Here is a 140,883-nt window from a genome sequence, read left to right on the forward strand (position 1 = left end):
GGCTTCTGCGTGCGTAAGGCGACGCGAAATTTTTGAATGCACTTTGCTCATCGACAAAAGGCGCCCTTTAACTTTGCAAAGCGATTTGGAAATGTGTATGCACCCTACATCGACGTCAATGCCGACGCGCACCACTTCTGCGTTTTCGAGCTCGTGAGCAGTGTGTCGACGTGAAACCAAGGCCAAACAGGCATCCGGCTTTGCCAGAAGGCGTACACACAACTTAAAGAATCGCTACATATGACAGACCCTGCAATATGCATTATCCGTGTCGGCACCATATGCAGTCGGCGCTGTGTTACCACGACTCTTCGAAACCGACAGTCCAAATGAGGCGACATGTCGTGCTGTTTCGTGGATGCAGCACAGTTCGTTCGAAGCTTCTGTAGCTTCGTAACGACAACGTTATTCGTACTCGCCGATATTACACAGTGATCCAGTACTACAGTACACACCACACAGCCATGACACAGCCACAAGGAATCACAACGGTCCTCCCACTGCGTGTACGCGTGTGTAGACGCCCACAGTCATTTTCGATTTTAAAACGCAGCATAAAATAAATGCTTAATTTATTTAGGCGTAGTGCATTTACCAAAAAAACGATAACGTTAGCATTTCATGTATTTTTTATTAAGCTTTCTTTTTGTGACGTCATCATGCGTGGCAGCAGCGGACTCCACTTGGGGTCGTCTGCAGCCACGCGCGTGCACCCAGCGCCGGCCTTTCTTTATTCTATGGTTCAGAGTCGGAACCGGTCGAACACGGATTTTTGAATACGCCGGCGCGCGCGACGAGCGTATCGCCCGAGTCGTTTAAGATGGATCAGTGGGACTTTAATTGCCCCAAATATGTCGACCTAACCTCTGGCGTTGACGAGGACCCCGAACAGCTTGAGGAGTACTTTGGTGCGTTAAATTTTTCCATATTCTTGCGTGAGAAATCATTTAAGAATATTGTGTGTTTACGTGTGGCAAGCTGCAAGTATATCAGCTTGCCACACGAAACAGAGATGCAGTTCACGCGAATATTGTTTCAATGCTGTCCGCAGTGCGTGCCTCTCTGTACTGTCTACGTAGTGCAGTTTGTCTAAAGCGCGGGAGCTTCGGTTTGCGTTTGCGCCTTTTACTAAAAGTGTCCTAGCTGAGCACGAGGTCGCGTGATCGAATCCCGGCCACGGCGGCAGCATTTCGATGGGGGCGAAATGCGAAAACACCCGTGTACTTATATTTAGGTGCACGTTAAAGAACCCCAGGCGGTCGAAATTTCCGGAGTCCTCCACTGCGGCGTGCCTCATAATCAGATCGTGGTTGTGGCACGTAAAACCCCATAATTTAATTTTAATACGTGTGCCAAAGAAACAAAAGCGTGTGCGTACTTCAAGTGTGGTGATGTGGGCTTGTTGGTCAAACGTATTGAATTGGGACAAAGCATACCTCAACACCAGGACATAATGGAACTGGACCTGGTGGTGGAACACAGGATGTGTTCCACCACCATGAAGTGTACTACACTTCATTCCAATTCAATAGCACATTTCACAGTAGCTTGAATAGTAATCTAGAACAACCAATGACTATGGTGTTGGGCTGCTGAGCGCGAGGTCGCGGTATCGAATCCCGGCCACGGTGGCCGCATTTCGATGGGGGCTAAATGCGAAAACACCCGTGTACTTTGATTTAGGTGCACGTTAAAGATGATTTAGGTGGTATAAATTTCCGGATCCTCCACTACGGCGTGCCTCATAATCAGAAAGTGGTTTTGGCACGTAAAACCCCATAATTTTTTTTTTTTAAGTGTCCGAGCAATAAAGATGTTCGCAGTGGTGGACGACAGCCCACCGCCTTGGTTGGCCACCTGATAGTCGGTTGGGCTCCCGTGGCTAATGAACCATTGTTATGGTACTCTCAGTCTACTTTTGTTAAGCGAGAGCTACTCAAAGCATGGCGAGCATGATAAGCAGTAACCGGTCCACTTGGGGGCGCATTTTCTGAAGCAATGAAAGCAGTCGTTTCGGAGTATACCCGCAATAGGTGCACGGTGTGAAAAAAGCACTCTGGAGCGACTGCACTAGGTCAGCTACACTACTCACACTGAAAACTTTTTTTTTTTCAATGCCATGAAGTGTGCTTGCCAAGTGAGACCTGTTCTGCTTGCATATTGCTACTTTTGCTTATTGTGATAGGAATTTTTGCAAACATGGCAATGTTAATGGCTATCGAAAGGCTGGCACCATAATTGTGGAAACCTAATCATGTCTCTGATTTGTTGCCATGCTTTTTGTGTTAGCACTGCCTAAAGTGATATTTCGGACTTCATACGAGAAGCTTTAATTACTGGTCAGAACGACAATACACAGAAACTGCACAGTGGGTAATGAGAGAAACCATAGTGGAGAACCCCAGATTAATTTCTGGGTTTCTTTAACATGCACCTCAATCCAAGTACACAAGAATGCTTACATTTTGCCTCCATTGATATGTGGCTGCTGCAGCCGGTAATCAAATACACAACTTTGTGCTCAGAAGCAGAACGCCATAGCCACTGCAGCAACTTGAAGTATTACATGAAATTCCCATTAAAAGCAGCTATACAACTCTTCAGATAAAATACCTAGACCAGCATTGGTTGCATAAGGCGAGATCGGAAGTTTAACTCTGCTGTCGCAGGGTTTGCTTTGCTGATTGTAGAAGCACATCAAATGGATAGGGGTGTGCAAATATTCAAAACTTTCAAATAACGAATCAATTAGTGTCCTATTTGATTTGGTCTTTGAATCGAATAGTCACTATTAGTAAATGTGAATATTTTTCTAATACTTTTCGAACATCTTAATACGTCAACTGCACCCAATTAAACATAAGGTTGAAGCAAAAGTATGGTAAATTTTCATCCCCATGGCCATAGTATAGCCAGACCTGAAACACGAGAACTTGCATAGTGGAGCAGGCTACGTTGCTTAGGTAGCTATACTTTATTGGCTTTTCAGCAATCATTCACACTCTCTTACTGAAGAAACTACTTGTTTGCCACTAATGCTCCATTTGTGCTTTTAATAAGTGCTTCATGTGTACTATGTAATGGCAGAAACTTGCTAACTTTAAGAGCACTAGGATGTGAACATTTTTTCATATTAATTATGATAATGGCTGTTCCCTGTTTGAGAACTATTCAATATTCGACTTGCTTCTGGCACTATTCTATTTGGTCTCAAATATCACTATTCGCTCACCCCTGCAAATGGAGAGGCCTATCATGAAAAGATGCCATGGATGCTTTCACCTCTTCAGAATATAAAACAGTTCACAAATGTACTTTTGGCATTCGAGCCGCCAAGGCTGGTAAAGAAATCAACAAGACTGTGCACTGTCAGTCCTCTTTCTGTGTTTGCATAGTTCACGTCAAGACACACACATGTAATCAGAACCAGAAACAACCACAAAGTGACCGCAACACGATAAGGCTCTGTGCTTAGGAACAAGACAGTTTCATGTTGCTTTCTAAGAAGAGGCCAAGAGGGCGGAGCTGCAAGTCTGCCATATACATACCTGCTAACTTTCACGGTTTTATTGTAAATGCCCAATTTCGAGAGGTTCTTTAGATTGTCTTATTGACGCCATTAAATTTTTAATTTTTAATTTGCGTTCAATTTATGGCAAAGCCGATCACAACCAAATGTAAATACAGTGCCAATTTTGCAGAGGCTGACTTTTTGTACCTGCTCGATTATTGCGATCTACCAGCAGCAGTGCCACCACTAAACACGGCAGCTGAAATTTAGGCCACTGTTACAGGAATACTTCATGATTTCATTTCATGAACATCTACATTTTTCTGTTATGCAGATCACTCTTGCTGCACATATAAAGCAGCATGCATTTTTGCAGCATACCTACAGAACAAAGTCAGCAAATTTTTTTTAATAAGCAGTCAACATCATGAGTAATAAAACAATTAAGTATTTATCACATTTTAAGTCGTCAAATCTTGTTATACTTCATTTAGCTTAGCTCAGACTCTGAATTGGGCTCTTAATTTTCCACTTACAACTTGTTTAATGCCTCTTTTGTGCCTCTTCATCTAGTAAGCATGGAATCGGTCGTACGAATAGCTTATTATTCATTGTTAAAAGTCGGGAAGCGTAAACTGTCTAAGAACAATGGTAAAAGCCACTAATTGTGTCTCGTGTCCACCACTCCTTCTCTGAAGTGTTGTCTGCTTCGCATGCCACAGATGAAATTCCCATTACCCGCCATGGTTGCTCAGTGGCTATGGTATTGGGCTGCTGAGCACGAGGTTGCGGGATCGAATCCCGGCCACGGCGGCCGCATTTTGATGGGGGCGAAATGCGAAAACATCTGTGTACTTAGATTTAGGTGCATGTTAAAGAAACCCAGGTAGTCGAAATTTCCGGAGTCCTCCACTACGGCGTGCCTCATAATCAGAAAGTGGTTTTGACACGTAAAACCTCATAATTTATTTTTTAAAATGAATTCCCATTATTAGGTGACACTGTTCGCTGTACCATATGACAGCCATACGATCCCTATGCAAGTGGTATCTTAGAACTTTTGCAAAATCCCCAGTGATGGTGATGGGAATGTTTTAGCCCAGCTTATTGTGCACAATGATGCCCATGTTTCTGACTTGTCTGAACGTTTTATTTTACAGATATTGACCATGAAGAGGAGCAAAACTTTAAGTATGTCGCAAAAAAAAAAAGAGAGAGAGGAGGCTTGCCAGCACTACTGGGATAGTTTAAAAGTGATTAGGTTGTAGGTTGCTTATTCATGAAGGACTGCTTGTTGTGCTAATTAAAAGAAATGAAGCAAGAAGCCGGGTTACACAACAACTGTCTTTGAATAAGCTAGTATTTCAGGACGTCCTGCATGATGCTAAAATTAGCATGGCTCGAATGAAGATGCAGCCAAAAATTAACAAGTAAAAGCATTGAACCCCTTTTTTTGTTGTTGTTGACTGATACGTTTGTGTTTTGCAAAGGATCATCATTTATATTACTTTAGTAGCGCCGTTGGAAATGAAACTTCTTTTAAAGGCTGAACTAATCACTGGGATAAATTCTGCTACACATAACGTTGTGCAGTATTTACTCATGCCATTGGTAGGAGCTGCCAGTCTACAAAAACATGGAACAGGCAACTACATAACCAGCAGTCACAGAAACAGCTATAAAAACACGAGGATTTTGCGGGATGTAGAAGGATTTGCCATAGACATATGGAAATAGTGCATAGAACAACCATGTGCAGAGCTGACATTTGTTTTGAAAAATATTGGAGCAAGAAATCTAATTTTATTTTTCTGTGAAGTTGCTATGACTGCTACCCTTGTTAACCCAAGTAACTTCCTGTAATGAGTTCGTCATGGAAAGCATGCTGATGCAACCTTCATCTTCCTAATATGCAGCATGCGATTCCTTTGTGTTGTTTTTGTGAACTAGCTGTATAGATTTGGGGCAATCTCATCTGCCCAATGGGCTGGACATTGTCAAAGAGAAGGCCACATGTGGCCTGTAGGCTCTATATTGTAGGTCTGGTGTATTGACTGTATGATCAGCCTGTGAGAGTAAAATTCACTTACCTTATACTTCTTTTGTAGAAGGATCACTAGAAGTATGTCTGCTGCACTCACAGCAAGTGGGGTCCCAGCTGGTGCTCAAGGGACTCGACGACAAGGTGCACAATCCCCAGAGCAGTCAGCTGTTGATAGAGTAACCAACAAATTTGAGAAGCAACTGCAGGCAGAAGGACATGCTGAATGTATTAAAAGGACGGCCTCTGAAGAACATCTGTCTGAAGATGAGCTGCAACCTGAACTTAATGCCAAATCTGTGTCTTCTACAGAGGTGATTTCAAGTATTTCAGCAAACACTGGAAAAGAGAATGGAACACAGGAAAATGCCCAGGTATGCACCCAAGTGCCCAAGAAGACTACATCACAGGTATGGAACCTTTACTACATGTATTGCTAAGAATATATCACTTAACCTCGATGTGTGCTGTGGAGCTTGACATCTGCTTAGAATAGTGGCAGGCAGGTGCTAGCTTTGCTATTTGTTCAGTTTGTTCTCCATGTCTTCATGAGATGATTCCATTCTTTGAGGTGCACTGAGCTTTGCTTAGGCATTTCAAGTTCTTTAGGTATTCGTAGGATGGGGAATCATGCTGATTACATGTGGCTTCATTCAGCTATTCCTAGGTGCTGAGCATGGGCACAGTTCTTCCTTCTGGATTTCGTGAGCAGCCTTTTTATATACTTATCCTGCTCTGAAATATGTCATGCGAGATCAGGAAATTGGCAGGGGCTAGAAAGGTGAAATTATTGCAAGCAAAATGTTGCGGGGAGCTGCTGATATGAAATGCAACTACGTTAGGGGACTGTGGTATAAAGGTTATAAACAGGAGTAACGTGCCTCAAAAAGGCTGGCCAACGTTTCGATAAGAGGACCTATCTTTGTCAAAAGCGGCTTCGGTATCCTCGGCATGTTAGTTTTAATGGGTTAGTAAGCGACGTCATGTGCTGTTGGTGGTGGTGGCTGTAAACGGAGAGATTGCAAACAAGGTGAGTATGGTTCCCAAGTATGGTTCCCAAGAAGAAGGGACAAGAGTGGGAGAGAGGGAAGGCAGGGAGAAAAGAAAGAGGGAAAAAAAAGGAGACCCAGAGTGGGGAAAAGCAGAACAAGAAAAGAAAACGAAGGGCATGGGAGGGTGTTGGGGGAGCAAGAGGTTTGGGGGCATTTAGGGGTCTCGTTGGCGGCATGCTTTTGTGTCTTTAGAAGAGCCGGTTAGCCAGTCAGTGCGTGAGTAAAAAAAAAAGACCCAAAAAGACATCAGTTGAAAGAATGACTTGAGTAGCGTAGCAGCAATGCGTCGGGTAATTTTGAAGGAGTTAACATGGCGACAAGGAGTCTGGGGTGCAATACATTGGGTAGCTGAAAGGCAGTGGTTTGGTCTTGCAAGGGATGTTAGCCTGAGTGGCTCAACGTAAGCGTCGTCACGGCGGTATACAGAAGTGGTGATACCCTGTGTGGCTGAGGCGCCGAAAAAGGTATCCTGGCGTCTGGGACTTTGGAATATGTTGGTGATGGTGTTTTAAAAAAATAAAAAATAGACAAAAAGGGGGGGGGGTGAACTGAAACTGAAATAACAAATAGGAGGGTGACAAGAGTAAAAGCGGGTGGGGGCAGGTGTATATGGGAACATGGATTGTATAGTTAATAGTATATGCATAAAAACGTGAAAGAGTATTAAATTGGGTAGGCAAGAAAAAAATTGGTAATAGAGGAATAGGTGAGGTTAAGGGGAATTAAGGTTGGCTGGTGGCACAATGTCTTGTGCCTTGGTTGATGATATGAGAATTTAGATTTAAGTTACAGCTTTTAGAGATTCTAAGTTGCCATGTGCCAAATTAATTCCCGTCGAGGGTAGGCATTTAAACTTGCGTATGAGGTATGATTCCGTATACTTCCTCTCGTGAGGTGAACGGAAATTTGCAGCATGTAGAGTATTGCTTTGTCGAATATGTGACCATGTTCATTGAAATGGCTGGCTACTGTTTTAGACAAGTTGTGCTTTGTAACTGTGCTGTGACCATTGAGTCCTGTACAAATTTGTTGTCCAGTGTCACATATGTATTGTTTGCTACAAGTGGTACATTCTAGACAGTAGACTACGTTGCTTGATGTGCAGGTGATACTCGAAGTTACCTTATGTAAGTAATTCGATGCCATACTTTTTACTGTAGTAGTACACTGAATATGTTTGCATGTTTGCAAAGTGTTGTTTGCATTAATATGTTTGCATTAGTGTTGCGTCTGTAGGCTACTCTGGGTGGGTCAGGACAAATCTTATTAAGTTTCTGGTTGCTGGTGACAATTGGGTATTTACTGAGGATGTTGTTCACATTTGGGAGTGCGTATGAAAATTTAGTATTAAGGAGAGACGTTGTTGTTCTTGTGATCCTAGGGCAGGACTTGAGGAGCTCGGCTCGATCAAGTTTGGTTGCATCGGTGTAGGCTTTCTGAAGGGCACTGTTTGGGTGGTTCCTGTTTGATAGGGTTTCTTTAAGGTGATCGAGTTTATATATGTAGTCTTGATTTTCAACGCAAAGGTCTATTTGGTCTATTTTTTATTTTATTATTATTATTATTATTATTTTGTTTTTTGAACACTCACCAACACATTCCGAAGTCCCAGACGCCAGGATACCTTTTTCAGAGCCTCATTCACAGAGGGTGTCGCCACTTCTGTATACCGCTGTGACGACGCTTACGTTGAGCTACTTTTTCTATATTTAGAAAAATAAAGCTGGATTTTTTAATGCGGTGTGTTTGAAAACATCATGTCAACTTCGAGAAAAGCAACTGCAACAGCAGTTCAGACAAAACTGAATATATCTTCACAATATTTTGCACAGCTGATATAAAAAGATGCTCATTACCCTATCTTCAGCCTCTGTAATTTATTTAATACGTCTTTGAAAACAGCTGCATGCTAAGATCAGGTAATGCAAGTTGATGTCAACCATTTCTTTCTCAGTAGCAGTTTCTGGCAAGATTTTCACACTTCAAGGGGTTGTTTTATCCAAAATCTCTTTTCCACAGACTGCACTTTTAGCTCAAGCATAGTGGTTGGGGAGGGAAGGGAAGTGCCAAGTTTCTCTTTTCTTTCTTTTATGGGAGTACTAATTTAAAAATTGAGTTACATGTCTGTGCCACACAGTCCAATCAAAATTAGATGGCTTGTTGGTTTTTTGATGCAGATGTCCCTTCCTCCACACACACCCTTTATTGGTAGCTGCACACAGTCTATGCAACAGGCAGGGACATCAAATTGTGGAAGAATGTCAAAGCCAAACAGAATTCTCCTTTCATTTTTTTTATAATATAGGCAGTGCTTGGTCTGTGCATGAGTTCTTGGTTAGAAGAGAGCTTTCAGTTTTGACAGTTGCTTAATATTGATGGTTGAACACCCTTGTGTAGTTGCTGCTGGAGGGTGTGCATCAGCAGGAGCTCGTTTTGTCTTTCGAAAAATGGTGATGCAACTTTCCTCTCACGGTACATAATTTTCTCATTTACAGGAGCCCTGTTCGAGGCAAAACTTGATATCACAGAATAAGCCCTCTAACTTAGCTTGCCTAAATTTTATAGTTGATGCTCCTTTTATTGGATAAAAAAAAAAAGCCATTACGCTAGACTAGAGCTAGTTGCTTGCTTTTAATAAGAGCATACATTTAGTATGCCAGGAATTGATCTAAACGAACGCTAGAGACTCTCCCACTATGTATAGGGGTGTTTTTAGCAGCTGGTCAAGGCTAACTAATCTTTTACACTTGCAAGAAAAGTTACACTGCATATTTTTCTTTAAAAAAACAAGACAAGAATTTTGTCTGACAACTTCTGCAAGTGATTTTCTGCCGAGAAATAACCCAAATGCACAAAAAGCCAGTAAATCTGAGACGCAATGCAATAATGACACTGCTGCTACGTTCTGGGAATGATAGAAACCGTGAAAAGAAAGTTCAAAAATATTTTCTAGTTCAATTTTTACTGTTTCAGAAAGACGAAAGAAAGCTTAATCGGAAAGATTGTAAGATATGTATGTACAGTGTAACAAATTAGACAAAGTTCATTCTATGCCATCTGTCCCAACCTTGGCACTCAACCATCAACAATTTATCTATAAAAAAAAGCGTGCTTCGATAGAACACGAAACGTTAAGTGGCCAGAGTTTTTTTCAGCACAGAAAGGATACAGATACAGTTAAACCTCGATATAACAAAGTCGATAAAATCAGCAATTTGCTTCGTTATATTGAAATTTCGTTCTATGGAAATTCGACCTTTTATGCAAATAAGTACAGTTGCTGATCGATTTTTCTTGCACAGAAAGGGGCCGCACAATTTTCCGAATTATCGGATTATCGAATAAAGCAAGTTTGAATGAGAAAATTCATTTTGATGAATTTGGGAGTCGGCAACGAATGATACGGTTTGATGCTACGTAGACAATATCTTCAGATCGGCGGTACTAATTGGGCAAAGCCAGTCATGCTTTCGCGTGCATTCCTCCCCTGTGGCTGATAGCGTCGCCTGCATTGGGACAATGCTATCATGAAAAGCGCCGGCAGCGGAGAATGAACGCTTCGTCTTGCCTCTCGCTCCAACAAGTCACCGAAACTTGAGATTACACAACCTCCTACACTAAACGCATGGGATGGCAGTTTACATGATGCCACGCTGTCTTGGCACGCCCATTCTTTCCGCATGTGGCAGATTACCGCCAAAGCAGAGTGCGCGGCTGTGTATGCGCTCAACCGCGCTTATAGCCATGCGCAGCCACGGCTGAGACGCGCGAGAAATCGCGAGCACACCAACTTACCCTTTCCCTCTGCCCCTCGCTCGGGGGGAAGGGCAGCACTCGTGAAGCCACCGTATTTCTTGTCTCACCCTTGCTCGCACACTTCCACTCACACCTAAAGCACAAAGTGTGCGGGGCGCGATAGGTTCTTATTGCACATAAACTTTTCAAGGAACATGATGTGGCTCCACTTCGGCGGTGCACTTAACTTGCCCTCTTGACAGGGGTATTAGATTCTTACCCATTTTTCTTTCTAACAAATCGGGTGCACTTTAGATTCCTACTTTATTTATTCCTATCATTGTCACTGACGTACTGGTATGTTTCCGCGTTTCTGTCCCGCCATGTCACTGACGAACCCTTACTTTCTCCACCCGTCCAGTCAGATGTGTGCAGTAACATGAAGTTGACGAGCTCTGAGATAGTTCCGCCATCAGTTGTATATTTCTATGAGCATATTTTCTCACCTCCCTGAATTTGATCAGTCTGGGTTTTTATTAGTGTGCTGTGGAACACGCTTCTTTGCGGAGCGTGCATCCACAGATGGGAGGTGTGGTTCCCGGACTTTGGTACCGCTACTGTGTCGATTCTTCGTTCAAACATCTGACCCATAGCGCAAGGCCATCGCTCTTGCGTGGTTCTGTCATCTGTGTTATGATTTTAGAAGACTTTCTTTTTACGTACCCTGACACGGCAGTGCTATCGCAGAAGCGTGCACTTCAGAACGAAACTAGCTTAGGAGATTACGAAATGAATACTGTATAGGAATGTGAGGGCCAGGCTAAGAGTGCGTTTGCTATTACCTGTGTAAATTTTTTCGTTCTGTGTAACCAAAAGTAAACTATTGTGTTCGTTTTATGATATTCGAGAAGAAAAAAATTCTGATGCTGGAGATGTCACCTCCAAAAAGCCAGAAACTGGAAGGGTTAGGAGATTTAATGTCATTTCTATGTTAGTTTTCAACTTTAGATTCAGAAAACGGGTGCCTGTTTGATTCGGGAGAATGTTAGAATTGGGAAAATACTGTCAAGTCAACCAGTGGTGTGTATTAGAGTTTTTTTCTGCATCTTGCTTAATTCGATCTATTCTTGTTAGTCCCTCTAGGGTACCAAGGTAAATGTTAACCAAGGTAAATGTTAACTTCATTGCACACTATAACGAGGCCTGATAACTGCATACACTGTCTGTTGTGTGTCATGTGCTTAATTCGATGCTTGCTGAAATTTTTGCTTGTGCTGTCTTTGGTGAATTTTACTCTGCAGCAGCTGAAAATTTATTTCAAGCTAATTGCAACATTTGGAATTACTAGTTTGTAAGAAACCCAAATACAAAGCTACCTTGTTTATGTAAGCACTGCTTGGCTTTACTGGATTGTGCACTTTATACTCGGAGTATCATTACGCAGTGATAGTTTGCATAAAGTGAACTTTGTCATGTTGAGACATGTCTACTGGGTTGCATGTGAAGTGTCATATGGGTTTTCGTGCATATAGCCACCCTGCATAACTTGAAAGCAGCCTTTAGGTGGATAGTTGTGGGCTTTGTAAGCATGAGTAACACTTCAGGAGTAGCATCATTGAAGCTTGAATTCACTGTGTTGTTGCCTTTTTGTGCTGCTTTTTTTTAGAAAAATGACTGAAAGGAACTTTCACCTCATATACAGCATTACTTCAGTGCCTATTTGCTATGGTCTGCAAAAACGTTTCTTTGCACTCTTTACAATTGACACCTGCTGTTACATATGGGTTTCTAATATTGTCCAGATTTTATATGACTCCCAAATGCTGCTGTCTTTGTTGTTTTGGTTTATGTGTCCCAGGAGTGTTTAGGCATCATTATGATGTGTCTGTGTTTAGGTTGTTAATAGCAAACAAAGGCACCCTCTACGAGTTCACAATGACATTGCCTCACCCTGCAACATTGCCCTGAGCAAGCAAAAAGCTTCTGTGGTCCAAAAGCCTTCAACGTCTGTGAAGGTGCAAACTGTATTAGTAAGGAAACGTCCAGCTCCATCAGCAGTAGGGAAGAGTGCTGCTGGTCTGTCACTGAGAAAAGGGGTAGCCACTTCAGCAGTAAGCAAGCCTGCTGTTCCTACAGCAGTGAAGAAGTCTGTGCCTCCATTAGTTGGGAAGAAGCATGTAGTCCGTTTATCAGCGAGACAGCATGTACGTCCCTCAGCAATTCGGAAGAGTGCTGCTGCTTCGTCAGTGCGGAAGGGTGCCAGTCCTGCATTGAGAAAGTCTGCTGCTCCTCCAGCAGCACAGTGCCAAAGTTTGGCTGAATTTGTGGGCAAATTCCACAGCAAAACACCAACAAGGTTTCGACAGGTACCAAAGGACCCAGGTGAGTAGTTGGCAAATAGGGTGATCTGTCTTCCCTAAAAGAAATCCCTGTTCTTCAGGAGTTTTAATTTAAATCACTGACTGCAAGATTTAAACAGTTCTGCCATCTTATTCATCTTTTAAAATTTTTTTTGCCATGCTGCTCCAACATGCACTTTACCCTTGTAACAATAGTGCTTGGGATAGATCTCATGGTGTTTTGCTGCATGAGCACAATGTTGCAAGGTCAATTCCTGGGCTGCAGTGGCTGCATTCTGACAGAGGCGGGTTTCAAAAATGCTTGTTTACCATTCTTGGAGTACATGTTAAAGAGCTTAGGATAATCTAAATTAAATTTAAGCCTTCTGCCTCCCTTGTCTGCGAATGGCTTCAGAACATTGAACCCCCCTCTCGCTTGGAGCTTGCACCCACAGTGTTTGCTGATGAACGCCGTCTTAATCTGCCATCAAATGCAGCTGCATCATAGTTGCTAATGCTGCACTTGGCATCTACATATTTCACATGTGATGCACATTAGGGAGAGGAAATGGTGTGGTATGGTGTGAGTGAAAGGCTACAGTCGGGAATGAGTTTGCAAAGCAGAACTGTAACATTCCAGCATTCAGTGCCTCATTGAGCGATTTAACAAAAAGTTACTTTTGCAGCCTCCATTCCTCTTTTTTTTTTAAATGCATATTTTCCCATGGTGCAAATTGACGACACTTGAAGGGGGTCCTGTAACATGTCAAGAAAGCGTGTTGCGCGTCACCGATGGCATCCTTTTAATGCAGCAATATCGTGCACATCATGTAACAGACATATCGATCTCCAGTCATTGATAAAAAATCATTGATTAAAACTGTAAGGTGGCATCGTATTGCAAATATTGCAACAGCACTGTGACATGACATTTTACGTCCATTTTAATTATCATTTAAGTCTCATGACAGCCATGAAGGAGGTGTTGTAACCATGAAAATGATGCCATCGGCACGCAGAGCACTAGGTTTGCCAACTTCCACCTCACAGATGCTATTGTAACCATGGAAACAATGCCATCAATGAGCTGAGCAGGCTTGGCAGTCATGATATGCCAACTTCCGCTAGGTAGCATCATTGCCCTGCTGCTATTGAACACTGCAGTTCTCATTTTATGGGGGAGGGAAATCTGGCATCCAGAGCTGCTAAAATTTGAGTTGAGGGTAACTCATATTTTGCTTGAAGTTTCTGCAACCGATAACTTAGGTTTGTTTGCATTATCATTCCTTTTGTTGTTCCTTTTTTACATGATGAGAATATATCTAAAGCAAAAATGATGGCCTTAAGAAAGTATGCAGGGCTGCTTTAAAAGGACACTAAAAGCAAATAATAAGTTAAGCTAAGGTGATAGATTAGAACGACAGAAAGCTGAGCTAGTTGGTAAGGATTCATTATGCAATAAAGAAGTGAGGCGTGCAGACAGGACACAAGAGTAGATAAGTGGACAACACGAACGCCGTGTGTTGCATAACCACGTTTGTCCCGGAAGAATGCTCACGCTGTATTTCGGATTGCATTGCTAGCATTAAACAATCAAATTCTCATTTTAAGACGTCTGACCCTGTCCGACCATTAGTTGATTACCTTGTGGAGCATAAACTTAGACCAGTAATATCTGACAAGGAAGGTTATTTTGTAATTATGCCAGATGACATATTTTCAGAAAAAGCGATTTCAACCATAGAAAAGAATTTACAGCCGTTAAAACTCAAGCCTTCGGTAGTTAAGCAATGTGCGGTTGACTTCTTGTCAAGACACAATCTTGATAGGGTTGTCTGTAATGTCAAGAAAGCTAAATCCCTCACCTTAGAACTGTTTTTCTCGGCCAAGACCCATAAACAAGAAATTCCTTTTCGTGCTATAGGGTCAGAGAAAGGGACGTGGCAGGTCTGTGTCGCTAGTTACCTACAGAACTGCTTAGCTTCACTAGTTTTTTCACACCCCTTTTGCTTACGTAATTCTCAGGCACTAGTTCAGTATTTGAGAGAAGAAAATTCTGGTGATTGTACAGCTTTTAGTATGGATATCGAAGACTTGTATTATTGTTTGCCGCATGACGGGTTCCTAAATTTCGTAAATGAGTGCATTAAAGAACAAGTGCAAGAGTCGGCTTTTATTGACAGATGCGGTGTTTCCACGGGAGCTTTTATAGAAATTCTTTCAATGTACTTGAAGTCGACTCTGACTGGGTGGAGAGATGGCGTTTTCCTGCAGAAATCAGGCATTTGTATTGGCTCAAAGGTTGCCCCTATTCTTAGCAATATTTACTTGAGTAAGGTTGACAACTGCTTAGAGAAAGTCTTAGGTGATAGCATTATCAAGATATTTCGTTACATTGATGATTACCTGATTTTCTGCAATAGGGAAGAATTTGATTCCGCTGCTACCTCAGTAAGTGAGCAATAAAAAAATAATAATAAAACGGCGTTCGTGTTGTCCACTTATCTACTCTTGTGTCCTGTCTGCACATCTCATTTCTTTTTTGTGATAGATTAGTGCTCGAGAGTCTCTAAGGCATCAATATCATCGGTAACAGAGCCTTGGTAATCTAACAATTGAGGTAAATGGAGGACATGATTAGAGACTTCCCTGGGACATTCAAGTACTTGCCTGATGGCGAAGGCACTCCTCATTTAAATTCTGTCACTAATACTCAACCACTTATTTTAAAAAAGTCATTTTGTTGCAATATAGTACGAAATAAAATGCTACTTGTCCATTTTTAGAAAAAAGAACTCATTGACATTGCCCCTGACAATGATGCCTACGGTCGAAAGGTTTCGTTTTTGCTCGACTTTATCCTGTCCGCGTTTTCCCATTTCAGTGGTTTCGTTATCGTGTAGTGCTGCACTGGTTTTGCTGGCTTGCAAAACTCGCACAAACTGCAATTAGCAGGGAATTCCACGTCTGTGTAATGTTGCAGGGTGCCTGAATGGTCCATGCTACTTGACCCAAAGCAGCTGCTGTAGTGAATCTACCTGTCTTGGCTCGGTTTCTCCATGGCCGCGCATTTTTGTTCTGTGCAAAAAACTGTACCGCCATCTGTCGGGCATTGTTTTACTCACCGACGGCAGCAAAGGGCAGTGATGACATGTGCAACGTTACCACTCCCCAGTTGGGTTCTGGGAGATTTGAATTGCGATAAAGGTATTTGGACCCTTCAGATGCAATTTTCTTGTAAACTAAGTATTTTCTTGGCATGAAACAAGCACTGTGAGGTTTCTGCAGTGGTATTTAAACAGTCCACATCAACTTAGTATTTGCCTTTAGTGTCCTTTTAAATATACGTGCCAAGAAGCTTGAATAGAGATTGAGAAAACAAGCTTGACTGGCAATAAAACTTATTGATACATATATAGGATGGTGTAAACTAGGGATATTATGGTGACTGGATATTAGCAGGAAGCTGCCATTCTTTTCCTTGTAAAACCTTCTGTCATTAATTCCTCCTTGAACTTGTACCTTGTATGAAGTGCAGTGGTGTCAAAGAATAAGCACGTGTAGGAGAAAGTGAGTTAGGTGTTTATTTTATGCTTGCACTTTAATTTCAAATCATGCCTATATTATTCAGGTTCTGAAAGCCTTCTCAAGGTAGTGGCTTTCAAAGCTTTGTTTGTTGAAGTGCTCTGAACTTGTAGAGATGAGCCAGTGGCATAAATGTTTTGATGCTGCGTGGTCACCACTGCATAACACCAAAATTCTGTGCAAGTTTTCTTCCAGATTTTTCATTGGCTGTCAGTGCACTTTAAAATTTGCTGGTAGTCGCCATATGTTGTATTTCCTAACCTGTAAATAAATAAAGCACCTGTTATTTTCTTCAGCCTGTGTTTGTAATTGAAAGGTTTTATTGTGTATGGCTGTGCATTAAAGGAGCTCTGCAACACTTTTAAGACCGCCATTCTTGCTCTAGGCCCTTTCTTAGCGAGTCAAAGAACAGCAAAAGGAATTATGGTAATTAATGCGTGCAAAGCCATGTTATTCGTTGCAGGAACTTCAAAATACAAGCAAAATGAGAGTAATTCTCAACTCTAATTTTCGTAGCTCTGGATGTCACATTTCACTCTCCTATGATGTAGAGTGGTGCCCAATAGACACATAGCATCGATGTTATGTAAAGGAAGTTTGTGCGCCATGGTTACCCAGCCTGCTCAGCCTATTGATGGCGTTCCCATGGGATCTGTGATTGGGTAGTGTGCGGTCAGATCTTGGAGGCCACGGTGTCATTTGTATGGTTACAACAGCTTCCTTGAGGCGGCTGTTGGCATACAATGTTCTTTACAAGTTGATGCATCGTTTCCATGGCTGCAACACCTTGCCCGCAGCTGTGTGATAATGGTTGTGAAATGTTATGCCATAGTTTCTTTTTTTTTTTTTTGCAGTACTTGCAGTATCGTGCGGACATCAATCATGCATTACATTTTTAGCTAATGATTATAGTGCCACTCGTTGATACTATGTCTGTCTCGTGAAATCACCACATCATGATTCTGCTATCAGTGCGGCTCAGCAAGCTTCCTAAGGAGCGTTGCAGAGTTAACGTTATTGCTCCAGTTTAATTACACTTTATTGTAACATAATGTTGGAACTCTAGACCAAAGCTTTCTGACACTGAATTTAGCAACTTGTTCAACAAATCTAATTGCTCTTGAAGACTTTATGCCCCATTTTTGTAGTGTGCATAAATGAAACTGTCAGTGTTAAGTAGCATCCTTGTCATATGCGTATTCAAAATGGAAGATCCACATGATCATAATAATTTTTAACATTTTTGTGCCAGAAAATGTCCTGCATCATTTCTCAAGAAATTTGTTAGAAGGGCTCTTTGCTATAAATTGCAGCTGGAAGAGTTTGGACATCATTTAAAATTTTTTTGGTGCTTATCTTGTGTGACGTGCCTATGATGTCTGCAGTGCATATGAAGAATAGTATCTGAATGTATCATTTTATATTATTCTTGGTTCCGCCCTGGTCAGGTGGACAATGCCAAGGCTTGGCATTTAAAAAGCCCACAATTCCTGTGACTCCAAAACTGGCTACACAGCTGCGATCACGAACTGCTTCCTTGAGAGACCAAAAGCGAAAAGAGGAACAGTAAGATATTTTTTTATGTCATTCTTTTCTTTTGTTACAGTGCTTGACACGGTAAAGTAGAGCTAGCACTTAACAGATACTTTATTGCCAGATGACTATGCTTTTATATACAGTAGACTCTCTGTAAGCGGAATTTCCACTTAAACAGAACGGCGTTATGATTGGCTGGTTTTGCAGGCAGTGCAAACAGAAGCCCATCAAACAGAACCATATTTTTTTCAAACTCCAAATAAACAATACTAAAAATATTGCTGGAAATGAAACTGAGCAGCCAATTGCAGCAGCATCACTGTTAGCGCGTTTCTTTTCAAGCTTTCTCGCCAGTTCTCAATGTTACTGCCAAGGTGGCTTTTGTTGGTGCTGTGGTTAATGTGGCTCTATCATGATCGTCGCTTGCTGTGGTTTGTGTTGGTCAGCTGTGAGTTAGCCTCAGCGTTTTTTGTGGCGGCCTGCACAGTGCGCTCACGGTGGAGACTAAAATCAAATTTATCAATGATTTTGAGAGAGGTTGCTTCACTAAAACGGCAATTTTTTAAAATTTGTTTTCTTCTTTCTTTTTTTTTTCTTTTAAACAGTGACTTGTCTTCTCAGTTTTTAAAAAAATTATGTTTTATGCTGCCCGCCCTAGTCAGCAGCTGTGTGCAAGTAGAAACTTTTTCACAGGAAGCTTCCTAATCATATTTGCCACACCTGTTATCTGCCGTGGACAATGAAGTAGCTGCCCCTTTCAATAGAGCATCTTGTATAGGCTTGAGCTGAATCTCTCGGTAAATAAAACTCGCAATAAGTGGAACTTGTTGTTTCACTGGTCCCTTGAAGTTCTGCTTTATGAGAGTCCACTGTATTGGCAATAGAAAGCAATTATAACGAAATTTTCACTGTCAGTTTGTGTTATCACAAGTATGTCATGGCATTTGCACAATATTTTGCTTTTATTCAAGTTTATGTCTACAAAAACTTCAGTTTCCTTCTGTAAGTTATACAAACTCGTACCTGCAGACTATTCCAATTTTTCTATAAAGTTCAATAATTTAGGTGAATTCTACGATTTTAAGAGTGTTACAAATGATAAAGAAAAAAGAAATTATGCTTCTTAAAAGTCTTCGAGGTACTGATCAGATGGAGCGATGCAACATTGCAAAAAATGCATCCAGAAACCTTTCATTGGGCATATTGAATGAACCAAGATCTGATGTACAGTGGGCACAAGTAAGAAACATTTGAGTTGTTGACATATTGCCGAGGTTCCTCAGGATCGCAGAGATAATGCTGGGGATCGTGTTGATTTCTCGTAGTAGTAATGCTCAATGCGAATGGACATTTAGTACTGCAAATAAGGCCCGAACAGAGTTTCACTCTTCAGTTTTCGACCATACCCTTAGAAGTCTTCTGATGATGAAAGAGGGGCACCTTCTTTGTGCAAGTTTATTCAGACAAGTTCCGGAAGCGGGCAAAATAGGCAAGAGCAAGGTCGCTAAAAAGTTCTCTGTGATCTGAATACAATGTGTTGCTTTGGTGTTTCAAGTTTGTTGCTGCTTGTGTGCTGCATCTAAAGATAAATCACCAGTGATAAACTGCATAGGTGTCCTAAAAGTCTCTGTGCTCATGACAAACTATTCAAAATTATGCTGATCAAATACACTTGTTGGAATCTGTCAGATGAAGCACTAGTGAAGCGGTTTATTAAATGGTAAAGAACTGCGATGCATACAGTTGTGTTTGCTTTATTCCTATGCAATATGTTATCTCGTGCAGTGTTTGTTTATTCACCACAAAGGCCAGTACATTAATCTTGTGCAATATTTATATTTATGCACTTCACTGCTTATAAGCTATGCCGATATGCAAACACCAAATCAGGCAGATGCACAGTGGCAACTTCTAGGCAGCAGTGTCACGGGGACGAGCGCAATGTGCAACGGGAACGTATCAACAAAGTTCTACTGTATGTCCACCAATGTAACAGCCGACCCAGCAAGAAGCCATGCCAAACCCAGGAGAGTTCTGTTAGGTGGTGCAAAAGCAGCAGTGAGAAACAGCTCTTTGCATGATTTGAAGGTGTAGAAATTCATTGCCCAATCTCTTGCCTGCCTGATAACTGCCACTGTAAAGGAAGTTGTAATTAGCACCTTGTCGTCTATCACAACCATCAAAACCCTTTTGTCTGATCTTATTTATTTTTCTCCGCTCCTTTTGTCTTTTTACACTAAAAAGAAAAGAATGGATTGTAATGTTCCTCAAGAGGCATGAAGCCTATGCTAGTCTTACCTTGCATAACCAATGTTGCCTTGTACGTGAGGCCACCTGTTAAAATGTTTCTTTGGAAGAGCTCCTACTCTTATTTGTGTCCAGTCCTGAAAGGCTCATGCAACACAAGCTATGTTTTTAGTTGCATTAAGGGTAAACCTCCTGTATATGTTGGTCATCTTTCTGCGCTGCTTCATATGGCTGCCAAGTACTTCATAAGAAAATTGGGAAGAAGAATGAAGGCTAGGTATTGGACATGTTATGATAATGGCAGGCTACAGCGATTTTGCCAAATGAATTTACGACGAAGCTTTAGCTTGGGACCAACCCTGGTTGCCATATTCAAACTCGCATAGAAGGCAGTACAGTAGACTTAGGCTAATTTGACTCTGGTTAATGATTTTTCGGTTCATTCAATCCTGACCAAAGGTTCCAGCTTGTGCCCATGCATTTCTGTGGGCCAGAACTTTTGTTATTTCTATCCTAAAATTGGCCTTCGCAAGAGAATTCGGACTCGACCGGTCAGCATGAACGTGCCTGACCTCGATAGCGACCCCTTTAGTGACGCAGCGTCTTTCTCGGCGGAGCTTAGGGGACAGCCTGTGCGTTGGACACATGTCACCTCCTGTCGAAAGCGCCTATTTTCAGCCTGCCTTAGGAGGATTTTCAAGCAATAACTGTAGCTCACAATGTCTGATTATGGTATTTACTGGAGCCTAAACTGCACCTTTTTTTTTTTCCTTTTTTCTAGAAAATTTCTCCTTATGCAGTCACTGAAACAATTTCAATGAATTTTGTCACATTAAAGAAACAAGCTTATTTTCCCTTCTACTGAATCAGAATTCTTATTTATGGCCTCTATTTAGGGCTGCCTTTCTTGTAGTACTTATTCTCACCTGCATTCAAAGATTATGTATTTAGAAGCTTCATAAGTAAATTCTTGGAAATGGAACTGCGCAAGAACACAGTAAGTGGACACACACCCAATATCACACATGCAATATTGTGTGTGCACCCTTTGCTTTTCCATTTTCAAAAATGTCATACCAGCCAGCCCAAGTCACAGCTCTCATAACTAAAGCTTCATGTTAAGAATATAAGTAATGATTCTCACTTTTTTTTTTTTTTACATGCTGGAATTCTTATGGTCCTCTTGTTGGTAGGGCATTTGGTGAAGAGCCAAGAATAATTTTTGCTTGGCTCATGCAGTGTCAACGTTTGTGCCAGCAAGCCAAAGAGGTCGAAGGTAGAGGCAGTGCAAGTCAACACATGGGCAGCACCAGTGCCAAAACTGGCATTGCATGCCATGAAGGCTGAACAGAACCCCTTGGCTTCAAATCTTGCATCAAAGCCACTGCAAACAAAGCTTGCCAGAACTGTGAGGACTCTATCTTTTTGTATTCTTTTGCTTCATTTGCTGTTTTGTCTTCGCTGTGGCTATATATTCCTATAACTGTTTCAGTTTTGTGTTGCTTGGTAGCTGTGCGTTGTTTTCCTACAAATGTCCAAGTTGCTGCTTTGATCCTTCCTTGCAAACATTAGACAGCTTTGCTACATTACTCTGTATGGTGGCATTGTTTGTTCTTTTGCACTTGTCTCTGCAGTTAAATTTTTATTGTTTACAGTAAGGCCTCAGTCATATTCCTGCCAACTTGTGGAAACAAATGTTACTTTGTGAAGCTACTTGATGTTGTCATTGCACCAGTTTTCTTCTTACATGCCTCCAAACCCTACTTCTTTAGGCAACATCAAAGCAGGTATCAAGAAGGGTAACAGTTGCCAAGTCTCCAGCATTTGCACTCAAGTTACGAAGTGAAACATGGAAGCAAAGAAAGCAAACGGAGAAAAGCACTTTGTACATGGTAAGCTCTACCATAAAGCTAATTGTGTAACAGCTTCTCTAGAGATTTTGTTCTTGTGTGACACTTTCACATGAAGCAGGGATGTGCTTGCCATGATTGTTTCATATACTGAAATAATGTTTTCTGTGAACATGCTTAACACAGAGACACTGTATATGAACTGAATGTCTTTGCTTTCTTCCTTGACAGGTGGGCGCTTGTAAGCTCCTTGGCTGGCATGCCAAAAATGTTTCTGTTGCTGTTGCATGGATCTGTACACTTTCTGGTCTTTCTCTTTCTCCTCCTCCTTCTGATTTTTTTGTTGTAGTTTGCCTGTCATCTGTCCTTAGCCACTAATTTATGAAATAATTATGTGTGACGATCCGAATACTCTCTCTTCTGTGTGTCACTGATGTAACCCCATGCATGAATAAATTGCTCTTTTTTTCCCTTCGTGGCATAAGAACTTGGCATTTGCATGCATCTGACTCTTGTTTGTCTCACTTGTGCATACCAAACAAGATAATCTTTATTGTATTTGCCATTGTAAAGTCGGCAGCAGCTTAAAGTAAAGAGAATTAGACATTTGCATTTGTAGGCATGTCCCAAGGCCTGATTTTTACATGTCTTTTAGTATGTTTTCATTTTGTGCTGGTGCAAATATTTTGTATTGTATGGGGCATGGTTGAGTGCAGACCTCTGTGCTTTTTTTACAAATCAAAAAGTTCTGCTGATCTACATTGAAACTTTGCTGAAATTGAAGTGCTCATTATGTAGGTTCATTTTAAAAGTAATTATGCTGAATCCATATGTTCACATTGAACATTACGTATACACTTATGCCATAACAGGACTTGTAACAGTGAATGTAATTCGTCAAAAGTGCTGTAGACGATGTTTTGGCTGTGGAAGCACAAAAAGTGTACAAGCTAAGTGTGAAGCACTGTACATGCGTACATACCTATATACCAACGCAAAACATTTTTTTCGCACTTTACGGTCACCCTAGAAAAATTACGGTAAATCTTTTTCAAAATAGGTCCCTTTGAAGAATTTAAATCTGCAATAAAAAATATCTACCCTGGGTGGTCTTATATGGCCAAAAAAAAATCAACCCTGAAAAGGTTAATAATAAAGAGAACGCAGAACACAATTTTGTAAAATTTCTCTCAATATCGTATGAGCTTTCCCTGGTTTTTGTGATTCAATGTGTGAATCCAACATGCCGCTTACACATTTGTTACTTAGTCATTGGCATGTGAGATACTGCAATGCAGCCTTCATGTGCTGAACCATGTGGCATCTGCACATTCATTTGTAAAATTTATTTATAGGCTACGCCTTGAAAAGCTGCTATTAAAAAGTAATAGTGCATTAAGTACATTAAGCCCTAGCACCTGCCCAATGGCTGTGGAAATGATACACCAGCAAATTTCCTTCCGCTGCTCTCTTGTGAAATATCTCTGCTTTCATCTATTTTTATTTAGATGTATGTACAAACCCCATTGTCTGTCAAACCATAGCATTACTATGTACACACTTCTACCTGCACACTCTTGCTGCCGCCTTGTCACCACACTCGCGTGCACAGAGTGCACGCAACATCCCATAAAATTGTTGAGGTTAATTTATTTACACCAAAATAAAATGCGAGCACTGGAGTGCGTGGCCTGCGGTACATGTAGGAAGGACGCTCTGCTGCATGCTGTACCTTCTAACTGCAGCCACAATAAACTGCTATATATTTGCACCCTAGGAAAAACTTGTAATGATGCTTTTCATATTCATTCATTTGCAAGGACTAAGTGCACGCTTAGGCCTTGCATGCACTTCCGAGGCAGTACGACCTTCTACAGGAGTAACAGTTATTAATACAAAGGGCTTGCCGTACACGAACCACCTTGTATGTTGCAGTGAAGATATTGATAGTGGTAGGGGCGAATGTGGTACATATGAGTACATGCCAACTATGAACCGAAGGCTTTAGTTCATCGAGTAGCAGCATCTTCTTTTCTTTCTTTTTTAAGTGACTTGATGCTGAATTGTAGCCAATCAGACACGCGGTTATTAGACATTTTTCATCAGTGTAAGAGATCCAGTGGGCAGTGCTGTCACACACATGGGACACCAACATGCAGAGACCGTAGATGGAGGAAGGGGCTGGACATAGCACAGGCCTAAAGCAGAGAGTGATCATGACTGCTTGCGTTAATGCATTTTGTTATGCTATCAAAATCTGGTTGTAATCATTGTACATGGACGTTGTGAAGAAGTTGCAGGGTGTCTTAACGAAGACGACGAAGGGATGAGGGTGGAGAATAAAGAAGATGGCTGACACCATAGCCTAGCCCTACTGTGTATTATTACAAATTGGCGCAGCCGCATTTTTTCTGTGTGGACATTCAAGTCGAGATGTGGGTGGACTTCATCATTGGAGCAAATCAATGCAGTGGCATCCGAATCTTGACTGCAATGCCTCAAGATGAAGATGAACAAGCTCTTCCGGAAGTAGTGAGCACTGACACATTGGTCTCCTATATCAGCGCTAAAACGACGCTCACTTACGATGATTTAGTTGCGAAAGAAAAAGTGAAGCTGAATATGAAACTTCAAGATTATGAGAAGTTTGTCCTGACTCCAATTCGAAACTGCTCGAAGCCTGCTACTGTTGCTTCGTCTCACAGTGGCGTCAACCTGCTCACTAAGTTTCTTGAAGTGCAACAGGAACAGAACAGACATCAAAATGAATTAACGCGTTTGCTTGTAAACATGATTGAAAGAGGAATGGACAGGCCGAGTCACGAATATGTGAAGCCAGACACGTTTGATGGAGATTCCAGTAGTCCCGAGTCCTGGCTAACATTTTATGAATATGCCTGCAATGAAAACTATTAGCACAGTTATGAAGATAGTGAAAAACATGCAACTATTCCTATCAGGAATAGCCAAGAGTTGGTATGAATTGTGTGTCAACGCTCACAGCAACAAGCCATGGATGAAGTGGAAGGAGAATTTTCTCGGCTCTTATGGAGACAACAAGGTATTATTATGGGATAAAGCTATCGCATTCAAGTGCAGGTCTGGGTCTGCACTCAGCTATTTGCCCGAACCTTGCCCGAGACGTCTGTGGTTTCGCTTATCATTCTTGGTTTGAGTCCGGACCTTCAGAAGCAAATACAAGTGAGAGGGCCAAAAACGGTTGAAGAACTTCTGCAGGGAATTCGAAACCTGTATTTACAAAACTCGGTACCCCAGCGGCAGCCCATGATGCCTGGTGCAAGGTGCCCAACTGCCACACGAGCTGGAAGTCTACCGCTTCTCCTGTGTCATTTTTGACTGACCAAGGAGGCTCAAGCCAACATGAAGAGTCAGATGCTGTGACAAAAAACTAAATAAAGAGGGCTTTGACTTCCGCCTGAAGGCGCCGAGGGAAGCTGTTTATTTGTCGCATGCAAACCTCTTGTATATATCTGTTTTTGTTGATGAAAAGGACAGGAGCGCATTAGTTGACAGTGGAGCGAGCATCAAAATTATAAATGCCCGTATTGTTGAGACTGAGAAGGTACAACAGGGACGAGCTGTGGAAGTACATGGATACAACGGAAGGCGAGATATTCATGATAAATGGACATGTTTAACCATATCCTGTCTCGGCAACAGTGTTGCTACGCAGGCGCTAGTACTCGACGGAGTACCGTATGAATTACTGCTATCACGTCCAGCCATCAGTGCACTTCGCCTTAACATCCACTGGACTGGAGAAGTAACTACGGATGAAAAGTGGCACAATCTCAGCATTCAACTTCTTCTTCGAGGAGCCTACAGCAGCCATCGTCATGGAAAGATGTTAAGAGGCTTTACCCGGAATTGCTATGCTTGAAGGGATATCCCAAGGCAACTACAAAGTTTGAGGTACCATTTAAGTTAGGCGATACTACAATGGTCAGAAAAAAGCCATATAATATTTCATGGGAGAAGAGAATGTGGCTGCAGAACGAGCTTCAAAAGATGTTGGATGCACAGATAATCCGTCCATCCACATCTACATTCGCGTCGCCCATCACTATTGCACCTAAGGAAGATGGAAGCCTCTGACTCTGCACTGATTACAGGTAAATTAATAAACAAACAGAGCTTTTCCTATGCCACGGATAGACTCTATCATAGGCGAGACAGGTGGCTGCAGAGTGTTTTTGCGTATTGATTTATGTAAAGGATTTTGGCAAGTTCCACTTTGTGAAGAATACAAGAAATACTCTGCCTTCATAATGCCTTTTGACATCTATGAGTATAATCGATTCCCGTTTGGATGGAAGAACTCGCCCACTTGGTTCCAGAAGATGATGAAGGATGTCTTGCAACGATTCCTTGGGAAGTTTTGTAATCTGTACATCGACGATATAATAATTTACTCTCGCAATGAGGAGGAGCAGTCAGAGCATCTTGCTAGTGTACTACAAGCACTGAGTGATGCAGAGCTCAAGATTAATGACAAGAAAAGTGAGTTTTTCCAAAGAAAAGTTGTGTTTCTAGGTAGAGTATTTGATGGCCAAACCAAGACAACAAAGCAGGAATCAGTCGAACTAATCTCAAAAATGCAGAAACCGTATGACCTACACTTTTTGCGATGCATTTTCATGCTTTCATTAGAGATTATACCACGAAAACAAAGTGCCTCACAGAAATGACTAAGAAGAATGTGCCATTTCAGTGGACAGCAGAGTGTGATTCCGTTTATCAAAGCCTTGTGAGCATCATTTCGTCTGACCGAATTCTGTGACTTCCAGACTTCAAGTTGCCCTTCGAGCTGAACACCGACGCTTCTCATTACGGCATAGGCGCAGTGCTTTACCAGAGGGATTCAGAAGCTCCACGGAGCCAGCAAGAAAAGGTCATGGGATATTATTCAATACATTCTTGAAAGCGCAGCTGAATTACATGACTATGGAGAAAGAAGCTTTGGCAGTCCTAATGGCTGTATGCTATTTTAGACCTTACCTGGATGGCAGGAGCTTCACGCTCTTTACCGATCACCAAGCCTTAACGTATATCCTTAACGTATATCCTTAACCTCGCAGAGCCTAGAGGAAAAATTGCACGGTGGGTGAGTGAACTCCAGCAGTTTGTGTTCGTGGTCCATCACAGACCTGGAGAACACCTGAAGGACGCAGACGCACTCTCCAGACTTGCGGTAACTCCAGATCAGGAGACTGTCAGCGCAACTCTGCTGTGGGAGGGAACTGAAGAACTGGAGTTCCACAATGGAAAGTTCGTAGTCCCGGAAACAATGGTGCCTCAAATCTTGGAACTTTATCATGACTTGCCGGACTCTGGTGGGCACGACGGGTTCTGGCAAACTTATTGCAAGATTCTTCAGCGTTTCCAGTGGCCGACGTCCAGTGGTACGTCCAGTCTTGCCATCAATGTCAAGTCCATAAAGTAAGGTACCTTTAGAGAACAGACGAGATGGTCCTACCTCGACATTCTGACATACGGTTTGAAGTCATCCAGGTGGATTTTGAAGAGTTTAAGAAAAAGGCTACAGGAGTAAGAAAAACAGTCTTTCCTAGTGGCAATAGACCAGTGCACTAGAATAGTGGCCGCACGACCGGGCAGGGAAGACACAAATAGTGTGGTTGCCCTTTTGAGCTGAGAGATGCTTAAGAATACCAAAGTACTAATATCAGACAATGGACCAGCATTTGTAAGCAAGCGTCTGCAAGGATGGGCGAAGGAACGAGGACTTGTTTTGCGACGCTGTGCGACATACCATTCCTCAGGAAATGGAATGGCTGAAAGAATCATATGAGACTTGAAACCGTATGGGTTTCCTTTGTAGCAATTGCTTCGAACAGGTGGATGTCTGATTTTCCCTTTATTCGCATGGTAACTGCGTGTCTTTCTCAAGTTCGAGACAGTTTGGTCTTCCTATTCTGCCTGTTGCACAACAAAGTACTTTTATCCAATTATTTATCTTTAAGACTGCCAGTGTCAGGTAATAAAATGACATTGAATAAAGCTAAAAGTTTTATAAACGACTGACAGACCCCAGTTGTACATACTGATTGAAGAATAAATGCATAAAAAGAAATGATGGCCAATAATAAGAGGTGCACATGAAAATGCAATTTCTCAAAATTACTCACAAAATCTTTCTGTATCATAAAATCAGACGTAACATTTCAAAAAGAACAATGGCTCTGAGCTGAACAAAAATTTTTTTCTGCTAGAATTATTGTGGGATTGCACTTCACTAAGTGTAAGAGTTAGCGACAACTTTTAAAATATAAATTGGAGGAGGTCGACTTGGCTTTAAACAACCATTTTGTACTGATATTCAAAAATAACAAAGAATATTCCATCGGGGATCGACAAACGGTTTTGTCACTTGTTGTAGCTCTACATAGTTGTAGAGCATAGCTCTACAGCTCTACAACTATGTAGAGCTATGCTGACATAGTTGTTGACTTTTTTGTTGAAGTCCTTTTGTGCAATTTTAATTGTCATGTTTTGCTTGATGATTAAAGCGCTTGTCTTTTTCGATCTTGGTGCCTGGCACAGGTATGCAAGATTGTGTGTGTTTGGCACATTTACTGTACCCTAAGCATTGCCAAGGCATATGCTGCCACTATTGTAGTCGCCACTGGGGTGACCATTGGGGTTAGGTGCTTGCGTGCTTACCAGCCAATTTGGAATTATCCAGCAAAGGCCAACTTCAGGATTGAAATAAGGAAAGCATGGGCCCATCGAAATGTACGGGTGCTGGCGAGGACCTTTGGTCATGATAGAACTAACGGAAAGGTTGAATTAACTGTATTAACTGGAGTCGAATTAATGGAAGTGTACTGTACTTAGATTATTTCTGCTGCCAGTGTAAGTGAAATTTTTTCTCCAAGTTTTGTTTCTTCCGGATAGCCTGATTTTTTGGAAGTTGTGCGGCAAATTGTGTTGAGAGAATGGTTTCTGTCTTTTATGCTTTTTTTAGTCTTAGACGTTTTGCTGCAAAAGCCATAGAAAACCTGGAAAAGTCTCGGAATTTTGAAGAAAAGAGTTCCTCAGTGCCTTATGGCAGAACACTGCAACAATTAATTTTGTGTGCCGATAAGATCTGTTGTGCTGTTACTTCTGAATGCCTGATGACAGTGAATATGGATCAGCGCTGACAGCTGCATTAGAAAAAGCAATCTGTATACTGACAAAGATGGGGCAGAAAACAATCTTTTGCAGTTTCTTGGCTGTGTGCTGCTAGCTTTTGCATTTGTTTCGACTTGAAACCTCCATATGTAGCACACACTGATGTTATGAATGCATCTAAAATTTGGTCAGCCATGCCTTATTTTATTGTGCATTATAATGCAATAAAGAAAATGCAGAATGCAATATAGGAGGTATCAAATAGCAAAGCAATTTGCTCACAGCTTAAAGTATACATTCTGGTAGAAAAAAGGACATACTCAGCCAGAGTAACTTGAAACAATATATCCTTGTTGTGCATGTGTGTTCTGGCCAACAGCTTGGTTCAGCTGGCCAACAGATGATAAGCCAAATGTGCTGAGCTCATGTTATCACACCAATTATATGTTTGCAAATTAATGACAGTTGCAAAGCACATTTGCAGTTTAGCATTGTTTATAGCTGTGTACCTGCACGGCAAGCGGCAAATGAACTATCAATATTGACAGGAGACCCCTTGCTTGCCTGTCAAAGGTATCATGCTTACATTTCTCCCACTTATGCCTTATTATTGTCTTTATGTTTACTTTTTTGCCAATATAAGTATGTAAGGTTATGACAATCATCGGATGTGTCAAAGGTATTTTTGTATCGGATGTGATTTCAATATAATGAGGTTCAGCTGCATTAGTAATAGTGGCAATGAGCTTCTGAAGGATGATGTATACACTTTTATTTCTAGCAGTTGAGTAAACTGTTTAAATCAGGACACTACTCCATTGACATTGCTTGGTATCTCTTCTCATTTAGGAAGATAACCTAGTTCAGGAAAAAGATGAACAATCCTGTGGACAAGAATTGAAAGAGGAGAAAAATTTAAAGAAGGACAAAAGCAAAAGCAAGACTGGTGAAGCTGCTTTGCGGCAAAAGAGAGGAGCAAATACCAAGCTGGAGGGCACCAAGAAGGAAGTTACCAAGAATAAGAAGAAAAAAGAGGTATGGGCCTGCCACTTGGTACATTGAGACATTGTTTGTTCCCCTCCCTCTTTATTTTATTGTGTTCTCAGTAGTAAATTTGCCATCCAAATATTTATATGCATTTGGAAGCTTCTCATGCATACTGCTTGCACCAGAAGGGAGTTGAAGGAGAATGGGAAGGTGTTTTTATGATTTCAAGAGTCAATGCACGAGCAGGAAGGGGCTAGTATGAACCTGGAAGTGCAATGTGTTTATATGCTACTGTGTTACTAGTATGGTCATCCTTGAGCATAGCATGTGTGGCTACCATATTCCTGCAGAACATGAGAAAGACATTGACGGGGGGACCTTAGTCTTGGAAACAAAAAGTCTATTTTTTATTATTTATTTTTTTAATCTGCATAGCATCGTGCACCTACTGGGAAAAAACTAGCTGAAAAGGGCATGTCATTGAGGAAGAAGAGGCTGTATTGATACTTCAGTATCGTCACTTTCGCCCATAAAAGCTCTGAAAATAACTACTTTTGTGCTGTTTGCCATTCCAAAACCACTTATCGGAGCCAGGCCATCTTGGTCTCATTTGAAAGAGCATCTTTCCGGCTTTGTTTCCTGTCTACAGCGCCCTTTGAAGCTGCTTCAGAAAAAAAGCTACCTGGGTTTGTAGTTTGAAATCTGTATTTTCGCACTCTTATTAGTTTCTTGCTTTTTTTCTCCTTTTTTCTTTTTCTCTCTTTCTTTTTTTCTTTCTGCAAGTAGCAAATTGAGGGAACAACACTGTTTCTGTGCTACTCATTCAATTTTCCTATTTTCTTATTGTTTTTTTGCCTGAATCCTAGAGTCTCTAGTCTTAGAGGGTAGAATCACTATGATATAGTGTTTTAAGACATGGCAACATTTTGCAATATTGTAGAAATTACATACAATTCACACTTGCAATGTTGCAATTTTAGGATTTCACAACTTCTTATAAAATATAGTACAAACATTAAAATGCCCAGTTGCACTTTTTGGACATTCATAAACAAGCTGCTCAATTTTACCTCTCTTGCTACTGTACATTTCTTGCAACTTACCTCCAAAATTTGACTCAAATTATTTTTAACATTTTATAGGCTTGACTTTTATATATTTTTATTTTATTTAGAAATACTGTAAACCCTCTCTTGAGGGTCATTATAGGGAGGGAGAATGTTCTGCATACAGAAGTTTACATATACGCACTAACTTATATACATATATGTATAAAATAAGTAATAGTACAACCAAACAGCAAAACCATAGCTGAAGCTTGACTAATCATCAGAATCAATGACATAAATGCACATCAAGTAAATGCATGAATTCAGAAACATCATTTGTATTGACCGCATCTTTCGGAAGGCTGTTCCATGCCTCAGTTGCATCAGGAAAAAAAGAATACCGAAACACATTCGTTCGAGCAAAATAAGGCTGAAGCACTGGCTTATGATTCGCCCTCTCACTTCGCTTCCCAGGCAATAGCAAGTAGTCGTTTTTGTTAATCCTAAAATCTCCTTCCATCAATTGAAAAAGAAAGTTAATCCTACTTTTAAACCTGCGTTTTTTTAGCAATTTTAAATCACACGATCTTAACATTGCTTAAATCTTAAAACGGGTCGTAAGACGTATTCTTTCTAACTTATTTTTCAATATTTTCTGATGAAGACTCCAGACAACACTGGCAGATTCAAGTATCGGTCGTATAAACGTCTTAAAAGCAATACGCTTTATATCCCTACTTGCTCCTGGCAGTTTTCTTCTTAGAAAGTATATCATCCGTGATGCTTTGGAGCATACATTATCAGTGTGTGTATGCCACTTTAAGTTATGCGTAATTGTAACACCAAGGTACTTGAAAGTATCTACTGTCAACAAGGCATGATTGCCGATGTAATATTCAAATGGAATTATCTTTTTCTTTTTCAAAATGGGAGTAATTGTTGACTTTGAGTCGTTTATTTCCATTCCTCAAGTTTGACACCACAAGTGTAACGCCTGTAGATACTGGTTAATTTTTATCTGATCATCCCCACTAGCTATTTGTGCATAAATTAAACAATCATCTGCAAAGAGTTTGAGCTTTACGGGAGGCTTTTCTATCTCTGCAATATCATTCATATATATAAAAAATAATAATGGCCCGAGAACTGCGCCCTGCGGGACTCCTGAAAATACTTCTAGTGAACCAGACACAACATTTTCTATTTTCACGTATTGTTTCCTGTCTTTCACGTAAGCTTCGATCCAACACAGCACAGATTGACTAAGTCCAGCAAGATGGATTTTAATCAGCAATCTATCAATGAGGCACCTTATCGAAAGCTTTAGCAAAATCTACACATATGACATCAAGCTGTCGTTGCATATCCAAAGCAGTCGCAAAGTCATAAATCATTTCAATAAACTGTGTTGTAGTTTAAACACCGCTCATGAAATCATGCTGATAAAAATAAAAATAATTGTTGCTTTCTTAAAACGCGGTAATGTGCTTGGTTATGACTTGTTCTAATATTTTGCAGCAAACGGATGTAAGTGAAACCAGTCTGTAATTGTTTGCAAAGAATCGATCACCACTTTTAAATACAGGAATAATGAAAGCTTTGCTCCAGTCACATGGTACAGAGTTAGTACAAAGAGATTTTCGGAAAATAATTTTCAAGTGGTGTGATAACGACTCCGCATAACGCTTCAAAAAAAGGGTTGGGTATTTCATTGGGCCCACTTGCCTTTTTTGAATCAAGAGACAGAAGTTGTTCAAATATTCCTTCTTCGCTGATAATGTCTCCAATCGATTCAGATAAGTGGCATGCCGTACCCACGTCTCCCTGGTCGCTTTCGTGTCGTGTAAAAACTGACTGAAAAAAACAGTTAATTGCTTAATTAACTGCAATTAGCTCATAAAATGAAATGTTTGCTGAAAATTTTAAGGGTATAGAATAAATGTTTTTTTTCTAAAGCTCACGTCTCCTCTTTATGATATCTATATAAATTAATTAAGGTATAAATAAACTGAAACATAGCACAATTGGTTTCCAGCAGAACATACTGACATGAACAGAAGCACGCTGGTGTTTCAGAAAGGAATGACTACACACGTTGGTGTCGTCGTCCCTTTCTGTTCGTGTCAGTATGTTCTGCTGTAAACCAATTGTGCTATGTGCAACCAATGAGCTCAGGCAAACACTATTCTATAAACTGGGAGATTAATTTGTTTTGAAACTTCACCGAGAAAAAAGTATTTAACTTGAGAAGACTCCTTGCTTTAATCAAGCTGCAGTGGCTATGGTGCTCTGTTGCTAAGCACAAGGTTGCAGGTTCAACTCCTGGCCATGACTGCTTCAATCTGATGCTGTCTGCTGTGTTAATTTGGACACTAAATCATGTCAATCAACAAATCTTACATTTTCTTTTCTTGTTTATATGTGGCCTGGTAAAAGTGCGAAAATGTCCCAGATAGCATAATAAATTTTTCTGCTAGACAGCGATGCATGTGTTTCACATGCAGTAATGCAGTACTCATGTTGTTGTTTGGGTGTTCTTTCTTAGCGCTTTGATTGTTGGATTTGTTGTTTGTGTCACAGCTTTTACACCCTGTGCAGCAGAGGCTACACTAGGCACATGTGGACACAATGACAAGCACTCGCCAGCCTGTGAGTGCTCCCTCTCGGGCCTTGATTGAAGCACCTTAAAGGGGCCCTGAAGCTTTTTTTATGTTGAGAAATGCATTTAAAGTTAAAACAGACTATTTCAGAAATACTTCGCCACAAACTACTTCAATGTGTTCAGCAGAAGCAGAGTTATTGGCAATCAAAGGTCGCATATGACCCCCTTCGCTGTTCTTCCGTTCCTTCAATGCCTTATACTGCGAAGGCTACGGCAGAGCGGGGCGTGCCTAGAACGATCCGCCTACTGAATGTAACCATGGCGCGCAGTTGAAATTTGATTTTGGATATTCACATACACACCACTACTTCTGATTTTGCCGCCTACGACACGCCAAACGTGGTTGTTCTCAGGAAGACGTAGTGCGCTAAGCCAGTGGACATGTTGCAGCAGCCCGCGGCGGCCGCGGTATCTATTCCACATAGCAGACTGCAGCTACATGCAACTGTAGTGCGTATGCGCAGCGTTGTGTTGTGCACGAAAGGGTTTGAGTGCGCCGTCATGCTCATATTGTCACGTGGTAGTGACGGTGAAGAAAGAAGCAATACGGTGGAATACAAAACTAGCTTTTATTGGGCGAACCTGTGCCCACAAAAGCACGCTACACTTATAGCACAACGATAGCGGCGAACACGGTCGGCGATCGTCGGAAAACTGATTAGCGGGTCAAGCGCGTCGGCTTTTATAGATCAGTCGTCGAATGTTCCAGATTAACTGATGGGACCCGCGTGTCTTCCACAAAGTTCGACACCATTCGTGTCACGCGATGAAATCTGATAACACAAGGTTCGGCGACAACAGACACGCGGATAGAAGCGTCGATAACTTTCCAGAAACGTCGGATACATGCAGGCGCGTCCCTCGCTGTGTGATTACAGTTAAGCGGCGAAACGTAGTTGCCCGATAAGGATAAGTACACGTGTCATTACCCCCCTCTTAAAAAGCATCGACCCGATGCTGCTAACAAACGAAAGTAACAAAGAAAAGCACTCGTAGCAAAGAAAACAGCAAACTAAGGAAGTTCATCAGCGTCCGTAAAATGGTTTAAGGCGCACCACGTGGACCACTTCAGATCGTGCGCGGCGCCGCTGTGAGTGCGAAATGCCGTCTGGCACGACCTCATAGTCTAGTGCGCCAATAGGTCGGATGACCTTGTAGGGTCCGAAATAGCGTCGCAGCAGCTTCTCACTGAGTCCTCGCCGGCGTATCGGGGTCCATACCCAAACACGGTCGCCGGGCTGGTACTCGACGAAGCGTCGTCGGAGGTTGTAGTGTCGGCTGTCGGTACGCTGCTGGGTCTTGATCCGTAGGCGGGCGAGCTGTCGGGCTTCTTCGGCGCGCTGGAGGTAGGTAGCGACGTCAAGATTCTCCTCGTCAGTGACGTGCGGCAGCATGGCGTCGAGCGTCGTCGTCGGGTTCCTGCCGTAAACCAACTTGAATGGCGTGATCTGTGTTGTTTCTTGCACTGCCGTGTTGTAGGCGAAGGTGACATACGGCAGGACCACGTCCCACGTCTTGTGCTCGACGTCGACGTACATTGCTAGCATGTCGGCGAGGGTCTTGTTCAGGCGCTCCGTGAGACCATTCGTCTGCGGATGGTAGGCAGTTGTCCTCCTGTGGCTCGTCTGGCTGTACTGCAGAATGGCTTCGGTCAGCTCTGCTGTAAAAGCCGTTCCTCTGTCGGTGATGAGGACTTCTGGAGCACCATGTCGCAGCAGGATGTTCTCGACGAAAAATTTCGCCACTTCGGCTGCGCTGCCTTTTGGTAGAGCTTTGGTTTCAGCAAAGCGGGTGAGATAGTCCGTCGCCACGATGATCCACTTATTCCTGGATGTTGACATCGGAAACGGCCCCAACAAATCCATCCCAATCTGCTGGAATGGCCGACGAGGAGGTTCGATCGGCTGTAGTAATCCTGCTGGCCTTGTCGGTGGTGTCTTGCGTCGTTGACAGTCTCTGCATGTCTTGACGTAACGGGCGACGTCGGCGGTCAGACGCGGCCAGTAATACTTTTCCTGTATCCTCGACAGCGTCCGGGAGAATCCGAGGTGCCCAGCGGTTGGATCGTCGTGTAGGGCGTGCAGTATTTCTGGACGGAGCGCTGACGGCACCACAAGAAGGTAGCTGGCGTGGACTGGTGAGAAGTTCTTCTTCACGAGCAGGTTGTTTCGTAGCGTGAACGAAGACAACACGCGCTTAAATGCCCTAGGGACAACGTCGGTGTTCCCTTTCAAATACTCGACGAGGCCTTTTAACTCCGGGTCTGCTCGTTGCTGTTTAGTGAAGTCTTCCGCGCCTATTATCCCAAGGAAGGCGTCGTCGTCCACGTCGTCTTGCGGCGGGGGATCGATTGGGCCGCGTGATAAGCAGTCGGCGTCGGAGTGTTTTCTTCCGGACTTGTATATTACCGTTACGTCATATTCTTGTAGTCTGAGGCTCCACCGCGCCAGCCGTCCTGAAGGGTCCTTTAAGTTAGCTAGCCAACACAACGCGTGGTGGTCGCTGACGACTTTGAATGGCCTGCCATAGAGGTAAGGGCGGAATTTAGCCGTAGCCCAAATGATGGCGAGGCATTCCTTTTCAGTTGTAGAATAATTGCTTTCCGCTTTTGACAGCGACCGGCTAGCATACGATATCACCCGTTCAAGTCCTTCTTTCCTCTGGACTAGGACGGCACCGAGGCCTAGGCTACTGGCGTCAGTGTGGATTTCAGTATCGGCGTCCTCGTCGAAGTGTGCAAGTACCGGCGGCGACTGCATGCGTCGTTTGAGTTCTTGAAATGCGTCGGCCTGCGGCGTTTCCCAATTGAACTCGACATCAGATTTCGTTAGATGTGTTAGCGGCTCCGCGATGCGCGAAAAGTCCTTGACAAAGCGCCTATAGTAGGCACACATGCCAAGGAATCTGCGCACTGCCTTCTTGTCGATTGGCTGCGGGAACTTTGCGATGGCAGCTGTCTTCTGCGGGTCGGGGCGCACTCCAGATTTGCTGATGACATGGCCTAGGAATAGAAGCTCATCGTAAGCGAAGCGACACTTTTCCGGCTTCAGGGTGAGCCCTGATGACTTGATGGCCTCTAATACTGTCGCAAGCCGCTTAAGGTGATCGTCGAAATTTCCGGCGAAGACGACGACGTCATCCAAGTAAACAAGGCAGGTCTGCCACTTCAATCCTGCTAAAACCGTGTCCATCACGCGCTGGAACGTTGCAGGCGCCGAGCACAGTCCAAATGGCATAACCTTGAATTCATAGAGGCCGTCTGGCGTGATGAAGGCGGTCTTTTCGCGATCCCTTTCGTCGACTTCTTTTGCCAGTAGCCAGACTTGAGGTCCATCGATGAGAAGTATTTAGCATTGCAGAGCCGATCTAATGCGTCGTCTATCCGTGGGAGGGGGTATACGTCTTTCTTCGTGATTTTGTTCAGTCGACGATAATCCACGCAGAAACGTAGGGTTCCGTCCTTTTTCTTCACTAAAACAACTGGAGACGCCCACGGGCTTTTCGACGGCTGGATGATGTCGTCGCGCAGCATTTCGTCGACTTGTTGTCTTATAGCTTCGCGTTCTCGCGTCGAAACTCGGTAAGGGCTCTGGCGTAGTGGTCGAGCGCTCTCTTCGGTGATTATGCGATGCTTTGCGACTGGTGTTTGTCGAATCCTTGATGACGTCGAAAAGCAGTCTTTGTATCGTCGAAGCAGACTTCTGAGCTGTTGCTGCTTAATCACGGGGAGACTTGGATTTATGTTGAAGTCTGGCTCGGGAACTGCGGTCGTCGGGGTAGATGCAACAGAATCCGAGAGGACAAAGGCATCGCTGGTTTCCTGTATTTCCTCGATGAATGCGATCGTCGTGCCCTTGTTGATGTGCTTGAACTCCTGGCTGAAGTTTGTCAGCAACACTCTCGTGTTTCCTCCATACAGTCGAGCGATCCCTCTTGCGACGCAAATTTCACGGTCGAGTAGTAGACGTTGGTCGCCTTCGATGACGCCTTCTACGTCAGCGGGTGCTTCGGTGCCGACCGAAATAACGATGCTGGAGCGAGGCGGGATGCTCACTTGATCTTCGAGCACACTCAAGGCATGGTGACTACAAGGGCTCTCCGATGGTATCGCTTGATCTTCCGACAGCGTTATTGACTGCGACTTCAGGTCGATGATTGCGCCATGTTGGTTCAGGAAGTCCATGCCGAGAATGACGTCTCGTGAACACCGTTGCAGGATAACGAAGGTGGCAGGGTAAGTCCGGTCATGAATGGTAATTCTTGCCGTGCAGATTCCAGTCGGCGTAATGAGGTGCCCTCCAGCGGTCCGAATTTGGGGGCCCTCCCATACAGTCTTAACCTTCTTCAACTGGGCGGCGATGTGTCCACTCATTACGGAGTAATCGGCCCCTGTGTCGACTAAGGCAGTGACTGCGTGGCCGTCGAGAAGCACGTCAAGGTCGGTGGTTCTTTGTCTGGCGTTGCAGTTAGGTCGTGGCGTCGGATCACGGCTGCGTCGTGTTGAACTGAAGCTGGAACGTCGCGTCGTCAAGTCGTCTTTCGTCGGTGTAGTCTTGGCTTCCTGACTTCGTTGGGACGGCGGCGTGTCGTCATTAGGTCGTCGAGATGGTTTCTTCGTCGTCTTCGTCGGCGGCGGAGGATCTTCGTCAGTTCGACGAACAGCAACCGCACCTCCATCGGTTGCTGCTTTTAGTTTTCCGGATATGGGCTCGCAGAGCGGCCCCGGGCTGGGCCGGTGTATGGTCGGTGCTGCGGCGACAGGTAGCGGCCTGGTGACGGCGAACGGGACGGTCGTCGAGGGCTCCACTGAGTAGCGGCGAGGTAGTCGGCGATGTCACGAGGGCGTTCACCTTCCCTCGGGCGCTGTGCGTTCACGGCGAAGCCTCGCAATCCCAGGTCGCGGTATGGGCATCGGCGGTACACGTGGCCGGCTTCGCCGCAGTGGTAGCAGAGCGGGCGGTGGTCGGGGGCGCGCCAAATGTCCGTCTTCCTCGCGTAGGTGCGCTGGGCGACGGGTGGGCGTGCTGGCGGCGGCGGCGGTGGACGACGGAATTGTGGCGTTACAGGGCCCTGGCGTTGTCGCGGAGGGGGAGCTTGACGGCGTGCGACGGCGGCGTAAGTCATCGCTTCTGGCTGGGGCTGCGGTAATTGTGGTTGCACCTCAGGAACTCCTAGCGATCGGTGCACCTCTTCTTTCACGATCTCGGCGATCGAGGCCACTTGAGGCTGCGACGATGGCAAGACCTTGCGCAGTTCTTCGCGCACGATGGCCCTGATGGTCTCGCATAAATCGTCCGTGGCCAGTGATTGAATTCCGGAGTAGCTTGTTGGCTTGGTGCGTCGGTCAAATTGCCGGTTCCGCAATTCCAGTGTCTTCTCGATGCTCGTCGCCTCACGAAGAAACTCGTCGACGGTCTTCGGTGGGCTTCTTACCATACCGGCGAAAAGTTCCTCCTTTACACCACGCATCAGTAGACGTACTTTCTTCTCCTCGGACATTTCTGGGTCGGCGTGGCGGAACAGACGGCTCATTTCCTCAGTGAAAATCGCGACCGTCTCATTCGGCAGCTGCGCTCTTGTCTCCAGTAGAGCTTGGGCTCGCTCTTTTCGCACGACGCTTTGAAACGTTTGCAGGAAGCCGCTTCGGAAGAGGTCCCACGTCGTCAAGGTGGCTTCTCGATTCTCGAACCACGTCTTGGCGGCGTCCTCCAATGCGAAATAGACATGTCGTAGCTTGTCGTCGCTTGCCCAGTTGTTAAACGTAGCGACCCTCTCAAACGTTTCCAGCCAGGTTTCCGGGTCCTCAAATGAGGAACCGCGGAACGTTGGTGGTTCCCTGGGCTGCTGCAGCACGATGGGGGACGCTGGGGCTGCCATTGCGGTTGCCTTGGCCACAATCTTCTTGGTCTTCTCAGGTAGAAGTCCGTGCTCCGGGGGCAGCTGTTGAAGACGGCGGCTTGCTCGGTGGTCCGGGACTACGTTGGTGTTCTGTTTGTGGTCTGGGCTGGGATCACGGCTTGTCGGGGGCGTCCTGTACATGGACGAAAAGCACCTCCACCAGATGTCACGTGGTAGTGACGGTGAAGAAAGAAGCAATACGGTGGAATACAAAACTAGCTTTTATTGGGCGAACCTGTGCCCACAAAAGCACGCTACACTTATAGCACAACGATAGCGGCGAACACGGTCGGCGATCGTCGGAAAACTGATTAGCGGGTCAAGCGCGTCGGCTTTTATAGATCAGTCGTCGAATGTTCCAGATTAACTGATGGGACCCGCGTGTCTTCCACAAAGTTCGACACCATTCGTGTCACGCGATGAAATCTGATAACACAAGGTTCGGCGACAACAGACACGCGGATAGAAGCGTCGATAACTTTCCAGAAACGTCGAATACATGCAGGCGCGTCCCTCGCTGTGTGATTACAGTTAAGCGGCGAAACGTAGTTGCCCGATAAGGATAAGTACACGTGTCAATATGCTCGAATCTGACAGTGCTACATGTTGCGGACTAGCTTTGCCCTGTACCAGCTTGACCGACATATCATAGCCACGTCCAACTTGTGCTTGATGAAGCGATACAGTTTTGATAAGAAGCAACGTTTGCTAAGGCGTCTAACTAGGAGCGACCAGGAGTGAGCACACGCTGGCAAGTGTGTGTGTGTGGTCTGACCTCATGTTTCGTATCGTTCAAGGCTAGTTGAGTGTTCAAAGCTAGTCAAAATTAGCGAGACCCAACGGCTACGAGACCGATAAGCTGGGTCCCCAAAGTTTATTTCCTACACGGGCGGCCGAGCATGAGCAGATGATAGTTAGATTCTTCCGGAAGTGCATAATTCTTATCGAAATTCGAAAGTAGATTTTCGCCCACTTCAGCCTGTATGTTAAGTAGTGTCAATCAATATTCACAGTAACAGTAGGAAGCTACGCACTGATCCAAACACCCTTCTTGACACATGTCAGGTATTGGCCAATAGCAGCCACGTGTGGTAATCTGCTATATTACGAAATAAAGTAGCCCAAAAAGGGTGAAAAAGAGCGTTTGAGAAAAAGGTGACTTCGTGCTCCGCTTGCAAGCTCCATGCGTCACGCACAAGTGCAAAATTTGACTGAGATGTTCCAGGCTGAGATGTTCACAGCAGCATATGTTATTCACAGACTGTGTTTTTTCACCAAGTCTGTGGGGTGGTTCAGGACCCCTTTAATACAAACAGTAGCACATCTCAGACTTCCTGAAGAGAGCACTAAGGTTAAATACGGTTGAAAACATGCAGGTCCTGCAACCTGCCTATGCTTCTGTATACATATCTACTTTTGGGTCTGTTTGGAGTAGACTTTTCTCTGCTGGTTATAGTTTTCTTCACAGTAAGATTCTTCGCCGGTTATCTCTCTGGGTGCTGGGCTGCCACAATATTGGCTGTCCTGCAGACATGTGTCCTGGAAATTTGGTTGTAATGCTGGTACTCGAACCAAGTGACAGTAGTTATGAACTAGCTGTTCTGATTGTGTCTCCACCAAGTGAAATCTTCGATTGCTTATTTTTTTGACAGCCTTACCTGTAGTCCTGGCATCTCTGTACCAGACAAAACCGCCAACAGGCAACTCATCACAGCTGTTAGCTTTGTCTCTTTGGTTGTAGGCTTCGGCTTGTCGTCACTTTTCTTCATCTATTTTTTCATGCTGCCTTCTTTCTGAAGGCAGCATGATTGGGCATTTTTTCCTCAACTGTAATGGTAATGCAGGTAGTGCTGTGCATAGCTGTTGTGCCATTAGCAGCTGGACTCTGGTGTATCCAAAAGGGGTCTGGAGTTGATCTGCAGATTAACATTGCCAAATATGGATTTTGTGCTTTCTTGATATCTTTAGCTATTTTAGCAATGTGTTCAACCTCCCCCTTACTTTTGGGCAGTGTTGTCTACCGCGGTGAGCAGAGACAGACTTGAAGACAATATTCTGTGATGTTTGGTGTAAACAGCACACTTCAAGTGTGGTGATGTGGGCTTGTTGGTCAGTCGTATTGAATTGGGACAAAGCATACCTCAACACCAGGACATAATGGAACTGGACCTGGTGTTAGAACACAGGATGTGTTCCACCACCATGAAGTGTACTACACTTCATTCCAATTCAATAGCACATTTCACAGTGCCTTGAATAGCAGTCTAGAACAACCAATGGCTATGGTGTTCGGCTGCTGAACACGAGGTCGCGGGATCGCATCCCGGCCACGGTGGCTTCATTTCGATGGGGGCAAAATGCGAAAACACCTGTGTACTTAGATTTAGGTGCACGTTAAAGAACCTCAGGTGGTCGAAATTTCCGGAGTCCTCCACTATGGTGTGCCTCATAATGAGAAAGTGGTTTTGGCACGTAAAACCCCATAATCAAATTTTTTTTTTTAGAACAACCAAGTTGTGTTTGCCTCTCAGTTCAACTGGGTCTGCTGGCACTGGTTGCCATGAACAGTCTGACTGCACTGAAGCCAATAAAGGTATCTCTCCTGGGACGTGCTCCTTTACACAGTTCATGCAATTGGTAACCACTGCCCGGAGCTGAGAAGTTTGAACTGGCCACCACTGAGTAATTTTCGCACCTTTTATGCATTTTGACACTGCTTAGTGTCTTGCAAGTAGCTGACCAAGGACACTTGCCCTCATTGGCTTAGGGATTACAAGCCTGCTGTCCTTCATTAAGAGACCACTCGGCATTGTAATACTGTCTGTCTTTATTATAAGACACAATTTCTAGCATGAGCTGCATCTTACTTTACTAGTTTCTTGCACAATAATACTTTACCTTGAAACACCCAGGGCCTCGGCTCTGCACACTGTGAATTTTTTAAAATAGTCACCAGGAGCAAGTAAAGAACTAGTCATCAAGTGCACAAAGTCTTCCAGATATTCTTCTCTCTTTTCTGGAGCCTCTACTGGGGGGCCTCAAAAGGGCATCTGCTGTCCACAGCTTTTTTCCAAGAAAATGCTCTATAGAGTACTTGAAATGCACTAGTTTCAACTTGAACCTCTGAAAGCACATCAGAATTGTATCCAGCTCACAGTTGTCCACCAATGAGATGAAAGTCTGATGGTCAGTCTGCAGATTGAACTCAGACCCCAAAAAAAACATTTCAAAGAGCTCACAGGCTCGTGTGACTGTATACACCTCCTGCTTTCATTTTCACTTCGACCATTTGGTGTGAAAGTCACTAGATACGCTAGCTCCTACCTCTCCTTCTGCAGCAGCACTGCTCCTTGATTAATGAGGATGTGTCTGCAGGTGCAATAAGCGCTTGTTTAAAGGTAATACTGTCACCCAGCTATTACAACTAAAACAGTTTACCACCGACAGATTGGCAAAAAAAAACTTCTGCCTTTTGCGATGACTGGTCCTCGGAGAGCGCGCGCGCAACCATGAACTTCGTCGTTCTCGCCTTAAGGGTCCCGTGTCAACACGTGCAAACTTATATATATTTTGCGTCAATACCATGTGTGTATTGTATCTGTAATCTCATTCTTTTCTTTCTTTACCTGGTGGAATGCCAGACACTGTAAAGTGCACATCTACAATATTCCTCACTTAAAATTCAGGTTAAGCTCCATCAGTGCTAAGGATGTGTCCAAGGAACTTGACTTATGTCATCGTAAATTCACACTTATCGTTCAGTGTGATTCCAACAATGTTAATTCGTTTGTCAGCCTTTTGTCGTGATCTGACAAATCCCCTCCAGTGACAAAATTGTCATCTGTGTGGCACAACACTTTTGGTATACCCTCCAACTCTTGATTTACACGTCTTTGAAAATGGTATGGTGCAGATCAGATACCAAAGGGCAGCCATAGGAAGCAAAGCATCCAAAAGGCTTTCGTGCATGTGCTGAGCATTTGCAAATCTTCTGCTAGCTACGTCTGCCAGAATCCAGCCTTCGCATTTGGTTTTGAGGAAACATTTGACTCTGAGAGGTGACATAGTCACCTCATCAGATGGAAGATGACGCTTTTCCTTTCAATGCTTTTGTTCAGGTTTGTTAGCTCTATACATATTCTGACTTCTCCACTTGCTTTAGGAATTTCCACCATGGTTGAGCACTGTGGGGTTATTAGATCTTTCATCTTTTTTGCTTAATCTTATCCAGAACATAAGGGCCACTCTGCATGACATCTCCTCAGACACTCGGCTCACATCCACTTTGAGTTTACCCTGCAGGGGTGTCTGCATCAGCAGGCGTTTGGTGTGTTGTGACACAACGGACCCAAGCGCATGAGGGTTGGACCCTCCCATGTGTAGCCGTGGCGGCTTAACCAAGTGTGGGGAAAAGGGGATCCAGAGGATTGAGCCGATGCCAGCTGAATGGGCCTTTAAAGGGACAGACAACCGCTCAGAACATGAATCGAGATAACCCTGCTGATGGAATGATTCCATATCATAGTGGGTAAAATTAACCATGTTTTTCTCATTAAACGTGGATTTATATTTTTGATTCATCACTAAAATTAGTGAAAAATGACCTTTGGCGCCCCACGCGGCAGAAACATCAACCTGCATAAGTGGTCCACCACATTACCTTCTACTAGTAGAAGCGGTTCCTGGTCTTTTTATTATTATAAGTTTTTCCGGACTTGTAATGTGCAGATAAGCGTTCGTTTGTATTGAGCAGAGAAGTGGCGCTGCCTTCGTTTTCGATGAGTTGACTTGGCTCGTCTATCGACAGAATGACGACGACAGGGGCCAGCCAGCCATGACGTAGGCGTGTACTTGGGGGAAAACGCAGTTCAAATATATGAAATGTCTTCACAAAAATGCTAACTTATTGCACCAGAGTAGTAGAGTACGCATTTGGACTGGTTGGTTCATGATTACAAGCAGTAAACAGCGCTAAATAACAGGACGAAGAGAGGGACACAGACCACAGCGCACCAGCTTTTTATTTTCAAAAGTGGTTGAGAAGGTCAAAATGTAGGTGGTTAACCACAGTTACATTCACTCCTGTGAAAGCAGAACGATAGGTGGCTTTCACAATTTGCAAGGTGGGCTATCGACATCGCTCTCACTTCCCAGCGTTGCTGGAGATGGGACTCTTACTTTTTTTGGCGGCTGCTCAGATCGAAAAGTTGTGATTAGTAAATATCCACGTGCTTTTTGAAGTAACTGCTGCAGATGTAAACACTACCGAGGGTGAGCCTTGCATTGCATCATAAAAAGCTAGGTCCTTAAAAATCGGTTGTCAGTCCCTTTAAGGCCCCCCGGCAGAGGCAACACAGTTCTTTGGCCTGTGCTTCACATAGACGGCACCTGCAGACTGACCCACCCTAGAGGAAATCTGCTGTTGCCTTTCCCCGTCCTCCTCTCCAATCTTAGTCTTTGTCTCTCACCTTTTCATCTTTCCTGTCTTCTTTTCACTTCTTATCACTTCCAAACTTCTGGGTGGCACGGGTTAACTGTGTGTAATATATCCATTCTTGGATGTGTATATATATATATATATATATATATATAATATGAAGTTACAGCGGCGATGCATGGCTGGTGTCTGCAGGTATTATACCAACTTAGTAGCATTCCCTTGTTGGGCTCTGTGGTGGATGGCTACCATCGTCACTAAATTTTCGAGGGTTTACATGTAAACGCCCCCCCCCCCCCCCCTCCAAGATTGCCCTCCAAAACGGGATGCAACGAAGCTATATTCTTTTTGAAGCCAAACGAAGGCACCTTCCCAAAGAACCATGTCCTTCACAGTGAAGGCAACAAAATTGTAAGAAAGCTGTCACTTTTCCTCGTATCAAAATGCCTAGCAAACACGATTGGACAAGACTACAAAGCCTCAAAGTTGGCAAGCGGAGACCTGCTCATTAAACTGACAAAGAAAGGTCAAGTTGAAAAGATAGCTGAACTGACAAGTATCGGTGACATTAACGTCATAATCTCTCCACATCGCTCACTCAACACAAGCAGGGGAGTAATATCGCAAGAGGATTTCCTGAACCTCAGTCATGAAGAGCTCCTTAAGAGATTCCAGGAGCAAAGTATGATGAAGGTGCAGAGAATAACACTCCGGTGAAATGACCTACAGATCCTCACAAAACACGTAATACTCGCATTTTGTACCAGTACTGTGCCCACTTCACTCAATGCAGGATACTTGAAAATCAACGTCCGATCATAGGTACTAAACCCGAGGTGGTGCTTCAAGTGCCAGAGGTTTGGGCATGCATCGCAATCATGTAGAGAAAAAGAAACGTGTGAAGGGCAGTGCTAACGACCATCCATCTGAGAATATCAATGCTGTTGCACAATGTGTCAATTGCAAGGGAGACTATCCAGCTTCTCACGGAGCTGCCCTTGCTGGAAGAGAGAAAAAGAATTGTCGCAATCACCGTAAAAGATCTCATTTTATGGAGTGAGGAAAAGGCTAGCGCACTTACCTCAAGTAAGCTTTGTCATTGCGTCATGGCAGGGGGCAGCACCACACCAGTTTCCAGAGTCTACAGGGTCTGCACATCTTGTTCCTGTAGAAACTTCACCCACCCCCTTTGTGGCAGCAGCCAGTGCTGCTCCATCAACATCGAAGACTGGCCAGCAGACCACAGTGTCACAGGGCCCAAAGTTGAATTCCATGGCCCGAGACGCGCATCTCGGCGCCTGGCTGTCAATCGTGGAGGTCGACTTGAAAACCGGCGTCATCGACGCCGAAAGATCCGCGCACCCTAGAACACGCCAAGAAGGACATACTTTTCTAAGTGCGCCGAAAAAGGGACAGGTAACCTAAATGGTTACCACTCTTTATGAGAGTAATCAATTTTTTAATACATGTCACCTACAACTTCTAAGCTCACACCCATAAGCTAACCAATTTAATTGCTTTACAGTTACTTTCATCATCCATTGGAATTGCAGAGGCCCGATTCATAATCTTGGTGACATCAAAGACATCATAAATAAATTCTCACCAACAGCATTATGTCTCCGAGAGGCAAACCTAGGTACTCAACACAAAAACATTTTAAGCAAGTACAGTCTTTTGGTGCAACCAAGATCAAACAGGTAGGCTCTCTGGAGGTGTCGTGATTATAATGGACAGTGGTGTTCCAACTTGTGCAGTGAAGCTTAACCCCAAACATGAAGCTGTCGCAGTCACTGTGCTTTGTTTTAAATCAATTACAACATGTTCTATATATCTTGAACCACACCTAACAGTTGCACTTAATGACTTAGAATCACTTTTAAAACAACTACCAGAGCTGTACCTCCTTGTTGGGGACTTTAATGCCTAATCCAAACTTTGGGGAAGTGAGCAAACAGACACTAGAGGTCGTGTTTTAGAAGATTTTACCTTTTGCAATAATGTATGCCAACAAAGGAAAAACCACATACTGCTCTCCAAACTCAGGAAAAATGAGCTGTTTAGATTGATCTTTTAGTTCTCCATCAGTTTTCACAGATTTTAATTGGGATGTTCTTGATAACCCCCTACTGAAACGATCACTTTCTTGTTAAGATAAGTTTGTCAACCCCACCACAAACCATTCCGAGCAAACCCCGCCACTGGAAGCTCCACCTAGCCGACTGGTTACTGTTTCAAGAAAAAACCCAGTCTCCATAAAACATTTTCCAATATCCTTAGTGTCGAACTAAATGATATAATCGCAACCTGTGTCGTAGATGCCACACGCATAGCAATCCATCAGTTCTCTGGAATAGTACGACAAAACGACAAAGTTTGGTACACACGAGAATGCAAGGAAGCCAAAAAGAAACAAAATGAAGCAAGGGGAATTTTTCGTAGGTATCCAACGCACGAAAACCTTATAGACTTCAAAAATGCAAGAGCTGAAGCATGGCACATCCATCGCGGTGCTGAGAAAAATTCCTGGAAAAATTCAGTATGATCTATAGATAGTTCCATCACATCGAAAAAAATGTGCGAGCAAGTTCATAAACTAAACGGTAGCTTCTCCCCCTGCACAATCCCTTTTTTGACACCCCCTGGTACACAAACAAGTATTGACAAACAAGCAGACACACTAGCCCAACATATCTCTACAGTATTGAGTTCCTTTCACTAGACCGTCTTTTCTTAAGTACAAGAACACAGTTGAAAAACAAGGACTTCCAACAAGTGGCAGCATGAACAAGCCTTATTATACATTAATTACAATGCATGAACTCCAAAATGTACTGGCCTGACGAAATACATTATCCAGGACCTGACGAAATACATTATCAAATGCTAGCCCATCTCAGAATCTGCTGTAGAGGTGCTTTTAAGGTTTAACAAAATATGGACGGCAGGAAAACTACCGGAACCATGTAAAAAGGCTATAATTGTACCATTCCTGAAACTCGGAAAGCCGCCAACCTCCCCAGGTAGTTATAGACCCATTGCTCTCGCAAGCTGTCTCGCCAAATCCTTTGAATGCATTCTGAATATGTATTAGGTTAATGTTTATACTCAAATTTTGTGAACTTCTCGATGTCCACCAAGGTGGTTTTAAAAAAGCATGGGCAATAGTGGACCATCTCTTTTGCCTTGGAAACACAGTCCGAGAAGCTTTCATACATAAACAACACTGTCCGGCAGTTCTTATATGGAGAAAGCTTACGATACCACTTGGACGTTTGAGATTCCTAGTGACCTTGCAGACTTAATCCGCAACAGGATGTTGAAATGCCTGAAAGACTTCCTCTCCAATGGTTCATTTAAGGTACTCCTTGGTTCAACCCTTTCGAGGAACTTCACTCAGGAGAATGGAGCGCTGCAGGGTTGTATTTTAAGTACTACACTCTTCATAGTAAAAATAATCCCAGAATCTATTATGTATTCTGTCTGTGTCGATGACCTTCAAATTGCATGCACATCCTCCAGCTTGCCAACATGTGAGAGACAGCTACAACTCTCACTGAACAAATTTGTGATCTGGGCAGACAGAAATGGATTTGTTTTTCCCACAAAGAACAGTTGCTGTTTTTTCTCACTAAAGAGAGGCCTACAGGTTGATCCTTCCCTGTACCTAAATGAAAGAATACTCCCAGTAAACCAAGAACACAAATTTTTAGGCATTAAATTTGATAAAAAAAACTCTCATTCCTACCACACATCAACAGTTTGAAAGTCAAAGCTTCTCAAGCTCTGAACATCCTTAAAGTACTCTGAAAGAAGCGCTGGGGGCCTGATAGCATATGCCTTCTACACATTTATCGTTCTCTGGTACGTTCTTGTCTAGATTACAGGAGCACAGTCTATGGTTCAGCAAGACCCTCATATTTAAAACGATTAGATCCAGTTCATAATCTAGGTCTGCACCTTTCGTGCGGAGCATACAGATCGTCCCCTGTAGTAAGTCTGTACGTAAAAGCAAATGAGCCCTCGCTGATGATAGAAGAGTAGCACTCACATGCACATGTGTTCTTAGAATCGGAGCGTGAACACATCTGTGTTATCCGATCGTCACAAGTTGTCCTTGAATGCTGTTCACCAATAGAGACCACAAGCAACAAAGCTGTTTTTTCTGCACTCTCAAGCGATATGCAGCGAACTACAAAAAAACTGTTGCTCTGCCCCCATGGTACAGTTTTTCGTCAATGTTGGATCTCTCTTACAAAATTCAACAAAAGACAAACCCCAAGAAAGCACTTCATACAAGAATATCTCGCACATAAAGATTCGATAACTACACTGAATTTTTCACAGATGGTTCCAAAGCCGCAGCTTACGTCGGAAGTGTAGCAGTGGAGGGGAACTGGAGAAAAATGGCAAAACTTCCTCAGTGTGCATCAATATTTACTACTGAGTGTTAAGCTGTGTTGCTAGTTGTGAAGAAAATAATACACCAAAACATAGAGAACAGCCATACCTACAGTGATTCCCTTAGTGTAATCAGAGCACTACACTCTAGAAATGCAGTCATGCCGTTACTTGGGGAAGTAATACATAATAACGAGGATCACAACACAAGGACATAACATAAAACTCTGTTCGGTTCCGAGTCACATAGGAATTGATGGCAATAAAAGAGCAGACGTATGCGCTGCACAAACTCGCAACTATGATATAGAGAAAATAAACATGCCCCGTAAGAATTGCATGAAGTTAGTACACAGCAAACTTAGGGACAAATGGCAATCTGCTGGGAGTAATCAACTAAAGCTACAAATGCTAAAACCCATCTTAGGAGAATGGAAGTCATGCACACATCAGCAACGGTTTTTTTAAGTTATAGTATTGTGTCGCTTGGGCTCTAGACACGCGCACCTCCCACACAACTACATTCTGACAAAAGAAAACAAGCCTGGTTGTGAAAAATGCGGACATGAACTGACAGTAAATTGCATTTTATTCTCGTGCACAAAACTCTAAACACTGAGGAAAAACATTTTATTCCATTTTACAATGGAACATTCCTTTTTATCCAGCATTGATTTTAGGAGAAAATGCACTTGTTTTTAGCTTTTTCAGGCAAGCTGGGGTTTTTGAAAAACTCTAAATGCTGCCTGTATGCTTCGTTACATATTATGGAAAACCTTATCCACGTTCTCATGTCTAAGAACGCTGAAGTCTTTATCTAATTTCTTGGGATACTCAGTGCCCTTACCCAGGCAAGGACTTGCTGAGGGGACCCAACTCCTTTAAAAAAACTATACCTTGTGTTTGGTGCATGATAGCCTTAGTTGCTTATGTGCCACTGAAGCCAACACAACGCATTGAGCTTGATGCTGTACTTGCCTACCATTACCGTGTACATTGCTTCCATGTCCTCTGTCACTACTTGCTCTACTATCTTGAGGACCAGGCTTGCTCATCGATCCAGAAGTTCTTTTAGGCCTTATACTACAAATACATAATGTTTTGAGCTGCTTCTCCCGCAGGTGAGCATGGCTTCCAGTTCTCCTCGCACCCTTAATTGCCTGTCCACTGGCAGCTAACAATCTTGCCTTAGTGGTTTAAAGTGCAGTCATGTGTGTCACACTTGCCGGTATAGCACTGACATCTGCACCCTTGTCTAATTTGAAACTTACTGGTTCTCCATTGTGAAATCTTTTCTCTGTACTGATGCGTTATTGCATCAATAATTCATACCTGTGGCAATACCTCATTGTCTTGAGTCACCTTCTGGACATTTTTCTTTAAAGCATGTTTTCTCCTAGTGACCCCTCTTTCTACAGGAGTTGCATCCAGAAGTAGATGTAAGGCAGTTGGTTCTTTCGTGAGACTCGTGTCCTCCATGCCCATGATGCACCCTTTTTTTTCCTCTCTGAAGTTTCATTTGCAGTGTCTCTGTAGTGAAAGTTGGTTTTTGTTTGGTGTTCTCCCTGCGTCAACATATAACTTGCCCATTTTGTCCTCTGATCACACCATTGCTTGTTGTCATCACACAGCTTCTCTCTGTCATGCTTTCTGTACTGCCATCTACCACGTTAAGTCAGATTCGCTAACGCTTCAGATAGCTGTGCATCCCACAATCATACCACCAGACGGTTTTGTGCCAGTTTGTCCTTTAGCGTGTTGTAATCGCAGTGATCAGCAATTACAACAGCATCTATGCAGCGCCTTCACAAGTGCCCTGCCGGTCTCTGCGAGTTCTTGCTTACATTGATGAAACTTCGCACATTCGTAAGTGACGTTTCTTCTGCCCTCAAAATGACTCTGTATACTAATGCTTCTACACTTTGTCTTCTTTTTCTTGTCATAATCTGGAAGGCTTGAGAGTACCTACATTTCCTGCATCCCGACCAGGCAGTAGATAAACGCATCTACTGTGGTCTCACTGTCTTCTTTAACCAACCTTGACAGTTGCCTGTATCTCTTGAAGTAGTAAAACCGTGGTGTCTACTCTTCAGGGTGCTAGAAGTCTAACTGCACAGGTGATGAAAACCAAATATTTTATTTTGTTTAGCTGTTGCTCTTTTACCGCCAGCTTGTCTTCTGTTGTTGTGGGTGGTGGCCTTTTTCTGCCGCAGCTGTAACTTGTAAACTGCTTCTTTATACTTCAATGATGTCACTCATTGCTTCCTATCCCACTTCTGGCACTGTGTCACAGCTCTTAGACTCCAGAGCAGAGACGACACCACGAATAGGCTTTCACACTGACATGCGCTAGCTGGCCTACAAGAGTGCCCCATCTAAGGCCTTTATTGAAGCACCTTGATCCAAATATTAGCATAGCATGCACTCATCATCATCATCATCAGCCTGGTTACGCCCACTGCAAGGCAAAGACCTTTCCCATACTTCTCCAACTACCCCGGTCATGTACTAATTGTGGCCATGTTGTCCCTGCAAACTTCTTAATCTCATCCGCCCACCTAACTTTCTGCCGCCCCCTGCTACGCTTCCCTTCCCATGGAATCCAGTCCGTAACCCTTAATGACCATCAGTTATCTTCCCTCCTCATTACATGTCCTGCCCATGCCCATTTCTTTTTCTTGATTTCAACTAAGATGTCATTAACCAGCGTTTGTTCCCTCACCCAATCTGCTCTTTTCTTATCCCTTAACGTTACACCCATCATTCTTATATCCATAGCTCGTTGCGTTGACCTCAATTTAAGCAGAACCCTTTTCGTAAGCCTCCAGGTTTCTGCCCCATACGTGAGTACTGGTAAGACACAGCTATTATACACTTTTCTCTTGAGGGATAGTGGCAACCTGCTGTTCATGATTTGAGAATGCCTGCCAAACGCACCCCAGCCCATTCTTATTCTTCTGATTATTTCAGTCTCATGATCCGGATCCTTGGTCACTACCTGCCCTAAGTAGATGTATTCCCTTACCACTTCCAGTTTCTCGCTACCTATCGTAAACTGCTGTTCTCTTCCGAGACTGTTAAACATTACTTTAGTTTTCTGCAGATTAATTTTTAGACCCACCCTTCTGCTTTGCCTCTCCAGGTCAGTGAGCATGCATTGCAGTTGGTCTCCTGAGTTACTAAGCAGGGCAATATCATCAGCGAATCGCAAGTTACTAAGGTATTCTCCATTAACTCTAATCCCCAATTCTTCCCAATCCAGGTCTCTGAATACCTCCTGTAAACACGCTGTGAATAGCATTGGAGAGATTGTATCTCCCTGCCTGACGCCTTTCTTTATTGGGATTTTGTTGCTTTCTTTATGGAGGACTACGGTGGCTGTGGAGCCACTATAGATATCTTTCAGTATCTTTACATACGGCTCGTCTACACCCTGATTCCGCAATGCCTCCATGATTGCTAAGGTTTCGACTCAATCAAATGCTTTCTCGTAATCAATGAAAGCTATATATAAGGGTTGGTTATATTCCGCACATTTCTCTATCACCTGATTGATAATGTGAATATGGTCTATTGTTGAGTAGCCTTTACGGAATCCTGCCTGGTCCTTTGGATGACGGAAGTCTAAGGTGTTCCTGATTCAATTTGCAATTACCTTAGTAAATACTTTGTAGGCAGCGGACAGTAAGCTGATCGGTCTATAATTTTTCAAGTCTTTGGCGTCCCCTTTCTTATGGATTAGAATTATGTTAGCGTCTTTCCAAAGTTCCGGTACGCTCAAAGTCATGCCGCATTGCGTATACAGGGTGGCCAGTTTTTCTAGAACAATCTGCCCACCATCCTTCAACAAATCTGCTGTTACCTGATCCTCCCCGGCTGCCTTCCCCCTTTGCATAGCTCCCAAGGCTTTCTTTACTTCTTCCGGTGTAACGTGTGGGATTTCGAATTCCTCTAGACTATTCTCTCTTCCATTATCGTCGTGGGTGCCACTGGTACTGTATAAATCTCTATAGAAATCCTCAGCCACTTGAACTATCTCATCCATGTTAGTAATGATATTGCCTACTTTGTCTCTTAACGCGTACATCTGATTCTTGCCAATTCCTAGTTTCTTCTTCACTGCTTTTAGGCTTCCTCCGTTTCTGAGAGCATGTTCAATTCTATCCATATTATACTTCCTTATGTGAGCTGTCTTACGCTTGTTATGTGAGCTGTCTTACGCTTGTTGATTAACTTCGAAAGTTCTGCCAGTTCTATTCTAGCTGTAGGGTTAGAGGCTTTCATACGTTGGCGTTTCTTGATCAGATCTTTTGTCTCCTGTGATAGCTTACTGGCATCCTGTCTAACGGAGTTACCACCAACTTCTATTGCACACTCCTTAATGATGCCCATAAGATTGTCGTTCATATCTTCAACACTAAGGTCCTCTTCCTGAGTTAACGCCGAATACCTGTTTTGTAGCTTGATCCGGAATTCCTCTATTTTCCCTCCTACCGCTAACTCATTGATCGGCTTCTTATGTGCCAGTTTCTTCCGTTCCTTCCTCAAGTCTAGGCTAATTTGAGTTCTTACCATCCTATGGTCACTGCAGCGCACCTTGCCGAGCACGTCCACATCTTGTATGATGCCAGGGTTAGCGCAGAGTATAAAGTCTATTTTATTTCTAGTCTCTCCATTCGGGCTCCTCCACATCCACTTTCGGCTATCCTGCTTGCGGAAGAAGGTATTCATTATCCGCATATTATTCTGTTCTGCAAACTCTACTAATAATTCTCCTCTGCTATTCCTAGTGCCTATGCCATATTCCCCCACTGACTTGTCTCCAGCCTGCTTCTTGCCTACCCTCGTATTGAAGTCGCCCATCAGTATAGTGTATTTTGTTTTGACCTTACCCATCGCCGATTCCACGTCTTCATAGAAGCTTTCGACTTCCTGGTCATCATGACTGGATGTAGGGGTGTACACCTGTACGACCTTCAATTTGTACCTCTTATTAAGGTTCGCAACAACAGCTGCCACCCTCTCGTTAATGCTATAGAATTCCTGTACGTTACCAGCTATATTCTTATTAATCAGGAATCCGACTCCTAGTTCTCGCCTCTTCGCTAAGCCCCAGTAGCACAGGACGTGCCCGCTTTTTAGCACTGTATACGCTTCATTTGTCCTCCTAACTTCACTGAGCCCTATTATATCCCATTTACTGCCCTCTAATTCCTCCAATAGCACTGCTGGACTCGCCTCACTAGATAACGTTCTAGCATTAGAGGTTGCCAGGTTCAGATTCCAATGGCGGCCTGTCCGCACTAATCTGGACTTAATCTACAGTTCTGAATGTTGTGCTTGCACATCGAGGAACAAAAATTTTTGTGCCATAGGCAATGACTATATAGCCAGTTGCTTTGGGCTACATTACCAGTAACAGTTTGTATAAAGGATGGCAATCTTTCTCATGGAAATTTTATATCTTTCATGCATAGCAAACTGTTTTCTTTTCTTTTTTTCCCTTAAAAAAACTTTATAAGGAGGTGTGGTGTTTCCACCCCCTACACCTTTCAGTGTCATGTCCATGGGAGTTTTACTAAATTTAAAGCTCGCATTTGGCAGGTATGCACCAGCAGATTGTTTGCACAGGCAGCACAAGAACACAGACAAACAAGGACAGTTCAATCTTGTGTGTTGCAGGCACCAACAATGAAAACTGATGCTTTCACTGTTGCAAGCACAGATTTGCAGGCATGAGCACTTCCTTAAAATGGGAAGGTGTGAAGCATCTCTCCACTCTGCTTTTTCACTCAGTATATTGTACATCACCAGTGGGTCTTTGAATTTCTGCTCAGCAATAGTTTCTGCATGCCATATTCAGCTGGACATAAAAATTTATCCCCAGCAATTATTTTTCACAGATATAGCTTCCGCACTGCAGGATAGACCTGCATTTCCACTACTGCACTGAATTACCAAAATAACCCATCATTGACCCACGCTGCGGTGAACATGTTAGGGAATCATATACACAAGTTAACACAACAGTGTGATCTCATTTGCAGAACTGTCTCTCCTTCAAGAAATTTGTACATAATCATTGGGGTCCAGAAACACATTTTAATAACCCTCACTTCCTTTATATCCATGTTCACTGATCTCCATAAAATTCGTTACAAATAGGATTACTGGTGAACCAGCTCCAGGCTGTTCTCTAGACCTCAGACAAATGTCATTCACTTTGTAATAGTTAATGAAGTGTCAGGTTTTTGCGTTCATATTTATAGGGACCAATACAGATATTTACTGGATGCCTTTTGAAATGTAGGGTTTTAGATTAAGTATTTAACCACAGCATTGTTATGATCAATGAACTGGCACAAGGACGACACCAACGTCATGAAAATGCAGCTGACGTCACATCGACTAGAGTAGAATAATGGTAGTGTTGGTGACTGTGTGTGGACTTTATTTTTAAACAAGTTGGGTCCCCATCACTCCAATTGCTCCAAGATTCAGCAAGTATTGTTACAACCATATGCTGTACTTGTTCATTCAAAATTGTTTAATGTGTTCAGGGGTCCCTTCAAATACTGTGAGTAGTACCTTGGCCAGCTTTAGGTCTTCACATATAAGGAGGTGAGAATTATGTTCTCTTAATGCACCAGCCATGCAAGTTTTAATGCAAGAGCTGTTAAACAAATTGTGAGCTTTTGTTTCCACTGCCAGCTTCATACGCAGTTTTATCTGATCTTGCCTTTCAGCCATGCAAGTCGCAGTCAAAGCCTGTACCCGGTCAGAGCCAAAAGTTTTGCCAAAGAAGCAAGTCTGCAGCGCCTGAGGGAAAAAAGCCAGTTGAGAAGCCCTCGAAATCCACAGAGGTGGAAAAAAAGGTACCTGGCACTTTTTCGAAGCAACCAAGCCATCCCTTCAAGTAACTTCTTAACTTTCAAATACAATACAATCTCTACATACTGTATTCCTCAAGACTGGAACATCATGAAAATACAGCTGACATTATGTGGACTAAAGGAGAAAAATGGTAATAATAACCCTGCCGAAATTTTCTGATGACCCCCCCCCCTCCTTCCCCTTCCCCACGGAATAAAGTTTCAGGAGGCAGGTTCAGAAAGCAACGGGCAAGGTTGAATGTGAAAGCAAGGTGAGGGCTAGTGGTGGTCCGAAAGGGGTTGGGGACGGGGGTGTCATGGGGACAATCCTTTCTCCCATGCACAGAACATTGCAGCCCCACTCATGGTGCACCTGTACCTCATTCCGGATCGTGCTCACCATGACTGCTGAGGGGGGATCAGTGCTAAAATTTCCACACACAGAAAAAGATGGGACGAGCGCATGCATAAAACTTGGAGGCATTATTGCTCCCTACCAGGTCTTCGTGTTGTCGAAAAGCTTCTCATTTCTGGTAATAGGAAACATTGATTGCGCTTTCTAGATAATCACATGTAAGAAGACAGGACAGGCGCAAACTAACAACTGAGGTTTATTCCAGAAAAAACATATATCAGACCATACCAGCGCAGGCGCATCAGGGTATCAGCAGCATAACAGAAGAATAACCCAAAATCAGAAAAAACCAAAGGCGTGGCTCACCTAAACATACTATCAAGAAAACGTGCCTCCCTATTGTAAAGTATGACTGATGTGTCACTGATGCATGCTTGTCCCTTCTTTTTTATATAATATGACTCAAGAAGTTCACGTGCTTTTTCATTATTGCACTTGCGCAGGATCATAACTTGGTTGAGCAGAGGCCTGCATTTATGTTCTAAGCAGTGCATGGGTAAATGGCGTTGCTCCCGGTTTATAATTGATCTTTCATGTTCTCGGATCCGCACGTTCAAACATCTGCCCGTCTGGCCTATGTAGGTTTTACCGCATGTCAGGGGAATCTGATAAACAACGCCAACTTGGCAATCTAAATAGGGGTTCTTGTGTTTCACGCCGCAGCCACCTTGCTTCTTTCTGGCGTGAAGTCTCCCAATGCGGGCGCAAAGGCGACTCAGCTTGCAGGGAGCCGAGAAAACGAGTGGGACACTATGATTGGTTGCTATCTTCTTCCCTTTTTCCCTTTTTCTGATTTTGGGTTATTCTTCTGTTATGCTGCTGATACCCTGATGCGCCTGCGCTGGTATGGTCTGATATATAAGTGTTTTTTCTGGAATAAACCTCAGTTGTTAGTTTGCGCCTGTCCTGTCTTCTTACATGTGATTGTCTAGAAAGCGCAATCAATGTTTCCTATTACAATGAACCAACTTGCCCAACAACGCATCCTGTTAAACTTCATTTCTGGTACCTGACCAAATTGTCAACCACTCTGCGCTGAAGGAAAGCATTTCAAAATATTGCGAATTGCTTGTCTAGGAAATGTATAATAAGCATCCCCCCTCTCTTTTTTTTTTTTTGTTTCCCTTGTCTCTGACTTTCATTACGTTAATAAACTTGAGAAGAGACTAGTTTGTACACACTGTTCAGAATGAAAATGGCAAAAAACGGGCCAAGAAAGAAAGGCCTACAGAATGCTGATTTGCAAACGGCAAGATATATCAAGGATGAAGATGCTTGGCCAGGGAAGCTAAGAAGCTGCCACAGCAAACAGGTGGGAGGGCAGGTAGGTGAATGGCCTTGCAGTCCACGCAGAAACAGAAATATAGGCACATAAGAGTCCGCCGCACCGTTAAACAACCCGGTGAATGTTGAAGAGTGCAACATTGACTAACGGAAAAGAATTTTAAGAAGGGAAGTGGGGTTATGGATACGAGGAGAAGGGGGTGGTCGTGCATAAAAGGCATCAAGAATGAAGTTGGTGGATAATTATGGACATAGGGAGAGCGTCTCGTCACTGCCCGATGGCTCAACGCCAGACGGCCACGGCCACTTGCCTAGCTGAGGCTCACTTACCTCGTTGTAACACCTGCTGCTTGCTGCGAAGAGCCAATTCTAACTAAACGTCTCTGCAATTTTCAAAATAGAGGGGTTTCAGGAGATGCAACACCTTTAAATCTCTCGAAGCTACTGGCTCTTATCTTGCTGCGAACTACGGATGCAGTAATCTTCACACAGGCTGCTTCCTAAACATGAAGCAGCCCTGCTTCAGACTGTCTGCCTCATCATTTCCCGAATCTGATAAAATAACGATATGCGTCATGTGATGAGGACTACGTAATGCCATAATCACAAGTTCCCCCTAAACATCTCGTCAAACAAGCCAGACAGCAGGTCACCTTAAGTGAGTCGAACTTGCATCATATGATACTATCGAAGTTGTAGTGCAAAGCTTTGTTCCTTTATTTTGAAACCTAGAAGGATATAGCATGCCCGCAACACCAAAAGCACAATCGAATGATAGGCAACTTGCAACACAGTGCCCGCCCTCTTCTGTACATAGATGTGGCCGTACCACTCACTAGAAGATCTGGATGGAAAAAAATGCTTACCTCCACTGTTAAGTGGGCTGCAACAAGTCTGACCTGCAAACAAGAAGATACATGATAGTGCGCTGTCTTCTTTCTGTTTGGCCCCGTTTTTAGTGCTGCTTGTTTTTCCAAGTCATGTACCAGCTAGGTCATCAACATACATAATATAAATGTATAAATTCATAAACGAAATTTTTAGTTAATATCATCATTTTCAAAAATAGCATAAGGATGCTAGTATCATTTGATGCAAAGTGGTTGCATGCCGTAGCAATGCAAAGCTTCTGTCAGAAGTTAAGTGTTTCACAACGCAAGAACGTGCATCCTCATTAAAGTATTATTGACCAGGGAGTGCTAGGAGTTTGTCTAACCTCCATATATTTAAGTTGTATGTAGAGAGAGGTGAAGGAGGGGGAGGAGTGGTAGTTGTCAGCAGGAACCACACTCCTTGCACCAAATAGGCACAAGGAGTGCGCCCTTTCGGAAAGAAAAGTAGAACGGCGTTGCCCAGTGCCTGTGGCAGGCAGAACATTGCAGCTGCACTCAAGCCGTGCCTGTCTCAGCCCGGATTGCGTTAACCATAACTGTTAAGGGTGGATCAGTGCTAAACATTACACACACAGAGAAAGATGGGACGAGCTTGTGCCTGAAACTTCGGGGCATTTTGGCTTCCTACCAGGCCATTGTGTAGTTGAAGAAGCTTCTCATTTCTGGTACTTGATCGAATCGTCGACCATGCTGTGTGGAAGAACAGCATTCCGAAAATATTGCAACTTGCTTGTTTAGAAAATGCATAGTAAGTCACCCCCTCTCCCCCTCCTTTTTTCTTTCTCTTGTCTCTGACTTCGATTATGTAAATAAACTTGAGGAGAGCTTGACGATGCACATAAAAGGCGTCAAGAATGAAGGTGGCAAAAAATTATGTACATAGGGAGAGCGTCTCATCACTGCCAGATCGCTCAACATCAGACGGCCGAAACCCGCCGTAGTTGCTCAGTGGCTATGGTGTTGGGCTGCTGAGCACGAGGTCGCGGGATCGTATCCCGGCCATGGCGGCCGCATTTCGATGGGGGCGAAAGGCAAAAACACCTGTGTGCTTAGATTTAGGTGCACGTTAAAGAACCCCAGGTGGTCGAAATTTCCGGAGTCCTCCACTACGGCGTGCCTCATGATCAGAAAGTGGTTTTGGCACGTAAAACCCCATAATTTAATTTTTTAGTCAGACAGCCGTGGCCAGACGCCTAGCTGAAGGTGCACCTACCTTGTCGTAACACATTCTGCTTGCTGCTGAAAGCCCTTCCTAACTCTCTGCAGTCTTCAGAGTAGCTGGGTGTCAGGAGACAGAACACTTTCAAATGTTTCTGAGCTGCTAACCCTTACTTTGCTTTGAAATAAGGATGCTGTAGTTTGGACAAAGGCTTCTAACACAAAAAGTAGCCTTACTTCAGGCTGTCTGCCTCATCAATTCAAAGTCTGATCAAATAATGATATGCATCATGGGGTGAGGACTATATAATACCATGATCGCAAGTTCCCCCCAAACATCTCTTCAAAGAAGTCAGACAGCAGGTCACTGAAAGTGAGTGAAACTTGCATAATAGTATACTATCGAAGTTGTAGTGCAAGGGGTCGTTCCTGCAGGGAGTCTACCAACAAGGAAAACTGGGAAAACCGGGAATTCTCAGGGATTTTGCATAGTATGGAAATACTCGGGGAAAACTCAAGGAATTTGGGCTTATATCAGGGAAAATCTCAGCGTGGATTTTAGCTCTTCTCCCCGTACTATATTCCTCCTTCTAAGTGCGGTGTCTAAAGGGGAGGATTGTGAACTCAAAGGCTTAAGAATTTCTGAGAAAATTTTGTTGTCCTCATGGTTCTCGACCCCACACCTAACCGCCGAGAAGAAATGTATTATTGCAGTTCAATTGCTTCTGCCATCACTGAAAACTAGACGAGTTGTGGGGTTTGCAGTGGTAAAGACGAAGCTGTTGAATAGTAAGAAGTCTGTGGACGAGAATATTGTGCCTGAAAAATACATGTCTCGTGCATGGGCAGTATATACTGTATATACTCGTGTAACGGCCGCACCTCCTTTGCACTATTTTGACGAGGTGCGGCCCTTGCACAGGACCGAACCATTTGGTTCTTGTACACTTGTACAACCGCCGTTTCCCCGGATGTACCATTGCATCAGAGGCCAATGCACAGCTCTCACTATCTAGTAGCGCACGTGGAAGTTCGCAGCGCTTTCAAATTCACCAATGCTCGCTCATGGCATCGGGGCACTAAATGTGACTGCTTCTGTGTTGGTAAAAAACTATATTTTTTCCCAATTTTGCTGCTGCTAAGTTGGGTCTGTAGCCCTTACACGGGTGCAGCCTTTACACGAGCCTATACGGTACCTGCAAAGGGTGGACCACGATGAGCTACGTTGTTCACTACGGGTTTGCAAATGCTGCTACATATCTGCAGAGGGTGGGCCACAATGGTTTATGTTGTTCACTAAAGGTTTGTAAATGGTACTGCTTATATAAATGCTGGGAAAAACAAACAGTGCTAAAAACGGAGCTATACTCGTGGACAACTTTTTGTGGCTATGAAGGGAAAGCTACGGAGGCAGAGCTTCTGCACATGTGTTACCGCGCCAAGTAGTCCGCCTGCACGGGTTATCTGTGCCGCAGACTTTCAGTAGGGTGCATCAATTTGTAAACGAAATGGTATAGTCTTTTTTTGAAATATTTTTTTCAAATTCTTTTTTTTTATCATCATTTTTAAAAAATAGCATAAGGAAGATAGCATATTTTGATGCGAAGTGGATGCACTCCTTAGCAATGAAAAACTTTTGTCAGAAGTGAAGTGTTTCGGCAACGTAAAAATGTTCATCCTCATTGTTAATACACACACAAACACACACTCGGACCTCATTATAATGAAGTTGGAGGGAGACCCGAAATTACTTCGTTGTATCTATTGTTGCCATTTTCTGCAATACTGGGTCTGTTCGATTTGCCTGCACCACCATGAACCAGTTCACAGCACTTAACGAGAAATTCAGAAATTGTGCAGCTTGATTCCTGAAATGCAGGCCCAGTGAAACACTTGAAACAAATGGAAAGGTGCAGACGCGGTGCAGGCGTTACATCAGGCCAATATGCTCGGAGTGCGTAAGTTTGAGAGGTCCTGACCTGCAGGTATGATTGGCTTTTGGGGCGTAAGTACACGCCAGACTTGCATACCAACATCAGATGTGCGTAAGCGGGGTTTTAACAATGCTTGTGCCCATGTGCTGCGTCGTCTGCTACGCCGCTCATTTGCACCTGTAAGCCTGCACAAAGTCGGCACCAACAATGGAGTGGGTGCAGCAAAATTATGAACCAGCCTTGCACGTTCCCTGCACCTTTTGAAACGAATGGCAGGGTTCAGCGCCTCATGAACTGGCAGGCAAATCAAGCGTACCTACTGTATGCCCAAAGGGGTGCACAATTGTAAACATGGGAATAAGAAGATGGTTTTGTGGCCCGCAACACACTTCACGGCTATGCATGCAATGAAATTTGAATAAAACAAAAGAATCATCGGCGTATGCAACACGCGATTTAATTAGCACCAAACGCGATGGCCTTTAGGTAGCTGCCTTCTGTTCCATTGGGATCGTCTTTTGCATCTGCTTTCCACTTGGCCCGTCGTGGTCGAGCAGCTCGTGGCACGCAACACAGCGTTTCACTGTGTGAGAGGAGTCAAGAGAACTTTGTCGTGCCGGTTTGGTTCAGGCAAAATCGCACCAATGCCCATGCGATTTCGGATGGTATGCCCAGCTGCCAGCTCGCGCGGCGTGTCGCTGGGAGAGGGAGAAGTGAACGCGACAGCCTTTATATAGCTGCCTCGGTGTGACCTCCGGCATTGCACGGGGGAGGTCTACGAGGCCAAGCCCACCTGCGGTTGCCTGTGCAACGTGCCGCAGAAAAAGCGAGAAGTCAATGCACTAGTCTCGCACTACCGTGTGTAGCCACGCAGCATAGTGAGACTTGCGCATGCTTGTGCGTGACCCGCGAGATTGCGGCAGGGAGGCCCTCTGAGGCCAGGTCCAGTTGCAGCTGCCCGTGCAGCGCACCATAGAGAAAGCTAGAAGTGAATGTACCAATCTCGCACCACTGTGCGCAGTCACGCAGCATGGCGGGACTCTCGCAGGCTTGCGCATGACCCTCGAGATTGTGCCGGCGAGATTCCTTGCAACACCATACAGATGGTGCTTGCCTTCGCACATCTGCGGCCCATGCAAGAGGTCGTGTTTCTATCAAAAAGCTTGCTTACGTGCGTGGCGTTCGCTGCCAGCATTTCTTGGTAAACATAACGGTTACATAAGCTGCAGTTGCCAGGAAGCATGAGAAGCAATCAGGGATTTTTTAATGCTGTTGCTTTCCACTATTAAAGATGAGGCTTAAGCGTCCTCCAAATTTTCAACGCAGGGACGCGGGAGTTTCGAACTGCCGCGGCGCACAAGTGCCGAACTCCATGGAGAGCAATGTACTCGGTGCACAACGGTCGGGTATCTTTTGCTTTCGGAGGCGAATCTACTAGCTCGTTATATCTATTGGCAGGATAATTTCATTTAGTTAAAATGAGGTTTTAGATATATACATTTCTAGGGGAATATTATTTACTTCGGTATGCCTATTATTTCGTTATATCAAGGTTTGAGTGTATAACTTCAAGGTTAATATATCTGTGGTTGCCACAAGGTTATAATTAAAAAATTCATGCACTTTTTGAGAAACTGTTTATTGTTGATGTTTCAGCTGGAGGCTGACTTTCTCAATTTTTCAAGACAGGCGAAACTGTTCAATGGTAAAAACACATTGTTCTGTTAATATGCTCTTTCTGCTAGTCTTGAGAAAGGTCAATCTGCAGCCAAAATGTCGACAATAAAAAGCTTTTCTTCTTTTTTTTTCTTAGAAGTCCATCGACTTTTTCATTATTTGTATACATACGTAAAAAAGAGAGAGAGAGCTGGGGGTGAGGGGTAGTAGCCAGCGGAGAAATCCCCCCTCCTCTTCGAAATAAATTTCTGGCTACACCACTGGCTGCGAGTACCTTGGCCATATTTAGGTTTCCATGTACAAGTTCTATGAGCACTAGCTATGTTCTCTTATTGCACCAATTATGTAAGTGGTAATGCTATAGCTGCTTTTTTGCTAATTGTTAACTTTTGTTTTCACTGCCAGGTTCATATGCATTTTTATCTGTTCTTACACTTACAGACAAGCCACTTCGTTGCCAGGCCTGCTCCTGATCCTGCTCGTGTATTCCGGCCAAGAAACATATCTGCGCCACCTACAAAGCCAAAGCCATTCCGACTTGCATCTGTTGAAAGACACCAAAAAAGCCTAGAAGGTTTCCGAAAGAAGGTACCTGGCACTTTGGCTTAGTAACCAAGTAGTCTCTTCAAATATCTTTCAAGCTTTCAAATATACAGTACCATCACTGCATCCTGAATCCGTCAAAACAGTGTTGCCACATTTTTTCCATTATAGTAGTAGTTATACAAGCAGTCGAACTAATTTTTTCAGATGCAGAGAGGACCGTAAAAATAACAGTTAAACCTCGATATAACAAAGTCGGTAAAATCTGCACTTTGCTTCGTTATATCGAAATTTCGTATTTAAATTAGAATGTTTATGGAAAGGGGCTGAAGAATTTTCCGAATTATTGGGCAATTAAATAAAGCAAGCTTGAATGAGAAAACAATTCATTTTGATGAATTTGGGAGTCGGCGACGAATGATACAATTTCATGCCCCGTCGACGATATCTTCACATCGGCGGTATGAATTCAGGGAAGCCAGCCATGCTTTCGCATGCACTCCACCCCAACGGCTGAGAGCACTGCCTGCACTGGGACGACGCTGAGATGAAAAGTGCCGGCAGCAGGGAGCGAATGGTTCGCCTCTTGCTACAACGGGTCACTGAAACTCAAGATTACGCAACCTCCAACACTAAATGCGCGGGAAGACAGATTACATAATGCCACATTGTCTCGGCACGCCCACTCTTTACACGCGCGGCAGATTACCTTTGAAGCAGGGTGTGCAGTGCACATGCGTTCAGCCGCGCTTACAGCCATGCGCAGCCACGGCCGGGACACGTGCCAACTTACCCCCTACTCCGTCCCCCAACCCCCTCGCGCGTACTTGTTCATGTTACTGTGAGCTCACTCCCCTTTTCTTCTTTCCCTTTGCATGCGCGGGAAGGTGGCACACATGAAGCCACTATCTTTGTCTCACCCTCGCACACTTTCGCTCGCACCTGAAGCACACAGTGCGCAGGGCCGCCGAAGTGGAGCCGCATCATGTTCTGTATAAAGTCCAAGTGCGATAAGATCCTGTCGTGCCTCGTGCACTTTGTGCTTTAGGTGTGAATGAAAGTGTGCGAGGGTGAGACAAGAAAGATAGTGGCTTCACGAGTGCCGCCTTCCAGTGCGAGCAGAGGGATAGAGAGGAAGGGGAGCGAGCTCACTGTAATGCAATTAGGCGCGCGCAAGGGTAAGTTGGCGAGCTCGTGATTTTTAGCACATTTTGGCCGTGGCTAAAGAAATTTATATGTCCCCGATAACTGACTTGTTGCTCTACAACGAATGTTATGTAGTAGTACTGCCACTGGCCTTCACAGATGCCGCTGTGCTGGCCTCTGTGTTAGCACTAACAGCAGTGCCTGCGATGCATTTGACAAGTGTGCCGATGGATAGCAAGTGTTAAGTCCTGCTGCACTGCTCCAGGAATTGCTCAACTCGTACGTTGCATGTTGTAAAACAGTACAGGGTGCAACGGCTGATGAATGCGTTGCAGTTTGACGACATGATGTGCCTAATCTTAACTGATGGCCGACGAAATATGTAAAGCCATCTAGGATAGAAAGGACACAGAGGTAAAAAAAGGCAACAGTAGTGTTAAGCGTGGGAACGAACCGAGAATTTTTATGTCGGGAGAGGCGATAGTTGCATTTGGGACCATCTGGAACTTTACCTTGCATCACTCACACGTTTCCCTGCGGACTCATGCTTCTCTTGGACTTATGTTAAATAGAGGTTTTCTCTTGTTGAACTTGCTTAACCTGCTCTATTGTGAGCAGTGTGGTGCATGATCTTTACAATGAAGGAACCTAGATAACAAAAGATTTTTAAGGTCTGAAGCACTTTGTTATAAAGGTGCCCAACTGAAAGCATGCAGATAAGAAGAAAAAATTTACTAGGAGTAGATTGTTTCATTTTTTTTATCATGTAAGCAGCACAGGGAACTTGCTAAATACGTGTTCTGTTTTTGCACTTCATTGTAATACATAATATCGAATTGAAATTTTATGGTAATCACGGGTTATGTCTTGTGGCATCCTGAAGAGCACACATCTTATGTGATCTCAACTGTACATTGCAATCAGTTTAGGTTATGTAGCTGAAGTGCATTTTTTAACTTGCACTTTAGTTTGGAGCTTCCTATCATGAGGTTTCTTTTTTTCCACTTGGCCCAACTAAAACTTCATAAGTGTGTGCATACAGTGGCTTCTGGTCGGTCACGTACAGACTTACATTCCCTTCACATAATCCTGGACTTCTCTTTGTGACTACCACAGCACCGAAAATGTGGCAAGGCCTGAAATTGATTGTTTTCTGCAGTAGCCAACCAAAATTTTCTTGCTCTTATCTTTAATGGCCAAATGGTACGGGTTACAAGGGCAGCAAATTTGTTCAAAGCTGCAGTCTTTACTATGCACATTTGATAGTGGCTGTTTACATAACTGTGTGAGAAGTCGTTGCTAGACACAGCAGGCATCTGCGAGGAGCAGAGTGTACGTGGAGGAGGAGGACGACGACAGTCAGGTGTGGCACAAATTGTGGGCTAGGAAGATGGCAATGCACGACCGTAGTGATACTGAATTGATAACACTTGTAGAGCACAAGTAGTGGTGCTCCTTAATCAAGCAGGAATATGCACAAGCACAACAGGAAGCAAATTATATGGTTGCCAAGAACGCCAGCTCCGCTGAGGCCTGGCCCAGAGGCCTTGCTAGTAGAGTACAAAATCTTTTGATATTTTTAGTGGGCGTTCGGGCAAGTCGACATTATGTTCGATCATCTTTGCTTGTTGTCAGACTTGGCAAAGTTCCAAAAACCCCATGATGCCTTCCGTCTGCAATGAACCTACCACAAATGCTGCTAAGCTTTTTAGCATGGGTGTTTTCCTAAACGATCAGCAGTGCTTTGATATGTGATACAAACAGTTTAGAAGCTATTCTGGTATGTATGAGAAGCTTTGGTCTATACAACATTGTAAACATAGTTTGTGGTTAAAATAAAAACAGCCGTGAAATAAGAATCACAATAGAAGCACGACAGTACTTCTGTCATCCTTCTTTACTATCATTGTACTACACCTTCATTCACAGTCTGTGTGCATATTTCACCACTTACTCCTTGCCATCTTACAGATGGAAGAAATGGAGATTGAACGAATGAAGGCGGCAAAATTTGTCGCGAGGCCTGCTCCGAGATCCGTGAGAGGTGAGTGAATAGACAAAAACTTCTGAGACGTGCACAACTTTTAGCAGCTGCACATCGTAGACAGTGAACAGCTGCCAGCACCACTTTAACATTTTCGAGTAGAGAAAGCGCAGTAAAAAGGAAAAGGTGAGCGCCTTGCAGAAGGTGTTAATGGTAGGGAGCAGGGGGTGGGGCAGGTTCAGCATTCAAGGTGCAGACAAAGTAAACAGGGTAGGTGCTGAGTGTAGAAAAGACAACTGTTCACTTTAATATGAATGGCAGCTTATTTTGAAAAATATTCATTACTATCCTTGACTTGTTCAAGAGTTTAATAATTTTGCAGTATCCACTTTGTTTCTAATGGAAATAGTTGTACATACATACAAAGTTTCAGAACCAATGAGCCACTATAGCAGAACTTGAGGCACCCATTCCTGATTACTTTGAATTTATGCAAGGTGACACTGGGCTGGCTCAGATTAAAGTGAGGCAAATATGTTTGGTTAGAATAAAAAAAAAATTGCAAAAACACTTCAAGGCACTGTACACTGGCTGTACACTGACTTTGCAGTTGCAACTAATTGTTTTTGACACCCTAGGTGTGGCTATAGCTTTGTCTTCTAGTGGTCATATCAACATTCAGTTAAAGCTGATCATGTGGACATGATTCAGTGCTCATTATGTAAGGCTGTGTAGCATCTGTGACGTCTTGCATCTCGTAGTCTGCCATTCTTGCACGTGGCACACCTTGAGAACTTCACTCGGACGTCATTGATGGCTTGCAATGAAATGCTGTGAATAGTGTCCGTAACCAATAAAACACATGCATCTGAGTGCTAACACTTTTCTGTCATTATTCATTGTTGTATATTATGTAATGCTATCTCTGATGAGTTGGGACTGAATATTGAGGCTCTGAAAAGTGTTTGGAACCAAAAATAGGCTTTTAAAATTGCATAAATTGTATTTGAGGCATTGCATAATAAAAATAAAGCCCCTAGACATTTTGCTCAACACAATTTTTTTCTGCTTAATTGGAATGAGCTGTCACTTCTGCAAGGAAACTGACTAGGTGTTGACCTTCTATCGTGCAAAGAGATTGACTGTTTATCAGATCAGTTCTCAAAAGCAATTTCATTTGTGTGGCCATGTGCAATAGTAGTCACTTGGAAAACTTCTGTCGCTCCATTAGTTTGATATAACACAGTGGGCTGAACGCAAGGAGGAAGTTCATATTAACTCTTTCCCTACAGTTTTTTGGCCAAAAACTATACAAAAATACCGATTGTTTTGTTTGCCTAAATAATTGTATGCACTTTGAAACAACCAAAAAATATCCTTAAGAGCACTTTATTTGTAAGATACATACAAAATATTTCTTTGAAAGCATGAAAAGAGGATTGGCTTCACTGCATTGCACAGCAGAGTCTCAAACTTTCTGTAGTCCTCGTTGCAAAAGATGTCTCTGGAAATTCAAAAACAATACTGTGACAAGTGGGGCTCGTGCTTGTGGCAAAGGATGTCAGATCCCTAAATTGTAGACTTGGTGTGGTACATTTCAAAGCACAGAATACTGAAACTCCAATGTATGAAAGCCTCTAACCCTACAGCTAGAATAGAACTGGCAGAACTTTCGAAGTTAATCAACAAGCGTAAGACAGCTGACATAAGGAAGTATAATATGGATAGAATTCGTTGCACCAGGTACGTGTAGCGGTTGGTTTCATGGTGAATGAAATCTGTTCGTTCATTCGTTAGAAACAATTCAAAATACGGCGCACAGTTTTCATCCTCTGTCACAGGTACGGTTATGCCAGGCACGGCCGTGAAAACAAACCTTGTCCACTGCCGACACTTAGAGATCCTGTCTTTGTCAGAATCCGACGACTCAGAGAAGATGTGCTGCTCAGTATCATCGCTGCCACTCTTGGAGGAAAATCTAGCTATTTCTTTACTGTCCCGAGTCCAGCAAATCTTCTGCAAACAAACATTTTTTTTTTTCCTTTTTTCCGGAGCGAAGCCATTGCCAACACATGTATGCACAGAGCAGGATGCCATGTTTAAATTCCAATTACCAGCATCGAAACGTTACTCATCCAAAATACAAGCTTTGAATGCATATTTTTTTTCTTTCATTTTTTTACTGCGCCATCTGCTGAAGCCAAAAAGAACTAAACAAAATTCACCAGGGTATCTTGACAGCGGCAGTGCACAAGTGGTTGTCAGAGTGTGGACGAGCCCAGCTCGTCTTCGGTAGGAGCGGTACAAACTGTGTGGACAAGCTCAGCTCAGGGAAAGCTCAGGTAGGGAAAGGGTTAACTGAATGTAATTGCACTTTATTCATATCCTTGGAAAAGTTGGAAGAATGGTGCTTCTGGAATTTACAGGAATTGAAGCTGAATCTACCTGCAGCTGAAGACAAATTAAGATATTAAAAATGTCTATCCAGGAGCTGTAATTGAACTGTTTGTATGTTGGTCTTGCGGGAATGCTTAAATGACAACTGTGAGCTGTTCTATCAGTGCACTTGCTTAGAGTAACATATTCGGGGTTTTTACACCTCCGTGGTGTCCTTGAATGCACTTGAAATTAGGAGGGGAGGTGGGGGGGGAGATTTAAGGGCCCTTAATACACCTTGAAAATGAATACGCTCCTTGAATTCCTTGAAAACGGCTTGGAGGCGACTTGTGAACATTCAAAGTAACAAACTCCGCATCAACACTATGCCGTGGACACTTGTCTACTGGGAAACAATCCCATACAGTGTAGGTCCTTGTTTGAGAGTTTTGCTAAGCGATTGCAGTCTGGAATGACCACAGCCTCAGATTACAGGCTGTTTAAATCTCCATTTCCATCGTAATACTACACAAAACCAGATCAGTCGACCAAACGATACCACCATTATTGTTGTTTTACTAGTTGGTTTACATTGCAGGCATCATGGCCCCATTTTTAGACATGGGCTGTAGAAATGCCTGGAGGAAAGCAAGTTTCAGCCATTTGGCTTTAATATGACTTTTAATATGTGCCGCAAGGGGATTCCTATTGTTAGATTGGGAAAGTCTACTTTGAAAAGCCACCTGAAAAGCTTGAAGCCTGTGTGCTATTCAGTGGCTGTTTATATATGAATAATTAGTTAAGATTTGAATACCTTTTAATTTATGTTATGACTGAAGCTCGTATCAATCTCCTCGTATTTTGACCTGGAAATCTTTAAATTGTCCTTGATATTTGTGTCTGATGCTTTTTACAAGCCCTGCATGTTGCATGTGAAATGCAGCAGCTTGTGAGAAAGCAGGCAATGCCTGTGATATGCCACTTTTTAATACTATCTCATGTGCACTCGCTTAACTCTTGCCCATCGTGAGAAACTGGGACATGACTCATAAATAGGGCTAATTAATAGTGCTCTCAGCAGCTGTGAAGCAACTGGCCATGGCGGCGGTCAGACCTGCGACGCAGCAGAGGGTGCTAAGAATCCCTGGCTCCGGACAGGCCGCCATTGGAATATGAACCTGGCAACATTTAACGCTAGAACGTTATCTAGTGAGGCGAGTCTAGCAGTGCTATTGGAGGAATTAGAGGGAAGTAAATGGGATACAATAGGGCTCAGTGAAGTTAGGAGGCCGAAAGAAGCATATACAGTGCTAAAAAGTGGGCGCGTCCTGTGTTACCGGGGCTTAGCGGAGAGGCGAGAACTAGGAGTCAGATTCTTGATTAACAAGAATGTAGCTGGTAACATACAGGAATTCTATAGCATTAACGAGAGGGTGGCAGGTCTTGTTGTGAAACTTAATAAGAGGTACAAAATGAAGGTTGTACAGGTCTACGCCCCTACATCCAGTCATGATGACCAGGAAGTCGAAAGCTTCTATGAAGACGTAGAATCGGCGATGGGTAGAGTGAAAACAAAATACACTATACTGATGGGCGACTTCAATGCCAAGGTAGGCAAGAAGCAGGCTGGAGACAAGGCAGTGGGGGAATATGGCATAGGCACAAGGAATCTTTGCAGAACAGAATAAGATGCGGATAATGAATACCTTCTTCTGCAAGCGGGATAGACGAAAGTGGACGTGGAGGAGCCCGAACGGCGAGACTAGAAATGAAATAGACTTTATACTCTGTGCTAACCCTGGCATCACACAAGATGTGGACGTGCTCGGCAAGGTGCGCTGCAGTGACCATAGGATGGTAAGAACTCAAATTAGCCTAGACCTGAGGAGGGAACGGAAGAAACTAGTACATAAGAAGCCGATCAATGAGTGCAACCGAGGGAAAATAGAGGAATTCCAGATCAAGCTACAGAACAGGTATTCGGCTTTAACTCAGGAAGAGGACCTTAGTGTTGAAGCAATGAACGACAATCTTGTGGGCATCATTAAGGAGTGTGCAATAGAAGTCGGTGGTAACTCCGTTAGACAGGATACCAGTAAGCTATCGCAGGAGACGAAAGATCTGATCAAGAAACGCCAATGTATGAAAGCCTCTAACCCTACAGCTAGAATAGAACTGGCAGAACTTTCGAAGTTAATCAACAAGCGTAAGACAGCTGACATAAGGAAGTATAATATGGATAGAATTGAACATGCTCTCAGGAACGGAGGAAGCCTAAAAGCGGTGAAGAAGAAACTAGGAATTGGCAAGAATCGGCAATATCATTACTAATATTGATGAGATAGTTCAAGTGGCTGAAGAGTTCTATAGAGATTTATACAGTACCAGTGGCACGCACGACGATAATGGAAGAGAGAATAGTCTAGAGGAATTCGAAATCCCACAGGTAACGCCGGAAGAAGTAAAGAAAGCCTTGGGAGCTATGCAAAGGGGGAAGGCAGCTGGGGAGGATCAGGTAACCGCAGATTTGTTAAAGGATGGTGGGCAGATTGTTCTAGAAAAACTGGCCACCCTGTATACGCAATGCCTCATGACCTCGAGCGTACCGGAATCTTGGAAGAACGCTAACATAATCCTAATCCATAAGAAAGGGGACGCCAAAGACTTGAAAAATTATAGACCGATCAGCTTACTGTCAGTTGCCTACAAACTATTTACTAAGGTAATTGCAAATTGAATCAGGAACACCTTAGACTTCTGTCAAGGAAAGGACCAGGCAGGATTCCGTAAGGCTACTCAACTATAGACCGTATTCACACTATCAATCAGGTGACAGAGAAATGTGCGGAATATAACCAACCCTTATATATATCTTTCATTGATTACAAGAAAGCGTTTGATTCAGTCGAAACCTCAGCAGTCATGGAGGCATTACGGAATCAGGGTGTAGACGAGCCCTATGTAAAAATACTGAAAAATATCCATAGTGGCTCCACAGCCACCGTAGTCCTCCATAAAGAAAGCAACAAAATCCCAATAAAGAAAGGCGTCCGGCAGGGAGATATGATCTCTCTAATGCTATTCACAGCGTGTTTACAGGAAGTATTCAGAGACCTGGATTGGGAAGAACTATGGATAAAAGTTAATGGAGAATACCTTAGTAACTTGCGATTCACTGATGATATTGCCTTGCTTAGTAACTCAGGGGACCAATTGCAATGCATGCTCACTGACCTGGAGAGGCAAAGCAGAAGAGTGGGTCTCAAAATTCATCTGCAGAAAACTAAAGTAATGTTTAACAGTCTTGGAAGAGAACAGCAATTTACAATAGGTAGCGAGGCACTGGATGTGGTAAGGGAATACATCTACTTAGGGCCGGTAGTGACGGCGGATCCGGATCATGAGACTGAAATAATCAGAAAAATAAGAATAGGCTGGGGTGTGTTTGGCAGGCATTCTCAGATCATGAACAGCAGGTTGCCATTATCCCTCAAGAGAAAAGTGTATAATAGCTGTGTCTTACCAGTACTCACCTACGGTGCAGAAACCTGGAGGCTTATGAAAAGGGTTCTACTTAAATTGAGGACAACGCAACGATCTATGGAAAGAAGAATGATGGGTGTAACGTTAAGGGATAAGAAAATAGCAGATTGGGTGAGGGAACAAACGTGAGGTAATGACATCTTAGTTGAAATCAAGAAAAAGAAATGGGCATGGGCAGGACATGTAATGAGGAGGGAAGATAACCGATGGTCATTAAGGGTTACGGACTGGATTCCAAGGGAAGGGAAGCTTCGCAGGGGGCGGCAGAAAGTTAGGTGGGCGGATGAGATTAAGAAGTTTGCAGGGACGACATGGCCACAATTAGTACATGACCGGGGTTGTTGGAGAAGTATGGGAGAGGCCTTTGCCCTGCAGTGGGCTTAACCAGGCTGATGATGATGATGATGATGAATTGTGCTCTGTCTATCAAGCTGATTCGTCCGTTTTTTACATCATGTAGTATCAGTGGTTTGGATATCAGCAGATTGTTCATCCGTTCTAACGGTGATGATGGGTTGGAGGGCCTGCTTTTAAAAATATGGCACTCGCTGGCTGTCAGATGTCTATGTAGAGTAGTGGAGCTTACCATTAGATAAAAATTCAGAGGGCATTCTATGAACAAGGAACATGCGACTAAAGACATGCACGTGTTAGTAGAAATAAACTTGCATGTATGTCCACATATGTTTTAGAACTTTTTCACCGTGCATGTTTTGGTACTCTTCCGTGCACATTACAACCAGTTCCAAAATAAGCTGATTACATGCAAAGCCTTTGTTTCATATGCCTCTGCCTTTGTTTAGTGAGCTTGTACATAGCTGTTCACTTCTGTTTCAATAGGAAAAGATTATTGCAATTTGCGGAGAGCTGCTGTTTTTTATTTTTCTATAGGTTGAAATTGTTATTTGGTGATCAAGCTGAACACTCACAAAGAAGTGACTACCAATTGTTATTTTTTCTCCCCCACCCCCATCAAGCTCGTTCCAACAGCGTGGATCCAGCTGGTGATAAGGAGAGACCAGGCCCTTCAGGTCACATCAGTAGACCACGGCGCCGTTGAAGTGAGAACACATTTACCAGGAGCTGCTTTTGAAAGCTGTCCATTGATCATTGCAGCACCTGCTTCAAGTAGCACTGGTCACAAGCATCACCCAAATCGGCGAGATTGTTTCATGTTTGACCTGGAAAAGCTATGTGTTCCTATGTGCATTAAAAAAAAAGCTTTTTCTGCATATTTTTCTTGTACACCATTTTCTCCCCCCCCCCCCCCCATAGTGCTTATACAGTGAAGAAATTATTAATGCAAAATAACTTTTTGAAAATAATTGTACACTTCGTTTTTTGTTCTTAGAGATTCTGGAAAACTGTCTTCTAGTCATGAATTTTTGTTTTTATTTTGCATCAGACTGGACAGCATGGAATTTAGGATACATTTGGCATGCATAATGCAGCCCATTAGTGCTGGTGCTGTTGCAATCACCATTCATTGCAACACAGAAAAGCACGAAACTGCTTTGTCCTGTTTCTTCCGAGGTCTGCATTGAGAGTATGACTAGGTGTCTGGAGCATGAAATGTGTGAGTGAGTGAGTGAGTGAGTGAGTGAAAAACTTTATGAGCTCTAGATTCGCTGGTCTTCTGCGGTCTTCAGATGGAATCGTCCATCTTTTAGCACAACGGTCGGTTGCCCTTAGTCCAGGGCTCCGCTGGATGCTGCTGCCAGTTGTGCTCCGCGAATCAGACTTTCTTGGTCGACCTGGCGATCGCTGGAGAGCACTCCCTCCCATTGCTCCGCACTCGGGTTTGGTATAATGGGTACCACGTCTATCTTCTGGCATGCCCACGTTATGTGGTACAGTGTGGGTGTTTCGTGGCACCAGGGGCATTTGTCATTGTATAGTGTGGGATAAATTTTGCTGAGTACGTGTAGGTTCGGGTACGAGCCCGTTTGTAGCTGCCTCCACGCGACAGAGTCCTCTCTGCTAAGGGAGTTGTGCGGTGGTGGATACCGCTTTCTGCAGCCCTTGCAGTAATTTATTATTGCCGAATAGTCTTGGGGTACAGGTTCGGTCTCCTCGAGGTCGCCTACGTTGGATGCTCAGTAATAGGTGTACCCTCGAGCTATCCTGTCCGCCTCTTGGTTCCCTGCCACTCCCGTGTGTCCCGGCGTCCATACTATCGTATGCCTAATTGGTTCTTCTTTTGTTTGTCGTTCTGTTATGTGGTCTCCGGAGCGGAGTATGCGGAGTGCTCCGTGCCCTATTCTGCCGCGTAGGTAGTTGCGGCACGCTGTTTGCGAGTCTGTAAGGATTGTTAGAGACCGTTTAGACCGATAGCCCTCCGCTGCCGCTAGAGCGACGGCCGCTTCTTCACCCTCGACTATCGTACAGCCTTGTAGTGATGCGCTGGTGATCTCGCGTAGGTTCGAATCGATCACCGTTGCTACCGCGTTGCTGTTGCCCTGACCCGCTGCTCTGGCGTATGTGGCTGCGTCCACATATACCGTCGTTTCTTGGGGTGCTAGGGTCTTTTGTAGGTATTCAGCCCTCGCTTCTCTGCGTGCTTTGTGTAGGTTGGGATCCATGTTCCGGGGTATGGGTGCTACTTTTAGTGTGTTGCGATACTCATCCGGAATTGTTTCGGTCCTCTGTATCTCTTGAAGTTGATCGGCGCAGCCTAGTTTCTTCAGGAGCTCCCTGCCAGATGGGGTCTGCTGTAGTCTGCGTTGTTGGGAGACTAGTTGCGCCTCTTTCAATTCGTCGAAGGTGTTGTGTAGTCCTAAGGCTAGGAGCTTTTCGGTTGAGGTGTTGTGGGGAAGGTGGAGTGCGGTTTTGTAGGCTTTGCGTAGAATCGCGTCTGCCTGTTGTACCTACTTACCTGCAGTGGGTGACAGCTTAGGGATGCCGTGGCAAATGCACTTCTGTTGAACTTGTTGAGAACTTAGATAGATTGCACCACCAGAAAGACATTCTTGCGACTTTATTTGCTATGCTTTGTCTGCCACTAGTGGCATAAATTATGAAACACTTCTACTTTTATAAATGTGGCAGTCAATAAGACTGTATGCACATGCAAAATCATTGTGAACTGTTATATAATATTGCAATATATATTGCTACACGCGTGTGGTATTTGATTGTTTCAACGAGGCGCGTGGGCGCCATCACTCGAGAAAGGAGGAGAAAGAACGAACCCATTTGCTCTCTGATCAAAACCACTTTCCTTCTGTATCTTAACGTTATGCCTAGCAATCTTCATTCCATCGCTCTTTGCGCGGTCCTTAACTTGTTCTCAAGCTTCTTTGTCAATCTCCAAGTCTCTGCCCCATATGTCAGCACTGGTAAAATGCACTGATTATACACCTTCCTTTTCAATGATAATGGTAAGCTTCCATGCGGTCGGGAGCTGACAATGTCTGCCATGTGCAATCCAACCCATTTTTATTCTATGAATTTCCTTCTCATGATCAGGGTCCCCTGTGATTAATTACCTAGGTAAACGTACTCCTTCACAGACTCTAGAGGTTGTAACGGTGATCCTGAACTCTTGTTCCCTTGCCCAGCTATTCATGATTATCTTTGTCTTCTGTATAATAATTTTCAACCCCACTCTTACACTCTCTCTGTTAAGGTCCTCAATCATTTGTTGAACTCGTCTGCATTGTTGCTGATTAGAACAATGTAATCCGCAAACCGAAGGCTGCCGAGATATTTGCCGTCGATTCTTACTCCTAAGCCTTTCCAGTTTAATCGATTGAATACTTCTTCCCAGCGCGCAGTGAATAGCATTGGAGAGATTGTGTCTCCCTGTCTGACCCCTTTCTTTATAGGTATCTTCCTGCTTTTCTTGTGTAGAATTAAGGTGGCTGTGGAATCTCTGTAGATATTTTCCACGGTATTTACGTAAGCGATCTGTACTCCTTGATTACGCAATGCCTCTATGACTGCTGGTATCTCTATTGAATCAAATGCTTTTTCGTAATCTATGAAAGCCATATAGAGAGGCTTATTGTACTCTGCGGAATTCTCAATTGCCTGATTAATGACATGGATGTGATCCATTGTAGAGTATCCCTTCCTGAAGCCAGCCTGTTCCCTTGGTTGACTAAAGTCCAGTGTTGCCCTTATTCTATTGGAGATTATTTTGGTGAATATTTTAGATAATACTGGGAGTAAGCTAATGGGCCTATAATTTTTCAATTCGTTGTCTCCCTTTCTGTGGATTAGTATAATGTTTGCATTTTTCCAGTTTTCTGGGACCCTTGCGGTTGATAGAGACTTCGTATCAAGAGCCGCCAGTTTTCCAAGCATTATGTCTCCTCCATCTTTGATTAAGGCGACTGTTGTTCCATCTTCTCCTGCCACTCTTCCTCGTTTCATGTCTTGCAAGGCCCTTCTGACCTCATCGCTAGTTATAGGAGGAGTTTCTGTATCCTGTTCATTACTGTTTCTAATTGAGGTATCCTGAATCGTCTGGGTACTGCACAGGTCAGTATAGAATTCTTCTGCTGCTTTTACTATATCTTCGAGATTGCTGATATTACCCTGCTTATCTTTCATTGCAAGCATCTTGGTTTGTTCTATGCCAAAGTTCTTTCTCACTGATTTCAGGCTGCGTCCATTTTTTAGAGATTCTTCAGTCTTTCTCACGTTTTAGTTTCGAATATTACTTATTTTTGCCTTTTTGATCAGTTTTGACAATTTCGCAAATTCTATCTTATCTTTTTAGTTGGCCACTCTCATTCTTTGTTGTTTCTTTGTTAGGTCCTTTGTTTCTTGGGAGAGCTTGCCTACTGTTTGCCTTGGAGCCTTGCCTCCCACTGTCTCTGAAGCCAGCCTAGTTACGGTTTCATTCATTGTTTCTATGTCATCTTCATCTCTGGTCTAAGGCTGCATATTTGTTTGCAAGTACCAGCCTGAATTTGTCTGCTTTTACCCTTACTGCTTCTAGGTTGACCTGTTTCTTCTTGACCAATTTTACTCTTTCTCTCTTCAAATTGAGGTGAATCCTAGCCCTCACTAACCTATGATCACTGCACTTTACCCTACCTATAACTTCTACATCCTGCACCATGCTGGGATCAGCTGAAAGTATGAAATCAATTTCATTTCTTGTTTCACCATTAGGGCGCTTCCAGGTCCACTTTCTGTTGCTAAACTTCCTGAAAAAGGTGTTCATTATTTGAAGCTTGTTCCTTTCTGTGAATTCTACCAGTATCTCTCCTCTAGCGTTCCTATAGTCAATGCCGTAGTTGTCAACTGCTTGTTCACCAGCCTGCTTTTCCCCACATTTGCATTGAAGTCGCCCATTACTACAGTATACTGAGTTTTCACTTTTCTCATCGCTAATTCTTCATCTTCATAAAACTGATCTACTTCATCATCATCGTGACTGCATCTTGGAGCGTAGGCTTGTACTACCTTTAATCTATACCTCTTATTATTAAGTTTGATTACGACTACAGCTACCCTCTCATTAATGCTGTAGAATTCGTCAATGTTGCCTGCTATGTCCTTATGGATTAGGAATTCTACAATGTATTGCTTCTTATCTGGGAGACCTCTAAGAGGACATGTCCGTTATTCAGCAATGTATAAGCCTCACTAGTTCTAATCTCACTAAGGCCGATGATATCCCAAACAATGTCGGATAGTTGCTCGGAGAGACCTGCTAAACTAGCCTCACTCGACAGTGTTCGGCAATTAAAGGTTGACAGGGTCAGTTTCCATTGGCGGCCTGTCCGGACCCAGAAATTCTTGGCACCCTCTGCTGCATTACATGTCTGACCGCTGCCTTGGTCAGGTACTCCGCAGCTGCTGGGGACTGAGGGCCGTGGGTGAATTGTAGGTATCATTTGGGAGGTGGTGGCCGAATACTGCACCAGCGAAGCCAATTCTTGTTCTGGGGAGGGATACCCGCAGTGGTTTCATTTCTAAAAATTATAGTAACCAGTCAAGTGTAACCCAAATAAAAATCGATCTTTCGTTGCAACCACTAACTACTCGCCGTGATATTTCCCTTCTATTATTATTTCATAGATTTGTTCACACCGTTGGCCTAACATTATCAAACCTGAAGAAAGCATCCTCAACGTCACAACGACTGAACAATCAGTTCAGCTACACCCGAATTTATGGCAACACGCACGCTTTTAATTTTTCAGCTTTGCCCCGTGCGGTCCGCTTATGGAACGCACTGCCAGATACCATTGCATGCCAAACTAAACACACTGCATTTCGCAATCTACTAACCAATCAATATGCCGTTTCAACCGTCTAAACACGTCATGTCTTTTGTAATTTTCTTACATTTTTTCTGCAATGTTAAAGAATTTCAGTGCTCCCATTTTTTATTTTTTTTTTTACAATACTTACTACTGTATAACATGCAAAAACGTTTACGATGGTATTATGCTATTATGTTATTGTTTACCATTTATTGTTATTGCTCTACATATTGTATTTGCTAACGTATTAATTTTTCATGTTCTGTTGCTGATGTTTACTTCTTTCCCGACTCCATACTAATATGTTACCGTATTTCCCCCCTTACACTATGCCTTCTCGAAGGCCTGTAAGGTACATGTAAATAAATAAATAAATAAATAAGCACGAAGTCGTGGGGTCGAATCCCGGTCACAGCGGCCGCATTTCAGTGGGGGCGAAATGCAAAAACACTGGTGTGCTTAGATTTAGGTGCACATTAAAGAACCCCAGGTGGTCCACATTATTCCTTTGTCCCCCACCGCGGCGTGCCTCATAATCAGATCGTGGTTTTGGCACGTAAAACCCCTAATTCAAAAATAATTATGTAAAGAATCATATTCAAATATATATAACTCCACTTTGTTTTGATATGTCTAAAGCGTTTGTGTTTCGTGATATTCAGAGCGTTTACATGAACCCGACAGAAGCGGGTCGAGTCAACTTGTCGGGCTGTAACTGGCCTGTCGAGTTCATGTAAACGCTCGCCGATGGGTTGAACGAGCATCGAAGCGGACTGAGTCAGTCTGACTGCATTTGGTTAGTTGACCCAGCCCAACCCGTTTGCAGTGTCCATGCAAACGGAGACCAGTCGGGCCAGCCAGCGCCGCGGCTTGCGCGGAACTACTCAACCATTGCGATTTATACGCCGGCAGCGGGAATGACAGGGCAAAGACAAGCACTGTGCAGTGCAACCTCATTGTAACAATGAGGTACATGAACTATAACTGTTGACTGCGGGAACAGAAAGCCCAGCTCGAACGTGTTTGTCTCGGCTCGATGCTGCGTGCCGTCGTTGTCCCTACTCGTCAGAAGCAAGTTCATATAAATTCGCTTACGTTGGGCTCGGTCAGCACGATTTCTGACTCGACCTGCTCGCGTTGGGTTCATGTAAACCTAGCCATTCATAATCAAGTTTGGTGCGAAGTACGTTAATTTCTCATTGAGAGGTGGGGGCGTCGATGCTCAAACGAATCGCCCCCTCCCCATCGTTCCCCAACGTGACTTAGCTGATTGTTAATAGCACACCAGTTTGTAGAAGCCGGGCGGAGCTGATAACGTACAGCTCCGGTCCTGCTTTCGACTGGCAAAAACAAGATTCGATTTTTCCCCTTTCTCCCGCAATGAATTAACTGCGTCAGATAAGGGGATTCGCCATGCAGAACAATTTCTCCGTTCATATGGTAGTAAACCTTCTTTATAACGAAATCGAGACATGAATGCGAGTTCATTACAAGTGGTATTTGCTTAAAAACAAATGTAGTTACAGAGCCAACATAACACGGGAAATGCATTCCAACAGTCCGGATGTTCATAAAGCATGGTACATTAAGTTACGCTTGATATGGACATCATAACAGCGAGATTCTGATGACGGCCATCAGCAGCTTCAAGGTCAGCCGCCACGTGGTAGAATGATCGTAGCGCTCTTTGCCTATCCAAATTGACATGAAAAAAAGCAAAGGGTCATCGTGGGTGCCGCACCAATCTGTCACGTGCGGAGTCTGGTGCCACTCCCACTTCAATAATCTGGTATAATACTCATGGATTGCAGTGGAGACATCGTAGAACTTTGAATGAAGTGATGTTTCGAACAAAGCGATTTCGTGAAAAGATTTTGCTCAACTCCTTTTAGCGTTCATATAGGTGTGTGAGGTGTGTAACTCGATCGAGGGGCAGATGTGCTACAGCTGAAACTCGAATCTCCTAAAGCATCTCCTCGACGAGACGAACACTATGTTCAACCAACGCAACACACTGGCGTGCATCCTACACGCTGCCAAACGCGAATCTTCCGGCGAGGAAATTTTATCCAGACTCGTGAAGAAGTATCCATCCGTTGCATCAGGCCCTACACAACCTTCACCTGACTACAAAGGCTCCGGGAACCCTGAGCTGGACGCAGAATTCGGGATTGAGAACAGGCAGGCGCTCCACGACCTCAATGGCAGATCGGCTCCGGGTCCAGACAAGATCACAAACAAAGCCCTACGGAAACTTGATAAGTCTATTGAATACCTGACGGACATCATTAACCAAGCGTGGAGCAGTCGTAAACTACCAGAAATGTGGCAATCGTCCAACACCATCCTAATTCCTGAACCAGGTAAGCCGCTCAGCCTCAACAACCTCGGATGCGCCCAGTTGTGGGGAAGGTTGCTGAGCATGCAATCCTAAAAAGACTTTCTCGCTACCACAACCACGACGTTTACCCACACAACATGATCGGCTTCAGGGCCAGACTCTCGACGCAGGACGCTATGAAGCTCGTCAAGCATCACATTATTGACCGTAATATGCGGGACACGAGAGCCATACTATGTCTAGACCTGGAAAAGGCCTTTGACAACATTCTTCACTCGTTCATTTTAGACAAGATCTCGAGCCTTAACCTGGGGAAGCACCTTAATTCCTACACGCGATCGTTCCTGTCAGACAGAGAAGCCACCCTTAATGTCGGGGACCTGACTTCAGACATGATCAAGCTGGGGTCTAGGGGACGCCACAAGGGGCAGTCGCATCCCCTGCCCTCTTTTACCTCGCCATGATTGGTCTATCCAGCAGACTCTGATATTGACGGCATCAGTCGCACAATATACGCAGATTACGTCACCATATGGTGTACGGGAGGTATAGCGAAGGACAGGTAGAGACGGCCCTGCAAGAGGCGATTGATGCTACCAAGAGGCACCTTGAGCCCACGGGCCTTCGGTGCTCACCGCAGAAGTCGGAACTGCAACTATATCGTCCCAAGCGCATAGGCCTCAAACTAAAGGGATGGTAGCCACTCGCTGAATGCGACATCAAACTTCGCACAAACGGGGCAGGCTATATACCGAGGGTGCATGCCATCCGGACTCTCGGCATGAGGATCGAGTCGAGTGGCTCTAACAACCAGACAGTGCTGCAACTCACTGAGAAGACGGACAATGTGATCAGACTAATAAGAAGAGTGGCCAACCAGCAGCAGGGCCTCGGAGAAGATAATCTTGTGAGTTTGGTACCTGTGTTCGTATTGTGCCATTTCACTTACATCGTGGCCGTGCACAACTGGCAAAGATTGGAGCGGGATAAGCTCAACGCATTAGTCAGGAAGGCAATCAAGAGAGCTCTCGGCCTTCCGATATATGCACACACACACGGAACGCTTACTTCAACTCGGCATGCATAACACGCTAGAGGGAAACGCGGAAGCGCAGGAGAGGGCCCAGTTCTCCAGGCTATCTACCTACAAGCTGGAAGACACATACAACAGTTATGGTTATGAACCTCCAAGAACAGTTATGGGCTGTCCAACGGTCCCGCGACGCGGCGGAGAGGCTCGGCCTCTCTCCCGACGTGGGCGCGGCCTGCTGCGCACTAGCGCGCGCCCTAAGGAACCACAATAAAGTTCATACATCCATCCATCCATGATCCAACCATTCATCCACCCATATAGGTGCATATACATATACTGTAGTCGCAGCTAGCCTCGGGTGCTAGCGCGCATATCGCTGCCACTGAACTCGAAACGGCACTGCTAAAGCACCATATGCAGTCCAGGTGTCCACGCTACGCCATAGCGGAAAGCGGTTATCGAAATTGCCACACGCCGATGCGATGTGCGATGTTAGTGGCTTTTTGGCGATGCGCTGCAGCCCGAGGGCGCGGTATCAAGTCCCGGCCGCGGCGGCCGCATTTCGATGGGGGCGAAATCCAAAAAGAAAGCACCCGTGTACCATGCATTGCATGCACGTTAAGGAACCCCAGGTGGTCAAATTAAATCCGGAGTGTCCCACTGCGGCGTGCCTCATACAGTGGTTTTGGCATACATAACGCTAGAATTTAATCAAATAACCCAACTTATAAACTCGCTCCACAGCACGCTTTGTTCCCTTTTTGGCTTTAATTGCAACGGTCGTGCAGACGAACCAGCGTGTCACGTAAGTACACCACCGTTATCCCGCGAAAATTTGTTCTTCGCATGGCAGCAAGGAGCGTGATCTCTGGTCGGCTTCTGGTCCGGTCGTCCAGCGTCGGCGGCTCATTGGTCCTCCAGAGTCCTTCGCAAATGCCCATCTCGGAGAAAAAAAAGAAAGGAAAAAAAAAAAGCTAGTGACCCCGGCTTGTGTCTCTGGCAGGAAGGCCCAGCGGCGACTCGACGGACCGTGTTAAAATAGGGGGGGCGGGGGGGGGGGGCACATGGCGCACGTTCGGGGGCGCCTTTGGGCGGAGCACGTGCAGTCGCTCGCTAAGGCACGCGGCGCACCTTGCGCACAAACTCCGGCGGCGGAACGCTCTTGGATTTGCCACCACCGCCGGGCGCGTGGTCGGAGGTGAGCTGGCGCACGCGCAGGAAGAGCAGCGCCGAGAGGACGCACGAGCTGAGCAAGATGGCGAGCACGGCCGACAGCGCGGTCACGAATCCGGGCAGCGAGAGGCAGACGTCGCCCGTGGAGGGCGCTCGGGAGGGCCAGCCGGGCGCCGCCGAGGACGGCTGCAGCGGGTCCAGATCTTCTGGCGCCACGACGCGAATGCCGCGCGCCACGCGCGCTGGCTCCACCACGTGCTGCAGCGACGACGACGACTCGTTGAGCAGCTGTCGCCGGCTGCGCTTGGACTTGGTGCACGGTTCTGCGCACTTGCGTCGGCACATCTCGATGTTGCACTCCAGGTACACTTCCACCTGCGACACGAACCGTTTATTAGTTTCTATTGAAAACGCCGTACAGCCGCGGCGTTGTGCTGCTGCATGAGCGCGAGGTCGCGGGTTTCGATTGCCGGCCGCATTTCGATATAGAGGCGGGAATGCAAGAACGTCTGTATAGTAGGGTGCACATTAAAGAATCCCAGATGGCCAAAATAAATCGGAGCCCTCCACTACAGCGTCACTCGTAACTCACTGGGCTATTTTGGGATATATTATACCTTATTTATTTATTTATTTATTTATTATTAATGCTGAACGCTGCTAACATATCTATAAATGTTGACATGCGTTGCAGCGCCAAACATGCGACAAGATAATTACCTCGTCTATAGATTTTTCCGCAACGCCATATTTTTGACGGTGCAGTATAGTGAATGATACTTTAACCAGAAACATAAACTATAGATCATCTACAGATTGGCCACAAGCGCAGTGCTGCCTCTGGTGAGCTACCGCCTTCCAACGCGCGAATAGCACCCTTTGGCGTGGACGACGAGAGTACCGGATAGGCGTCGGTATTGATTGGCGCGCCCCGCTGACGTAAAGGTATACATAAAGCTGACGTCAAGGTGGACAAGTGGATAACACCAATTTCGCCTGCCGTACGTAGCCATGCTGGGGATCGAACTATATATATATATATAAAAAAATTCAACAATGCCAACTGAGCATTACGAGGTGCCTCATGCACATCGCCAGCCAAATTAAATGACACGAAAAGCATCAGTGAAACGTCGCGCATGTTTGATAATGCTGCGAGCTCTTGGGAGCCATTCGGCCGCTTATATGCGTCTTCAAGCTCAGCACTTGAACTTCCACGTCTGCTATCTACTGCGATGAACCGTTATATTTGATGGGCTGAGCGCACCCGTTCCCTGTAGAGCAAGAAAGGGCTGGCACATTGGCGGCCGATGCCAGAGATGAGTACAAGGAATTATACAGATCCAACTCAATGTTAGCATCTGAATGACTCGAACATTTTATATATATATATATATATATATATATATATATATATATACCTTTAGAAAAGACATACGACGCACGACGTGTGTCGTATGTCTTTTCTCAAGGTGTACCAGAATGTTCTAAAGGGTGCAGACGGTATCCGGCGAACTTCCGACGCAACCTATATGAATGCAATGGCAAACTTCTTAAGGGTTCAATGCGTTTATTTTGGCGTTTATTATGAGGCGAAGAGAAAGTTTGTCAATCAGATATGACACGATGAGTAAAAGTCAAAGTGTTCAGAGGTAAATCAGCAAGCCGGCAAAGACGGCTCTTCGACGTTTCAGATGTCAGTAATCTCGAATTCGGACAGAGATGCAGGGATCGTTTACAAATACAAACACAAAACACACTTCTATGCTTTACGAGACCGTCGTTCGCTAGGCAATTATGACAACTTTAGTAGTTATTTGCGCTTGATCTAATCACTCTGGCCGGCTCATATCTGAGAAACCTCCAGTCCGCAGTGTACACTACATCTGTGCGTAATTTCAGCTCACTGCCCAATCCCTCTCTCTGCAATAATCGCTTGAAAACATTGAGCAAGTTATGGAGGCTACGCACGGTGCGTATCTCAACCGCAAAAGTTTTCGGGACCCAGAATCCGCGAAAAAAAACAAAAGATATTTGTCACATTCACTGCATCCACCCTCTAATCGAAACGTGAAGTGGATACTTCTTAAAGGATGACCGCACCTATCATTCACCTGCATCCCGGGCTAGGACACAACTTCGCGAAGGGGAAAAAAAGATCGCGAATTTCCTGCTACGAAAACTTTTGCTGTTCGCTGCACGGCGGGTGCGATATGTATTGCAGGAAACTGTCGAGAGGCTGACATAGTAAAACCTAGCGGTCTGGTGCAGCAAACGAGCTTTTCTGTACGGCATCGAAGGCTTGCGGGCGGTGTGCGGAGAATTTGTGGCCAGAAGCCAGTGAAGACGGGTAAAAGGAAAAAGAAAAGAACCCGTCTTGGCGAACCCTTTGCATAAATGGGCATAATCAAGCCGCACTTCAAATGATACGACGATGTTTCGATTAACTGCTGATCTCGCCTGCCGAGAATGGGGCGGTCCTGCCGTGGAGCTACGGTGAACACGCTCGACGAAGGAGACAGCGCGCCAACCGCAGTTCCGAGTTTGATAATTCCTTAGAAATCACGACACCCTCCGGGCGTGACGGTGCGGTAAATGAGTGGGAGTGGGAGGACAGAATGACAACATATAATGACATTACGAAACATTATAGGTTACAGAGGCGCATATTCCCGCGACCTCACGCAAAATTGACAAAAAAGCAGTCTGTCGCATGGCGGCAGTTACAAACTAGGACGTATCCGAATCCTGCGCACTCGCATATCATATATCCGGATGTATATCCTACGGACAAATGCAAAACATGTGAATCCAGAGCCACTCTGGAGCATATATTATGGGAATGCCGTGGAATAAATAACAATAAAGAAAACGCGGCCTCTAGCAGCAGCCTTCGCACGCGCTGGGAAGCCGCGCTGCTCAGCCCCGCCCTCGAATATCAACTATGGGCCGTCCAGCGGGCCGAGGATGCCGCCAGGACCCAAGAACTCCTGGCCGTCACCTAGGCGGGGCCTTTGGCCCTCCCCACCAACTCGCAGGGCACACAATAAAGTTCTTTCCTCCTCCTCCTCATGATTGTGCACAAAACAGGCTGGCCTTGGAGACCATGTCGAGAAAAATCGACAAGCACGGCGCAGCGCTCACGACACACGGAGCAATATTGTTCTCTCGCCGTGTTTGTGGCAATAAAAAGTGCTGCATACATTCAAAATAAGCACTGATATCGCGGTGCATGATTTCAGAAGTCTGCTAGACGCTGTGAACATTTATTTTGCGCAACATACGAGCTGTCGCATTGTGGATTTGCATTCGCGCCGGCGATTTTCTTTAATGCGTAGGCATTAAAGGGAAGCTGAAACGGTTTTCAATTTCCATGAATTGCTGGGATTGGGAAGAACAGACCTAATAATTTACGGCTCCGTAATTTTTTGCTTCGTTTTATTAATATAAGGGGCGGAAATCGCTTTCTAAATCACCCCCGCGGACACGCCCCCATCGCTTCCCGGAGCGCCGGATGAGGTGGTTGCCAGAGGAGAGAACCGGCGAGAGTGACGTCACTGGCGGGGACCGAGCTGCCGGACCGGCGTGATGGCATGTGCTGGCATGCCTGTTTCCGTCCTGCGCTTTACTGAACGACGCTACGAGAGATCTGCCGCCGCCGCCGCTCACTTTTGTTTTCTTTTGCGATTTTCGTAAGCTGGGGGTTCTTTCCTTCTGTGCTGCGTGAGTGCCTACAGCCAAGGGCGCCCAACATGCCCTCGTTCTGTGCAGCATTCGGATGCGCGAACACAGGTGGGCGAGACGATGTGGTGTTTCACAGGTTCCCGAAGGACAAGAAGCTTGCAGCGCAGTGGGTCCGTGCGGTGAGGAGAGATAAGTTCGTGCCGATGAAATCAACTGTGCTGTGCTCTTCATCTTCCATCAATACGCAGCACATGCAGGTGCACCTAGTTTAATGAAAGTCTGATTAGACCCACATTGATGCACTCTAGAAATGCGAACATTCGCAGCCATTAACGTCTGGTAACACAGTTTTAGCGTAGCCGGATAGCCTTGCGACAAATATGGAAACGCGTTGTTGCTAGCGTTGCTATACTCCGTTTCATACATCAGGTGCAACGCTGTGGAGGCTTGAGATACTTCCTCCAGTGGCTGCGTTCGCACTTAGAAAAAGTTCGGTGTTGCTTGACCCGATTTTTGAAAAAATTTTCCATAGATAAGCTCAGTTCTGAATGAAAAAAAGAAAGAATTTACCCATAGAAACAATCCGTGTACTTATACGGCTGCTAACACGTTCTTTTAAATCAATTTTCTTTTCGGTATTTTTTAACTGCAGCCCGTCGCGGCAGCTTCACGTGCATGCTCGCGCGAGCAAACGCCGCTGGCACGCTGCGAAGCATAGACGGAAACGCGCGCAGTAATAAATTTTGGTGACCGGACTTCGTGCGTAGCTTCCACAGCGTTGCACCTGAGGCATGAAATGGAGTATAGGCTTGCCTAGTGACATTCGACGTACGGTTGCAGTTATCGTGTTTACCACACGGCGGTGCTAAAACTGCCTAATATCTTTATGTCAACACTAGCATGGAGCACGCATACCGATTCTTGATCGAGCCACAATCGCAAAGTCGTCGAACCATAGTATGAATATTGCACATATAATACCTCTGGCCATCTCTGGATTTGTATGATAAGCAACTTCCATGACTGTACCCCGCAGCACTGCATGTGCGCGCTTTGAAACGCGGCACTTATGTTCGCGATCGTATATCAACACTCAAAAAACCACGGGACTACTTTAGACAAGCAGCGGCAAGGTGCCTGTCATCGCGGAATTGCACCCGTGTTTACAATCTAATGAGAAGTTAGTGCTTCGGCATTCTTCCAGCAGCAAGTTCCCAGTGACACTTTAGCGCATTTTTTCTCCCGGCACTGGAACCTGCAGCTACATAAAAAAAAAAAAAAAAAAAAAATAAGTACCAGCTAAGATTTCCAACGCGCGAGAAGGTGCACACATCGCTCTCGCTGTTGGCACACACTACGTCGTCGTTGCCGCCGCTGCCGCCGTTGGCGCCATCGTTTTCCGTATCGGCTGTCGGTTCGAACATGTACGGCGAAAATACAAGCTGTCCGAGACAGCGAGAACGTTCCATAATGCTTACAACTCAGCTATGAAGCCAGAACAGAACAGCGTGCTACGCTCTGAAACGGCGGCGCCGACCGGAGACTGCCGCGAAAGACGTCACAGCTGCCCCGACCAATCACGGGCAACAGCGGCGTTCGCGCGATGCCCTGAGGCGCGTTTTCTTGGAAAAACAGCCGCTTGCGTTTGTTTCCGCCCTTTTTGAACCAGATATTCGTGTTCAGGGGACTCAAAACTGTAGAATGCCGCAGAGAACTCATTTTTTTTCGAAAAGTGTTTCAGCTTCCCTTTAAGAGTGTCAAAGTGGAAAGAAGTATGTGCGTGAAATGTGGGAAGCCGGTCACGTGGTAGAGAGGGTTTGGAGAGCATTATATATATATAATATAATTTTAGCTGTGGAGCTTTGGGCGGAAATAGAGGGAGAATAAATGCTTACGAGTGCAGCCGAAAAAGTTGGGGGAAATAATCATAAGAAAAGAAAGAAAAAAAGAAAAATTCACCGACGATTACGATAATTCCTAAGGCGAAATTTGAGCGGAGCACTGTACGTGTTTTCATTTCGTGATATATTGGCTGGCGCGGACAACAAGATCATGCAGCGCGTTGCAAACGGAGCGAAGCGTGATGCGACTGCCTCGCTAATAGGGATATCACGACAGGCAGCGGCGCGTGGGCGCGATTCGCAGCAGCAGCCGCCGCAGACAGACAGACCTCCACTCATGTAGCGCGTTGTTCCCATATATGGTATCGCGCGACGCGCTCGTGGCATCGTTGAACAGACGGCGGCTAAAGCCCCTTAAACTTCTTGAAGTACTGCCACGCTTTGAAGAATGCCGCCTCCTCCTCGCGCGCTCTGGCTTAGGCCGACGCCACGTCGCTATTGGCCTAATAGCATCACGTGGGCCCTCGACCACGTGATGCAATTTGTGACCATCAAGCACGAAAAATTCTAACAGCAACATGAACATCTGGGATTTAATCTTCAAGCTTTTCACGAATTAGACGTTTCAGTAAAACTTTGATATTTGGGCGAGTTGGTTCATGGCTATTCAAAAGGCGCAGTGCGACTGGCACGGAGACAAAGAAACACAAACCACAACACAAGGGCTGACTAACAACTGGTTTTATTTGCACCGAAACCAGTTGTTAGTTTGATGTTGCTGTTAGAATTTTTCGTGCTTGATGGTCACAAATTGCACTGGCAAACGATCATTCAACAAGCTGAAATTGATCAAGAATAGGCTTCGATCAACGATGCCTGACAGCCGCCTCAGCGATTTGTCGCTGCTGAGCGTAGAGACGGAGATTCTTAGGAGGCTTAGTGTTGAAGATCTCATCAAGAATCTGTCCCATCAAAAGGCACGAAAACGCTTGTAGAAACGTACATACATTTCTTTCTTTTCTTAAAAGATGAATAAAAAGAGAAAACATGTTAATACGTGTGCACGTCCAATTTCAAAGTTGAATTTCTGCGAAACGCATACCCTACTTTCTGCACTGTGTTGAAGTAGAATGTTTTTGTAAAAATTGGGTGGGGGGGGGGGGGTAAATTTATTCCGCTATTTAATAGCAGAAAAGGCGTGTGCAATATGAACGTGTTTCCTTCTCTTCTAAAAGTCGATATTGCCTGCAAAAATGTAAATGTATTACCTGTTCAAAAGTGAACGATCTGTGCATAAATGAAAATATGTACGATTGTTTATTCGAGAGGGTTATTAAAAACATTTACCCTTCTTTGAGTATGAACCAACTAGCCCGACAAATCTTAATGCTGTCTATGTCTCTTCGTCTCCTGGTATAGTTCAATTCCGATGACAATCTCTCCACGTGCTCTGCGAGAAAGTAGACGCCCAGGCGATGTTCATAAACACTTCGGAGATTCTTAGTAGATTCATGTGTTCCTAGTAGCGAATTCTAAAAAGCGTCAAGTCTCAAGAATTACGAGAGGGTAAGGCTGGAGGGAAGGGAGGGTACCCCCCCCCTTTTTTTTTAACTGGGCCTTCAGCACGGTTAACCGGTCCTGATCGCGGGAGAAGGGAAATGCGCCGTCAGAAAGCATGCCTTTTTTCGGGTCTCTTCAATGAAAGAAACGCTACTACTAACATGGCAACAGTTGAGGACAAGCAGTAAAAATTTTAATTCAAGGTATGATACGGCACGTTTCTGCTCTTTCTGAAAAATAAACACCCTGCAAGTTTGTACGTGCGGGCAACTGACGCAGGGCGTGCAGACGCAAATCCGCACTAAAGCACGGTAGCGTCAAAAAAGACAACACGCAATCGGCTGTCCAGCAGATCAACACTTCAGCCACGATGCGATGCACCGTGTGCAGGGAATGAGAGTGCTGACTTTCTCGCAGGCTACGAACGATGGCGCAACACCACATCGAACAGAAACGTCTCGCTGTATGTTCTGTGTACTGTACGTAGCGCAAGTAGTGCAGACAACGTAACATTTAACATCACATCACGACTGTCGTAGGCCGTCATCGTCACCGCCAAATATCGTCAATGAACGCAAACAGCATAGAAAGCTTCGCTTACATCGATTCCCATTGTGCGTGGGATATCTGCATATTTCTTTATCTTTATTTTTCTTTTTCATTCGCTGTACCTTCATGCAGTACTTAGAGTGCACTAGACGAAAAAGAAGAGCTGTAAGAATGATATCCATTATTATCCCATTTAATAAGCATCCCATTTAGGCAACGCTATTGAGAACCGCGACGACGTGAGGCTGACCTTGTCGGGAAACTTGAAAGCCTTGAGGTACGCGAAGGCGATGGTGCTGGCTCCAGTGGCACCCGTGTTCCGCGTCTTCTGCCAGGGCCCCAGCAGCTTGGGCTTGGCGACGCAACCTCGCGCGTCCGTTAGCTGGACGGCGCGGCGCGGGTCGCCGTCGTGGGCCAGGCAGTCCTTGACGAGCACGTCGAGGTCGGCGCCCAGCGTGTACACGACCAGCGTGAGCGTGTCGCCGATGCGCACCAGACCCGTGACGGGCGGCGAGAAGGGGCCCCGGCCCAGCTGCACGTCCATGTACGAGTCGGCGGCCGACGAGCCCGCGTAGCGCGCTTGCTGCACCTCCAGCTGGTTCACGCTGATGGACGAGCTCACCGTCCGGTCGATGTTCGTGTCCCACGAGCAGCGCAGTCGCCGCGCGGAGTCCGACCACTCCTGCAGGCGCGCACGGCCCGCTTTAGGCAACAGTTATGCACTGCGATATAGAGTTCATGTCACGTTGCAGAAACGGTTCGTTTTACTAGTTCTACACCATCGCTTAACACGTCGTTCGCATGCACTGAGGTGCACGTGCGATAAATACAACAGGTGTCCGACGTCCAGTGGCAGCAGTGAGCAGCTTGGGCACCGGCCTCACTCACGAACACTGCCACGACACGATGCCTCTTCTCGTTAAAAGAGAAACGCTGTCCGTGTGTTCAGGCAGGAGCTCTTGGAAGTGCTGAAAATGTGCTCTCGCACTGACATAGTGCAAGCTACAGCTGTGTGTAGAAGGAAGAACGAGTCAAGTGTGCGTTCGTCCTTTTTTTCACTCGCCCGTGTTCTGCACATCCACGCTAACCAGCCCGGTTGCGACGGTGTCCCCGCGAGAACAGTCTGAGAGCAACTTTTAATTCGACCACTAGCTATAGAAGCCGCCTATATACCGCGTCTTCAAAGTTAAACTAACAGCAATTTTAATAGAATATGCCAGCTACGCAAAATGTGACTGCACAGGTGGTTTATGCCCTTTGGCGGACACAACTTTCTCGACAAATTAGAGTTACCAAACTCATAATTAACAAAAACTTAATTTTCTTGATGTCGCGATTGGGGTATATGCTTATATTTCAGACTAAGACAATCGTATTTGAAGACAATTTCACTTCGATTCTCCTTAAGTGCTTCTGTTGCGAGACATTCATCATCAGATTTGACACTTATTCAGCTAACTTAGCATTCATGAGCATGGATCTCGGCACAACGTCAAGCCCCCATTGTGGCGTAGCTTACTGCTTGATGGCATATCATTCACATGCTGGACGAAGCTGATAATAGCTGCGCTCGTGCCATCAGCTGGCGAAAATAAGCAAACACTGACTTTTTTCCTTTGCCTCATGTTGACGTTCCCTCGCGGCTTGACATTCTGTCGAGATCCACGCACGCCCCTAGTGCGAAATTAGCTGAGTGTCAAACTTTATTATGGATATCTCGGAACAGAAGCACTCCAGGAGAATCAAACAAGATGAAGTTGTCCTCTAACACAATTTTCTTGACATTTCAAATATAAACATATATCATAATCGTGACAGAAAAATGTTAATGAAGAAGTTTTTGTTAATTATACGTTTAATTAATGACCCTGAATGAATTAATTCTGGGCTTTTGCGTGCCAAAACCACGATTTGATTATGAGGCACGCCGTAGTGGAGGACTCCAGATTAATTTTGACCACCAGGGGATCCTTAACATGCCCCCAATGCACGGGACACGGGGCGTTTTTTGCATTTCACCCCCATCGAAATGCGGCCGCAGCGGCCAGGATTTGATCCCGCGAGCTGCATGGTGCTTAGCAGCGCAACACCATCGCCGCTAACCACAGTGACGTGTGTTTGATGACTCGAATTGTTCGCAAAAGCTGTGCCCGCCAAAGCGCATAAACCGCCTGTGATGGCAGATTTTGCGTAGCTGTAGCATCGCGTTTTTATTAAAATTATACTCTTAGTTTAACTTTGAAGGCCCTGTATAACGTGCAAGGAAGGAGAAGGAAATACTGCGAACGGATTCAAGCAGTTAAGTCTGAGAAAAAAACAATTAACCCAAATATAAGTAACCTAAATACATAAACAGCCCCAAAATATTACCTGTCATGAAGAGGGGTCACGTTCTCTTGCAAGTATGTACCAGCTTTCAGCAACGCGATGTCGAGTTTGCAGACTATGCGGCACCTTTTTTGTTCTTTCCGACAGCATACGGCGGGGAAGTTTGGCTACTGAACATCGCTGGCGGACGCAGTTCAGTGGCCAGACCACCAGAACGGGGAACTGTGTACCTTATATGGCCTCCCTGGATATACCGAGCGGCATCGCCGCGGGCGTGCGAACCTGTGCACTGCCTGTATACACGCCCTGCTCGATGGTTTGCTTTCCCAGACCACGGCCCCGCACACACACACCTGAATCCTGGGCTCATTCTGAACCACGATGGTGTTCTCGATGTAGGACTCGCCGTCCTTGCCCTTGCGCTCCACCTTGGACGAGCCGCAGCGGTCGGCGCGGATAACGAACTCGAAGGCGTTGCCGGGCGCCGCGTCCGCCTGCACGTGCCGGCACTCGGGCTGCTCGAAGTGGCCCTTGGAGTAGACGACGCCCGCGAAGGGCGCGCCGAACTCGACGCGCACCTCCATCGCCTTCTTGGTGCAGCGCACGGCCACCTTGGAGACCTGCGCCAGCCCCTGTGGCGACGACGGCAGCAGCGACGCCTGGTCCGCCGGCGTCGTAGCGCTGCCCTGGCGCGCGCGCCGCGGGCTTCCCTGGGACGCCACCTGCACAGGCGCGTGGGTCGGCGCTGCACCAGACTGTTCCCCCCGTTTCAGGGGCCGCATCAAGGCGTATCACTTTCGCGGATCATCGCGCTCACTGCGCGCGGTTGTAAGCCTGTGTGCACGGGACGCCCGTCGCTCCAACGAGACGTTGCGCGGGTCGACGTTTCGGCTTCCGATGTTTCGGCTTCCGCGCGGCGGCCGAAATGTCATTTGTTTTTCTTATTTAACTTTTGTACGTGATTGCTAATGATCACAATTTGTAACATGTTGATAAGTAGCATTACAAAGCGATCGTACATCGTGACCCATGCAGTGTTAGTTCGCTTGTATCGACAGTACCGTGTATGCTTTGGCTTTCACCAATTGATGTATCCCCGAAGGAGATCTACCGAGAATACGGACACAGATAATAGAGCATGAAAGTGGAACAAACTACGGGTGGGAAAATACCACTTCTTCTATGGCTTCTTTAAATAATTGAGAGTCACTCAATATATATCAAGAAGACGGGGGGAAAGAGGCCCTCCTTGAGGTATTTTTATTTCATTGCTTCACTAGCACCTTACCGACAAAGATGTTTTCACAAACTTATGGATAACAGACTGAATGTCTTTCACGATCTTGCGGGCCACGAGCCGTAACGAAACGTTGTAGATACCTCTATTATATATATATATATATATATATATATATATATATATATATATAGACAGAGAGAGAGAGAGAGAGATGTGTGTGTGTGTGTGTGCGTGACTGTGTGTGCTGTTAAGTGTTTATCACTGTACATATCATAATCATCACCCAGCGCCTGGAGTAGCATGTCAGGCGAACAGCCAGGCTAACATCTCTAGTACATCATTAAAGCTTGTTTCTCTCTCTCTCTCTCCACTATCAGAACAGAAGGTCAACAGTCACGATCCACACAAAAGGCTATGAATGAGCTGTTAGTTTCCCGGGATATTTGCACGATAGATGGCGACAATGCTGCTGCGCGCTACACCTGCATTGTTTCGGCGGGAAGGGGGGGAGGGGGTTAGTTCTCTTTTTGTCTGTCTCTTCCCGTGTCATTCTGCCGTGCAGCGTTGCCTACCGGAACTACTTCGAATTAACTCCTCCCTCCCTCTCTCTATATTTAACATAATCTCTGTTCAGCTGATCTACACTTCTATATTTTCAACGCTCAAAGCAAAACGACATGCACCCGCCGTGGTTGCTCAGTGGCTATGGTGTTGGGCTGCTGAGCACGAGGTCGCGGGATCGAATCCCGGCCACGGCGGCCGCATTTCGATGGGGGCGAAATGCGAAAACACCCGTGTACTTAGATTTAGGTGCACGTTAAAGAACCCCAGGTGGTCCAAATTTCCGGAGTCCCCCACTACGGCGTGCCTCATAATCAGAAAGTGGTTTTGGCACGTAAAACCCAATAATTTTTTTTTAAAACGACATGCCATTCCTTCACCGTTGAGTTCCGCGCATACCAATTCGTCCTGACGTCGCAAACATCTGGTAGTGCTCGTAGTGCCTGTGCCATTTAGCTACAGAAGTACTCAAGTGCCACGCAGCACGCTACAAGTAAAATTGTTTCGTTCCTCACTTTGTGGCGATTAGATCCAGCGTTGTCTGCGTTACCAGGTGTCTCCGCCAAACCCCCATGTAATTCTTAAATTTCGTAAACGTTCAGAAGGGATCCCAGTTTTGCAATTATTAGAGAGTTTTAGAATAGGGGCCCCAAACGTTTTCGGGCCCCAAAGAAATGGCGTCGAAGCCACTGCGCATGCGCGAGACGCAAAAAGCTTTGCGTCAACAAACATGGCGGCACCCATCGAAGCGACGGCTCTAACCTAGCACCAAACTGGGTTCGATTCGCGGTAATGCGTGAAGTTCGCAAGTTAGGAGAAGTGACTGCAGTTATCGCTTTCTCTCAACTAGCGTGTGTTATGAAGATTGATTCATTAGACGCCGCTGATTCCGAATTCGAGTGTGGATTTTATGGCTCGTAGGCCTAACATGGCTAAGCTTGTCTGGTGAAGGCACGTAAAGTTGGTTTTGTTGCTCCAAACTAAGCACAACTAATTGTTTGCTGCTTGAAGAATAACCTCTAAATTGTAATTAAACGCGAATACACGCAAGTCAAAATTACTATTCATATCATAAGATGGTATATTTTATTTAATTATTTTTAATCGTTTTTCTTAGACGCCGTAGTGGCGCTGTCAGCGCAAGACGCTATCTGCAAACGCAAAGCCATAATCTAAAACTCTTCACTCCTGCGTGCCCCAACGCTAAGACCCGCAAAGCTCTTTGGGGCCCCAAAATATTGGGGCCCCTATTCTAAAACTCGCTATTATTTAGGAAGAGGGTGGTGTCCAAACTTTGTCTGAAAGAGCTAAATGTGCAAAGCTTTGCAACTTATGCATATCAAAAACAACGACCGAAATAAAAAATTTTTATGTTCTTTAACTGAAAAATTGTCCAAATTAAGTGCAACGACAGATTATCTTCTTGCAGTGTAAGCGCTTGCACCTACCCAACGTGTGTGATACTGCAAACATTACGCATGATCGGCAAATTCGCACAGATACATGATACGGCACAGTCGTGTAAAAACGCGAACATCTCCCACATGAAAGGCTAAACGTTTTTTTTAGCACCTAAGGGAGACCAGTGCTCACCTGAACCAGAAGGGTTACCAACGCCAGCAAGGACGGCCGCCTCATGGCTCCACGGTGGACGCACCTGCACTGCAGAAACGTCAAATGCGATGGCGAGCGTAAGTGCTTTGCGGAGAAGAAAGGGTCTCGTTTCATTTGTGACCCTCTCTGTTTTCGTAGCATTGATTCAAGTTCACAACTGAACTAACCTTCACAAAAGTTTATTGAGGCAGTCTCTGGAAAGTCTATACATAAACCTACTAATGCATGCAGACGTACAAAAAAAAAAAAAAAACCCGCTTGGACGCCTGTTATCCCCGATTCGACCAGCGCAAGTAGACCTGGTATAGAGAGTTTTAGAATAGGGGCCCCAAACGTTTTGGGGCCCCAAAGAAATAGCGTCGAAGCTACTGCGTATGCGCGAGACGCAAACTGCGTTTGGCTTTTGCGTTGGGAACGCTATTTCACCGATTTAGCGGGAGCCCAAATAGCGGCCCCAAAAGCTTTGCGTCAACAAACATGGCGGCACCCATCGAAGCGACGGCGCTAACCTAGCACCAAACTGGGTTTGATTCGCGGTAACGCGTGAAGTTCTCAAGCGCATCAATTCGGAACTGTACGGTAGTTGAGGCCGAAGAGGCAGCCGTGGCTCTAGCGGCAGCGGAGGGCTACCGATCCAACAGGTCCTTAACCATACTCACAGACTCCCAAGCAGCATGCCGCAACTACCTAAACGGCAGAATCAGCCACAGCGCGCTCCGCATCCTCCGCTCAAGTGGCAACACCGTCAACAACCAGGCCAAACACACGATAGTTTGGGTGCCGGGACATACCGACATTACGGGAAATCAGGAGGCGGATAGGATAGCTCGAGGGCACGCAACAAACCGAGCATCCAACAATCCCGACCCCGCTGAGGAACCCGAACCGGTAGCCCAAAGCTATTCAGAGATACTAAACTACTACAGAGGCATCAGACGAAAATACCCGCCCCCTCACAAATAACTAAATAGAGAAGACGCCGTAGCATGGCGGCAGCTACAAACGGGAACATTCCCGTGCCTAAACATGCTAAGCAAGATCTACCCCACGCAGTACGAGAGCAAGTGCCCATGGTGTGGAGACAAACCAACCCTATACCATACCACATGGGCTTGCCAGAAAATAGATGGGCTAGCCATAATAAAAAACCCGAGTGCGGAACAGTGGGAGAGGATGCTATCCAGCGACATCCTGAAAGTCCAACAAGGACTAGTAAGGCGTGCACGCAGGGCAGCTACCCTCAGCGGAGCCCTGGACTAGGGGAACCGACCCTGGAGAGAAGATGGAAGACTCCATCTGAAGCCGCAAAAATCACTGCAAAATAGAGCAAATAAACGTTTTTCATCATCATCATCAAGCTAGGAGAAGCGACTGCGGTTATCGCTTTCTCTCAATTAGCGTGTGTTATGAAGATTGATTCATTAGACGCCGCTGATTCCGAATTCGATTGTGGATTGTATGGCTCGTAGGCCTAACACGGCTAAGCTTGGCTGGTGAAGGCACCTAAAGTTGGTTTTGTTGCTCAAAACTAAGCGCTACTAATTGTTTGCTGCTTGAAGAATAACCTCTAAATTGTAATTAAACGCGAATACACGCAAGTCAAAATTACTATTCCTATCATAAAACGGTATATTTTATTTAATTATTTCTAATAGCTTTTCTTTGGCGCCGTAGTGGCGCTGTCAGCGCAAGACGCTATCCGCAAACACAAAACCCTATTCTAAAACTCTTCACTCCTGCGTGCCCCAGCGCTAACACCCGCAAAACTCTTTGGAGCCCCAAAATATTGGGGCCCCTATTCTAAAAATCTAATGACTTTCATCTACAGACGACTTGTATTATCCCTGTAGTCAGAAGGAAACACTGATGAGAAGCAATCTACTTGAAGTCGGTTAGATGATATTTAGACCCTCTAAAATAATTTTTGTAAGGGAAGGTCGTGCTGTCCGAGTTTCCATCTTGTCAGAAAGTTCGGGAAGGGAGGGCAACCCCAACTTTGGAATGACCGCCATTGCGGCTACATTAGCCAGGCAGTCGCGGGCAACAACTATTTCGCCCCAGACCGCGCTTACTGCTGGAAGCTGCGCTTCGGGGGGAAAAGAAAGAAAGAAAGGCGACCGAGCGATCGTCGCGCCCGCATTCCCCATTGAAATATAGTATATGTACTGATCGGCCTTCCTGTGTGACGTCGTGGCTCAAGGCGCGCGAGTCTTCTGTTTCTTGTAAGGACATAGGGGCGAATTCACAAGGTTTCGTAAGTGCTCTGCCACTGGCCAGCCGCCTTCGCCAATAGTATGTCCACCATCAGGAGTGTGGCTGGAATTTTCTCTTACGAACAATCCTAGCGCAAGAGCGTCTCGTGAATACGGGTCGTGCTTCCTATTGCGGGCCTTACTCCGCTTGAAGTGGAGAAGAAAAGAAGGCAGGAAATGGTGTGTGCGTACAGAAGGCACGTCATTGCGTTCTACTACGGACACGTTCCCATCCCTCCGTCCATTTATTTCTCATTGTAGCGGGAAGGAAGGTTTAATGCGCCACACATCGGAAAGGCGATAGAATGAAAAGACAAACGGGCATCGTTTATTCCCGCCTCTTTGTCTTTGTTTCCTAGCGTCGGTCACCGCCTCCGACTGTCGTTTTGCTCGGCGCAGCAGCGAACAAGAAAAATGATGAAATATTAATGATAGAAAGAGATAAAATAATAATAATAATAATAATAACAAATAAATTTTGAATAGTCAGGACATTATGCATCTGCCGGCAGCGTGAAACAATGAACGTTGCGCATCGGAGGGTTTCCCAAAGCCGTTCGAAAAGCCGAGAGGAGCACCGGCGGAAACTATTGGTCACGCGGCTCTCGGATCGTGCGCACCGAGTCGCTCGACGCGAAACGACGGCAGCCGCATCGAAATGCTCGGTGTAGCCGCGAGGGCGTCCCGTTATAGCCGCGTGCGCGTGCGGTGAGCTGCTCACCGGTGGAAAGAACTCGGTCCCGCGCACGCATCCTGCGGCCGCAGTCGCGCAAAAGCGAAAACAAAGCGAGGGGGAACAAAGGGGAGACGCGCGCAGTGCTGACCGCCGCCGCCGTGCGCGCCCAGAGCGGCGGCCGGTTCCACCTGAGGGCCACTAGACCGCGAGCGGCATCCCATTGTTCTGCTGGCCGCTCACGCCCGCAACAAAGGGGAAACACGGGTCCGCCATGTGTCAATTGCCTCCCCTGTATCCGACGCCCGGTGTTCGGTCACGCGAACGTGCGGCACACTGCCTCGAGGGCATGCGCCAAACTGAGGTTCGGGCAAGAGGGTTCTGTTATTCCTCTAAACCCCCCCCCCCCCCCTTTCTTTTTTTTTTCTTTTTCCTTTTTTTTTTTTGTTGTTGTACACAACGCGCGCGCTAAGCCGAGCGCGGACCTCCCAAGTTTCTGCCGCAGAAACAGCGTTCAAGCAAAGTAGGCAAGCGTCTCGGAGTGGATCAGCCGTTTGTCAATGTCGCTGAGTTTCGCCTTTTCGGTACCTCTCAATTGCGGCATTGCAGTTTCTTACCTGCTGCCGAACGACGCGTTAGGACCGCGCGGTTCTTTTGTGAGTCAAATTCCTTGGGAAGCACAGATAAGAATAATATAGAGCCCCCCTCCCCCCCCCCCCCCCCCCCGCCCCAATTCATGAAGCTTACTGCAACGAAAACGAAGGCGATACGTGCGTGAGCACCTCATCGATCGCTATGACCATGGAAGAACAACTTGACTACCCGATTCAGCGGCTGCGTGCTGCACGCATGTGAAGAGTGTTGGAGCCCATGTGCAACGATTAAACCCTTCTCTCTGTTCCCGTGTGACCTGCGAGTGTAAGTTTCATGCAGTAAAATTAGTTGAAGACCAATTTACTCCCCTGTCCCGTTGTTCTTTTTTTCTCTGATCAAGTGATTCTTTTTTCTACAAGCGCTCACGATTGTCTAACAGAGACATCGCAAATTGTGTAACATAAACTGTATTATACACAGCATTTAAGAGCGAGCAAAATCAGCACGATATACTAGAACTTAACACTGCAACCTCGGTTGCGTGAGTTCTGCAAAACCCCTAGACGCAAAACAGCGCTTTTTTCTGACCCTTTTCGTGGTTCAAAAGGAGAGGCTTCGCGGGGTTGAACATACGAGGGGAGATAAAAAGTTTTGCAACTTGGCTATAACCAAATATCTGACAGTGATCTCTCTCTGCCTTTTGTTTAGGTCATCTCTGCAGCCTAGCAAAATCAGAATATTAAGCCTTCCAGCTCGTTACTTGGTGTGCATCAGTCAGTCAAACATGGCGTCCTGCCACGATTTCAAGCTCGAGTACCGGAGCGTTATCAAATTTTTGTGCAAAGAAGGAAGTTCCGCCGAATAAATCCACAGTAGGATGGTGAATGTCCTTCATATGCTACAGTGACTCGGTGGTTCAATGAGTTTAAATGTGGCCTTGTGCACGTGGAAGATGACCCAAGGTCAGGGTGGCCGACTACTTCAACCGATTCGGACCATTCAGCCTCAGCAGAGAGCCTTATTATGAATAATTGCCGAATCAACGTGTCCGAAGTTGCCGGAGAATTGAACATGTCTTATGGCAGTGCTTTCACTATCATACACGATATTTTGGGTATGACGAAGGTCTCGGCACGATGGGTGCCACAGAACCTCTCAAGGCAAGATCGACACCACCGCTTGCATTGCATTCATCAAGGAAACTTTTGCACCTCTATTCAAGCGACCCAGAAGATTTTCTCTCCCGCCTTGTGACTGGGGATGAGACGTGGCTGTATCAGTGGGACCCAGAGACAGAACAGCAGTCTATGCAGTGGAGGCATTCGGGGTCCCCTCCCCTGAAAAAATTCAAGACCTAACGCTCAGGGAGGAAAGTGATGGCGACACTTTTTTGGGACGCAAAGGGTATCCTGCTCATTGCGTATCTTGAAAACAGTAGGACAGTTACAGGCGAATACTACGCCAACTTTCTTCGAAAACTGCGTATAAAGCCATCGTGGAAAAACGCCGAAGATTAGTGACAATAGGTGTCCTCCTCCTGCACGACAGCGCCCCGGTTCACAGGTCTCGTGTTGCCCAGGCTGCCATTCGAGAGCATATTTAGCGCCAGCAAACAAGGACGTAAGGGAGACGACAACACAATGCGCTATTGGTGAGTGTGGTTTCGAACAGCTGGACCCCCCCCCCCCACCCCCCCTCCTACAGTCCCGAGCTGGCCCCGAGTGACCTTTATTTATTTCTGAATTTGAAGAAACACCTCAAAGGAACGAAGTTTGATGACTTGAACTCGCTTCAAACTGCCGCAGAGGAGTGGCTTGGCAACCAGGAAGAACGCTTCTTTCTTTTTTTTTTCTTTTTGCAAGGTATCAAAAGCCTTCCAGAAAAATGGGAGAAGTGCATTAGTGTGAGGGGAGATTATGCTGAAAAATGCATTTTTTCCCAAGGTCTGGAAGTTTTCCTGATATGCGAGTTGCAAAACTTTTTGATCACCCCTCGTATAGTATATGATCGGCTGCAACGGCAGTTACAGAGCCACCCGAACCCCGGCACTTGGGTCAGAACAGCACGCAGCCTAGATCTGTTATATCCAAAGAAAACTGTTGAAGGAGGACCTGGGTGCATGAAAAAAAGAAAAAGAAGAGAGAGAGAGACGTAATAAAGAAAGAAGGAAAATGTCTAGACACAAACAAAACGAACCACAACATTATTCGGCAGCACGTGCTACGGTGATTGTAGCTATATGCAGAAACGATCAATGGTAACGTCCACCAGAACAATTCGCGATAAGTCGGCGTCAAAAGATTTACGCACCACGGAATTTAAAAAAAAGTAAGTAATCAATTGGAGCAGTAAGTCCACGCGACTTACTCAACGCGCACCTTTCTGTACCCGCGGGTGAACGATTACAGAACCGGTCACCTCGGCGCATGCACGCCGTGCCAATTGTGTCGTGCCATATAACGTGAAAATAATTAACTTAGTGCTCAAAGCAGTAATGCGGCTCGGAACTCGCATACCACGCTAATGCCAGAAGCGAGTCCCTTTCTTTCGTCGGGAACTAGGTCGTGAAAAATAGATCACAAAAGTAATACATTTTTAAGCAAGCTATTACGCCAGATTGGTGCACCTGCATACAGCTAAGAATGCTGCTGAAGCAGTGCTCTCAATACCAGCGTTCTCAATGTACTAAGTGAGCTCCAATCCGCGTTCTATGTGGCCTTCTAGAGCAGACTGTTCGTGTTCCGAGATACGAGGCTGGCATAGAAAAAAAAGACCGGGGAGATGCTTCAGCTCGACAACGGCTCCCGAGAAACAACAGACCAGGTATCGTCCTCTCCGGCGGCCCTCTCCGAGCGTGGGAGCGCACGGAGATCATTGACTCAGGTGGCGTCTTTGTCCTCGCGCACAGCGGCCATGAACACCGACAGACAGAGAATGGAAAGCGAAGCAGCAGGGACCGTTCCGAAAGCCTCGATCGGTAACATCGATAGCGAAGTACTCTTACCTATAACGTAAGGACATATTGTCATACATGTCAGGTTCACTAGCCTACGGGACCGCATGGCTTGCTTGGCCTCATGCGTATCGCTCAGTGCGGCAAAATATTCCCGCTCGCGCACGGAGAGGCACTGAAAAGGCAGACTAACGCCGCCAGCCAGACAATCGAACAGCCGTCTTCCTCGAGCATATTGCGCACGAAACGCACGGCACTGAGGGGGAAAAGGGGGGGGGGGGGGACAGAAAGAGGCGCTTTAGGGATTACCGTTTCCGTTTTCATTTTGCTGCCCTCATTTCGAAGGTGACGCGCTAGGATTTGCGCTTCTCCGTACACGCGAGTCACGAAACGTGGCCCGTTTGTTGGCGTCGCTGCCCAGCTGGGCCCTTATTAGGTTAGGCAAAAGAAGAGAAAGCCGGCGGAGCCGACCGAGCGTCACGCATCCGCGGGTGAGAGCGTGGTGTGCCGCCGCATACAGCCGGTCAAGTCGACCGTGAAAGTGTGCGGCCTTTTCCGCGGGTCCTCATTTTTTTGCTCTGCCTCTCTCATCACCCCTATTGTGCCGCCTCTTGGAGGAGGCGCAGAAAGTGTGGCCGAGATAGCCTGCCGGGCAGGTGAAGAGGAGTCTGTATATATGATGGACTGACACCTGCCCAATATTATCGTTTCTTGTTTACTGCGTCACAAAGCAATCTGCCAAAAGATGTGCGTTCATTTGTCCGTGCAGTAAATATAGTGTGCGTATTTTCCCACAGATAGGCTCCGCCAAGCGCGTGCTGGCCTCCCTATATATTCATGCGACCCCTTAAATCGAAGGCTATAGATATATTCGCATTTTGATGTACATACATGACAAGCTAATTAGGTCGTAAAAGCTCTATCTATTCCGCACTGATCGCCTGTTTGAAGTCCATGTACACGCTTTAATTCTTTCATTTTCTTCAAAATTTGTTGGCTGAGGAAACGCTGTTCTTACTAAATGAGAGTTCACTCCAAGTGGAACCGTTAATAAGTGGGCTTGACCTGCAGTCTCTGCCAGAAACGCTCAGTGCCAGTATATATATATATATATATATCCGGCAACATTGATGCCTTCAGGTAGCATATGTGGGTTTATTGACCAGTTGCCTTCACCCAAAAAGATCACGTTCTCGTGACGCCTGCGGCAAAAAGGACGTTCCACGTCCGCCGCCAAGGTCTGTGAGTGGTGGCGCTGGCTAACACTCCCAGGGTTCTACTAGGACACATAAATACCCAAGAAAGTGGATGGGAAAACAGCGCCGCGGTAGCTCAATTGGTAGAGCATCGCACGCGAAATGCGAAGGTTGTGGGTTCGGTTCCCACCTGCGGCAAGTTGTTTTTTCATCCACTTTAATTTCCATTAATTTATCGTTTCTTTATTTCATTTATTAAGCACAAGTAATTTCCCCTATGTTGTCCTTGGTGTCAGTGTTTGTTGGCTTCTTATGATGTGACTATATATATATATATATATATATATATATATATATATATATACCCCAGCTGAGCTGAAAGCAGCGTGTGTAGGCGTATCTGGAACTGTAAAACGGATTCAGGAGTTCCATCAGCGGCTGTCATGCCGAGTTTCTGCTCTATCGCACAAGAAGCGGCATATAGCGCGAAGAGGACGGGATGCAGCTGGCTCTTGGTTCCCTAATGATTATGATGATGATGATGGTGATCATAATAATAATAATAATAATAATAAAGAAACAGTTCACCGAAAAGCGTCCTCATGCGTAGGTTAGATTACCAGAACCTTTTGCCATCGGTAGGCTGTCTTCGCTATAATGTGCCGAGTAATGTGTGTGTGTATGTGTGTGTGTGCGTGCGTGCGTGCGTGCGTGCGTGCGTGTGCGTGCGTGCGTGCGTGCATGGCTTAAAGTAGTACTGATTTCACAGCGCATCATGTTTCCCACGCCACAATACATGATGCATCAGGACACTTCATTAAAATTTCCGGAAAATGGGGCCGCACTGTCTTACCAGAGAATTATGTCGCATAAATTTGAGCCCGTGTTCATAAAGAGGTTCTTACGCTAGCACCGTTAGTGAGAGCAAATGCCTTCCCAAGTCGGAAGACTGGACGCATTATTATAGCGAAGGCGGTCATCATCATCATCATCATCATCAGCCTAGTTGCGCCCACTGCAGGGCAAAGGCCTCTCCCATACTTCTCCAGCTACCCCGGTCATGTACTAATTGTGGCCATGTTGTCCCTGCAAACGTCTTAATGTCATCCGCCCACCTAACTTTCTGCCGCCCCCTACTACGCTTCCCTTCCCTTGGAATCCAGTCCGTAACCCTTAATGACCATCGGTTATCTTCCCTCCTCATTACATGTACGGCCCATGCCCATTTCTTTTTCTTGATTTCAACTAAGATGTCATTTACCCGCGTTTGTTCCCTCACCCAATCTGCTCTTTTCTTATCCCTTAACGTTACACCTATCATTCTTCTTTCCATAGCTCGTTGCGTCGTCCTCAATTTCAGCAGAACCCTTTTCGTAAGCCTCCAGGTTTCTGCCCCGTAGGTGAGTACTGGTAAGACACAGCTGCTATACACTTTCCTCTTGAGGGATAGTGGCAACTTGCTATTCATTATTTGAGAATGCCTGCCAAACGCACCCCAGCCCATTCTTATTCTTCTGGTTATTTCAGTGTCATGATCCGGGTCCGTGGTCACTACCTGCCCTAAGTAGATGTATTCCCTTACCACTTCCAGTGCCTCGCTACCTATCGTAAACTGCTGTTCTCTTCCGAGACTGTTAAACATTACTTTAGTTTTCTGTAGATTTATTTTCAGACCCACCCTTCTGCTTTGCCTCTCCAGGTCAGTGAGCATGCATTGCAATTGGTCTCCTGAGTTACTAAGCAAGGCAATATCATCAGCGAAACGCAAGTTGCTAAGGTATTCTCCATCAACTTTTATCCCCAATTCTTCCCACTCCAGGTCTCTGAATACCTCCTGTAAACATGCTGTGAATAGCATTGGAGAGATCGTATCTCCCTGTCCGACGCCTTTCTTTATTGGGATTTTGTTGCTTTCTTTGTGGAGGACTACGGTGGCTGTGGAACCGTTATAGATATCTTCCAGTATATTTACATATGGCTCATCTACACCCTGATTCCGTAGTGCCTTCATGACTGCTGAGGTTTCGACTGAATCAAATGCTTTTTCGTAATCAATGAAGGCTATATATAAGGGTTGGTTATATTCCGCACATTTCTCTATCACCTGATTGATAGTGTGAATATGGTCTATTGTTGAGTAGCCTTTACGGAATCCTGCCTGGTCCTTTGGTTGAAGGAAGTCTAAGGTATTCCTGATTCTATTTGCGATTACCTTAGTAAATACTTTGTAGGTAACGGACAGTAAGCTGATCGGTCTATAATTTTTCAAGTCTTTGGTGTCCCCTTTCTTATGGATTAGGATTATGTTAGCGTTCTTCCAAGATTCCGGTACGTTCGAGGTCATGAGGCATTGTGTATATAGGGCAGCCAATCTTTCTAGGACAGTATTCCCACCATCCTTCAACAAATCTGCTGTTACCAGATCCTCCCCAGCTGCCTTCCCCCTTTGCATAGCTCCCAAGGCGTTCTTTACCTCTTGCGGTGTTACTTGTGGGATTTCAAGTTCCTCTAGCCTATTCTCTCTCACCTTATCGTCGTGGGTCTTACTGGTACTGTATAAATCTCTATAAAACTCTTCAGCCACTTGAACTATCTCATCCATATTAGTAACGATATTGCCGGCTTTGTCTCTTAACGCACACATCTGATTCTTGCCTATTCCTAGTTTCTTCTTCACTGTTTTTAGGCTTCCTCCGTTCCTGAGAGCCTGTTCAATTCTATCCATATTATAGTTCCTGATGTCCGCTGTCTTACGCTTGTTGATTAACTTAGAAAGTTCTGCCAGTTCTATTCTAGCTGTAGGATTAGAGGCTTTCATACATTGGCGTTTCTTGATCAGATCTTTCGTCTCCTGCGATAGCTTACTGGTTTCCTGTTTAACGGCGTTACCACCGACTTCTATTGCGCACTCCTTAATGATGTCCATAAGATTGTCGTTCATTGCTTCTACACTATGCTCCTCTTCCTGGGTTAAAGCCGAATACCTGTTCTGTAGCTTGATCCGGAATTCCTCTAGTTTCCCTCTTACCGCTAACTCATTGATTGGCTTCTTATGTACCAGTTTCTTCCGTTCCCTCCTCAAGTCAAGGCTAATTCGAGTTCTTACCATCCTATGGTCGCTGCAGCGCACCTTGCCGAGCACGTCTACATCTTGTATGATGCCAGGGTTCGCGCAGAGTATGAAGTCGATTTCAATTCTAGTCTTCACCATTCGGGCTCCTCCACGTCCACTTTCGGCTAACCCGCTTGCGGAAAAAGGTATTCATTATCCGCATATTATTCTGTTCTGCAAACTCTACTAATAACTCTCCTCTGCTATTCCTAGAGCCTATGCCATATTCCCCCACTGACTTGTCTCCGGCCTGCTTCTTGCCTACCCTGGCATTGAAATCGCCCATAAGTATACTGTATTTTGTTTTGACTTTACCCATCGCCGATTCCACGTCTTCATAGAAGCTTTTGACTTCCTGGTCATCATGACTAGATGTAGGGGCGTAGTCCTGTACAACCTTCATTTTGTACCTCTTATTAAGTTTCACAACAAGACATGCCACCCTCTCGTTAATGCTATAGAATTCCTGTATGTTACCAGCTATGTTCTTATTAATCAGGAATCCGACCCCTAGTTCTCGTCTCTCTGCTAAGCCCCGGTAGCACAGGACGTGCCCGCTTTTTCGCACTGTATATGCTTCTTTTGGCCTCCTGACTTCACTGAGCCCTATTATATCCCATTTACTGCCCTCTAATTCCTGCAATAGCACTGCTAGACTCGCCTCACTAGATAACGTTCTAGCGTTAAACGTTACCAGGTTCATATTCCAATGGCGGCCTGTCCGGAGCCAGGGATTCTTAGCACCCTCTGCAGCGTCGCAGGTCTGACCGCCGCCGTGGTCAGTTGCTTCGCAGCTGCTGGGGACTGAGGGCCGGGGTTTGATTGTTGGGTTTATATAGGAGGTTGTGGCCATGTACTGCACCAGTGTGGCCAATCCTGCTCTGGTGAGAGAGTGCGTTACCGGTTCTGGTCACCGGGATCAGGCCGCACTCCAGGCCTGTTTTTGCAATTTTCTCAACACACGTTCTTTTTTTTTTGGTATTTTCCGGTGGAGAATTGTGCGGCACCGGGATTTGAAACACGGTCCTCTTGCACGGGAGGCGGATACTCTACCGTCCCCGCAGGAGTTAAAAATTAAATTATGGGGTTTTACGTGACAAAACCACTTTCTGATTATGAGGCACGCCGTAGTGGAGGACTCCGGAAATTTCGACCACCTGGGGTTCTTTAACGTGCACCTAAATCTAAGTACACGGGTGTTTTCGCATAGCCAATGTCAAACCGAACTTGCAAACGAGAAGCTGTAATTGCAGCGCCACACTGCTGCTGTAGATCATGCTCAGTGCAAGAATGTGTCCACCGGAACTTCCACTGGAGTTGCTATATATGTAACGCCGTTACATGCATGGCGAACAGCTTTTTTGTCGCTCGGGGCGCGCTATACCTTCCTCGCCGATCGACAAGAGCTGCAGGCGGAAACGGCCGCTGCCTCGGTTCCTCGTCCTGTGGCGACGGTGGAAGTATTACCCGAGCCGCCGCTATGGTCGAAAGGCGCTCGAGCGAAGCAACCTTGTAAAGCTTCTCACAATCATGGGAAACGCCGAGGTTCCGCGCCAGCGGACCGCCGGCCCAACCGATGAAGCGCAGAGCGTACTAATGGAGCACTCGTGGGCGCTCGCCGAACGCGGAGCCTGTACAGGCTCTCGATCGCATGAAGCTCCCTGCGGGAGCAGCCCACGGCCCTGCATGCAGGGCCGACGCGCCTCGCCAAGAGCGCCCGCGGACTGCGCTGCCTTCGACCCTTCCGACCCGGCAAGCAACGCGAGGTGCCCTTGAGGGACGTGCTGTAGGGGCTGGAACGCATCGGTATTTGCAAAGCGTCTTTTCTGACCCTTGGCGCGTCTGACCTATGGCACGGCTGAGAGCGAAGAATGCCCTTCGCTTGCCTTTGTCGCGCAAGTCTTTGCCCAACGCGCTTGCGCAGCTCGTGCCGGATTGCTGCGGACGCGGCTCCTCTAATTGCGCATATGCGGGCAGCCCGGACTTGGCGGGAAAGCTGTCACAAGTCGCGCGCGCGGGGAGGGCTTCGCAGCCGATCCTTCTTGCGAGGTGCACCCGGAGAAGGTCATCGGGCGGCGTCGCAGAGCCGCCGATGCTGAACGGACGCAGCGCGGGCCCTGGCGTCACATATATGCATCTCGTCCGCGCTGCGGACAATGGTCGCCGTCCCAGACGGACCCTACTCGGTGTTTTGTCTTAGCAAGGACAGCCCGTGCGGCGAAGAACTGTTTGCCGCGGCCTGCTATTAGGTTCACCTTGACTGCCGACAGGGGGGGGGGGAGCGCTCGCGTTGCCATTCGCGCTATTCACGGAGCTGCCTCTCTCGCAAGGCGTCTCCGTGGCCGGAGCCTTTGTGTTTTGAATGTGCCCGGTATTGGGGCGGAGAGTCACGCATCCGCCGATTCGTACATACGAATTTTGCCCCCCCCGGGATCACCGGCGGCTTAAAACAGCGCCGACCGCCACTCGGTCCTAGTATCGCGTTTCAATCGCTAAACACTGTACATATATAGGTTTGGGACTTTAACCCTCGTAAATTATTAATTGGACACCTCGTTCATTTAGATCGAGTCCTGAGCTCTATAATATGCATCCCACAGCAAAGCACCGTTTCTGCGGAGGTCGTCGCTCTCGATGTATTCGTATAGCTCTATCTATAAGTATACACCGTTTCCTTTGACTTCGTGCCCTTCGTTTATTGCGCCTAGCGAACGATGTGATTTTCCGCAAGACTGGCTGGCTGCTTCCGCCTGAAGTTCGCTCAAAAATTGAAGTCAGCGTCTTTCGCTGAAATGCGTCTTTTACGGTTACTCTTACTTTAAATCGTGAATATATGTAAGATTGTAATTCAAAATCTGAATCAATCAATCAATCAATCAATCAATCAATCAATCAATCAATCAATCAATCAATCAATCAATCAATCAATCAATCAATCAATCAATCAATTGTTTTATGAACTGTAGTGCCCAGGAAAGACCTGTCGGTCATGGTAGTAGCGCATACAACATATTAGTTGTATGCGCTACACAGACACTAATCAGACACGAACGGGCGGATGTCTGATTTTCCCTTTATTAACAACACCTTAGTGTATATGCGAACTAGCATAGGACTATGTAAAGGTTATAGAAATATGAAGCAAAGACGATATGAATTTAATAATAATAATAATAATAATAATAATAATAATAATAATAATAATAATAATAATAATAATAATAATAATAATAATAATGAGGATGATGAATCAAACGTTTATTATAGTACAGCTACGGGGCCTTCGTACTGGTGAACCTAAAGAGTATAATATGATAGGCAAACTGTACAGAGGAGACAAATGAGGTAGACAAAACAATATGAGATAAAGAAACAAGCAGGGAAACAAAACGAGGAGGCGGACATAAACGGGAGTTAACCATACAACAGGATTATCTACACGTCTATAAAACACAGGAAATGAACTTTGAAATATGTCAATACATAAAGGCAGGGTACTTATTACATGGTTTTTTTTTTTTTTTTTTTTTTTTTGGAGTCGAGCAATGGGACAGTCTTTAATGCAACAAAGCCGGGTAAAAGCGCGGAATGTTGCCTGGTATATTTTTGCGGCACGGAAAATTGAACACGATCAAGAAGCTTTGGTTATTGTATAATGTCATGGACCACCTTATACAGGAACAGAAGGTCTGATTTAATACATCTTAATTTTATAGGTGTGCATTGATGTATGTCTGAAAGGGCTGGACTATGGTCGCCAGAACGGAAAAAGCGGTGCTTGGAAATAAACATCAAGTTTTTTATGGACGCGTTCAGTGAGGTCAGAATTATATTTGCATGTGCCGCCCCAAATTGGAGAGGCATACTGTAGCAGTGGAAGGCGCACAGTAGAATATAATTTCAGAAAGGCAACAGGGGTGTGGAAGTCATGCGATATACGACAAACAATGCCAAGAGCGCGAATGACACATTGTTCCGCATATTTAGCGTGTGAAGAGAAGCTTAGCGTTGTGTCCAAGTACACACCAGGATCTTCCATTTTATTGAGCCTGGGCAGTAGAGCATCCCGAAGGGTGTGTATGGAAATTGCACATCGTGTGTTTCCGGGTATGACTTAATACCATAGTTTTGGAAGCATATGTTTGCATGAGTGGCTTATTATTTCTGCACCAGTTTGAAAGTGAAAAAAATGTATTTTCGGAGGTCAGTGCAGTCGTGAACACTGTTGACAGTCTTAAATAGCTTTAAGTCTTCAGCATATGGAAGGTATGAAGCATATTGAATTGATTACGAAATCTCATTTGTAGCAAGAGAAGAGTATCCGCCGTGGTGGCTTAGCGGCTATGGTGTTGCGCTGCTAAGCACAAGGTCGCGGTATCAAATCACGGCCGCGGCGGCCGCATTTTGATGAAGGCGAAATGCAAAAGCGCCCGTGTCTTGCGCATTGGATGCACGTTAAAGATCCCCAGGTAATCAAAATTAATCCTGAGTCCCCCACTACGGCGTGCCTCATAATCAAATCGTGGTTTTGGCACGTAAAACCACTGAATTCAATTCAATTCAGGAAGAGAAGAGGGCCAACGACAAATCTTTGTGGAACTCCGCTATTGACCTCATAGCTAACGGAACTCTGTCCATCAATGACAACGAAGCACGATCTATTGCTTAGGTTATTTGATACCAGGACAGCGATGGAAGAATGTATGTCCATTTTCGTGAGCTTTGTATTGAGGACCTAATGGCAAACTACATCAGATGCTTTACTTAAGTCAAAGTAAAGAGCGTCTAATTGACCCCTGCTATGCACCACACTGGAAGCATCGGTCATAAATGTGACCAAGTTCATTGTCGTAAAGCGCCCTGATACAAAACCATGCTAGCATGTTCATGTATTAAAATGTTCTTAGCACTAACAGAAAGTAGGGAATGCAATAAAGATTAACACTTCTAACGCAGCGCAGAGAATATAGGCATAGGCCGGTAGTAGTCGTAGTAGCAGTAGTAATAAATAAATAAATAAATAAATAAATAAATAAATAAATAAATAAATAAATAAATAAATAAATAGTTTATTTATTTACCGTACGTGCCCAGCAACAACCATGAGATATGAGTGCTGGCGCATGCATGCATTAAAGAACAAGAACACGAAAGGAACGGGAAGAGAATATAAGTAAAAAAAATTTATAAAGAGAACAATTTTGAAAATAAGAGTGTACGTACGACAAGGCGCAAAGTGAATATTAAAGAAAAAGGAGGAGAAGGGCAGTTGGACAATATGTGAAACTGACACAACGCAAAGCTCGGGAAATAACAATGACAGCGTGTTACGAAAAATATCAAGATCTTGAAAATAAACATTATAAAGACTGTATTCTGTGGACGGTTGAGCGTTGGTAATGACAGACAGGAACATGGAAAGTTATATGTCCTCTGGTGATCCTGGGCGAAATACGAAACGTGATACAACTGAGGAGTTCGGGGCAGGCGAGGATACCGCGAAGAAGTTTGAAAAAAAAAAAAGAAGGTCAGCGCGATTACGTCGACAGCGAAGTAAAGGCAATGACAATAATCCGGGTAATTGGACCTTCTTCTACGGTCCAATGTCCGTGTTAGCAAAGCGGTGATGATATGTGCTTGGAAACTTTTTCTGGACCCGATCTATAATGTCATTGTTGTATCTAGAAATGCCATCCAGACAACCGACGCGTATTCGAGTTGAGTAAGACAGATAGTTGTGTACGGGGACTTGCGGAACGATGCAGAATTGAATTCTCTTGACAGTCTGCAAACAGCGAAGAGAGCGCATACTCCGCATTGCAACGCGTTTAGTGTAAGCTGAAAACTGTAAGGTTGTATCAAACAGTACACCGATATCACTGATATCACAGACCTTACAACAATGGTACAGAATCTACAAAATAAGAAAAAGAAACGCTTGCTGTTTCGCGTGTGACAGTCATGACTTTAGTCTTAGCAGCATTCAAGGTGAGGTTATTTGCATCATTCAGAAAAAGAAAACAGGTCTGACTTCAGGATGCGACAGTCATCAACAGTATGAATTTCCTTTAAAATCTTGACGTCATAGGTATATATAAGGAACTAAGAATTCCAAATAGCGGAAAGAACGTCATTAATAAACATTAAAAAGAAGGAGTGGTCCTAATACTGATCCTTGAGGCACGCGGCTAGTTGCCATGTAACAAGAAGACCTTTGGCCATTGACGTTAACGTAACATGATCTATCAAGAAGATAACTGCGCAAGAGATTGACAATTGGCGAGTTAACACGAAACTGCGTAAGTTTGATCAGAAGCAGTGGGCGGCTGACTACATCAACAGCTTTGCTGAGGTCACTGTAAATAGCGTCAACTTGCCCCCTATGAAGTACCGTCGCAGAGATCTATGTCCTGAAACTGGCGAGATTTGTGATAGTGGAGCGGTCGGTGAGAAATCAATGCTGATTCAGAATCAATGAGGTCTTTACAGTAAAAGGCCATACGTTGTGAAGAGCGAATTCAAAAATCTTAGACGTGGCACAGAGAAGACGAATTGGGCGATAATTCGAGACGTCGGTTTTACAGCCAGTCCCAAATACAGGAAAAACACGAGCAGTTTTCCACATGTGAGGGGAAGTGGAAGTATTCAGACTTACCCTCACTCGCATTAAGTGGTTGTCAGGTCATTATCGAACTTTCACCGCGTAGTTGTCTGTGCGGTAAGATAACTGCACTTAACCCTAAAGGTCGTGGGTTCGAATCCCGACTGGGACAACCGCATAGCGACGGCGACGGAATGCAAGAAGGCCTGTGTACTTAGACGTATAGGTGTGTCCTAAAGAATCCCAGGTCGTCAAAATTAATGCGGTGAAAAAAGTGAAAGGGAAGATAATGGGCGTGCCAGCACTGAGAATAAGCACAAGGTGTCGACATACAGCAGGCGCAGTCAGATGCGCGAATGACTTGTGAAGTGCTGGCTTGCAGCCAGGATGATGAAACCGAGGACTATTGAGAGATTGAACGTCTTTTAGCCACTAGTGCGCGCTGCTTTGCGCAGAATTGGTTTGAAGGAGTACTGACAAAAATTATTTTTGTCGTTTTTTTTAGCCTCTTTATCGGATAGAATTTGTCGTCCCAGTAACTACGCTATAGAGCCTCAATGCTTCGAGTGCGCCACAAAATAATTATTTACGTTACCTTTCGATGTGACCATTTCAAAACGCGCACCAAGTACTGTGCGGGCTCGTATATAGGCGAAAAAAGGAGACTATTCACGTCACCGAAACCTGATGCACTGGTCTCGTGGCACCATACACTACTGACGCGTATCAATCTTAGAAGTAAACTTAGAAAATAGCTAATAAATGCACCCGTTTACTAGCTTACGTATTTTGCTACTTTCTTACTAGCCCTGTACTAACCAGGAGCTAGTAAAGCTAGTATAAGTGATGCCGTTATACCAGCCAGAAAAGCTTCTTAGTAGATTTTACTAAGTAACTACTAAGTCATTCCTACCTCGTCTGGTCATGGTCTATTATGCAGTCAGCCTGACAGTCTTATGCAAAATTTTAAAAACTAGTTTCGTTCAGTATATGTTGGATTAACAGCTATGTGCGACGTCGTAGCACAAATGTATGCCGCAGTATTTAGGCTATAGAAATTTGGGTACAAAACATTGATTGTTTAGCCAAATACATAGGTGCTCGCCGGTGCAACATGCGCTCCCACAAATTGGGGCTACAAGTACTCATAGAGTACGCATTGCGTAGCCCTTTTGTTGTTCTGCATGTATGCTCTTGTTTATCGCTGCTTGATAGTTTTATGTAGTACATTGTTACCCGTTGTCATAGTGCCGTAGTGTCCTTGGTAAGCACACGTATACCAATAATTGATGCTAGCTAATATATAGCGAAAGGATGCGGTTCCTTTTTTTTCTTACGTATTATTTTACCTTGTTATGATTATACAGTACCATCGTGTGAATAATATGACATGCAAGCGGCACTTATAAATTGAATAGGCCTCATTGTATTGTTGGTAATTATATTTCAGTAGCGTTATTAACTGCACTATGGAGGTAGTGAATATGACGATAAACAATTACTAACATACAGTTAGTACTCACAAAGACCTGTTTACTAAGAGTGTGAGTCTTCGAGTTAGTGCCATTTAAAAGCTTCAGCAGGTATCGTATAGTACTATCAATTTACTGCATTCACTTACTAAGAAGGTAGAACTTTTTGCGACAAGTAACGTGTTAGTACTCAGCTAGCGAATATGACGACCTTTTTCTTTCTTTCTTTTTTAAGTGACAGGGCGAAAGGGGAGAGCGGGTTTTCCTAAGTTCCAAGACAAGCGATCAATCTGGAAGGGCCAATTTGTCAGCTTTTGGCGTCGCGGTCACTGTATGGCCTTCTACCACCGCACAGGGCTGACTGGCCCACTCTTGAATTGCTTGTGACACCACGTGACCCGCAATCCCGCTTTCGGTGCCGTGAGCAGTCTCCTTTTTCACGTCCGAAGCCGCGCTACACTTGACATGCGTTTTAAACAGGTCGCATAAAAAGTTCTGTAATTAATTATTTGTGGCGTACTCGAGGAATAGATACTTGGTAGTGTAATTATGAAGTCTACAGCTACCTAAAAAAAAAAAAGGGGGGGGGGGAAGCGGTCATTTTTTTTTCTTTTATGTCAGTGCTCAGTTAATCCTTTTGTGTCATGCCAAGGTATACTTATCTAACTTGGAAGCGCTTGCGATTTAACACTGCAGGCATTTGCCGGAACAAACGACGCGAGGCTGCGTAACACTTGCGTCACTTCAGCAAGAGTGTGTGCTCCAAAACAGACATCGCCAGAAGGGTGGGAGGGGATGCGGGAGAGAGACAAGACGATCGACGAGCTCCGCTGTGATGCGCGGGGTTGAAAGATGCGGACTGATTTCGACCCCGTGGATTGCTCTGATATCCTCAAAAAGCCCAATACAAGCGCGCTTCTGCAATCCGCGGCCCACCTAAATACGGCTTCAGCCACACAGAATCGGACCAGCGACTCGAGCGTTCGTACGGAGACCAGCTGGGGCGTTATTCTCTGAGGTATTCTCTGGGACGATCGCACTGGGGAATACGTTCACTTTCGCGACATTTCGTGCGACTAGCGCTCAGAGGCGACGGCGTCCACAGGCTACAGCCTGTGCTACAGTGTTCCTGGGGTACGTGCTATTCATGGACATTGGCAAATTCCGCCATGCTGTCGAATTCACCATCTGGTCGGCTCTGATTGGCTCAGTGGGCTGCTACTGAGGGGCACGCAAAAGAGCTTTTTTTCAAGGCTTACACTATAGCGACAAAACTTTCGCAAGAAAACTTAGATTATACTCACAAATTTTACGTGTACGGAACGTACACGTAAAATTTCCGTCCTACGATTTGAGCAGGGTACGTGAGCTGAAGAAGTATTTTACTTCAAGAGCGAAAGATAAAAAGAGCCATTGAACAATTGCTGCTCCATTTCAACGTCGTAGCGGTAACTGTCACATGCGCAACAACAGAAACAAGACTTTTTATTTATTTATTTATTTATTTGCGAAAAATTTCTGCCCCTTAGCGACAAAGCCTTACAAAATACAGCCACAAAATTTCATGGGCTTAACCGGTAATGTATCGCACAAATTTGTCGGGTTAGCTGAATTGATATTTGCAGTAGCAGAGTCACATTATAATAAAGTGTCGAGCACTTACTCTCGCATTAGGACAAAAGAAGTCACAAAGTGCTCCTGCGCGCTTCAAGAGGAGCACACAGCTAGGAGAGTCGAGTTGCACAAGTCACTCTTTAGGGTCGCAACTGACGTAATGGGGCGTACATTTCTTCCTTATCGCATTCGGATCACAGGTGGTTTCCTGTTCGCTTTGAAATATAAGTTGGTATCCTCACAAAATCAGTAATTTCCATTCAGCTGAGACGAGAGGCTTGATGACCGAGCGATATATCTCAAGCAGCACATACACTGAAGGACAGTTGACTTCAGTACGTTGCAAAGTTCCGCACACTGCGTTCCCCCAAACTGCATGAAAACATTAGGTCCAATCGAAACCAAGCTAATTGGGAGAGGCGAGACAGAGCGTTCTTAACCTCTGTGGAGGTGTCACTTGGTAACAGACAGTTGACAGATGAGGAAAAAGATGGTTGTGACAGAGAAACCACGAAGGAATTGAGAAATCGATTATGCTTTGTAAAATGCGATTGCGTATTCTTAGTGCAGAACCTTAATTCATTGTGTCCTATCTTATACTTTATCTGAAAACATTCTTATACTTAACACTGACCTCTGATGTCCTATTCAAACGCCGCACCTGGTGTCTGCAAACTGGTGTCTGCAAACCAACGCGTCTCGTGAAAGATAATTTGTGGGTGACAGTGCGACAAAAAGGCAAAGCGCGTGCGTTAAAGAAATAGCGCGGAACAAGCACTCGTTAACTAAACAATTACGAACGCTGTCTTGCGTCCTTCTCACCAGTATAACTCGATGAAGGTAAAACGGAAGTAAAACCACTAACGTGGGACCGTATTTTGCAACGACTCTTCTCCTTCGCTTCATTTCTTATCATTCGTCGTAACGGGTAAGCATCCTGCCACAACGGAGATGTAGCGGCATGCGAGCCAACAATGAAGTGTAAACTACAAAATGTTAATAGTCGTTGCGAAATAGGATCACTGTCCTTGCTTCGGAACACATACCCGCTTGACAGTGCGACCGATGCTCTGTCGACTATTCCCACAGCGCGACTGCACCTTTAAGACAACACACCGCGATGGGCACATTCACCCAAGGAAACTCGGCGCTTTGGGCTTAAGAGCTGCAGCAGCGTACCTTCGGAGAATTTTCCGCGTCGCCCGATGTCTGTATGAAACCCGTGACGGAGTCTTGCGAGCGCTGCAACCTCAGGCTTTGTCGTGTGCTTCCGCTGCGCGCGCTGTTGCGAGCATCGAAAGCAGCTGTCAACGCCGAGGCACAGCCCTACATTAATATCCTTCGTAGATGTGCCAGACGCACTGCCACCGAGTACGCCGGGTGGGAAGACTCACCGCGCACTGTCGCCGCTCAGCTGCTTTCAGGCGGTCATCCGAATGGAGCGCGTAAGCCGAAATGCGCCGGCGGACGGCAGCGCACGCGGACCATGTGCGCTACCACTCTCCCTCTCCACGGCCGGAGCGCCCTTTCTCTTCGCGCTTTCCGAAAGCGAAGCGTCCAGTAGCCGCCGGCTGGCCGGCCGAGCGCTTGCCGCCGTCGTATGGGCTCCAGAAGTGCACGCGGGCCTGTTATGCGGCCACGCGGGCCCGTGTTTCGCGCGTCAACGCGATGCGAGCCGAATCGGCGCCCCGATACTTTAAGGGCGTCTCTGTGGCCACGAGCCGGCCTGGAGAAGCCTCGCCGAGGGCGAGAGAAACAAAGAGTCGTGAGCGAAGGTGCGCGGTTGGCTCGGTCCTTGTCGGGCTTCAAGGGCAGCCGCCGCTTTGTCGCGCACGAATCTGGTGCAAAACGCTCAACGGGTGCGACACATTCTTGCTCCGCTGTGGCCAGCACGCCACGCTGCTGCCGAGGGTTTTCCATTTACACGCGCTTCATGTCCCATTAAAAAGAGCGCACCGACTGTCTCGTCAAGCGCAGGTTGCACTTTTTTGCACATAAGGCTGTTAACTGTCGCGCTAGCTTAGCGTTAACTGCATTAACGATAACGTTAATCGAATCAGCACAGAGCTGTACATGCGCGGAGGCAGGCTGAAGGGCCGGTTGGCAAAGCTATCGTTATGCAAGCGCGGACGTCCTGGATATACCACTGGCTTGGCTACTACTGCCTGGTATTTTGTAAGCGTTATTTCCTTTCGATGCTCCTTATTTTTCATTATCCATCCAACCCAGTGCACGGTGGATCGCGGATTTAGCGGAGGCACGGCTTCGAGGGAGCCAATGACGAAGGGCAAGAATAATGGAAAATGAAAAGGATAGTCACAAAAAGTATATGACATCAAGCGTCTAACAAGGCGCACTTCCATGTGAGAAGCTTCGTCAATCCTGCCGCGCCGATTTTTCGTGTTGATATATATATACTATCGCAGTTTTCCGAAGTTCAGCTGTTAACGTTGAGTAACGCCGTAGTCTAATAGGGTTCCGGAATAAGCTGACCACCTGCGGTTATTTAATGTGCGCCGTGCGCCTAAACCTGAGTACATTATCGGATGCTTTTTTTTTTCCTTTTTGATTGGCTGCCACCGGAATGCGGCCGGAAATCAAACAAGCGACCACCTGCCTGAGCCACTGAACTACCACGGCGGCTGCGATTATAGATAATGAGTGCGCTGAGACTTCAGCAATTCTTCGTAAATGTGTATGCATATCGCGGTTAGGTCATGTAGTCGAGAACGGCTTGCGCCCATAATTGAGAGTTCAGAAACCATGGATCAGGCCTCGCAGGGCCGTCTGCGTCAGCAGGTGTTTGGTGTGTTGCGACACTACGTACCCGAGCCCGAGGGTTGGACGCTCCCGCGTATAGCCGTGCGCGGCTTAGCCGTTGTTGGAGTTGAGGACGATCCCACCGCTGTCAACCAGTTGTCGCATTTTGAAGTTGAAGGACAATCCCAAATGTTGTCCCCCAGATTTTTGGACATTGCCGTTGGGTACGGGAGTTGGCCGAGGTTGAGGAGGACTTTGAGATGAAAACTGGAGGTTTATTTACATTATTTACAGTGAGAGTACAAAGAAATTAACAGTCATAAAGTCATTACGGGCCGGCAGCAACTCGGACGCTGCGGCCCGTGGCAAGAAGCTCGAAAGAGATGAATGAAGGAATGCTCTCTTGCTGCTCCCGGTCTCTGGCTTTTAAGCCCTTCGGTGTCTCGAAGTCACGTTAGGTTTGGCCAATCGGCGAGCCCGCTCAGGTGACGCCATTTTCGGCCAACCGGCGAGCCCGCTCAGGTGTAGTCATTTTCGGCCAATGGTAGGCGCCCGTGCGATTGTGTCACACCCGGCGCCGAGGGTCGCTCCTTGGGCCCCAATTGTCCGCGGGCTTACTTCTCTCTGCGGTATTGCCTTCCCGGATTGCAAGCGCCGTCACAATAGGCGGATGGGGGGATTGCTGCCAAGGCTTCACGGTGCATTACAGCCGTCTTGCCTCGGGACCCACGTTACCTGGAACAGTGCCAGGCTCTCGCTACACTTTCGGGAAGAGTCAAGCAGTGAATAGCTCCACCTGCGGAGCACGAGGTGGGGACGCCAACTCGTTTGCACGTGCCACGCCTCGGGAACGGGGTAGATCTGCTTCTGCGTTCCTTACTAAGGTGTGGCGCGATTCGATGTGGCCTGGTGAACTCGAAGTAGGCTCAGGAAACGGTCCCGTATCTAACACCGTGTCTGGGGAAAGGGGGATACTGGGGGTTGAGCCGATGCCAGAACAAGGGGCCATCGACATCCGAGCTGGTGGCCTCGTCCGAGCTTAAGATCTCGTCCCTTAAGAAGAGGCCCTCTCATCTAGCAAACCGCTCACAAGAGCGGGTCAGCGGGTGTCCAGCGCCTCGGAAGAGTTGATGGACACAACACCCATTCAGACGGCACCCTTAGCGCCATAAGAGCGGCGTGAATCTCTCGACTGCTCCAGAAAAGAGCAACTTCGCATCACGGCGCCCAGAGAGGGCTCTGTAAGCTATCTCCTTTTTCTTAAACACAGAGCACAAAAACCACATTTAACATACTTCACAATCTCGATGACATTAAAGAACTCCTCCATAAGTACAATCCAAAGGTGCTATGTGTTCAAGGAACACGCCTCAAACATACGCAAACGAACTTTCTCCGACAATATGCTATTTTTCGTAAAGACCGCGATGACACTGTCGTGTCATCCGGTGGTGTGATTATCATAGTCGAGAGAGGTGTTGCCTGCCGGGAATTAAAACTTTGTACGCCCCCAGAGGCAGTTGCTGTCCGAGGGGTGCTGTTCGACAAGCTATAGTCACTATCAGCTCTGTATACATCACTCCTAATTATCAATTTAATAAAACCAAATTCCAAAACTACATATGTTAACTTCCTGTGCCATACATAGTTGTGGGATATATAAACGCACATAACACTTTATGGGGAGACTCTCGCTGTGATGCGAGAGGACGGCTAACAGAAAACATCCTATTCTCTTCAAGTGCCTATTTGCTTAACAAGAAAGAACCAACATTCTACAGCCCTATACGCACAAAACATTTTCTTCCATAGACTTACACATAGCGTCCAGTACAATTGCGCCGTATCTAGAGTGGAATGTGATTAATAACCCTTATGGAAGTGATCACTTCCCCATTGTTCTAAAGCTTACAAAATAAGCTAAGTGCTCTGCACACCTTTTTCAATGGAAAGTTGATTCAGCCGACTGCACGACGTTTCGCGATCTAACACGCCTGCTCTGGAATGATATCTGTAAACTTAGTCTAGAGGGTGCAGTAGCATACATAACAGCGTTCATTATTGATGGTGCATCAGTATGTATTCCTCAAATGGGTCGCCTTCGAAACGACGTATATCATGGTGGAATGAGCAGTGCAGGGAAGCCCGGAAAAGCAAAACAAGACTTGGAATCTCCTCCGTAACTCCCCAACCACAGAGAACATAATTAACTTCAAGGCGATTAAGTTGCAAGGTAGAAGAACACGCCGCCGCGCTAAACGGGAAAGTTGGGGAAAATACATAAGCAGCATCAGTTCTTAAACAGACGAACAAAAAGCATGCAGCAGGGTGAATAAAATAAAAGGCCGCGAAACTCATCCTTTACCACTAGTAAATACGCAAGGACACGCTCTTGAGGACCAGGCAGATTGTCTAGGAGCACACTTCAAGCGCATTTCCAGTGCATCCTATTACACAGCGACATTTCTAAAGTACCAGTGACAAGCAGAGTGACTGCCTGTGGGTCGGAAAGGCACACAAAATGAAGTATACAATCGTCCATTCACCATGGCAGAGTTCCAAGCCTCACTAAATTGTTGTAAGAAGCCCGCTCCAGGAAGTGACAGAATATTGTATGAAATGATCAAACACTTACACCCTGAAACCCACAGTGTACTACTTTCACTCTTTAACTCAATGATCTCTGCCGGCTATATTCCGTCCGCCTGGAAAGAAGCAGTCGTAATTCCTATACTCAAAGAGGGCAAGGGCCTTTCCTCACCGAGCAGTTATAGGCCGATAGCTCTGACAAGTTGTACATGCAAACTCTTTGAGAAAATGATTAACCGGCGCATCATCCATTTGCTTGAAAGCAACAGCATACTCGATTCCTTACAGTGCGGTTTTAGGGAAAGTAGATCCACAACAGGTCACCTTGTCCGCATCGAAACAAATATCCGTGATGCGTTTGTGCAGAAATCGTTTTTCTTGTCAGTATTTTTAGATATGGAGAAGACGTATGACACAGCTTGGCGCTTTGGAATCCTCCGTGATCTGTCTGAAATGGAAGTTCGAGGCAATTTACTGAATGTGATTCAGAGTTACCTCTCCCATCGCACTTTCCGTTTTAGAGTTGGTAACGTTCTGTCTCGTCCTTTTATGCAAGAGGCTGGTGTTCCACAAGGTGGTGTGCTGAGCTGCACTCTTTTTATTGTAAAAATAACTCGCTCTACATTGTCATACCACGCACAATGTTTTACTCTGTATATGTGAATGACATTCAGATAGGTTACAAATCATGTAATATAAGTATCTGCGAGCGAGAAGTACAGCTTGCAGTACAGCACAGCAGCAGTGGGTAGACGACAACGGTTTTAAACTAAACCATCAAAAAAGTACGTGCTTCCTGTTCTCTAACAAGAGAGGTATACTGGCGGACCCCGTAATAGATCTCAATAGAGAACGGCTATCTGTGAGCTGTGAACACAAATTTTTAGCGATCCTTTTAGACAGCAAGTTAAGTTTTGTCCCGCACCTGAAGCATGTTAAGTCAAAGTACCTCAAGACTGTAGATTTGCTGAAACTCTTGTCACGCACATTCTGGGGAAGCGACAGGAAATGCCGTATAAGCTTGTACAAAAGTCTAATATTCTCACGTCTTGACCACGGAGCCAGAATATATAGTTCTGTCACGCCTAGTGCTTTGAACATGTGTTGATATTGTCCACCACTTAGGCATCCGCCTTGCTACAGGCGCCTTCAGGACTAGTCCTGTGCAAAGCCTGTACGCTGAATCTAACGAATTGTCTGTATACTTCCACAGAAAATATTTAAGCTTTTCCTACGCTTTGAAAGTAAAATCAGCTGTAAACCATCCGTGTCATTTAATTATTCACGACTTGTCCACGGCCACGCAGTTCCGTAACCGCCCATCCACTAGGCCTCCTCTCTCCCTCCGGTTGGAAGCACTGTCAGAAGAAACAGGCCTCCCTCTTCTATAGAATGTCCTAATGGCTCCTACTAGGTTTCCACCGCATTGAGAGTGGCAGCTATCCAATGTGACATCTTTTTCTTAGAAATACCAAACGATCACCTGAGGCACACATACATTCGCATTTTCATGAACTTAAGGAGAAGTATTCCTGCATGTGCTGAATTTTATACAGATGCTTTGATGTCTCCTCCTGGTGTTGCTTACGCCGTTCTAGGACCATCGTTTTCAATAACCGGTACATTGAATCCATATACAAGTATTTTTACGGCGGAAGCATACGCGATCCTCTCTGCAGTTTAACACGTTAAACAAACAAGTCTCACTAGGGCTATTGTATTTACGGACTCATTGAATGTAGTCCGATCCCTAATGAGCCTACGAAAACGTAAGAACAATGTTTTAACGAGCTATATTAATTGCTATGATCTGCGTATTTGGATAAACAAGTCATCATCCTTTGCTGTGTGCCTGGCCACATAAAAGGTAATGAAGCTGCTGACGAAAACGCCACCTCAGTAGGTTTTAGGGACACCGATACAAACATACCCATTCCAGCCACGGACCTTAAACCATATTTACGTCACAAGCTGAAGAAGCACTGGCAGAAACAGTGGTATTCCCAGGTATCTAATGAACTGCGCTCGATCAAACACAAATTAAGGCATTGGAAATGGGAGAAAACAACGCGATACAAGGAAGTGCTCCTTTGTCGACTAAGAATACTTCATACCTTCGGCACCCACTCATACCTACAGACTGGAAATGATCCTCCCTCATGTCGTAGGTATGGCGACAGCATTACAGTTCTCCATGTCCTCATCCAGTGCAGGAAAATAGAAATTGAGCGTAAAAAGTACTTCCATTCTGCGTGTCATCAGCGTATTCCACTTCATCCCGCATTTTTTCTTAGTAACGAACCGCTTTTTAACCTGGAAACCGAAAGCCGAAGAGCGAGCAATCACGTTTTACGTTCTCACGCTTCGCATATAAGGAACTCACCGCGTATATACGTATAGGCTTATATCGTGCTCAACGATTGGATGTCTACGAGCCTAAATTTTAAAAAAGAAAATGAAGACAAAAAAATCTAAAGAAGGTCCTGTTTCCGTGGGACAGCATCCTGGGTCGATCGCATCGAAGCGGTGGTCGTAAGGAACGGTTCTTCGTCACAGGCTTTGCCAAACGTATTTCATACGTGGAAAGCATTTCATTTTTCTCGCTCGTGACATTTCTAAAGTGAAGCGGTGCCCTCCTACGCAAGTGAAGCGTGTCCCGCTAAAGGGGGTCAGAAAGTCTCAGGCGCTCATTAGGCGCCCGGCTGAGAATAACCAAGCCGGAGAACGAACAAAGGGGCCTAACGTACTGGCATTAGCGTCAATGAAAACGCAAGCGAAATGCACCTGCTTTTGCTAGTGAAGCGTGAAGATTGCGTTATCAACGCTGTATATCTCGGTGGTGAATCTTTGGGAACGCTAATTAGAGAGCGGTCTTCGAGGAAGAGCTACCTTAGTGGGCCGCCGCAAGACCCAGCAGAAAGGTCGTCAACCTTCCAATTCGCATGGAAAGCATAGAGTCTTTTAACAGACCACTCTAACAATTTGCGTAGCTTGAAATCTGCTTTGTGCAAGACCAGTTGGCAGATTGAAGCTTACAGTTAGGCGTCGGCGAAATAGTTTTGTTGAGCATTGTTGTAAACACTTCACACATACACTGTAAGCCAATCTGCAACTTTTAGGGTGCTTTCTATCTATAACGCACGCCCTTACACCCTTACGAATTTAAGGGTGTGAGTTATAGAGATATTTACACCCTTAAAGACCCTTAAGGGTTAAAAATAGACGCGCTATAAGAAGGTTTCTTTTAACCATATGTAGTGATAAGTTCTCTTGGCTGTGTCTGTATCGTCAGTATAAACACACACACACACACACGCGCGCGCGCGCGCGCGCGCACGCACGCACGCACAAAAGCTGATCAGAACAAACACGTGCGATCGCTCAATAGCCGGCTTCTAGGCATGGTTTAGTCCCACGTACATGTGTACGTGCTTGAGCCTTAATTAAACCACTCATACGTATACAGGCGAATCTGTTAACCCGAACGACAGCGAATGCTTGTCGTTTTCGACTTGTTCGTGTTTGAATTTATGCTTATATATAGCTAGTACATGCGGCATTAAGAACCGCTTAGATGCATAAAAAAGTAACTATAGCAGGGGGTTGTGATGTTTTCGGTACATATAGCGATCTTCACCTACGCGTCGCTTCGCTTGATATACAGGGTGTCACAGCTATCATGCATCGCGTTTTAAAAAAGGACGCGACGCATGATATAACCAAGTGCACATTGTTCACGTTCGAGTAGAGTAGCCGCCAGTAATTTTGTTGTTATGTCATTCAGTTGAATAATTATTTGCTATTAGCTAATCTTTAATGTTATGAATGAATGTTATGAATGCTTTCAAAATGAAGAAATTGTAAGAAATTGAAACATGTTTTTGGCCAGGTACTTATTGCCCGTTTATTTTTTCCGGCTGATAAAGAAAGCTCCCGAAAATTGAAAGATGTCACGTGACTAACCGCCCACTGCATCAAATAGCAGCGCCCTTATACACGTTCCATAGAAGTTAGTGGCAGAGCTGGCGCTTTATCTAGCGCGCCCCGTCCGGCATGCCGCCCGGGACGCCGGTGTAACGTGGCGCATTGGTATTCATAAAGAAACAGTGCGGATAAGTTCGAAACGCGCGTCCAGTTTGCGTTCGGTTTCGCCTCACGCGACAAGTCGTCAGCCGCGCCCGGGCGCGGCCTCGAGGCGACGTTCTGCTTACGTCACCCAGCAGCGGGCAGCCAATGTGCTGCGGCTCCGGGCTCCTCGCTCTCGCAGCGCGCTGGCAGCCCGCAGCTGGGTGACGTAGGCACACCGTCGCCCTGAGGTACCTGAGGGGCGAGCTTTGCGCTGCAGCCTCCCAGTTTCAGTTTCGCGCGCTCTGATAGCTGAATTTCGTCGTGCCACAGTTTCGCGGGTAATCATTTTTTTAGATCCAGAAGTTCATATGATTTGTAGATAGTTTACTTCAATTGCCCAATTACGATGAGCCTGATGAAACTAAATGTATAAAAGTTCATTAATTGATTTTGGTTAATCAGCGACTAATTCAGTGAGAAATCAGTGAGAAGGAAACTTGGCACAGGACAAACCAAGTTGTATGCACTAAAAGATAAGCGGGGTAATATCATAAGCAGTCTCGAAGGTATAGTAAAAGCGGCGGAAGAATTCTATACTAATCTGTGCAGTACACAGAGGAGTCATGATACCTACATTAGAAACAGTAATGAACACGACACAGAAACTCCTCCTACAATTAGCGATGTGGTCAAAAGGGCCTCGCAAGACATGAAACGAGGAAGAGCGGCAGGAGAAGAGGGAATAACAGCCGATTTAATCAAAGATGGAGGAGGCGTAAGGCTTGGAAAACTGGCGGTTCTACATACGAAGTGTCTATCGACTGCAAAGGTCCCATAAAACTGGAAGAATGCAAACATTATACTAATCCACAAAGAAAGGATACGTTAAAGAATTGAAAAATTATATGCCCATTAGCTTACTCCCAGTATTATCTAAAATATTCACCAAAATAATCTCCAATATAATAAGGGCAATACTGGACGTTACTCAACCAAAGGAACAGGCTGGCTTCAGGAAGGGATACTCTGCAATGGATCACATCCACATCATTAATCAGGCAATCGAGAAATCCGCAGAGTGCAATCATCCTATCTACATGGCTTCCATAGATTACGAAAAGGCATTTGATTCAGTAGAAATACCAGCAGTTATAGAGGCATTACGTAATCAAGGAGTACAGAACGCTTACGTAAATACCTTGGAAAATATCTACAGAGGTTCTACAGCTACCATAATTCTACACAAGAAAAGAAGGAAAACACCTATAAAGAAAGGGGTCAGACAGGGAGACACAATCTCTCCAGTGCTATTCACTGTGTGCTTGGAAGAAATATTTAAGCTATTAAACTGGGAAGGCTTAGGAGTAAGGATAGACGGCGAATATCTCAGCAACTTTCCGTTTGCCGATGACATTGTTCTATTCAGCAACACTGCAGACGAGTTACAACAAATGATTGAGGACCTTAACAGAGAAAGTGTAGGAGTGGGGTCGGAGATTAATATGCTGAAAGGACAGAGATAATGATGAATAGATTGGGAAGGGAACAAGAGTTCAAGATCGCCAGTCAACCTCTAGAGTCTGTGAAATAGTACGTTTACCTACAGGTCAACTAATCACAGGGAACCCTGATCATGAGAAGGAAATTCACAGAAGAATAAAAATGGGTTGGATCGCGTACGGCAGACATTGTCAGCTCCTGACTGCATGGAAGCTTACCATTATCATTGAAAAGGAAGGTGTACAATCAGTGCATTTTACCAGTGCTGACATAGGGGGCAGAGACTTGGAGACTGACAAAGAAGCTTGAGACCAAGTTAAGGACCGCGCAAGGAGCGATGGAACGAAGAATGCTAGGCATAACCTTAAGAGACACAAAGAGCGGTTTGGATCAAAGAGAAAACGGGTATAGCCGATATTCTAATTGACATCAAGAGAAAGAAATGGAGCTGGGCAGGTCATGTAATGCGCTGGTTAGATAACCGTTGGACCACTAGCGTTACAGAATGGGTGCCGAGAGAAGGGAAACGCAGTCGAGGACGGCAAAATACTAGGTGGAGCGATGGCATTAGGAAAGTCGCAGGCGCTATAGTTGGAATCGGTTGTCGCAAGGCAGGGGTAATTGGAGATCGCAGGGAGAGGCCTTCGTCCTGCAGTGGGCATATAAAATAGGATGATGATGATGATGATGATGATGATGATGATGATGACTATGATCATCATCGACTAATTACTCCGTATCACCCGTCACTCCGTGCTCGCCACCTCTTACGGCGTCTCTCCGATTAAACCGTAATTTTATTTCAAAACGGATATTTTTAAGTATTACTTAAAGTCTTTGTAGAAACACCCGGTATAGACGCAATTGAGAGTCACATTCATGAAGACACCGTTTACACAGCCTTAAGAACTTAGGGTCACTGAACTGCGCTTGTGAAGGATTTTCCATAAGTGTAAGGGTGTTTTCGACCTTGCACCAAGACAAGAGAGCCAAGTTTTAATGAAATATTTTTACAAAATGGGATGCTTTTCACTATAAATTAAGAGTTTTGTCTTGCTTCCCAGCGCACGTAAGTGAATAATAATTGACTTGACAAGCCCGGGTAACTATAGCTCTGCTTTTATGTAGAACTCACCGGGGTCTGTTTTACTTGATACAGACCCGATTTACTGGCTCACTCTCAAATATATAAAATGTGATGGGTAACGGACAGCATGTTACCCAACCAAGTCATATTTCAGAGATGAAATGTTAGCGATTTTCGCATTTTCTTGACTCATTGAATGTGCCATAGTTCAATGGACAAACTTTATACATGCCGGTTAACCAGTAGACGTTCCCAGGTTCACATCGTCTGTTTGTGGGTTTTCAATTTTGTTGGCTGTTAGAGTGATCTGAACAGGTGAATCAAGGTGCTGTGCTGATGCCGTCCATAATAAAGCCTATGGAAACACTTAGTCAAGAGTAGTATAGTCTGCCGATAAAATGAACTTGGTCAAGCCGAACTTCCGGATAGACCGAACACTTGTGAAGCGCTTGGTTTGTTCTTAATAGGCGCAATGAAAACGGAAATGGATACTATGAATTATGGAAGTCTTGCATTTCAGTTAACCCGCACTTTCGAGGCCTCCACCGACGCACGATGAGGGCCACTCCCTACCCACCTCCTCAAAAAAAAATTTTTTAATAAAAATAAAAATAAATAATAATATCTGGCTCCACCACTGATTATCTCGTCCTACTGTCCGTCGCTGTTGGCAGGGCACAACATTACTTTCAGCCAACCATACAGAACCTAATAAAACGCTCTCTAGCATTTTCTTTTCTGAAACACTTTCACTCATTTCCTCCTAGTAGCAGTCATTCAGATAATATATGTATATGTGTTTCAGGATTATCATGTCAAGCTGAACTTCGTGTTCCCTTCGAGGTTGAGTGCAATACAGCCCCAAATTGTCAAAATGTCATCGTAAAGTATAAACGACTAAATGGAGAATCTGTGAACTGTCGCGTTGCGACGTTAACGAGACTCTGCAACACCTCTCTTTCTTTTCCCCATGCCTAGCTGAGAACACACTGGAGTGAGCGCGATGCCTTTCAATCACTACATTTAAAAAATATAAAAGAACCTAATGCCAGTGGAGACATGTATATAGAGAGCACAAGGCCTCCTGTTTTTCTTCATTCCCCCGGCCTCTTCTGAACTTCCAGGCTAGGGTGCACTTGGTGTCTGACAAAGACGCCCGAGAGCGTCGAAGTTCCCAGTTTGCTAGAAAATTGGAGGGGTGTGCATGTGTATGTGAACTTTTGCTGTGGAGTTAACTCATGGTCATGAACAATTGCCCAATGGCCGACATCTATATGTGCTGCGCGCAGTTTATGACGTCACTGACTGCGGCAAAATAGAGGAGGCCTCGAAAGCCGCAGGACACAGAGAGATAGAGAGAGCTTTCTTTCATGCGAGATTGCGAGCTTCCTGCTGCATGCAGCGGAGTAATATATTTGGCTCTCATGCATGTTCATGACGATTATCTACAGATCTCAAACGTTTTCTTAGCGTGCTTAAAAAGGCCGTACAGTGCCCCTCTAAATTGATTGCTTGAATTTTTACCCGTTTGGTGAAGCACCGAGGCGGGCATTGCAGGGTACGGTCAACCAATGCGCCACTGGCAGCGAAGTGCCTGGCCGACGTCGGAGCGTGACGCCGACTATTGAGGCCGTTTACACAGGGAGGCCGCAAGTACGTGTGTGTGTCCAAGCCGGAGCCGCCCTCGAACGGGGTCAGGGCGTGGCCCGCGGGCGGCCAGAGCGGCGACCCTGGAGGGCAATGCTGCAGCTGATTTGGCGCCAACACCAATCATCCCATGCAGACACACCGCGCCGTTGCTTTCTCTTTCAGTAGCGTCTGTTCTGCATACGGACTGACAAGCATGCAGGTCGGGAGACACGCGAGGGGTACGGCAGCGCTGTTTATCACAAGGTCATGTATGTGTGAGAAATGGCGCATGAACTATTTTTCGAGTCGGAGGTTAACCGCAAACCATAGGCGCCGACTACGGGGGGGGGGGGGGGGGGGGAGGTGCTCCGGGGTATGAGCCCCCTCCGGTGTTTTCAGGAGTGGGGGGGGCTGAGCCAACACCTCCCCCCCCGCATCGCCGCCGCGGCGATGCCGAAGGCTATCCCCTCACCCCACCTAACGTGTTATTGCCAGAGTTCTGTCATCCAAATCATTTGAGGTTTCTTTTGAGCTGCCTCGACCTTTTCACTTGACATTTTATTGTGGCTAATAGCTTACTGCATCATTGTCGGCGCAGACGTGCACGGATTTTAATTCATACTTTGCTTTATTTCTGCAAATCTTGACCATAGGAGAACAAGCGCATTAGAAGTACCAGCGGCGGCTGCCTCATCCGTATTTTCTCACTTAAACACTACTTATTTTAAATTTCCCCTGTTAACACCATGCACATGCACTATTTAAATATCTACACAGGACAAAGTTTATTATATTTTTAAAGAGAAGGAGGTAGCCAATTAATAATTATTTCTAAAGGTATTGATAGCTTGTGCCTAGAGAATGAATATGTTGCTGTATGTTTACTTCGCTTAAAATGCTTCGCGTGCTCTTTCGACCCTGAAAAATACCTGTAGACTTTACTGACCCCTTCGGCAGAGTCTTTTATCAACGGCGTGTGAAATGCACATGAATGATATGTATCAGTATTACTTCTCTTTCCGGTAAGCATGGCCAACGACTCATGAAAAATAAAACACTTCTAATAATTTACAACATTTATTAGGGATGGAAATGTCGTCACTTGCATGCAGAGGTCATAAATATATACAGGGTGTCCCAATTAACTATCATGAACCAATATTAAAAAAAGCAATGCGTTACTCGAAAGAAACCTAGTGCATATGGTTTCCAGTACAGTGGAGTAGCTGCCAGTAATTTTTTGTTACTGAAATTTCATTACGTAATTGTAATTAATTATCTAACTCGAGACGTACTATCATAATTATCAAAGTGTCAATGAGGCATTTGTAGGAACAGCCAAAGTACATCTAACTGCGGTATTTTCAGCGACGTACTAATTGCATACTAATTTTTTCCGATTGATAAACATTACGAAATATGGCGAATACCACGTGACTGCGCTCCCACCCGCGTCATAAGGCAAGCGCCCTCGGACAGGCTCCTTCTGAGTTAGTCAGAACGAAATGAAGGAAATAAAGAAAAAAATCACCACCAAAGCACTCCGTACAGATAGTTAATCAGTGAAGCAGAAACGTGCGGCCCCGTTGTTTATCACTGGGTTTATCTCGACGGTTCATTAAACGACAGCTTGGTACGCTGCCGGATAGTTGCTGCTTGCGCTCGGCTGCACGAACCTGTTATTGTGCCCGGGCTGCAGCATCGGCACGTCGTAGACGAGCTCGTTCCTGGTTCTGCTCGCGGTGCTGCTGATCGAAAGCTGCCTGCTCCTCAGGAGTGCGTATGACGCGTGGCCTACCCATTTTGGAGCCGGAGAGAAACTGCTGCGCAACCGCTCGACTGCGACGGAGAGCAACGACGTCACTACTGGCGCAGTCAATCGCGCGCCTCTCTCTCGCATTTTTTTTCGTGCATTCGCATGAGGTTTCACAGGAGGAGTTTTCAGCGTACAGGCGACAGGCGGACGAATCGACTAGCCACATACAGCTCCGCTTTAAAGCATCGTGATCGAGTTAGTGCCTTATCTGCCGCGCCCCGGCCGAAGTAACACGTCGCATTTGGTATTAGTTGGAAAAAAGCTGTAATAGCTGTTGTCTTATCGTAGATAAAATGCGCGGGTGTTTTTTTGTTTTGTTTTTTGCCACAATACCTATCGCCACAAAAGCGAATTGAGAAAATCAGTGAAAATGTTTAAATGTGCATTTTGTTTCATCTTAGTCGCCATGTCTTTCTCTAATGAGCAGAAGGTAAACACGATCCTTGCCTTGGGATCTGCAAATGGCAACAAGAGGAAGGCCGCAAATATATATATCAGTCATGGAAGTGTGGCGGTAGACCAAACGCGTCGGCTGTCATTAGAAACGATGAAAACCAGAGAAAAACCGGCAGCTTCAAGAAACAGTGGCGTGGGCTCTATATTTGAGTCATATTGCCTACACACGGATGTTCTAGCATTTATGACCTAAAACCCTCGTGCTAGCGTGTGGGACGTGGCCGTCCAGGTACCAATTTACAAGTAATCAGTTTGGAGGATTCTAAACGACTCGGCCGTTCACCCGTACCCCCTTGGCCTGCACCAATGCTTGGAAGATAGCTAACTGCGGAATCATCTAGGTTTCTAGGTTTCTACAACTTTTCACCAAAGCAGATCAAGTAGCTAGGGGGCCCCCCTGCTCATCGTAGGTGACCTAAACGCCCCTGCGGTGGCATGGGGATACCCAATGGACCGCCGAAAGGGAAGACAACTTGGCTTGACGGACAGAATCTAGGTCTTACTCTTGTCACGGATCCAACTTGTCCCACTCGTATGAGAAACAGCGTTAGCAGAGACACTACTCCGGACTTGACATTCGCAAAACGAATTCCACAAGCAGACTGGATCAACACACAAGACAACTTGGGCAGCGACCACTATTTAATCCAAACAACAGTTCCAGCGGGCCCGCGAAAGCCTAAGGGCCGTCAACTCCGCATAACGAACTGGGACGCTTTCCGGCAGGCCAGAGCCCTCACCTCTTTCTCCGGTACCCAACCTTTCGAAGATTGGGTCGCATCCTTGCTGCAAGACGCGAGCGAAGCCACTGCATTGGTGCCTGAGGAAGCCAATCTGCAGGAGGCAGATAGAAAGTTACTGCATATGTGGGAAGCCCTCGCCAGTCTGCAACGCAGATACAAACAGAACAAGCTCAACCGAACGCTCAGGAAACGTATTAGTACTCTCACCCTTCACATCGAAGACTATGCACAACTTGCTCGTCAAAATTGGCACAGCACATGCGACAGCATGGAGCGGCAACCAAACCTGCCCAAAACGTGGAATATCCTCCGCTGCCTCCTCGATCCGGCCAACAGCAAGAACACACAACAGCACAACTTGAAAAAAATTATTCACGCCCATCCCGGCACGGACGCACAAGTTCTTCAAGAGCTGATAGATCGATACATAGGACCTCAACCTACTACACCCACTCCAGCATACACAGGCACCGCTAACGACCACCTGGACGCGCCCATACAAGCAGCAGAAGTACGTGAAGCCATCCTCGCACTCCGCCCTAACTCGGCCCCGGGACCTGATGGCATTACTAATAAAATGCTTCGCAACCTAGATGAGGATTCTATACTAGCCCTCACAGCTTATTTTAACGCATACTGGGAAACTGGAAACCTCCCCTCACAATGGAAAGAAGCCAAAATTATTATGATTCCCAAACCCGGGAAGCGCCTCCTACTCGAAAACCTCCGCCCTATCTCCCTCACTTCAAGTGTCGGAAAGGTCCTCGAACACGTCATCCTCACACGCTTACACAGACATATGAACGACAACGACCTCTTCCCCAATACCATGGTTGGCTTCCGCCCGAAACTTTATGCTCAAGATATCATGATTCAGCTCAAACACCAAATTATCGATGGCGATAAAAGCTCCAGGCTGGACACCAGAGCCATCTTGGGGCTAGACCTAACCAAGGCCTTCGATAACGTCACGCATGAGGCCATACTGGACCAACTGGCACAACTCCAGGTTGGACGTCGAACATATAACTACGTGAAGAATTTTCTTACAGGTCGCACGGCCACCATTACCATCGGAGGGTTGCAGTCGCCAATTATTCACTTCGGCAGCAAAGGCACGCCGCAAGGATCGGTTCTATCCCCTTTTCTGTTTAACGTGGCCTTGCTCGGACTACCGCCTGCATTAGCTAGCATCCCCAACCTCAAGCATAGCCTCTACGCAGACGATATCACCCTGTGGGTCACCGGGGGCAGCAACGGGGACATCCAAGACACACTGCAGCAAGCCATCAACGAGGTCGTTGCATACGTAGAACCGCGCGGCCTGGCGTGCTCCCCACAGAAATCGGAGCTCCTTCTGTACAAGCCGAATTGGGGAGGCAGACGTCCAGACCTTCACCCGCCCGAGATAGAACTCCACGTGCACCAGCAACGCATACCTACTGTACCTAGCATTCGTATCCTTGGCTTACACATCCAACAAAACGGCAGAAACACGGAGATACTCAAGCAATTAGATAATCAAGTACACCAAACCACTCGCCTCATTGCACGCATCGGAAGTCGACATCACGGCATGAAAGAAAACAACCTTATACGCCTGGTAACCGTCTACGCCCTGAGCAGGATCGCTTATGTCGCCCCGTACCTTAGCCTCAATGCAACTGACAAGCTCAAACTCAATACCATGATCAAGAGAGCCTATAATTAAACAAGCCCTACATCTTCCCATCACCAGCTCTAACGAGAAACTGGACACCCTCGGCATTCATAACACCATAGACGAGCTCATTGAAGCGCAGCGTATTAGCCAATACGAACGACTCGCCAATTCCACCACGGGCAGGCACATTCTAGGCACCCTAGACATAACCTACACCATCCAATTCGGACCAAAAGTACCCATCCCTCCAAACATTCGTGCTCGGATAGTTATCCCGCCCATACCTCGCGATATGCACCCTGAACACAATCCGGAGCGACGTACAGAAAGAACTAAACAACTACAAAAGCGCTACGACCAAGCCGCTGACGTAACCTACGTGGACGCAGCAGAATACCCCAACCAAAACGCCATGGCGGTCGTTGCAGTCGCGGGTTCGCAGTACCGCCTCGCCGCGGCCCCATCAATATTCACCACGCAACCCGAAGTAGGAGAAGAAACGGCCATCGCTCTGGCCTACGCGGCTACCAATGCACACTGCATCATCAGCGATTCAAAAACGGCCATTCGTAACTACACAAGAGGACTGATAGCACCCCAAGCGCAGAAGATTCTCTCTGGCACTCCTCCCTCAAGGCAACGCCGCGTGCAGATCATCTGGGCCCCTGGTCACTCGGGTCGGGCTGGAAACGAAGCCGCCCACGATGCCGCCCGAGCTCTCGCACACCGGGCGCATCATCCTTCTCCTGCGTCTTCCGATCCCGACCAGCCCTCTGTTCTGCATCGCGGTCACGCGCGGGACCGAATGGTCACGTTCAGAGAAATTCTCCTACACTACCGCAGAGAGCGGTTACGCTACCCCCCAGCACACAAAACACTGAATAAATCTCAATCCACCATTTGGCGACTCCTTCAGACACGAACTTTTCCGAACCCCGTGCTTTACAACCGCATTTACCCCGATGCATACTCCCCACTCTGCAAAGCGTGCGAGGCCCGCGCTGACCTCGATAATATTATCTGGCAATGCCCTAAAGCCTCACCCACCAACACCTCCCGCACTAACACACGCATCATAACTACGGCCGAGCAGTGGGAGACATTGCTGCTCAGTTTGGACCCAGAGGAGCAGCTCTGGGCCGTCCGGATGGCCGAAGACGCCGCCAGAAAGCAAGGACTGGCCGCCGTCTGAGGAAGGGGGGATATTGGGGGTTAGTCTCCCGACCCCCGCCACCCCTGAACCCCATCTAGGACATACTAAAGCTTTATCTCTCTCGAATTGGGTTCTCACAAAAGCCGATGAAGCACCGGACGTTTTGAAATCCTTGAAGTAGTGGTGGATGAGTTTCTCAGTGAAGTCCCGCTGTCGTGTTTTCCATTTCTGTGATATCAGCAAGATGGAGCACCAACACACAGCAGCATCCGAGCACGAAACCATAGAATAAAGACGAAACCATAGAGAAAGGAATACAACAACAGCGGGCACTCCCATAGAGCCCAGCGGCCGAATTGACTGCAGCGCACCAAGCCGTAGGCGTTAATACCTGAAGCACACTTCCGGTTTTGTGCGCGCGCGTTTTGAATACTAGCTGGTGCGCGTCACGCCGGCTCCGTTTTTTTTCTCTCTTTTTGCTTTTGCAGCAAATATTTATTAATATATTTATTTTTATTTATTCAATAGTTATTTGCAAATCATTTCATTAATAAGTAAAATTGAATGCGAACGATTTTCACAAGCCTCTATTGAATATGTGCCACGTGCAATTTCATAAAGACGCAAGACACCTTGTGAAATGAGGAAATGTTTATTTTATTCTTTATAAATACTCGTCGCGGGTTTTTTTGTGCATTCATGCAACGTTGTGGCACCAGGTAAGCAGCAGTAGTTTCCGCAGGAAGCTCCACCAGACGACGTGAGCTGAAAAAATTACAAGCAAGTGTTATTTTGGTATTAACATGTAAGAATAATGCCTGTAGAGGCGAAGCGTGCTAAAGTGTTGAATGGGCGGCATTACAAACAAAAGCAGTTCGTATTTACACACACGGCGTAGAAAATGCACGACTCATTCCAAGCAATACCGTACATACCGCAAACACATTCTAATTCCAAGCATTCCCCTCTTCCCAATACTTATTTCCTGCACTTTAATAGCACGAATGCGCGGGCTACGGCGCGTTTCGCGAACTTGGCTATAACCGACGCGATAGTACGCTACGAATACACAGAGGTGGCCACAACACAGGCTCTCAACCAGAGCATGCTGGACGCTCGCAGAATTCCTTCTACTCGCACTCAAGACAAATGCGTGGGTGCCGTCCAGAAGACAGAATTTTCGAGTTACTAGTTCCTGGCGTTTGAGCTCCTTGGCTTATCTCTTGTGCGTTCTGCAGGCGCAAGCAACGCACTCCCGTGTTATCACTCTTGACGATTGCTCGTCGCGTTTTCGACAAGCGTGGGTACCGAAAGAAGGCTTGAATTGTTGCGGGGACATAAAAATTGCCACAAACTTGTCGCAATAAGATTCAGTACGCGCCAAATTAACTTTGTCACCACGGCCGAGCTGCATTTCACTGCGTCACAACAGGCGCGGCGAGCGGGCCTCATAACATAAAAGTACCGAAAATAATTTTCAACAATGTTGGGCGTCAGAGAAAGCGCCATGAACTTGCCAGTGCATTAAAGGGAAGCTGAAACACTTTTCGAAAAAAATGAGTTCTCTGCGGCATTCTACAGTTTTGAGTCCCCTGAACACGAATATCTGGTTCAAAAAGGGCGGAAACAAACGCAAGCGGCTGTTTTTCCAAGAAAACGCGCACCAGCGCCTCAGGGCATCGCGCGAACGCCGCTGTTACCCGTAATCGGTCGGGGCCGCTGTGACGTCATTCGCGGCAGTCGCCAGTCGGCGCCGCCGTTTCAGAGCGTAGCACGCTGTTCTGTTCTGGCTTCACAGCTGAGTCAAACTTCTTCTTTATTCTATGGCTGAGTTGTAAGCATTATGGAACGTTCTCGCTGTCTCGGACAGCCTGTGTTTTCGCCGTACATGTTCGAACCGACAGCCGATACGGAAAACGATGGCGGCAACGACGATGTTGAGTGTGCCAACAGCGAGAGCCATGTGTGCACCTTCTCGCGCGTTGGAAATCTTAGCTGCTACATATGTTTTTTTTTTTTTTCATGTAGCTGCACGTTCCAATGACGGGAGAAAAAATGCGCTAAAGTGTCACTGGGAACTTGCTGCTGGAAGAATACCGAAGCACTAACGTCTCATTAGATTGTAAACACGGGTGCAATTACGCGATGTCAAGCACCTTGCCGCTGCTTGTCTAAAGTTCCGTGGTTTTTTGCGCGTTGATACACGATCGCGAACATAAGTGCCGCGTTTGGCTACTTGAAACTCTTCAACATTATCTGCCTGTGTCACATTGGCTGCTTCAAACTCTTCGATTGGTGATGGTAGTGGAACAGGTTCATCAGCGGCTCGGTTCTCTAGGTGCTCTGCTAGAACCTGAAAGAGTGCAAGGCATGGATGTCATGAATTTCAGCATATCATGCATATCAGCAAACATGACAACAGTTGGATTACTTCCAGTAATTGAAATACTTTTTCAGTAATTTATGTGATGGATTAGTTGTCTAGTGATTTAGCAATGTGAATTATTTGGTGTCTAATTTCATGGCTGAAGTAATTTATTAATTGCGTTAAATATGCACCAGTAAGTTGTGTACGGTGCCAGAACGTTGGTAGTGTCGTGAGGTGTCGTGGAGGAACATGGGGGGGGGGGGGGAGGGCATGAAATGGTGGCAAGTGTATGTTACCTTGAAGAAAGGTTGGTGTCCCTTTAAACTTTGCTTTTTGCTTCTTGTATGCTTGAAAACATTTTGGAAGCAATCGTAAAGTAATACCATTTTTGAAAGCGGTAATCGGTAATGTAATTCAAATCGATGATTGTAATAAGAAAGTAATGAGTAATGTAATATATTTACTTTCAAATAATAATTTTGTCATGCCTGATACATAGCTAGTTCTCTAGGTACAAAGGCAACAAAATATTGTTTGTGCAGCAGCGATGCCTGTATTAGGCTAGACGACGTCGAACGCTGACAAGTTCAATACCTCACAACGTTACTTCATTATTTGAGCCCGTTCGCCTTGCCACGGGCGCGGCTGTGCCGACGCTTGTTTTTGCAGCATTTCGCTGCTGGTAGCAAGCTGTGAGTGCGAAATCTACGGAACGAAGTTTTTACACGCAGAGTTTAACTACTGTATCGCGAGCATGAAAATGTTACCGTAACGCCTCATGTCGTGCGATTTGAACACGAATGCTGAACAGCTAAACCTGCGGGCACCGCGTGGTAGGACGAATAGCAAATATCACGTAATGCACAAGCGTACCCCCGGTCAGTTATTTCACCATATCAAAACAGCACCGAACAAACAGCCGTAGTACAGTGTTCCGTGACGCAGCGGAGGGGAAAAACAGGATGAAAACGGCAAGCTGTTTGCACGCATGTGCATATTCCCGGCTGTGCCTCCACCTCGCTTCGTCAAAGGCCGCTGTAAGGCCGTTTGTTCGACACTCAGGTGATCATCTGTTTAAAACATTGCCCGTGTGCACATTAAAACCCTAACCTCACCATTTCTCCTC

The 140,883-nt window shown here is 45.4% G+C and overlaps 2 protein-coding genes across 5 annotated transcripts; one reads left to right on the forward strand and one right to left on the reverse strand.

Moving 5' to 3' along the window:
• The first annotated feature begins 700 nt into the window (after nucleotides 1–700).
• On the forward strand, nucleotides 701–74,544 carry LOC126543309 (uncharacterized). Its single transcript, XM_055061906.1, has 12 exons — nucleotides 701–908; nucleotides 4,672–4,702; nucleotides 5,620–5,962; nucleotides 12,235–12,721; nucleotides 17,712–17,829; nucleotides 21,286–21,454; nucleotides 21,819–21,938; nucleotides 29,901–30,086; nucleotides 56,232–56,360; nucleotides 64,160–64,306; nucleotides 67,379–67,451; nucleotides 74,288–74,544. The coding sequence occupies exons 1-12, from the start codon at nucleotides 821–823 to the stop codon at nucleotides 74,368–74,370; spliced, it is 1,974 nt and encodes a 657-aa protein (XP_054917881.1). The 5' UTR covers nucleotides 701–820; the 3' UTR covers nucleotides 74,371–74,544.
• Nucleotides 74,545–83,657: 9,113 nt separating this feature from the next.
• Nucleotides 83,658–119,368, reverse strand: LOC126545684 (cuticlin-4-like). 4 transcript variants are annotated; one of them, XM_050193628.3, is made up of 5 exons: nucleotides 119,320–119,368; nucleotides 97,438–97,506; nucleotides 94,397–94,765; nucleotides 91,966–92,397; nucleotides 83,658–84,456 (listed from the first exon to the last, which is right to left on the reverse strand). In XM_050193628.3, the coding sequence occupies exons 2-5, from the start codon at nucleotides 97,480–97,482 to the stop codon at nucleotides 84,022–84,024; spliced, it is 1,281 nt and encodes a 426-aa protein (XP_050049585.1). In that variant the 5' UTR covers nucleotides 97,483–97,506; nucleotides 119,320–119,368; the 3' UTR covers nucleotides 83,658–84,021. The 4 variants fall into 4 exon arrangements, with proteins under 4 accessions (XP_050049585.1, XP_054917883.1, XP_050049583.2 ...); XM_055061908.2 differs by lacking the exon at nucleotides 119,320–119,368 and adding an exon at nucleotides 119,105–119,313; XM_050193626.3 differs by lacking the exon at nucleotides 119,320–119,368 and having other exon boundaries at nucleotides 97,438–98,804.
• Nucleotides 119,369–140,883: the final 21,515 nt, after the last annotated feature.

The sequence above is a fragment of the Dermacentor andersoni genome, chromosome 1 (genome assembly GCF_023375885.2).
Source record: "Dermacentor andersoni chromosome 1, qqDerAnde1_hic_scaffold, whole genome shotgun sequence".
NCBI classification, from domain to species: domain Eukaryota; kingdom Metazoa; phylum Arthropoda; class Arachnida; order Ixodida; family Ixodidae; genus Dermacentor; species Dermacentor andersoni.

Bases quoted from the DNA above. Each gene is read 5' to 3' on its own strand.
- LOC126543309 (XM_055061906.1), top strand. From the start codon at position 821: ATGGATCAGTGGGACTTTAATTGCCCCAAATATGTCGACCTAACCTCT. The intron at 909-4,671 runs GTGCGTTAAATT...TTTATTTTACAG, and splicing joins ACAGCTTGAGGAGTACTTTG to ATATTGACCATGAAGAGGAG. The intron at 21,939-29,900 runs GTAAGCTCTACC...CTTCTCATTTAG, and splicing joins AGAAAAGCACTTTGTACATG to GAAGATAACCTAGTTCAGGA.
- LOC126545684 (XM_050193626.3), bottom strand. From the start codon at position 97,599: ATGCTACGAAAACAGAGAGGGTCACAAATGAAACGAGACCCTTTCTTC. The intron at 94,766-97,437 runs GTGAGCACTGGT...GCGCCTGTGCAG, and splicing joins TGGTAACCCTTCTGGTTCAG to GTGGCGTCCCAGGGAAGCCC. The intron at 84,457-91,965 runs GTCAGCCTCACG...TTCGTGTCGCAG, and splicing joins CTTTCAAGTTTCCCGACAAG to GTGGAAGTGTACCTGGAGTG.